Source organism: Aquarana catesbeiana, linkage group LG05, assembly GCF_042186555.1.
Source record: "Aquarana catesbeiana isolate 2022-GZ linkage group LG05, ASM4218655v1, whole genome shotgun sequence".
Taxonomy (NCBI): domain Eukaryota; kingdom Metazoa; phylum Chordata; class Amphibia; order Anura; family Ranidae; genus Aquarana; species Aquarana catesbeiana.
Genome location: NC_133328.1, coordinates 33,359,645 through 33,460,841, shown reverse-complemented (window position 1 = coordinate 33,460,841; position 101,197 = coordinate 33,359,645). Strand labels below are relative to the sequence as shown.

The 101,197-nt window shown below is 43.7% G+C and overlaps 1 protein-coding gene across 4 annotated transcripts; it reads right to left on the bottom strand.

The window, feature by feature from the left end:
* Positions 1-2,752: 2,752 nt before the first annotated feature.
* SGCE (sarcoglycan epsilon) lies at positions 2,753-98,771 on the bottom strand. 4 transcript variants are annotated; one of them, XM_073629583.1, is made up of 13 exons: positions 98,562-98,771; positions 79,117-79,218; positions 60,987-61,109; positions 57,683-57,840; positions 43,143-43,215; positions 40,722-40,920; positions 30,828-30,993; positions 27,634-27,845; positions 14,951-14,977; positions 11,649-11,837; positions 7,562-7,605; positions 6,641-6,675; positions 2,753-3,287 (listed from the first exon to the last, which is right to left on the bottom strand). In XM_073629583.1, exons 1-13 carry the CDS (start codon positions 98,623-98,625, stop codon positions 3,237-3,239), a joined length of 1,443 nt encoding a protein of 480 aa, XP_073485684.1. In that variant the 5' UTR covers positions 98,626-98,771; the 3' UTR covers positions 2,753-3,236. The 4 variants fall into 4 exon arrangements, with proteins under 4 accessions (XP_073485684.1, XP_073485686.1, XP_073485685.1 ...); XM_073629585.1 differs by lacking the exon at positions 6,641-6,675; XM_073629584.1 differs by lacking the exon at positions 14,951-14,977.
* Positions 98,772-101,197: the final 2,426 nt, after the last annotated feature.

Here is a 101,197-nt window from a genome sequence, read left to right as displayed (position 1 = left end):
ACCCCCCCCAAATGACCCCATTTTGGAAAGTAGACACCCCAAGCTATTTGCTGAGAGGCATGTCTAGTCCATGGAATATTTTATATTGTGACACAAGTTGCGGGAAAAAGACAATTTTTTTTTTTTTTGCACAAAGTTGTCACTAAATGATATATTGCTCAAACGTGCCATGGGCATATGTGGAATTACACCCCAAAATACATTCTGCTGCTTCTCCTGAGTATGGGAATACCACATGTGTGAGACTTTTTGGGAGCCTAGCCGCATACAGGACCCCGAAAACCAATCACCGCCTTCAGGCTTTTTAAGGGTGTAAAATGGTGACTTCACTTCCTCACTACCTATCACAGTTACGGAGGCCATGAAATGTCAAGATAGCACAACCCCCCCCAAATGACCCTATTTTGGAAAAAAGATACTTCAAGCTATTTGCTGAGAGGCATGTTGACTCCATGGAATATTTTATATTTTGCCACAAGTTTCTGGAAAATTGTTTCTTTTTTTTTTTTTTCTTTTTTTTTACAGAAAGTTGTCACTAAATGATATATTGCTCAAACATGCCATGGGCATATGTGAAATTACACCCCAAAATACATTCTGCTGCTTTTCCTGAGTACGGGGATACCACATGTGTGAGACTTTTTGGGAGCCTAGCCGCGTACGGGGCCCCGAAATCCAAGCACCGCCTTCAGGGTTCCTAATGCCGTGTACACACGGGCGGACTTTTCGACCGGACTGGTTTGACGGACGGAGTCCGGCGGACAATCCGATCGTGTGTGTGGGCTTCATCGGACCTTCAGCGGGCTTTTCCAGTCGAAAATCAGATGGACTTTAGATTTGAAACATGCTTCAAATCTTTCTGACGGACTCGAGTCTGGTCGAAAAATCCGCTCGTCTGTATGCTAGTCCGACAGACGAAAACCCACGCTAGGGCAGCTATTGGCTACTGGCTATCAACTTCCTTATTTTAGTCTGGTCGTACGTCATCACGTAGGAATCCGTCGGACTTTGGTGTGATCGTGTGTAGGCAAATCCGTTCGTTTAAAAGTCCGTCGGAAAGTCCGTCGGACCAGTTCGGACGAAAAGTCCGCCCGTGTGTACGTGGCATCAGAGTGTAAAATTTTTGATTTCACTCCTCACTGCCTATCACAGTTTGGAGGCCATGGAATGCCCAGATGGCACAACCCCCCCCCCCCCCCAAATGACCCCATTTTGGAAAGTAGACACCCCAAGCTATTTGCTGAGAGGTATGGTGAGTATTTTGCAGATCTCACTTTTTGTCACAAAGTTTTGAAAATTGAAAAAAAAAAAAAAATACATTTTTCTTTTCTTTCTTCATTTTCAAAAACAAATGAGAGCTGCAAAATACTCACCATGCCTCTCAGAAAATAGCTTGGGGTGTCTACTTTCCAAAATGGGGTCATTTGGGGGGAGTGGTTGTGCTATCTTGGCATTTTATGGCCTTCAAAACTGTGATAGGTAGTGAGGAGTGAAATAAAAAATTTACGCCCTTAGAAATCCTGAAGGCGGTGATTGGTTTTCGGGGTCCCGTACGCAGCTAGGCTCCCTCACATGTGGTATCCCCGTACTCAGGAGAAGCAGCAGAATGTATTTTGGGGTGTAATTCCACATATAACCATGGCATGTGTAAGCAATATATCATTTAGTGACAACTTTTTTTTTTTTTTTTTTGTAATTTTTCAATCACTTGGGACAAAACATTAAATATCCAATGGGCTCAACTTGCCTCTCAGCAATTTCCTTGGGGTGTCTACTTTCCAAAATGGGGTCATTTGGGGGGGGGTTTGTACTGCCCTGCCATTTTAGCACCTCAAGAAATGAGTCAAACTAAAAGCTGCATAAATTCCAGAAAATGTACCCTAGTTTGTAGACGCTATAACTTTTGTGCAAACCAATAAATATACGCTTATTGACTTTTTTTTACCAAATACAAGTGGCTGAATACATTTTGGCCTAAATGTATGACTAAAATTGAGTTTATTGGATTTTTCTTATAACAAAAAGTAGAAAACATCATTTTTTTTCAAAATTTTTGGTCTTTTTCCGTTTATATCGCAAAAAATAAAAATCGCAGAGGCAATCAAATACCATAAAAAGAAAGCTCTATTTGTGGGAAAAAAAAGGACGTAAATTTTGTTTGTGTATAAAATTGCATGACCGCGCAATTACCAGTTAAAGCAGCGCAGTGCCAAATTGTAAAAAGTCCTCTGGTCTTTAGGCAGCCAAATGGTCCAGGGCTAAACTGGTTAAAAACTAAAAGATGCCCTTACAAAAAGTAGAAGAAAATGTCACAGTTTAAAAGCCGGCCGGCTAGCGAACACCCGTCCACTCAGATAAACAACGCAATGACGTCAGCATGCCATTCCTCCCGACGCGCATTTCGTCACACACTGACGTCGTCCTGCTTTATGTTAGATATCTCTTCTTTCATAGCTTGTTGTACTGAACATGTCAAATAGGGTAACAAACCAATAACATGTCCACTTTCCTGACTAACAACTTACCTGTTGAGCCCAGATAGGGGAGGACAGTTTTTTTCCTTACTAGTTTCCAGTTTAGCCTACAGGTACTTTTTAGGCTGCTACAAGTATTTAAATAGCAGGAAATTTGAGAGCTGCATAGTAACATCCCAGAAAAGGTAAATAACTATAATTGGTGGCCCATTGTTATCCCTGCAGTGATTGCAAGGTTGTGATTTACCTAAAAGGTGCAAAAACACTCAAGAACGATATTTCTTCTATAAAAGTTATACTTTTTATTGCAGTTAAACACACATAAATGTTTACAGTGCAGAATGGGATGGCAATACCAGATCTGGTGAATTCTTACTATTTACAAAACATTGATCCTTGTGAATGAGTAAATGCTGGAATGGAATAAACTTTCACATATCCCTCAGTCGGTTAATTTAGTAAGGTAGCAATGAGCAAATTGCACGAATGCACGCTGCAACCGGCCAGCTACCATCTTATGCTCTTTTTGATGAAGAATGACATTTGATTGACTGATTGTCCATCACCATTGCTGCTTGTACTGCCACCCTGTGTATATTGACTGTTCTTTGTTGTAGTTTTAATAAAGTTCATTAAAAAAAAACTTGTACAATTTATAAAAAAATCAAGATGGATGAAACTGTCCCATGAGCCATGCAGGTGGGTCATTTTCTTGGTTAGAAAAGCTGATCTTTCTTTTCTTTTCTTTTCTTCATACATTTGTTATAAATTCATGGCTTCTGTTAGTTTCCTCTCTTCAGGTATACCATTGACCTGCAATAATAAGGAACATTCCAGTCAAAACTGAACATTAAACCTTGGGAGGCCTGCCTCCATCTTCATTCCTGTGGAAGTGTCGATAGTTCATCAGTCCCACATTTATAAGCAGTCTGGTGATCTGAGAACCCCTTCCTGTGATACATGAGAGATGTTTCCGAACAAACCCACCGAAATGCTTGTGCTAAAAAGTTTCACACTGCCATAATCAGATCCATATGGTCCCTTATGGACTAATTTTCAGTTCATTGTTGCTGCTGATTTTTGATCATTTATATAAATGCCGAAGAATAAAGCGCTCACAACAGCCAATGGATTGCAGATGGCATTTCACAAGGACGAGTTACAAAATGACAGTTGTAATCTGATTGGTCACACACAGACTTTTCTCCATTTATTGTCAACTATTCAAAATGCGGCATAAGATCAACTAACATGTTTCCTTTTGAGCTACTACAGAATGTTACCAATTGGGATGAGCATATCGAAATCCGGTTCTCAGGAGGTTTGGTGAATTAAGCACCAAACCCCATTCCATTCTATGGGAGCTGAATCTTATTTTTTATCTGGACTTTTTCAAGGCCAGTTTGTAAGCTTTTGTTCGAAAGGGGCATGGGTGGCTGGGCACTGGAGGATATGTATAAATTAAACAATTCTTAAAAATACAGTGGGAAGAGGGTATTTTAATGCAGTTTAAAGGAAATATTACAAATACTCAAATGCTTTTAATAACTTAAAACTGCAAATTAGATTAGAGAGCAGTTCAATGTACTACTTTAGTGGCATGTTTTATTTACCAACAGCAGCTGGGGATCTGTCACTTAAGGCGGCCATAGATGGTTGGAATCTCAGTCAGTACCTGATTCGAACCATATATGGACAGGTTGATTGTACCCAAGTTGATCAATTGATCAACTTGGATACAACCAGCCTGTCAGAATTTTCATGTGATTATTGCCAGTGGCTATAGCCACTAGCAATAATCAGTGTGTGTTCTCCCTCCCAGGATGGCACCCCGCACTCCTACCCCGCCGAAAGAACACAATAGCTCCGCGCAATTCCTGCATCAACACTGAAGCCCCATACACACTATCAGATTTTCTGCTGATTTTTTCCCCTTCAGATTTACCAAAACCATATAATATGAGGTCAAACCTTAGGAGTTTCAATTTGTTTGCAATCAGGCAGGCCCTTACACTACATCAGGGATCTTCAAACTACGGCCCTCCAGCTGTTGCAGAACTACATATCCCATTAAGGCATTGTAAAACTCTGACATTCATAGACATGACTAGGCATGATGGGAATTGTAGTTCCCGAACAACTGGAGGGCCATAGTTTGAAGACCCATGTACTACATGGTTTTGGTAAATCTGAAGACAAAAATCAGCAGAAAATCTGATAGTGTGTATGGGGCTTGACTGTGTTGATGGGCCGGCTTTAGCAGTGATATCACTAACATTAAATGACAGATCCTCAGCCAGCTCCTAGTTGTACGCAAACCAGCCAGGTATCCTGTGTGACCTCACTAACCATATTTGGCCAATGATGCCGCTTACAATCACCGGGTGGCTTGTTGACATACAGCAGCTGGCCAGGGATCTTCTGTTTGCAATGGATGTAGCAACCGGGCAGCATCATTGGGAGTTGGGTCATTGTGAGTGATGAAGATCTACATTACTGTATGACATTAGTTTTACATTGGCATTGTTTATTTTTTTGGTATTTATTTTATTAAAAATAAAGGACTTTTTCCCTGTGTGAGTCGTCTTATTTACTTTTTACAGTGCATCTTGGGAATAAGCAACAGAGGGTACTATGTACCCTATACTCCTTCCCCTAAGGGGTGGGGGACAGATATTTGGGCACCCCCTTATTCTAAAGTGGGTCTACGATCCTACTTTGTTCTGCACTATGCCTAGATAAGAGTCTGGTATGAATTGTATGGGGAACCCCCCCATATTGTTTCTTTTTTGTTAAAAGGACAGTAAAAGAAATTTGAAAAATGGCATGGTGTCCCCCTAAAGTTTCATAAAGATTCTTATCCAGGTATGCAACCTGGGTGGCCAGGATAGGTTGGGGGCAGCAAGTGTGCAGGGTACCTTGCTGGGAAAAGCCTCACCCCAACAACCCGTTTCCCAAAAGGAATGTAGTGGTTTGTGAGGCTTATTGGTATCTGGATGCTCCTGTTAGAATAAGGGTGCCCCAAGACATCCGGCCCCCCACCCTAGATGAATGCATGCAGGGTACATAGTAGTACCCCTTGTTAATCATTTACAAAAAAAAATTGTAAAAAATAGATAAAAACACCCACAATGTGAAAAGTCCTTTATTACAAATGAAAAAAAAAATAATGTCACTCAATGTAAATCCAATGCCAATAACATGGTATATCGATGATCCGCTGCCCACCAATGTTGAGCTGTCACACTACCGTTGCAAAATGACAGAGCCCTGGCTGGCTGCTACTTTATATATAAACAAACCAGCCAGGGATCCTGGATGATGTCTTTGACCAAATATGGATCTGTCTTTTTGGCACAGCCGTGCTACAGCAGCAAAATGACAGACTTCCAGCTGATGATTGCTTAAAAACATTATCCGAGTGAACTGGACAAATATGGCCACTTGGAGTTTCCATCAGTAAGTAGCCCATGTGAGAGGGTGTAAACACATTTTAGTCATTAAAATACATTTCTTTAAGGGCTCATTTACATTTGCTTCGCCTTCAACACACAATAAAGCGCCTACTGCTTCACCATGCCTTTTTGATGTGTTTTTGATGCTTCTGTGATGCTTCTGTGGTGCTTTTTTGAAGCTTATATAAAGCTTAGCAGATGCCCTCTGTGTGTGTTGATATCTCATACCTGCAATTTCTCCAAAACAAAGTGAAGCTAAAGCTGAAGCCTCGCAAAAGCTGCAGGTGCTTCAGGCAAGCTTTGCCATAGACTTCTATGGAGGCTTTGATTATGCTTTGAAGCACCACTAAAGCGACATGGGGTATCATTTTTGAAGCAAAAGCCAAAGCAAAGCAAACACAAGGTGTAAACAGGACTGTAAGCTAACCATTTTATTTAGTGACAGGAGGTTTGACTGGCATTCAGAGTGCTTTAACATAGCCTGTCCGAAGCCTTGTTTTGAAGCAAGTGTAAATGAGCCCTAAGCGTTTCACATACTGTAAGCTCATACTGTAATGTCATTGATAAAGCCCAAGTAATTGTACAGTGATCAATAACAGTAGCAATAGAGCTATAAGATGGATATTCCATGTGAAATATCAATTAAATATCAATATAAAAAGATATAAAATATCAATTAAAAAAAAACAGTTGACTGTTGGTTATACTTACTTCGAACCTCTGAAATGTTGCCATGCGGAATTCTCCTTTGGATTCGGAAAGCAGTAATGAAGAGGAAGATAAATATGAAATTCCCCGTTCTGCTTCCACATGCAGTTCTTACACATATTTGTTTTTTTGTCAAACAAGATAAAGTTTTAAATGTAATTTAAAAGTCATCCCACTTCCTAAATGCAGGAGAGTCCATCCTCCTGACTTTTTCTTCTATTTGTTGGGGACAATTTGACAATCACAGCTTTCAACATGTACCTCTATGGTCCCTGCAAATTTGACCTCCAGAGCCCCTGGATTTCCTTACTGCCAATTACACCAAAAACAGTGAAGAATCTTCTTTTCACCGACTTCTAGTATAAGTAGATGGATTCATTTATTTCTTCATTTCACACTGTCTTATTTTTTAATCTGCTTGTCCACCTCTATCAATCTGATCTTTTATAAACAAACTGAGAAAAATATCAAATATGGCACAAGTCATTTTTAAGGGGGCTACAGTGAGCACAGATGTGGAAGCATTGCTTTGTAAAGAGAATGTAATAGCAATGATCTCCAGCAGTCCCCGTTAATGTGTCTCCAATCTGTTACTGTCTAATAACGCATGTTCCCAGTCTCTGACTAGGTGCAGTTGCATGTCTGCAGTCTCTGCCAGCTTTTTGTAGCTTTACAGTCACTGAAGGTTATGTGTGGCCCTTCAGTGATGTCAGAGACTACACTAAAGGCCCCCTATTTTAAGTAAGTTCACCATTACTTGCGTACAGGGCGGGCAATACTTATGGGCTTGGGAGTTTCCTTATGTATCCTTCAATTGAAGCCTGAAGGAAGCAGTGTTTGCAAACACTGTGTACACCTATCTACGTCCAACCATAGCCTGTCACTAAATTAAACCATATACCCACAATGCTTTGCTCTACTGACCTGGATTGTGTTGCTGAGGTATTGCTGTCTGATGTGGTATTGTCCTAGGAAACACAATTAAACATTTGTCAGTTCATGGTGGAACCTTCTGCATGGCAAGCATTATTTTTTACTGGACACAAATTACACGAGAATCATTAAAGGCTAACTGTACTTTCAACGCATTTAAATCTCTTAACGGAGGCATAAGTACAAATCATGGGAAAAGGGCAACGTTTTGTTGTGGCTACCCTGGAGGCTCCCCTTCTTCACTGACATCTCTGTGGCACCCGGCATTCTGCACCCCAAATTAGAAAATCCTTAACTACTGGTGACCAGTGACCTATACTGTCGGCGGTCAATGCCCTGCTACAAGCCAACATCCATCAACCAAGGTCCCTCATCAGTGGCGTCCCCACGGGACAGTTCCTCTGCCTATTCACAGGAACTGTACCTGTGATGAGGACTATAGGGAAGAAGCTTTGATATATATTATGTACTGGAGGTTCTTAGAGAGAGGCTATCCCCACAGAGTCATTAGGAGAGCCAGGAAACGAGCATCAGGTTGTAGCAGGAGCGATCTGCTGTCTGTGTGTGATGTGCAATCTACCCTGTCCCCTATGGACCCAGTACAGGTCATTACCCAATACAGGACTCGGTGAGAGGAAGTGAGGTCCATCTTGAATAGACACTGGCATTTCCTGATCTGTTCCCTGTAATTGGTCACCATAGTGGACCCAAGACCCCTTATGGTCACAAAGCCAGAAATCTTAATGATGAGCTGGTCCAGTCGGAATTTATATTCAAGCAAAGAACTGGCTTACTGGGCTACCAAAAACAACTGGCGTGTTCCCATGTGGGCAATGCCAAATTTGCCCCTTTGTGGAGAAATCCGATGTGTTCACCAATGTGGACCGTTCTAAGACTTTTGAAATTAGGCAATTTATTAATTGCTGCACTACACACCTGAAAAACATGTTGTGTCCATGCTTCAAATTTTATGTGGGAAAAACTAAGCATCAGCTGAGGGCCCGCATTGGCAAACACATCAAAAGTATTAAGCATCAGGATGGCAAAAAGCCACTAGCACAGCAATTTGCCACAGTACTCAGGGGAAGGCCAGTTGGATTAAGAGTTAAGGATATTTATTCTCTGAATGTATCCTCTCACAGAGGGGAATTCAATACCATCCTTCTCCGTAAGGACAAAATATGGATCTTTAATCTATGTACACTAGCCCCAAGGGGTCTAAATTCAGAGTTGAATTTACAAGTTTTCGTTGGCCCTTGAATCAGGTGGCAGAAGTATCAACTGTAGCCCTGCTGGGAGGCCTCTGAAGTATTCACCAATCCAGTGAGAGTCTGAGTCCGGGTGCTTTAAATAGTACATAATTATCTATTTATGGCGTAATATGTCACCTTAAATATAGATGTACTCACACACTTGATCTATCATTGTTTTCTTATAGTTTTGATGCTAGTCTGTCAAGTTAAAGAGACCTCTGCTGGTGACACTTGGTTGGTGCAAGCAGTGAGGCTTTTTAAGCCTGGATTACATGTCCCGCCTCGTCCTGAAGAAGCACACGATTGGGGGAGGGCGAAATGTGTTAATGGCACAACCGGCTGTCACCACTCTGTGTCCATCTAACCACTGAGCTACCTCTATCACAATGCAATATGTCAGAAACCGGATGTTGACTATAAGCCCAAAAAGGTGGTTGGCATTAGGAAGCTGCCACCTTCACTCTGCATCAATCCTGTACTGTTTGGGAGGAGCATATCCATTAGGACCACAAAATTTAATATAATGGATAAGAGAAACTTTGTTGGAGTGCCATGTGTGAGAACTGCAGGATGATATATGTCCATCCATGGAACTGAGTGTCTATTTACCCTGCCGCTGCCCTCCTCCTTCATTCTGCTTTTGCAACTAATATGCTTGGCTCTTTCCCTCTGTGCTGGTTAACTTTACCTCTGCTAGTGCTTACCCTGCTATATGCTTATACATGCTGCTAGTGTGGTATCAAGACTTGCTGCCATAGTTTTGTTCTCCAGCTGATGGACACACATGTATAAGAAGGGGCTCTCAAGACTGGTTGTCAGTGGTTCCCAGGGTGCACACTGTGGATGGACTTTGGCACAAGTTTACACATGGTAAGTTTTTTCCTTTTTCCTATTGGTCACTACTTTTTGGGTACTCCTGTTAATCGAATGATTGTCAATAGGTCTCCTTCCATTGGTGGTAAGTGGAGAGCCCCCTTATGTTGGTTGTCACGTAAGAAGGGATATTGTTCACTAGTAGAGAGGGGCAGTGATGATCAGTGATCTGCTCCAACACTGAAATAATTGTTAGTGTCAGTTGACTATTACCTCTAGAGATAGCCAGATCAACCGGCACACAGAAGGAAAGAAGCTAAGATCCTGCTGCCAGTATTTGGGCTCCACTTAGTAACTTCAGAGCTATACTGGCTTGGAAAGTACATTCACTCAAGTAATCAAATCCAATTCACAAAGTAATTAAATTCTTTATAAACCAGGGGTCCAGACAGGCTGCATTTTTTGCTATTGTGGATTGTTGGGCAGATGGAAATGGCTGCAGTAAATTTGCCACCCCCTTCCCCTGCCCCCCAAAAAAACCCTACTGCAAATTTATATGCTATGGTGGTAGTTGTGCAGTAGGGCGGTAGTAGGGATACCAAACGTTTAAATATAAACTCTGTGCTGTGAGATCTGTCTATACAGGCCAAAATCATCAGTGTATTGTCTACCTTTAACTTGTCTGCATTTGCCCATACCAAGAATACAATATAAAGCAGCGTTTCTCAACCTTTTTCCTGAGAGGAACTCCTAAAACTATTTTCGGATCTTGGGAAACCCTTTTAAAAACCAATTCATCAAGGTCAATGGAAATAATTACCCTCAAATTGGTGGTCAGTTGGAAGTTGGCTTTGCCAAATGGCATTGGTTTCAGGACTTTGTAGGCACCATCACACGAGAAGTCAATCAGCCACAGCTCATAGAAACCTCTAGAGGAACCCTAGAGCCCCAGGGAACCCTGATTGAGAATGAATGATATAGAGATACACAAGTGTGCAGACCAGAACTGAGAACAACACGGACGGCTGCAGAGCTACCTCTAAACTTGCAATTTACTTGACACAGCTGACTGGCTGAAAATTACATGGACCAGAACATAGACATTTAGCTAAAATGATGTAGATGCCACCTTCTTCTAACAATCTGAACTGTTTCTCCAGTGATTAATTGTGCAGTACATCAGTAGTGTATTTAGGTTTTGTGCTGCCCTAGGCCTGACTAAACTCGTGCACCCCCTAATTAAATATGACCCATCCCTTGCTGTTTAAGACCCGCCCTGAAATTTTCGAGTGGGGACACTAGTTCTGAGGGCCTGGGGTGGGGAGCAATGGATTCCCTTAATTTGCATAGATTTCCTCTCACTTCCTGTTTGGCTATGGGGCAGGAAGTGAAGGGAAATCTCTGCAATGGGACAGGGATGGTAAAAAATAAATATAACCCTCCCTTACTCTATCCAAAATAAAAAAAAAAGTGTTGCCTATAGTCCTACTTTTAATTTTATGGAGAGGACTAAGAAGATATAACCATGCCAATGGTGCAGCAGAAAACATAGCACAGTGAGGAAGGTTTGTGGTCCAGGATGAGAGGACAGTCAAAATTAGAATTCCATCCGCCCTGCATACCAGAAGCAGTGCGGCCGCTTTATGGGGGTGCTAGACTAATTTGCCTCTCAGCCCAGTCCGCCCCATAAGACTGGTGCTACACTAACAGTGTAGCGCAAGCTGGCAGGGACTCTTTCCCTGCTGCCCCCCTGCAAAGTGCTGCCCTAGGCCTGGGCCTTGTCGGCCTAGGCCAGGATACAGCATTGCAGTACATTACAAAAATTATAATTTTATGGTTTCTTGCTCTGCCATCACAATAATCTAGAGCAAATATCTTCCTTGTTCCTGGTCTCTAGTTGGTCTCTATGATGACAGCTCTAAGAACAACAGAAACTACATTTTTTTATGTGGAGAACATGGGTGGAGTGGACTAAGGACTTTCCAGCTCCTAAGCCAACAATTAATACTCACTGCTGTGTTTGCATTAGTGGCATGTTGGTATTATCGTAGGTGTCTGTGTGAAGCGGTGGCACCATTTCGCCAGTCACCGGGTGGAAAACTGGAAGTGTGGACAAAGGCCAGGCAATCTCCCTGTTCTTGGACATGTCACGAAGTTCTTTGGATGATTTCTGGATAGCGCTGTGGTGAACAAGCTGAATACTGGAATAAAACAGAAAGGTATAATATTACATGTTGTTCATTTTACTCATATCCCATTGTCTGAGATATTTTACTGCACTGTTGTAAAGCAGAAAGATATTAGAAGGTTTCATTACTTCAATACACAAACTATAAGCAAAGTTGTCAGCAAAAATAATTTATGAAAGTGTTGGAAGAAAGTACATTGTGGTTGCTTATAGTACACCATGGAAAACAGAGAAGGTACAGTTCTTTTTCAGAATTTTGGTAGATAAGGACCTAAAATATTGGACAACACTATCCAATTTGTTAGTTCAGTTTTGCATGGCTACCAAAAAGTTGACAAGTTCTTAGCTATCTCTGGGACACCCTTAGCAAGTTTTCCCCAGAATACTCTGCTAGCTCATTGCAGCCATTAAAACCCAAGTGACAGTATCAAACTGCTCAATGGATTTTCCCTACTATAGAATAGATAAATGAGGACTCCAACCATGGGAGAGATAAAGCCTTGTAGAATCGGGTAAATATGCTTGTCTTTACGTTTGGGTTTGCTGAACCTTTGGGAAATCGAACTTGGGCAGATTTGTTCATTACTAGAGGCAAATCTCAATAAAGTCTATTGAGCGTAGGGGGGTCTTGTTAAATTCCAGCCATGTCTAGGGCTAAAAGGCAAATTACTTTGACTTTTTTAGGGCTAATAGGCAAAAGGTATGAGAAGCTGGGCACTACCATGGGAGACATGCATGGATGCAAACAAAAAATTTTAAATACCATACATTTTCATGCAGCTTCGAGGCAATATTATAAATACACAAATCGTTTAAATAAGACACTTGGTGGGGGTGCCTTAAAACTGTATGTTCATAACAGTATGATTCTCACAGACAGTCTCAGTGATAACGTACACTGATATTTGGTTGTGGACCCCAATCTGATTCATTGCAATTAAAAAAAAAAGAGGCTATTTTCAGGTAGGTTTAGCAGCTACACATGCTTTTTGATAAGGTGGTAATAGGACCCCATTGGCCAGTAGTCTGCTGTGGCTGTCCATTTTCTCGCCGTTTCAAAACTGTCACACCCCTGGTTTAATTTCTATCATGCTTGAATTAAGAATTACAAAACCACAGAGGATAAAGCAGTGTAAAATTGGCCAGCAGCAGGACAGATTTAATCAGGGATAAAAGGCCTAACCGGGGTATGCCTAACTTTTATGATTTAAGTTAAATAAAAACCAATAAAAGAAAACACCAAAATGCCACCCTGAAACAAAAGTCAATTTTTTAATGGGATGCCTTATTTGCCAAAATAACTAGCAATTAGAATTCACGTTTTATAACTGATCCAAATCTCTCCTAACCCTAACCTATGCAATTTATCTGTTTGTATCTTTTCCTATAGCAGCTTCCAATACACTGACACTACAACTTCTCTGTGCCCCATTTTTATACTGAGGGGACTGCCTTATCCAAAAGTCCCCTCTCTAAGCTTGCTGGACATACCTCAAAGGTCCTGCAATGCATTACAGTTTCCAAAACATTCTCCTGGGTGAATCTGCACATAAATTCACCAGAACCATAAACCCTAAACCCTGCAGGATTTGCCTCAACTCATAATAGCAGCAAACCCAAAACTTATCCCTACTTGACTAAGCTTTGGAGAGCCATAAGATCCCAATGGAAAAAAGAATAAAATTACAGGTTGTCTTTTCAAAAACTTCAAAATAATATCTATGGGCAGGTTTGACTTTTAAGTCCTAGTCACGTCAAATAAGACTGCAACAGGCAACCTAAGAAATGCCATCTGTCTAAAAGACTAAAATGTTCACAATGTATATTGATGAAACTGTGCATTATCTACAGTCATTGGCTCATTTGTCTGTGGGAAAGCTGGGGGCTACATGATGTCCTTACTTAGCTTCTCTGAGAATGAACTGATTACTACTGAGGGTATTATATATATATATATACAGTATATAACCTATATACACTTTCAGAAATCCATGACATAGGAACTTTATGTGTAGGGGTGGGGTGGCTGATAGAAAAGGCAGGTCAGGACCCGACATAGCCCTCAGCTAAAAGTTTCTGAACTTAATGATCTAAATCAAATTCAACAAAATACTCTCCCACCACCATAGTGGAATGCTTATTGACCATGTTTTTAGCTGGAACATCCTTCAAATACATCTAGGTTTCAGACTTCAAAAAACACCAACACTTTGCCCTCTTTTCAAACCACAGGGGTCTTCAATAGGTGACCTTTAAGATGAAAATATTAGGTATGGAATTTCTGCTTAAGGGGTATGTTTACTGAAAACATATTTCAGGTTTGGTTAAATGTGGTAGGATGAATCATCCAAGGGTTTTATTTACTGCATTTCTTGGCAGTAACATACAATGGTGTATGGGGTTGGGGTGCATTTATTGTGAGTGACATATTGTGAGGTGTTTTAGGTGCGCTTCATTTTTCTATCTTTCTAATCCATGTTAGAAAATCTACTCCAGGATAACCATCTCAGTACAGCTTTCTCCCAACCCTCATCTGCACAAGCCCTGATGGAGGGGGATTGGTAACCCCTTTTAAACCATACTGTACACCTGCCACTCTCTTCTTTCTATCAAATGCACTTAAATCTCTTGGGGACACTGGCGATGTGATCTGTTTCTGGTGATCATGCCAGGTAGATCTGAGGACCCAAGGACAGAGGTCTAACAACTATAGAGACCCCAGAGATATAAAAGGCTAATGGGTTATACAAATACCCAGCATCTACCTAAAACTTCCAAAGAATGAACACACACACACAAAATCCCTGAATAGATGTTTTTTGATTTGCCAGAGTTTATTGCAGATATTTTTGCAGGCCCTAATACCAGCTGTTCTGCCTTTAGAAGAACTAGACGTAACCTCAAATAAGCAGCTTCTCTGGTACACCGCATACATGGATACAAATATCATAGTCTGTTCACCAACACACCTAGTAAACCTAAACAACTACAAGCAGCGTTCACCAAAATAATCCATGAGTGAATGCCAAGGTGGAGCATGAAACACATGGGTGAGGCATGGCAAGCTACAGTGAGGTGGGTGGTGAAGATTAGGTGACAACAAGGCAACATAGAGAAGACACTTACTCTGGTGTTTGCATGTTTCTCTTTTCCCTAGAAACGAAACAAAATTTATGAATTAAATAATAGCATTGATATTTGGAGCACTTTAGCTACAGATGAGTGATGAGTTCTAGATGAGCCATAAATGCTAATGTAGGTACTGAAGAGAAACAGTTACTTACATCAGTATTTGTTAAGATGGTGGAGAAGATGCTTAGATGTTCTACGTGTGATCAAGAGCATCCATCCTATGAGTGAAATACTTCAAACAGCCATGTGGTTACTCACTAATGGGACCCTCTTTGGTTAAAACTTTCTAACATAAATAATGTAAGCTTAAGGTAAATCAAATATTTGACTATCCAAACCATTGAATTATGGTCATGAGGAACAATGAAGACACTGGGCCTCCTATGTAACCCTAGGAAACTTGTGGTGCTGCTCCAGACAAACATCTTTCAACTTCGGTGACTCCTACCTAAGGGTGCAGGCTGCTAAGAAGCCAATTCCTCAGCTCTGTAGCATTCACTGGAAAGGAAGAAACACCACGGCACATCAACCCGGTCCAAAAGGTGAATTAACAAGACGGCTTCAGGCTAACTCCACCAGGGGGTGTGACCTGGGTGGAGTCAGGCTGAAGCTGTCTTATTGGTTCACCTTTTGGCTTGGGTTGGCGTGTGGTGGTGTTGCTTCCTTTCTTCCTTTCCTTTCCATTGGGCTTCATATTTCAAAGTAATCAGCTGGATTTCAGACATGACCAAAGTTTGTAAAAGTTCAAAAGTTGTGGCTTGGCCAAACTTTTTTAAAAATTGAAAACCTCCAAAGTTCTGATTTCCAAACTAAAAGTCCCACTGAATTTGATGGTATTCAAATTGAGCTCTAAAAAGCTCTGCTTTAGAATATGATGGGGCCAAAAAAACAGCCATTTACTTTAAAATTTCTACAAAAAGTCCTAACATACAAGGGTGTCACTGGAGGTCAATCTAAGGGTGCTTAGATAAAAGCAGATGCAGATGTAAGGCAGAAACAGCCTTTGCAGCAAATTTTGATTTCTTTCTCCCAGATGCCTTTTGAAAATTGTAACCACCACAAAATATCAGTGACTTTTGGATTTGGCCATCTGAATTCACTAAATTCAATTGGAATTCAACATCATTTGAAATTCTGGATAAAATCTAATTACAGCTCTCATTTTTTTTAATTGGGAGCAAGAAAATATCTAATTAGTTGCCTTTCTTGGACCTTTTGGCCTGTTTCCTAAAAATGTAAAGCATGCTGGCAATGAAGCTTTACTTAAACAGGGTAGACAGCCAAACTATATTAGAAGCTATTGGCAGACACAGAGGAAACCTCTACATTTGGTTTGACAGAGGCTAGTTTTGACTAGTTACCGGGTGTCTAGAAGGCCATACTTCTACTCCTTAAACTAAACTGAACTGGACATCTTAGACAAAAACCGTCGAAGGAAACCATTTTTTTTTTTTTTAAAAAAGGAAACTTCAGCATCTATGTTAACCAATTTCAATGAAACTTATTTTGTTTAGGGTTTACACTAGAGCTTTCTTAGCCCCTCATTTTAGCTACCTCCAAAACAAGTTATGATTCCAGGACTTGCTGGAAAAGCCAAGATGCCATGGAAATTTTTTTTCTGGAATTTACCAAGATTCTTCTAAATATTGGCAGACATGTTGCTCACTTGACTTCAGAATGTAACCTACAAAACTGAGATAATACAAAAGGATCAGTCCACCGAAAAAATGATCATTCAGTGTGGATGGGAAGCTTGACTATACACCGCTTCCTATACCTCTTAGGGATACCATCGGTGAGACCTCTGCAGCTTCCAAGTTCCCTCCACTAACAATGGTAGCTCCACGGGGTCTTGTTCACCCAGTGATGGTGGAGTAAAGCTAAGAAGTGTGTTTGGTGGATCTCATGTCTGGAGTCATTTTGAGATATAAGAGGCCACAAGCTGAGTCATTCCACTGGATATTCTCCATAACTGGAATATCAATTTTGGGTGAATTTTTCCTTTAGGAATAGCAAGGACATCAGATCTGGATCACCATAGAGCAAATAATAATGAGTCACAAGGCAGATTTCTAGGAATGACTGAAAAATGGAGATGCAAAGACAGAACACATGTCAAAGACAAACACAAACATGGAGATTAATGTCTGGCTGAAATAAACTTCATGAAAGAATGGAATCCAGAATGCACAGATGGCTTTTGTTATGTTACTTGCTGCTTTTTTCCCCATTTCATCTACATAATTAAACTTATTTTGCCTTCTTAAAAGACAGATTAAAAAAAAAAAAACATATTAAATGTAAATATTTACAGTGCTTCAAATCAGGAAGGTGGCAACGTGTCAATTATTGGCATAAACTTTTGATATTTGCATAATACAATACATTTGATCATCTGAAAACATACCAGTATAGTACTGCATTAAAAAAAAACAACAGAAAATCTCATGTTTTTGTTCTGATAACATTTTTCAAAATTAAGTTATGAGTGGTCCTAGACAGGAAATTATAGTTCCTGTCCTAGTCATTGCAAAGTGATGTCATGCCTATGGGAGCTCCTGACTCTGCTAGTGGCCACTGCTGGGGGAACCAGGAATAAGGTGGGAGAATATTTAACTTGTTCCTTTGAAAAGCCCACACTGGTCTCCGGCTCTGTCCCACCATACTCGCCATTAAGCCACTTTATATCACCAAAAGTTTGTGGACACCTGATAACCATGAATGTGAACTTGTTAGACATCTCATTCCAAAATCATTGGCATTGATATGGGATGGGTCCCTATTTAAGGCTATAATAATCTTCACTCTTTTGAAAAGGTTTTCAATAAGATTTTGGAGTGTGTCTGTGGGAATTTGTGCATATTCCCACAAGAACATTTGTAAGGTCAGGTCTCTCCACACGAAACTCATGAAACCATGCCCTTATGGAGCTGGCTCTGTGCACCTGCATGCAATATTTGAAGGATTGTCTACATTAGACATGAGTGATTTGTTGTGTTAGGAATTGAAATTCAGATGAAATTTTCGATATTCAGAAAATCAGATGTATCTGAATTTCTGAATCACAGTAGTGATCTCAACTAATCTGAAATAAATTATAAGAAAACTAATTATCCAAATTTGAAAATAAATTTGAATTTGCAAATGAATTTAAATTTGAATTTAAAAACAAATTTAATTTTGAAAATAAATGTAAACTCGAATTTGAAAATTAATTTAAATTCAGGTTTGAAAATTAATTCACATTCCAAATAAAATCATATTGCAATAAATACAGCAAGGTATAAAGGTGAAATAAGATGATGATCCCTACTAAGGCTGCTTTAAAAAAAATAGTATAGAATATAATAAAATAGCATGGAATATAATAAAACAGAATAGAAAAGATCATAATAGAAAATAAAGCAGAATAGAATCAAATAGAAAATAAAGGAAAATAATATTTTGTTTTGTTATAATTTATTTTGCATAAAATTCATTACTATTGTGATTCAGAAATTCAGATACATCCGATTTTCCAAATAACAAAAATTTTGTCTGAATTTTCGATTAGTAATGAAACAAATTGCACATGTCTAATGTGGACAACCCTCCAAATTATTGCATGCAAGTGCACAGAATTAAAAGAATATAATAGAATAGAAAAAAAGAGAAAAGAATAAAATAGAACAAATATAGCTATCTTCCAAAATTCTAATCGATTTTAAAATAACAAATAAAGGAAACAAATCCAAAAATATACAAAACTAATTCCGAAAACGAAACATTCCAACATAACAATATGATGAAATTAAATTATTAATTTAACAAACAAATTTGAAACAAGACAAATACAAAATTTTCTGTAGTCCACATCTCTAGTCAACATACTTTGACCACATAGTATATATCAGCCTTTGTCAACCAAGGTTCTGTGGAACCCTAGGGTTCCTCCAGAGTTTACTAGGGGTTCCTTGAGCAATGAGCAGCTTTTTCTTCTTAGATGAGTAACCACTGACACACATTGATCTTTTTAGCTATCTATAAGGGGGAATTCTTCCCAATGACCACAAATATAAGGCACATTCTACCTAATGACCTTAACACTAATGTACAGTGAGCTGTAGATATAGATTTATTAGTAAGGGTTTCCTGAGCCCGAATAGTTGTTTCAAGGGTTCCTCTGTGTTATAAAGGTTGAGAAAGTCTGGTGTATATGAAAACAACTGTTTTTGTACATGCAAAGCTTGGAGCCACCCCTCCCACATGCCAAGGTTTTCTACTGGCCGGTTAAGGCATATAAAGGACCAATAGCAAGGCCTGGGTAAGGGTCAAGCTCAGCTTTTAAAGGAAAAGTTGAGTTTGCATATAACTTCAGGCTTTCAAGTGTCAGGATCTACGCAGAATTTTCACAGAAATAAATTTCTGTGTTTTTTTCTCCGGGTGCTTAGTTTGAATGCCCGAAGTTTGTGAAAGGTTCACTGAAAAGTTGGTCATATGTGGAAAGACCCTTGGTAAGACTTGATATAGGTCAATCACAAGTGAACATACAATATTAACTTAGATAATGCAAGTATTTATTTGCAACTTTTTATGGTTTTATGGTCATTGTTTCTGAATGAACACTAAACAACATGCCAAGGTAAATCATTTAACATATATTGTTCTGCCTCCAGCAGGATATTAACTTGTTTTGCCTGCAATATCAGATTTGACCACAAGATGGAGCCAGTGGTAGATATACTGTTTTTGCAGACACTAGAAAATGTTCACCTTTATATCACAATTTGTAGAGGCTATAACGTTCGCGTAAACCAATCAATATACGCTGTATTGCTATTGCTATTGGGATATTGCTATATCTGTAGCAAAATTGGCCTAAATTTATGAAGAAATTAGATTTTTTACATTTTTTATTGGATATGTTTTATAGCAGAAAGTAAAAAAATATTTTTTTTTTATTCCAAAATTGTCAGTTTTGTTTTGGTTTACAGAGCAAAAAAATAAAAAAACACAGAGGTGATCAAGTACCTCCAAAAGAAAGCTCTATTTGTGGGAAAAAACAATATAAATTTCATTTATGTACAGCGTTGCGTGACCATGCAATTGTCAGTTAAAGTAACACAGTGCCGTATCGCAAAAAAAAAAATGGCCTGGTCAGGAAGGGGGTAAATCTTCTGGAGGGCAAGTGGTCAAATTAGGGTTGCATCAATATTAGTATTGGTGCCGTTATTAAGTATTTGTGCAAATTCTTCAATAGCGAAACCGATACCTTTGCGGTGTAATTTAATCCCATACAAAATGAATGGCCTAAAATCGCACTGTGATTTGGGAATGCGGCGCGATTTAAGTGGTAATATTAAGCTCTCAATTTGGGTGTGGCATCCAAACCATCTCCTATTGGGCACATCTTTTGTCCTGCCATCACAGAAAGTGAGGGGCAATGTCCTTAATGGGGTCACAGACCACAGTAACACAGAGATAACAGAAACATAGAATCGAAAAGTAATAAGGAAAAATGTTTTGCTGGAGTTGGGATTTACATTGATTCTAAAGGAATAAGCAGCACAAGAAGACAGTCAGCTGTGCTGCAGAATAAGGCTCTTGCTGATAGGAGAAAAGAGCAGAGTGGCAGATATAAGATCTCATCAGTCTGCTGTTTCTCCTCTACTGTCCAGCCATAGGTCCTGTGTCCTCTCCTCCTCGGCTTCGGCGGCAGGCAGCACGGCTCCTTTGTCCTCTCCTCCTCGGCTTCGGCAGCAGGCAGCGTGGCTCCTGTGTCCTCTCCTCCTCAGCTTTGGCGCCGGCAGCGCGGGGGGGGGGGGGTTGCGAGCAGCGGCTTCTATGTCCTCTCCTCCTCAGATTTGATGACAGGCAGTGCAGCTCCTGTAACTCCTCCTCCTCGACTTCAGCGGCGGGCAGCGCGGCTCCTGTGTCCTCTCCTCCTCGGCTTCGGCAGTGCGGCTCCTGTGTCTTCTCCTCCTCGGCTTCGGCAGTGTGGCTCCTGTATCCTCTCCTCCTCGGCTTCGGCAGTGCGGCTCCTGTGTCTTCTCCTCCTCGGCTTCGGCAGTGCGGCTCCTGTATCCTCTCCTCCTCGGCTTCGGCAGTGCGGCTCCTGTGTCTTCTCCTCCTCGGCTTCGGCAGTGCGGCTCCTGTGTCCTCTCCTCCTCAGCTTCAGCGGCTGGCAGTGCGGCTCCTGTGTCCTCTCCTCCTCGGCTTCAGCGGCCGTCAGTGCGGCTCCTGTGTCCTCTCCTCCTCTGCTTCGGCAGTGCGGCTCCTGTGTCTTCTCCTCCTCTGCTTCAGCAGTGCGGCTCCTGTGTCTTCTCCTCCTCAGCTTCAGCGGCCGGCAGTGCGGCTCCTGTGTCCTCTCCTCCTCTGCTTCGGCAGTGCGGCTCCTGTGTCTTCTCCTCCTCTGCTTCAGCACTGCGGCTCCTGTGTCTTCTCCTCTGCTTCGGCAGTGCGGCTCCTGTGTCTTCTCCTCCTCGGCTTCGGCAGTGCGGCTCCTGTGTCTTCTCCTCCTCGTTCGGTAGTGCGGCTCTTGTGTCCTCTCCTCCTCGGCTTCAGCGGCTGGCAGTGCGGCTCCTGTGTCCTCTCCTCCTCGGCTTCAGCGGCCAGCAGTGCGGCTCCTGTGTCCTCTCCTCCTCGGCTTCAGCGGCCGGCAGTGCGGCTCCTGTGTCTTCTCCTCCTCGGCTTCAGCGGCCGGCGGTGTGGCTCCTGTGTCCTCTTCTCCTCTGCTTCGGCAGTGCGCCTCCTGTGTCTACTCCTCCTCTGCTTCGGCAGTGCGGCTCCTGTGTCTTCTCCTCCTCTGCTTCGGCAGTGCGGCTCCTGTGTCTTCTCCTCCTCTGCTTCGGCAGTGCGGCTCCTGTGTCTTCTCCTCCTCTGCTTCGGCAGTGCGGCTCCTGTGTCTTCTCCTCCTCTGCTTCGGCAGTGCGGCTCCTGTGTCTTCTCTTCCTCAGCTTCGGCGGTGCGGCTCTTGTGTCCTCTCCTCCTCGGCTTCAGCGGCCGGCGGTGCGGCTCCTGTGTCCTCTCCTCCTCTGCTTCAGCGTCCGGCAGTGCGGCTCCTGTGTCCTCTCCTCCTCGGCTTCAGCGGCCGGCAGTGCGGCTCCTTTGTCTTCTCCTCCTCGGCTTCAGCGGCCGGCAGTGCGGCTCCTGTGCCCTCTTCTCCTCTGCTTTGGCAGTGCGGCTCCTGTGTCTTCTCCTCCTCTGCTTCAGCAGTGCGGCTCCTGTGTCTTCTCCTCCTCTGCTTCGGCAGTGCGGCTCCTGTGTCTTCTCCTCCTTGGCTTCGGCAGTGCGGCTCCTGTGTCCTCTCCTCCTCGGGCTTCAGCGGTCGGCAGTGCGGGTCCTGTGTCCTCTCCTCCTCTGCTTCAGCGGCCGGCAGTGCGGCTCCTGTGTCTTCTCCTCCTCAGCTTCAGTGGCCGACAGTGCAGCTCCTGTGTCCTCTTCTCCTCTGCTTCGGCAGTGCGGCTCCTGTGTCTTCTCCTCCTCTGCTTCAGCAGTGCAGCTCCTGTGTCTTCTCCTCCTCTGCTTCGGCAGTGCGGCTCCTGTGTCTTCTCCTCCTCGGCTTCGGCAGTGTGGCTCCTGTGTCTTCTCCTCCTCTGCTTCGGCAGTGCGGCTCCTGTGTCTTCTCCTCCTCGGCTTCGGCAGTGCGGCTCCTGTGCCTTCTCCTCCTCGGCTTCGGCAGTGCGGCTCCTGTGTCTTCTCCTCCTCGGCTTCGGCAGTGCGGCTCCTGTGTCTTCTCCTCCTCGGCTTCAGCAGCCGGCAGTACGGCTCCTGTGTCCTCTCCTCCTCTGCTTCAGCAGTGCGGCTCCTGTGTCTTCTCCTCCTCTGCTTCGGCAGTGGGGCTCCTGTGTCTTCTCCTCCTCGGCTTCGGCAGTGCGGCTCCTGTGTCTTCTCCTCCTCGGCTTCGGCAGTGCGGCTCCTGTGTCTTCTCCTCCTCGGATTCGGCAGTGCGGCTCCTGTGTCTTCTCCTCCTCGGCTTCAGCGGCCGGCAGTGCAGCTCCTGTGTCCTCTCCTCCTTGGCTTCGGCAGCGTGCAGCAGGCGGGTTGCGGGCAGTGGCTCCTGTGTCCTCTCCTCGGCTTCGGCAGCAGGCAGCATGGCTCCTGTGTCTCCTCCTCGGTGGCTTCCATCGTGCGGCTCCTCCCTTCTCCTCCTAGGCATCCAATAGGATCGCCTGTCCTTTCAGCCAATAGGGTGACGAGTCTCAAGATTGGCTTCCTGATTGGCCGAGAGGAGGATCAGTGTGGTGATAGCGAATATTCATTCGCTACTGTCACACAACTGGGTCCACCCTTTGTTGAAGCCTATTAGAGTCTATGGCTCTAATCATGTGCTTCAAAAAAACACTCCCCGTCATTGGAAAGAATGAATCCAGCTCCCTGTATGTAGATCAGGGGGCCAAACACATTTAGGTGGGGCCGCGCCCCTGCGCCCCTAGTGGACGGGCTGCCGCTGGTTTGCACTCCACAGCTCAAACACGCATGCCTTTCTCTGCAGCCTCAGCAGCACTGGAGAGTGAATGAATGGGAAGTGTTGTGCTAAGCGGCTTCCTATTCATTCACAAATTAAAGCATAGTAAACACAGTTTACTATGCTTCCGTTATGATTTAACACAGTGAGTGTGTTCCTTGCGTTAATTTAGGAAAGGAATTGGCCCCTTCCCCCACTCCTCATCCTGAAACATTCTCCGCAGCAGCCTGGGGCGAGGGGGGGTGGAGAGGAAAGGCGGGAAGCCAGCTGCAGTGTGGTGGGGGAACGCAACACAGTAGGGGAAATCGGCACCGCACAGAGCGATTAGGGTGTGCCCAGGCACATCTGGCACATCCCCTGCTCACGCCTATGGCTATAAGTGTTTCCTAACTGCAACAGACAAAAATTCTACCTTTTGTCCTGCTAGACAGGGCTGTACCATGTGGCAGAGCTGTGTAAATCTCAAGGCTGGATGGACAGAAACACATATCCTTTGGCAGGTAAATATATAGGTATTTCATCAGTGTATTCAGCTCTTTGCCTGGAATTCAGCTTTAAACTACTTTTTGATACTTTTGTATCTTTCTGATATTTTTGTACCAAAGACAAACTAGAACAGTAGAGAACAATTTTTGAGCTCCGAATTCAACTTCTGCCCAGGTAAGAACTCTTTATTCACTGTGTATAGTTGGATACACGGGTGGTTAGATAGCTGGATATTAGAGCTGAGCGATTAATCATTAAAGAATTGAGATCGCGATTCAACCCCCCTCACAATCTTAACCACTTCAGTCCTGGAAGAATTTACCCCCTTCCTGACCAGAGCGTTTTTTACGTTTCGGCACAGCGTCGCTTTAACTGACAATTGCGCGGTCCTGCGACGTGGCTCCCAAACAAAATTGACGTCCTTTTTACACACAAATAGAACTTTATTTTGGTGGTATTTGATCACCTCTGCGGTTTTTATTTTTTGCGCTATAAACAAAAAATAGCGTACATTTTGAAAAAAATGCATTATTTTTTACTTTTTGCTATAATAAATATCCCCAAAAAATAATTAAAAAAACTTTTTTTTTTCCCTCAGTTTAGGCCGATACGTATTGTTCTACATATTGTTGGTAAAAAAAAAAAAAATCCCAATAAGCGTTTATTGATTGGTTTGCGCAAAAGTTATAGCGTCTACAAAATAGGGGATAGTTTTATGCCATTTTTATTAATAATTTTTTTTTTTTACTAGTAATGGCGGCGATCAGCGATTTTTATGTGATTTTTTATGTGTGACTGCGACATTATGGCGGACACATCGGACATTTTTGACACATTTTTGGGACCATTGTCATTTATACAGCGATCAGTGCTATACAAATGCACCGATTCCTGTGTAAATGACATTGGCAGTGAAGGGGTTAACCACTAGGGAGCGGGGAGGGGTTAAGTCAGTACTAGGGTTTTCTAACTGTAGGGGGGATGGGCTAGCTGTGACATGTCACTGATCTCTGCTCCCAATCACAGGGAGCAGAGATCAGTGACACTTGTCACTAGGCAAAACAGGGAGATGCTTGTTTACATCAGCATCTCCCCGTTCTTCCTCTCCGTGAGGCGATCGCGGGTATCCCCGCGGCGATCGAGTTCGCAGGACCCGCGACCTGACTCACGGAGCTCCCGGCTGGCACGCACGCGCAATGGCATTTCAATGGGACTTACCTGTACGCTCATTTGCCCAGCCGTGCCATTCTGCCGACACACATCGGCGTGCGCCGGTCGGGAAGTGGTTAAAACAGCATTTCCTTGATTCAGTGCAGAGAGTTTTCTGCTCACAGCTGACAGCTGTCAAAAAAAACAAAACAGGCAGCCTGCCAAGTCTATCACAACACTCAGGTCCCAGAAGACAGCAGGGACCAGTCAGGACGCGTAGCCAAACTCGCGCATGCGCAGTAGAGAACCAGGCTTCACTTCCTGATTCCCTTACTGAAGATGCCGGCGCCTCCACCCCGGGAGCCGAGTGACAGGTAAGTGTCCTTATTTTTAAAGTCAGCATCTGCAGTATTTGTAGCTGTTGACTTTTTTTATTTTTATTTTTTTTTTGGCGGAACTCCGCTTTAAAGACCAAACCTTTTTCTGACACTTCTTGCACACACGTTAAAAATCAATATTTTTTTTGCTAGAAATTTACTTAGAACCCCCAATGTTTTTTAACAGAGACCCTAGAGAATAAAACGGCGGTTGTTGCAATATTTTATGTCACACCGTATTTGCGCAACGGTCTTTCAAATGCAATTTTTTGGGAAAAAATACATTTTAATGAATAAAAAAAGAACCAAAAAAAAAAAAACCACACAAACAGTAAAGTTAGCCCATTTTTTTGAATAATGTGAAAGATGAGGTTATGTCGCGAGAATCGTGATCTTTATTCTAAGCAAAAAAAAAAATCGCGATTCTCATTTTAGCCAGAATGGTGCCGCTTCACTGGATATATATAAACAGAAAGGAACCAATGGAGAGAAACCTTCAAAACACCCCCAACCTTCTAATGGCATATAAAACCCAACAGGAAATACTCACTTCCAGGTCCAATCCAAATACTGTACAGAGGAAGTTCTCACTTCTCCGTGTCAATTGGATATCACAAACCAAAAACATGGTTGGGGCATCATGAACAATGCCAGGTCTAGTGACAGTATAAGGCCTCATTTACACAGGAGGCTGAGGGGTGCTAAAAACAGGCAGCTGAGCCACAGTTTCACCCCCCCCTACCACCGAGCCGTAAGTTAAAGCGTTATTAAATACAAAAACAAACATTTATTATATAGCAGCTTACCAATTCTTAGATTCGATAGCTGCATTTGTTTTCTTTTTTAGCCTTTCTCTCTTCTATTTTCACCTGGTGATCTGGCCAGCAAGTCGTTTTTTTTTTTCAAAAGCACAAGCTCTCCATCAGAATTTATCAGTTTCCACGGATGAGACAAACCATTTAACACTGGCAGGGGTGCTTGAAATGATCAACTTTTACTTATTCGTGTAAAACTTTTATCCCAAAAAGGAAAAAGAACGGTTTGCTGTACCTGAGTATAAAGTGTGAGCTGAAGTTTGGCTTCAATTGTGTTATTGTAAATATATCTGCTAATACTTTTAACACTCCCCTCCCCCCAGACTGACAATGTTGCTGCCTGCTGTGCCTCCTGTGCTCCTTCATCCAGAGTGGGGGGCACTCTAATACAAGAGGTGCGTTACTGGCCAGATCACCAGGTGAAAACAGAGGGGGAAAGGCAACTAGAAAGAAAACTAATGCAGCCACCATATCTAATGATTAGTAAGCTGCAATATATTACATTTTTTGATTTGCCGAATGCCTAACTGGGAATGTATGTCATGATTTTTTTCACATTTTCCTTCATTTGCCTTATTGTTTTTTTCTGTAAAGTGTTCCAGTGGAATGGACAGCTGCCATAAAGGAAAAGTGCTCCAGCAGCTCTCCGTTCCTGTGTGAATACAGCCAAATACTTTCAAATGTCAAGTCATCGAATGTACTGAGAATTTTCGAGGCATATTGCATTATGGCCACCATTAGATACATTTATTTGCCAATTTCTGTAGCATTCTCTGGAAATGTTACATTGTATCTCTTGTTACAAAAACATATGTATTTCTTATCCTCCACAGTGCCATCTAGTGACCATAATGCAGTAGTTTCCTAATTGAGGCATTTCACGAAAATACTACATTATGGCCACCATTGGTTACATTTATCTACTTATTCCCTCTAGTGTTCTCTAAGATTGTCACATTGTATACAACAACGTATGTATTTCCTCTACTCCCCAGCTCCAATTGAGTGGCCACAATGAGGTATTTTACTATTGCACATGTTAAAAAAACATTCATTCAGAAGAGAAAATGACTTAAAGAACACTCCTTTTTTTTCCTAATTCGCACAGAATGAATGTACCAGCAGATTCACGGGACGATGGCTATGCAGATTTTTCTATAAATAGGCCCCTTATTATAGAAAAGAAGGCACAGGAAACATCGACCAATGGAAACACTATTTGCAATCATAAGTCTTGACGCAAAGCACGCCTGGTAAAATATTTCAATTTCAGGGGCCAACAATACAAATACAGCCCAGGTTTACATCGGGTCTCACCGGGTTTCTATTTAAAGCTCTAAACTTCGGCAACCTAAATAAAGTTGTTTGACTTTGAATGGATGAATAAAAACAGAGGTGACTCACATTCCTTCTCTCCGGCAGCACATGATGTACCCGAGTATGGCAAACATCACCAGAGCCACGGCAGAAGGCACAGCCAGGGTGATGAGGAAGTCTGCATAGAAATCTCGGGCCTTTAGGGACTCTGATGGCGGTTTATATTCCCCGACGTCCGGCAGGATCCCTTCTCCGCGCACAACTTCCTGCGTGATCACCACTTGTTTTGTTTTGTCCACCTGGAATGCAAAAAACATTAATCCATGTGCATTTCCCACAGGAGGAATACAGAATTCTAAAAATTAAAGCATTGGTCTCCCCTCTAACCAATGATGGGACACTATTCCTTCCCCTGATATCAATGATGGGGCACTATTATCAATGATGGGGCACTATATTCCTTCCCCTGACACCAATGACGGGGCACTATTCCTTCCTCTGATATCAATGATGGGGCACTATTCCTTCCCCTGATATCACTGATGGGGCACTATTATCAATGATGGGGCACTATATTCCTTCCCCTGACACCAATGACGGGGCACTATTTCTTCCTCTGATATCAATGATGGGGCACTATTCCTTCCTCTGATATCAATGATGGGGCACTATTCCTTTTCCGGACACCAATCAAGGGTCACTATTTCTTCCCCTGATACCAATGATGGTTAACTATACCTTCCAGTGACACCAATGATGGGTGACAAATCTTTCTTCTGACACCAATGATGGGTCACTATTCGTACTCCGGACACCAATGATGGATAACAGTTCCTTCCCCTGACACCAATGATGGGTGCTGATTCCTTCCCCTGACCCCAAAGACGGGTGACGGATAGTAAACTGGGCCTCTGTTTAGGAAGTGTGGAGACCCCTGGATTCAAGGAAATACTGTATATAATGTTTTAAAGGCAAGGTTTTAAATCTGTTTTTTTTTTAATTATTATTATAATATACAAATTTATTTACAAATAAAAATGTAATACATAACAAAGGATTCACAGAGCACTATGGGTTTTCTAAAGTAAGAGCCCGCAGAAGCCAACTGCTTTTAGGCACCCTGTGTCTAATTGAATCTATAAAGTGGTTGTAAAGGTAGAAGATTTTTTAGCTTAACAACTTCAGCCCCGGAAGGATTTACCCCCTTTCTGACCAGAGCACATTTTTGCGATATGACACTGCGTCGCTTTAACTGACAATTGTGCGGTCGTGCGACGTTGCACCCAAACAAAATTGACGTCCTTTTTTTCTCACAAATAGAGCTTTCTTTTGGTGGTATTTGATCACCTCAGCGTTTTTTTTTTTTTTTTTTTGCGCTATAAACAAAAAAAAAAAATTTTGAAAAAAAAGCAATATTTTTTACTTTTTGCTATAATAAATATCCCCCAAAAATATATAAAAAAAAACAAATTTCTTTCTCAGTTTAGGCTGATATGTATTCTTCCACATATTTTTGATAAAAAAAAAATCGCAATAAGCGTATATTGATTGGTTTGCGCAAAAGTTATAGTGTCTACAAAATAGAGGATAGATTTATGGCATTTTTATTATTAATTTTCTTTTATTAGTAATGGCGGTGATCTGCGATTTTTATCGTGACAGCGACATTATGGCGGACACATCGGACACTATTTTGGGACCATTGTAATTTATACAGTGATCAGTGTTATAAAAATGCAATGATTACTATGTAAATGACACTGGCAGCGAAGGAGTTAAACACTAGAGGGCGATCAAGGGGTTAAGTGTGTCCTAGGGAGTGATTCTAACTGTAGGGGGGATGGGCTACTACTCACATGACAGCGATCACTGCTCCCGATGACAGGGAGCAGTAGATCTCTGTCATGTCACTAGGCAGAACAGGGAAATGCCTTCTTTACCTAGGCATCTCCCCGTTCTGCCGCTCCGTGACACGATTGCGGGCCCCCGGTGGACATCGAGTCCGCGGGACAAGCTGGCACGGTCATGGAGTATGCGGCAGGCGCACATGCGTGCCCACAATGCCGCGATTTAAAGGGGACGTACCTGTACACCCATTTGCCCAGCCGTGCCATTGTGCTGACGTACATCGTCGTGCGCTGGTTGTGGTTAATGCATTCTTTGATTCTTTGTCCAGTGTCATAAGGGGCTAACAAACCTGATGTGATAGTATTAGCAGGTGACAGGTCCTCCTCGTGGAGATATCTGGGGTCCCCTTGTCTCCAGTGTCTCCACTGCAGCTAATGAAGCACACGGGGTGGGGGAGGGGTTACTATGGCCCTTCCCAGTGCCGTAAATTTGATTGGGCAAAAAAAAAGTAAAAACTCTGTCGCCCTGCACACACAGGCAAATACAAGCACATGCATAGGGTGTGCACCTGTATGTAAACAGCAATTGCATCACAGATTGAGGTATCGCAATAAGCATACTGATAGGAGAGGAGAGCACGGTGACAGGGAGAGGAGCTCATCACTGTGCTGTTTCTCCTTTCACTGTCCATTCACAGGCTGGGGGCGGATCTACGATGACCTCAGAGTGACAACATCTAGTTGCAGAAAAAAAGTAAATCTCTGGATTGAAGGTGAATATTGTAGCTGATTTTGTTGTTTTGTCTTGTAATGGACTGTTCATTTTGTTATCTCGTTATTTCTGGTTGGAGTTCTGCTTTAAAGTGGGGGTCCACCCACACCGGCAAAAAAAAAAAATATTAAAAGCATATTAAAATACATGGTCACTTACCTGTCCCAGGGTCCAGCGATGTCGGCAGGCGACGCCGAGAACCCGATCGGTTCTCGGCAGCTGCCGCCGCCATCCTAGATGAGGGAATCAGGAAGTGAAGCGTTGCGGCTTCACTTCCCGGTTCCCTACTGCGCATGCGCGAGTCGCGCTGCGCATCGTAAGTGGTCCCCGCTATCTCCTGGGACCTGTGTGTTTCCCAGGAGACAGCGCGTAGGGACAGGAAGAGGCATAGACTCCCATGGGAGTCTATGCCGGAAGTGGGTGCAAATACCTGTCTTAGACAGGTATCTGCACCCCCCTCCCCCCTGAAAGGTGCCAAATGTGACACCGGAGGGGGGGAGGGTTCCGAAAAGCGGAAGTTCCATTTTTGTGTGGAACTCCGCTTTAAGACTAAAAAATAAAAAAATATTTTTCTGTAAAAACTCCGTTTATGTAATTCTCTCTAATTGGGTATCAAGTGATATTTTCCATGGGGGAAGAACATTCTAGAAATGAGGACCCACCAGTGAAATCTTGCACCAGTCTATGTGGAATTGAGCTCGGAACTTTTTATCACAGCTGATGACTGGCTCCATCTCTTGGCTGCACCTCAGCTGGTTCTGGGGGTTCTCCACCACCTCCCGAAGACATGAAGAGAAGGGGACATCTGCCCCCACCATGACGTAGACCCTAGAAGGACAAGAATAGGTCAATTTCACTAACAGAGGGACATCACCTTCACAGTACAGTCTTCAAGAGGAAAGGTAAATGGCTGACGGGACTTCCTGAGGACTTCTTCAGAACGTGTTCGCAATTAACCACTTCAGCTCCGGAGGATTCATCCCCCTTCATGACCAGGCCATTTTTTTGCGATACGGCACTGCATTACTTTAACTGACTATTGCGCGGTCGTGCGATGTTGTACCCAAATAAAATTGATGTCCTTTTTTCCCCACAAATAGAGCTTTGTTTTGGTGGTATTTGATCACCTCTGCGGTTTTTATTTTTTGCGCTTTAAACAAAAAAAGAGTGACAATTTTGAAAAAAAAAAAACAATATTTTTACTTTCTGCTATAAAACATGTCCACCTAATTTCTTCATCAAATTAGGCCAATATGTATTCTGCTACATATTTTTGGTAAAAAAAAAAAATCACAGTAATGCCCCGTACACACGGTCGGATTTTCCGACGGAAAATGTGTGATAGGACCTTGTTGTCGGAAATTCCGACCGTGTGTAGGCTCCATCACACATTTTCTATCGGATTTTCCGACACACAAAGTTTGAGAGCAGGATATAAAATTTTCCAACAACAAAATTAGTTGTCGGAAATTCCGATTGTGTGTACACAAATCCAACGCACAAAGTGCCACGCATGCTCAGAATAAATAAAGAGATGAAAGCTATTGGCCACTGCCCCGTTTATAGTCCCGACGTACGTGTTTTACGTCACCGCGTTCAGAACGATCGGATTTTCCGACAACTTTGTGTGACAGTGTGTATGCAAGACAAGTTTGAGCCAACATCCGTCGGAAAAAATCCATGGATTTTGTTGTCGGAATGTCCGATCAATGTCCGACCGTGTGTACGGGGCATTTCTGTGTCACTTATTTCTCCTGGTAATTATTGTTTACCAAGAGAGAGAGAGTCTTGCGAGCCACAATAACCCTATGCCCTACTGTGAAAATAAACAATATGAAAAACAGTATAAATGGTACAAAAAATTATATATATATATACCCAGCTGCAAACGCAGGTCACGTATTCATAACCGTGCATTAAGTGTAGATAGAAAAAATGCACTGCGCTCAGGTATGAACCTATGTATGCATTCACCTTATCAGCATAAAGGTGCCTAGTGCCTGTGCTTCGAATCTCACACCAATCCGTATAACCAGACTACAGTGCTACTATATATCACATTCAAGAGCCCGCTGTGCCAAATATTAAATGGTTCTGTATAATTATATACAATGTGTTACTGGATATCACACTTCAAGTGTACTGTGCTTAATGATAAGTGATCTTATTCATGTACAAAAATAAATAATAAATGATAAATAAATAAATTTACATATTAATCAATAAATATAAAACTAATAATTGTGCCTAAAAATTGTATTAAAGTGCCATGCATGTATTCAATCCAAAGTGCAATGTGCCAATAAACCTTCTTATAATCAATATAATAAGTGAAAAAACATGCACTATAAATCTGCACTATAAATATAATAACTATTATACATACTGCAATAAATCATACAAGTGATGAGCGGTAAAAAACGTATCTAAATAATATATAATCCTTAAGGTAATAATAGTCCTTTGAATGTGAAAAAATCCTCCAAAACCGTGTTATACAGAGATGCGTAGTGGAGAAAGATTCAAAAGGTGAACTCCAGTGCATAAAGGTGCTTCATATGAAAACCAAATCGCAGAACCACAGTGCCCAGGTGTGCCTTGGTGACCCCCAAAGTAGCTGCGCTCACCTCAGAGCGTGTGACACAGGGTTTAGCTGTGTCCAAACACGCTTTGGAGCCACCCCTGGGCTCAGTATTAGGACACAGGATGATCTCCCACCAGGTTCTCTAAGACTCCATAGGCATCAAACCAAAAAGAAAAGGCACTGCATAGTGTAATATCGCCAAAACTTTTAATAATACTCTGTATAAAACAATCCCCACACTGGGGTACTCACATTGTATAGGTGCTTATGTGCACCAAACAGTATAAGCAGGGTGCACATAAGCACCTATACAATGTGAGTACCCCAGTGTGGGGATTGTTTTATACAGAGTATTATTAAAAGTTTACAGAGTACCCTGTGTCACACGCTCTGAGGTGAGCGCAGCTACTTTGGGGGTCACCAAGGCACACCTGGGCACTGTGGTTCTGCGATTTGGTTTTCGTATGAAGCACCTTTATGCACTGGAGTTCACCTTTTGAATCTTTCTCCACTACGCATCTCTGTATAACACGGTTTTGGAGGATTTTTTCACATTCAAAGGACTATTATTACCTTAAGGATTATATATTATTTAGATACGTTTTTTACCACTCATCACTTGTATGATTTATTGCAGTATGTATAATAGTTATTATATTTATAGTGCAGATTTATAGTGCATGTTTTTTCACTTATTATATTGATTATAAGAAGGTTTATTGGCACATTGCACTTTGGATTGAATACATGCATGGCACTTTAATACAATTTTTAGGCACAATTATTAGTTTTATATTTATTGATTAATATGTAAATTTATTTATTTATCATTTATTATTTATTTTTGTACATGAATAAGATCACTTATCATTAAGCACAGTACACTTGAAGTGTGATATCCAGTAACACATTGTATATAATTATACAGAACCATTTAATATTTGGCACGGCGGGCTCTTGAATGTGATATATAGTAGCACTGTAGTCTGGTTATACGGATTGGTGTGAGATTCGAAGCACAGGCACTAGGCACCTTTATGCTGATAAGGTGAATGCATACATAGGTTCATACCTGAGCGCAGCGCATTTTTTCTATCTACAATTATTGTTTACCCTCTGGGTATGAAGCAATGTCCTTGTGTCTATATTTTTGTCATCTGATATTGCACACTGACTGATATCTACCCTTTATTTGGTATGTTGTTAATGTTTGTTTGAAAACTAATAAAATACCTTTAACCTCTTAAGGACTGGGATTTGTCCCCTTAATGACCAGGCCCTTTTGTGCGATACGGCACTGCGTCATTTTAACTGAAAGTTGAACGGTCGTGCGATGTTGTACCGACACAAAAGTGACGTCCTTTTTTTCCCCACAAATAGAGCTTTCTTTTGGTGGTATTTGATCACCTCTGCGGTTTTTATTTTTTGCGATATAAACAAAAAAAGTGACAATTTTGAAAAAAAAAAAAAAAACTATTTTTTTTGCTATAATAAATGTCCCCCCCAAAAAAATGAAAAAAAAAAAAAATTCTTCCTCAGTTTAGGCCAATATGTATTCTTCTACATATTTTTGGTAAAAAAAAAATCACAATTTTACTTTCACTTTCAATGATAATGGTAAACAGGACAATTAAAGAGCGTGAGTCTCCATAACAGGGGCACAGACAGCAATAAAAACTCACAGGTGTTTTAACCCCTCTCGTCTCTATCCAAAGCAAACAAAAAAACTAAAAAAAAAGCGTTTTGCCTTTAGTCACACTTTAAGTGTGAGCTGGAGTTTGGCTTCAATTTGTTGGTGTATTTAAATCTGCTAATATATTTAACACCATTCTTCCCCCCTAACAACGATGCTGTCTGCTGTGCCTCCTGAGCTCATTTCTCCAGAATTGTGTCTCATTAATACTAGAGGTGTGTTACTGGTCAGATCACCAAGTGAAAATGTGGGGGGGGGAGTCAAAGAAAACGAATGCAGCCACCACATATAATAATTGATAAGCTGCAAAATAATACATTTTTGGTTTTGGGTTTAACTAAAAGTTTTACTAAACCCACTGCAGTAAAATCAGTCTGTATATGCAGTAAAGCATGCTTGTTATACTCACTGTGGAACCTAAGGGGTTAATCCTCTGCATTGTGTAAAAAGGCTGTTTGATCCTGTCTTCTCTGATCCTCCCCTTCTTCCTGTCCCCAATCCATCTCCTGATAGTACAGAGCCTCTGAGTCACTCATTTTGGTGTGTGTTGTTAGAGAGGTTTTTCTTTTCTTGGGAGGGTGCATGTGATCAGCACAGGGCCAATCAGCACTGTCCAGACAGCGGGTCAGGGGTCCTGCAGCCTCATAATAGGACAGTCAGAGGAGAATGAAAACTCCTCCTACAAGCTTTAACCAGACACTGATAGAAGTCACAAGACTGCTATATACTGCTGATGGTAAAAGGTATTTAGCGGTTTATATTTACTAAAATAATTGCATTTCCATGTTCTGTGTACTGTGGGAGATCAGATATAGTGAATGCAGAGTCCTGGGTTTAGTAACACTTTGATACTGTTTTAAACCAGATTTTGGCAGATTGGCTTATCTCTCATCATAATAAATACAGGAAACAATACCAAAGTGTGATATAATGCCTTAAAAAAAAAAAAAAAGTTGTTGATCTCCAGCAAGCAGGCTGAGCTGTCAAGGAGTCGTGTAATTTTCCTTTTCTCTAATAACAGCATCTCAGGCTTCTGTGAAAGTAACTATTTAGGCGTTATTGATGCGTGACTGCCTTCATTACAAGCTAGAAGAAAAAATTGAGTCACCCCTTCTTTTTATAGCTGGAAGAGGGCGCAGGGAAGGGGGGAAGAAAAAAAAATGTACAGAAAATATACACGAGAGCTGAGAAAAACAATATCATGTTCTGTTTGTAGGAAGGGAGTGGAAATATTTGCCAAACTATTCTAATGACCAGGGTCGGGACAAAGGGTGGGCAGGAGGGGCAGCTGCCCTGGGCACAGCGAAGCAAGGGGACAGAGAATGGACACAGGACAGTAAACCCATTCCATGGCATGCATTAACAGCGGGGGGAGGGGGCACAGTTCTGCATCCTTGCCCTGGGCACTAGTCGAACCTGTCCCGGTACTGCTAATGATGATGTTAGTGCTTTAGCCACTTTCCCACCGGGCACTTTCACCCCCTTCCTGCCCAGGCCAATTTTCAGATTTCAGCGCTGTCACACTTTGAATGACAATTACGTGGTCATGCAACACTGTACCCATGTGAAATTTTTTATCATTTTTTTCACACAAATAGAGCTTTCTTTTGGTGGTATTTAATCACTACTGGATTTTTTATTTTTTGCTAAACAAACGAAAAAAGACCAACAATTTTGGGGGAAAACACCCAGTTTTTCATAGTGTGTTATAAAATTTTGCAAACAGGTACATTTTCTTCTTCATTGATGAGGCACTGATAGGCTGCACCGATGAGGCGGCACTGATGAGCACTTATAGGTGGCACTGATAGGCAGCACTGATGAGGAGGCACTGGTGGGCACTGATTGCCAGCACTGATGAGTACTCATTGGCAGAACTGGTGGGCTCTGTTTGGCAGCACTGGTGGGCACTGCTGGGATTGCACTGATATTCAGGACAGGACTCAAAGAGAAATCAAGTCTAAAGGGATGCAGACCCTGACACTTTCTTCATTAGAGCCCTGCAAGTACAGCAACTGATTGATAGTTTTAAAGTCACTCCCATACAGATTCACGTGGGCACAGAGAAACACACAGAGATTTCTTCAGAATAACAAAAAGTAGGAATCTGCAACAAAGTTTATTAAAATCCCTGAAATGTGCATAGTTACTCTTTAAAGGGACTCTGTCAGGAGAAAAGTATAGCGGGGACCATTGCTGACCACTCCTTTCATAATGCTAGTTCCCTGGCTGTCATGCTGATGGTTTGTCTTCAATGCTTTCTTAATCTCTGACCCAGGAAACAGTACAAAGATTAAAGTGTTACTAAACCCAGGAGTTTGCATTCACTATCTGGTCTCCCACAGTACACAGAACATGGAAATGCAATTATTTTAGTAAATATAAACTGCTAAATACTTTTTCTCATCAGCAGTATATAGCAGTCCTGTAACTTCTATTAGTGTCTGGTTAAAGCTCGTAAGAGGAGTTTTCATTCTCCCCTGCATGTCCTATGAGGCTGCAGGACCGCTGACGATCTGTCTGCACAGTGCTGATTGGCCCTGTACTGATCACATGCATTTTGGAAGAACAACACCCAGTGCACCCAGCGCACCCAGCGCACCCAGCGTACTCAGCAGGCACCCAGGCATCCAAGCACCACTGGAAAAAATTCTACACTGAGTCAGTGAGTACTGTATACAAGCTACTGAAAGATTGCCATCTTTAGATGGTTTAGATGTGATGTTTGCAATTGCAAAGCTGAACAATGCCAATTAGGAAGCTGTGGACGTTTAAACTAGAAATGTTTCTTAGCAAGGATTACAGGTGGCATGTGTTGAATACAGACAGACCCTCAGACAGAGAGACGGAGGAATGGGACAGGAAAGATAGACAGGCAAAAGTGATTATAACTTTACTAGAGGAGGATGACCAGCTTATCCACATAAGAACAGAGAAAACAGCCAAAGGTATGTGGACTTCATTACAAAATCTGCATGAGCGTTCAAGTCTAAACAGCAAACTGTTTCTGCTATGAAAGCTTTACAAGATGAGACTAGAAGTAGGCCAGCACGTGTGACCATGTGAATGCTATGCTAGAGATCATAGAGCATCTGCGTGCCATTAGAGACCACATCAAAGACAACCATATTGTTGCCCTGCTCCTCTGCAGCCTTCCAGAGACATATACTGCTCTTATTAACGCTTTAGAAACCAGACCTGAGCAGGAGCTGACACTGGAATATGTCAAAGGGAAAATAATCGATGAATATGACAGAAGGAAAGAAAATATGCACCATAATGACAAAGCTCCTAAGATGTACAAAGGCATAAAGCACAACTATGAAAGCAGAGCCTGTTTTCGCTGTAAAAGGACCGGTCACATAAAAAAGGACTGTTCTATCTGCAAAGCCAAGCAGCGAAAGCTAGAGCTATCCACAATAGAAAGAGTCAAAGCAATCACAAAGGAAACTGTAGACACATCATGGAGTGGCACCTTTAAAGTAACAGAGAGCGGAAAGCAACCCGGCTGGTGCATAGACTCGGGTGCAACATGACTAGCGATAAGACCTTCTTCACAAAGATTGACTACAGTCCAAAAGACAAAGTTTTCCTAGCAAACGGTAAAAGAATCACTGCAGAAGGTAAAGGCCAGGGCTTCCTGAACTCCATTACACCACAAGGCAAGCAGAGTAACCTTGTCTAGAAAGTGCTGTATGTTCCAGAACTAGAAGGCAGCCTTCTATCAGTGAAAAGTCTTGCAAACAACAATCTCATAGTTAAGTTCCAGGGTGATGAATGCACAAGTCACAATAATAAGCGATGCCTCGCAAAAGGAAAACTGGATGATCACCTATACAGGCTCATCATCACCACAGACAAGCAAGCCAATATAGTCTCTAATGACCTACACAACAAATGTATTCACTTATGGCACAAGCGGCTGGGGCACAGAAGTCCATAAGCAATACAGGACATTATAAAAAAAGGCTTATCAGAAGATTTAACAATAGCGCCTTGCCAAGTGCTCATGAAATGCAAATGCTGTATTGAAGCAAAAGCCACACATACTCCCATTCCACAGGCGTCTCAAAGAAAAACTACCTACCCCCTGCAACTCATACACATTGACGTATGCGGTCCAATGAAAACTCCCACATCAGGTGGAAACAGATATCAACTGACCTTCATTGATTATTATCAACTACTTATCTGATGAAACACAAGAATGAAACATCAGAGAAACTTCAAGAGTTCGCTGCCATGTCTAGCAACAAATTCCAACGCAAACCAGGAATAATCCACCAGGAATAATATGCACCCACAATGGGGGAGAATACATAAGCAAAGAAGTGGCCTCATACTTGAAAAGACAAGGAATAGTATACCAGACATAGCGGCAGCAGTGGGCACACTATGCAGGAAAGTCTCAGCTCCCTGTTAGCGTGACTGGAACACAGTGAATAGAGTGATGCAGTACCTCAAAGGAACAATTAGATGAAGTTACGGTTACCAGCAACATCACATCCAAAACTGGTCGGGTATGTGGAAGCTGATTGGGCCAAGGATTGCACAAGTGGATTCATCTTCCAGTATGGGGAAGGAACCACAAGTTGGTCTAGTCGAAAGCAGACAACTATCGCTCTATCTTCAGCTGAAGCAGAGTACATTGCAGCAGAACACGCATGTCCAGAAGCGATATGGATTTGTCAACTTTTTGTGGACATTGGGATAGACATGTCAAAACCAATTACCATTTTTTAAGACAACCATATAAAGCTTACACAATCAGAAAGGGTCAATCCTAGAACCAAACACATTGATGTCAAGTATCACCTACTGAGGGACAATCAAGAGCAAGGTGTTATTGACATTCAATACTGCCCATCAGAGGAGATAACTGCCGATGCACTTACCAAGCCTTTGTTGAAGGAACGTTATCATTATATCCAGAAGAAGCTGATTATAATTTAACAAAGCACATGCTGTTGAGAAGGGGTGTTGGAAGAACAACAGCATGTAATGTAAAGTACTGTGAACTATATACTGTATGCATTATACTTATCTATGCAGCAGGTGGCCCTGTAGTATTATAGTGTTATAGTGTGTATTCTATTATATGACAGGATGTACCATCTATCTAAGTTCAGCGCACTTGTTTGTGGTTAGTTCCTGTTTCATGTTTCTCATGCTCTAAGACATGCATTGCAATCGTCCATAAAAGTAAAGCCGTTTGCTGCTTCCAGCGCATGATTTCAATACTTTGCATAACAATGCACTCTCCCAAGAAGAAAAAAAACTCTCTAGCAATACACACCAAACTGAGCATGTGCAGCCTGACTCCAAAGGCTCTGTTCTATCAGGAGATAGATTGGGGACAGGAAGAAGGGGAAGATCAGAGAAGACAGGATCAAACAGCCTTTTTACACAATGCAGAGGATTAACCCCTCAAGTTCCACAGTCAGTATAGCAAGCATACTTTACTGCATATACAGACTGATTTTACTCTTATGGGTTCATTAACACTTTAAATCTGAACTCTAGGCAGATATAAAAGTCACAATGGCTTCTGCTCTGTATTCATTAACACCTCATTAAGGGTATTTTTAAAAGCAATTAGTGTAAGTACCTGAATTTGACCTAGGATCAGCCTCTTGCAGTACAGTCTGTACAGCAGAGCTCAGAGAGAGGGAGAGAGAAGCAGCACAAGCAGCCAGTCAGCTGTGCTGCAGTGCTAGGAGCATGCTGATGGATGGAGAGAGCAGAGTGAACAGTGTTGCTGCTTCTTTTCCCTGGCTTGTAAGTGAAAGTGAAACTGAGAAAAAAAAATCAGGTCACCTCCCCTGATAGAGCTGTGCTGTGTGGCAGAGCTGTGCAAATTTGTGGACTGACACAAAAAAAAAACAAATACTTTGGCAGGTAAAACAGCTCCAAGATATGTAGTGCATGTCATATGTGTATTTACCTGTTTCGCTGGAGTTCAGCTTTAATAATTGTTGTCTGGCAGTCACTTACAGCATGCTTGTTTCAGGTCTGGGACTCACAAGTATGAAAACAAGACAGAGCCAGGCCACAAGCATTTTTAAACGATGCCCATCAATGGCACGCAACCTGCTTTTCTCATGACAGGGTCACTTTAAATTGAAGTTCAAGGACTGCCTTGAAATTATAAATAATGGAGCTTTTTAGAAAAATCTACAACTGTAAATTGTAGCATAAGGAAATTTGTTAATGACAGGTCCACTTTATGTTTAGTTACTGAGAATCAGAATGGAAGGAGTTCAGTCAATGTCAGCTTACCCCTCTTTCATGTCATTGATGGGTAGGGGCACACGCCCCCCCCTGTCCAGCGCAGAGGTGATGTTTATTGCGTTCAGGCGATCGGGCTGCCAAACATTTTTCACCGCTCCGAGGAAATCCCCCAGAACCTCGCTGGCCAACATCTCCTCCACATTCATGTTTCTAATAAAAAACTCAGCTTGGTATGGGAGGGGAAAATCTGTTATAAGACATACATAGAAGACTGTGATAAGAATATACACCATATATACAGTATATATATATATATATATATATATATATATATAAAACAATCTATATCCATATCTACTATATATATATATATATATACACAGTGGGGGAAATAATTATTTGATCCCCTGCAGATTTTGTAAGTTTGCCCACTCACAAAGAAATGAAGTCTATAATTGATATCATAGATGTATTTTAATTGATAGAGACAGAATATCAACTAAAAATCCAGAAAAAAACACATGATACAAATGTTATAAAGTGAGTTGCAGTTCGGTGAGTAAAATAAGTATTTGATCCCCTACCAACAATAATTCTGGCTCCCACAGACTGGCTACAGTATGTGCTCATGTGGTACACAGATTAGTCCTGTCAGTTTAAGAAGGTGCTCTTAACGACAACTCGTTATGTGTATAAAAGACACCTGTCCACAGAATCTCTTTCCTCCATTCAAACCCCACCATCATGGGCAAGACCAAAGAGCTGTCAAAGGACGTCGGGGCCAAGATTTTAGACCTGCACAAGGCTGGAATGGGCTACAAGACCATCAGCAAGAAGTTTGGTGAGAAGGTGACAACTGTTAGAGCAATTATTTGCAAATGGTAGAAATACAAAATAACCATTGATTGCCCTCGTTATGGAGCTCCATGCAAGATTTCGCCTCATGGGGTGAGGATGATCATGAGAAAAGTGAGGGATCAGCCCAGAACTACACAGGAGGAGCTTGTGAATGATCTCAAGGCAGTTGGGACCACAGTCACTAAACAAAACCATTGGTAACACAATACGCCACCTTGGATTGAAATCCTGCAGCACCCGCAAGGTCCCCCTCCTCAAGAGGGCACATGTACAGGCCCGTCTGAAGTTTGTGGAAAAAATGATCCACACGCCGAGTGTGGCTCTTAAAATTGCTTCATTTTATTGAATAGCCACAGTGAACAAATGCAGATTAAGTCAGAAGTTTGCCGATTAACATCTAAATGAATTCAGAGAAGGATTGGGAAAAAGGGCTGTGGTCAGATGAGACCAAAATTTAGCTCTTTGGCATTAACTCAACTCACTGCCTTTTGAGGAACAATAATGCTGACTATGACCCCAAGAACACCATCCCTACAGTCAAGCATGGAGGTGGAAACATAATGCTTTGGGGCTGTTTCTCTGCTAAAGATACAGGCCGACTTTGCAGCATTGAGGAGCCAATGGGCCATGTATTGTAAAATCTTGGATGAGATCCTTCAGCCAGAACACTGAAGATGGGTTGTGGATGGGTCTTCCAGCATGATAATGACCCAAAACATACCGCCAAAGCAACAAAGGAGTGGTTCAAGAAGAAGCACATTAAGGATATAGCGTGGCCTAGCCAGTTTTCAGACCTTAATCCTATAGAAAATGTATGGAGGGAGCTAAAACTTCGAATTGCCAACCGACAGCTAAGAAACTTAAAGATTTAGAGAAGATCTGTAAAGTAGAGTGGACCAAAATCCCTCCTGAGATGTGTGCAAACCTGATCACCAACTACAAGAAACGTCTTACCTCTGTGCTTACCAACAAGGTTTTCTCCACCAAGTACTAAATCATGTTTAGCTTTGGGATGAAATACTTATTTTACTCACTGAACTGCAACTCAATTTATAACATTTGTATCTTGTGTTTTTTCTGGATTTTTGGTTAATATTCTGTCTCTATTATTTAAAATACACCTATGATAAAAATGACAGACCCTTCATTTCTTTGTAAGTGGGCAAACTTACAAAATCTGTAAGGGATCAAATCGTTATTTCCCCACTGTATTACATTTTTGGTTTTGGATTTAATACCGCTTTAGAGAAAAAAAAAAGATGAACAGGAAAGCTGCCAATAGGTAATACATGGCAACCATTATCCTTTGGTCTCATGCCAATAATGGCAGGCAGCTAATGGCAGTTGACAGCTCTCGGGGGAAGATTGATCGAGCAGGATAGAAAGTCCACCCCATCATCCAAGATAAGAAGATAAAGTCTGTATCTTTGCGTGGCCAAATCAGAATCCTGACCTCAATACCATCGAAATTCTGTGGCATGATCTGAAATAAACTGAGCAAGCCAGACATGCCAAAGACTCATATCCAAAGCATCTTTCTTTATGTGACATTGCTGTGTGTTTGTCAGATACCAAAAGAGTTTGATTGAGCTTCATCAGTAACTCACTCACCCTCTGCGGACATGATGTTGATGACCAAATTATGTCTGGCCGTCTCAAATGTCCTTCTGTTATAAGCAGTTATCTATAAAAAAAATAAAAAATAAATATGAGTGGGAATATAATAACATTCTATTATACACCTCATAACAAATATTGAATGAACATTAGGAAAATATATACAGTAGATGGAGATTCTCCTCCAGGAAAATGTACTTACCCCGGACCCAGCATTCTATAACTCATAGGTGCTGAACCACAATTCATTATTTGTGTTCAGGATGCTGACTGTAGGAAGGAGTTGTCTATCCGAATTACATTAGTGAATCCTAAATGCAGTTTACAAACAGAAAGCTTAAAGCCAAACTCCAAGCTCCGACCTTCACCCCTCAATCACACTCCTTCCAGAGGATCCCCCATCAGCTTTTTAAGATACTTATCTTTTCAAGATGTCTCCAGGCTAGTCATGTGATGTGCTGGGTCCATGACCCCCTGCACTCACATTAGTTTTTCAGTCTTTTAAGCTGACTGAGGACATCTTCTGACAAAAAAGAGATTACTGCGTGGGACAGCTCCGAACAGGAGGTGAGTATTACAGCCCCGAGCTGTCATTCATTTTTTAACCTCTTGGGGGACATTTCTTAAAAAATAGAGGATGTTGGGGATTACCACTTCCAGCCCAGGGCAATTCTGGCATTTCTCTTCTACATGTAAAAATCAGTATTTGTTTTGCTAGAAAATTAGTCAGAACCCCCAAACATCATATATATATTTTTAGCAGAGACCCATGAGAATAAAATGGAGATCACTGCAAATTGTTATGTCACACGGTATTTGCACAGCAATTTTTTGGTAAAATATAAAAGCTGTAACGCAGAGTAAATGGATACCTAACACGTCACGCTTTAAAACTGCGCACGCTTGTGGAATGGCGACAAACTTCATTACTTAAAAATCTCCACAGACTACACTTTAACATTTTTTACAGGTTACCAATTTAGAGTTACAGAGGAGGTCTAGTGCTAGAATTATTGCTCTTGCTCTTACGTTCGCAGCGATACCTCACATGTGTGGTGGGAACGCCATTTACATATGCGGGCGCGACCTACTGTACGTATGCGCTCGCTTCTGCGTGCAAACACGAGGGTGCTTTAAAGGTTTTTTAAAAAATTTCATTTAATTGTTATTTTTTGATTTTTACACTGTCCCGCTTTAATTTTTCTTTTTTTTTTTTTTTTTTTTACACAGTCCCTTTTAATTTTTTTTTTTAATTACTTTTATTCCTATTACAAAAAATGTAAACATACCTTGTAATAGGAATAAGGCATGACAGTTCCTCTTTATGGAGAGATCTGGGGTCTATAAGACTCCAGAAATTGATTTCTCCTTTCCAGGGAAAAACACGGCAGTGTTTACATCTGCCAGAGCCGGAAGTGACGTCGCATCCAGCCTCCTAGGGTCATAGAGATGGTCAGAGACCATCCGGTCCATGGCCAGCTCTATGGTGAACCGCTGCCACAGCTGGATCAGATCTTCGGCTTGGCTTCCAGATCGCACTGGAGAGCCTGGAGAGGCACCAGAGGGCAGCTGGGGGGGGGGGGTGACCCCTCCCACTGCCTGTAAAAGCCATCCAGCGGTTGAACAGCCGCTAGGATGGCTTTTACACAAGAGGAAATCACCGGCTGAATACAAAGATGTCTGGATGATGCCTGTGGCTGCAACCATCATCCAGTTATCACCACTTCAACCTAAGAATGTTGTCCTATGGGCAGGAAGTGGTTAAGGCTAATCAGCATTGGCGGCCTGTCCATTAGGGGTGCACGCGCGTTTCTTCCCCCCATTCATGCGTCCGGCCCCCTAATCTACATGCAGGGCGCCGGACGCATAGATTCCAATAGGGGGGGTGTTTCTTTTTTTAAGCACATGATTAGAGCCAGAGGCTCTAATTAGTCTTCAAAAGAGCACTGCGCTCTGAGCCCACCCAGTTGTGTGACAATAGCGAATGAATATTCGCTACTTCCAAACTGATCCTCCTCCCAGCCAATCAGGAAGTGAATCCTGAGACCCGTCACCCAATTGGCTGACAGGACAGGCGATCCTATTGGAGGAGGAGATGCAATAGAAGCCATCGCCTGTAGGAGCGCTGCCTGCCTTCAACCTAGATGGGGTAAGTGTGGGGCTGCGAGACCCCCCCGGGGGTCCGTCTGACCAACTGACAGCGGGTGTTGGGGGCCTTGGGGGTGCCGACCGGGGGGGAGGGGGGAGTTGTTTGCCCCCCCACAGAAAAAAACACCAGCCGCCACTGCTAATCAGGTAATAAAAAAAATCAGTTGTTACAAATCGCTTGTGATATCCGTTTAGTATATCCAACTCTTGGCAATTTTATGGGCCAACTCTCTGGGCACCCAGTCTGATACACTGAATGGCCTTTTCCGTGGAATTTTCTCAGCAGATTTTAAACAATGTAGGTGGCCAGGTCTTTCCTTAAAGTGGTTGTTAAGCCACTCTAACCTGTATACACCATCAGCACTGCCTCCTATTGTAGTGTCCCCCCTCTGTGTGTGATCTATAAAAATAAATGCTGCAAATGCCTCATTTCACTGCCGAGATTGCGATCACATGACTGGCCAGCTTTCTCCTTTTCTCCTCTGAGAGATGCAGCAGGCGGGGCTGAGATTCCTCTGCTGATGTCAGTCTGGAGGGGAGGAGGAGGGGAGGAGAGAGCTGGCTGGTCATGTGATCGCAATCTTGGCTCTTAAATGAGGTATTTACATCAATTATATGTATAAATCATTCACAGAGGGGGACACTGCATCAGGAGGCAGTGCTGATGGTGTATACAGGTTAGTGTTATGAGAGCAGCAAGAGGGGGGAGGGGTGGCTCACACACAGACAAAGGGGGGGGGACACAGGAGCAGAGAGGAGATCAGATAGCAGGCTGCAGATGACAGAGGCACGTAAACTGACCACGGTGTCTGGTCTCAGCAGCCATGATACACCGTGGTCAGTTTACAGAGGGGTGGGGAGAAACTGGCAGGATCAGCCAGGTTTTTTAGGTGTTACAGGGGGTCAAATGACACAGGACAAGCACTGTGTCATATAAAGGAGCAGAATCCATTTTTTTGGGGGGGGGTTTAACAAATGCTTTAATTGCATACCTCCCAACTTTCTGGGATGGGAATGAAGGACACCTATTAGTAAAAGTATGTAGGCATAGGACACACCCCCTAAAGTAGAATTATACAAAAAAAAAATATTGGTAAAGCCCTTAAGTGCTTTTTTTTAACCACTACTATCCCTTTATATTGCCTTTTGAAATTTACTGGCATTAGGATTATGGGCAGCCAAGGCTTATTGATGCATGTGGGGAGCGAAAGCTGGCCTGTTTAGTCTGATACAATAGAAAAGCTACTGTAGCTCAAATTGTGGAAATAGTTAATGCTAGTTCTGGTAGAAAGATATCAGAGCACACAGAGCATTGCAGTTTGTTGTGTATGGGGCTGTTCAGCCGCAGACCGGTCAGGGTGTCCATGCTGACCCGTGTCCACAGCCAAAAGTGCTTACAATGGGCATGTGGGCACCAGAACTTGACCTCAGAGCAATGGAAAAAGGTGGTCTTGTCTGATGAATTCAAGTATGGTTTGAGGAAGAAGAACAAGTATCAGATGTTGCCTCCAAGTTCTCCAGATCTCAATCCAATCAAGCGTCTGTGGGATGTGCTGGAAAAACAAGTCTGGATCCATGGAGGTCCCACCTCGCAACTTACATGACTTAAAGGATCTGCTACTGACAGCTTGGTGCCAGATACACAGCATACATTCAAAGGTCTTGTGGAGTCCATGCCTCAATGAGATAGGGTGGGTGGTCATAATGTTAAGGCTGATCGATCTATGCACTAATGACTAAGCTACTCCACCTCATTACATATATTTTTACATAAAACTTCTTGAACTTGTATATCATGTTTTGTCTCTTTAAAAAAAAAAAATCTAATTTCCATCCAGTCCAATCATTTTTTTTTCTTTGACTTTATCTAAGCAAACTTGTGAAGAATTCTGTCCTCCATAGACACCATCTCATTATAGAAGTTGGATTATCATGCGATCGGACTGAAGATGTGTATGGGCACCTTTAGAGTTAATGTGCATCTGTTGATGTTTTTCTATTTACTGTTCATTATGATTTTCTTGTTTTAGATGCTTAGATGTCTTGCGTTAATACAAAATGTATAAATATCCCAATTAAAAATAAGCCTCAATTAAAATTTTAAAAAGGGGGAAAAGGTTATCTCGGCTTATTCTGAGTGTGTGTGTGAATCTCTGCCAATAAGCGCAATGAAGTAAAAAAAGCATTACTAATTATATTCCACAGCAATACACCAGGCATCCAAAAAAGGCTGAGCAGGATAATGACCATCATTCAAAACTAAACTAGGTCAGGATTTTAATTAGCATATTTCTCTTCCATGTAAAAATACATATATATGGCATAGTCATAAACAGATATGAGCTATATACTGTATAACAGGCAACAGCAAACCCTGGAACGCTTTAACCATGGGATGCTGTTTGTGCTGGCACCCGCTACCATTGGCTGGAATTGACAGTGCACTAGGTTGTCAGTTAGAAAATCTGGCCCACCCACCTACCTGATATAACTGAAAGCCCACCAGTGGCTGAAGATGGCGGTGTGCTGTGTGGAACAAGCCTGCCTACAGCGGTACTAAGGGTAGAGGAACTGGGGCTGATCTAAGCTCTATAGTTGAATACATTGAAGGCTGATTTAATGTCTGAAGTGCATGCTTTGGAGGTTGATCTTAGGCATGAAGGTGCATGCATTGGCGGCTGATCTGAGGTCTAAAGGTGTGCACATTGGTGCTGATCTGAGGTCTGAAGGTGCATGCATTCACAGCTGATCTGAGGTCTGAAGGTGTGCACATTGGTGCTGATCTGGGGTCTGAAGGTGCATGCATTCACAGCTGATCTGAGGTCTGAAGGTGCACACATTGGTGCTGATCTGAGGTCTGAAGGTGCACACATTGATGCTGAACTGAGGTCTGAATGTGCATGTATTGATACAGATCTGAGGTTTCAAGTGCATGCATTGACAGCTGATCTGAGGTCTGAAGGTGCATACATTGAGTACAGATCTGAGGATCTCAAGATCTCAAGTGCATGCATTGGGGATAGATCTGAGGTCTGAAGGTGCTTGCATTAGCGGCTGATCTGAGGTCTGAAGGTGCTTGCATTAGCGGCTGATCTGAGGTCTGAAGGTGCTTGCATTGGCGGCTGATCTGAGATCTGAAGGTGATTGCATTGGTGCTTATCTGAGGTCTGAAGGTGCTTGCATTGGTGCTTATCTGAGGTCTGAAGGTGCTTGCATTGGCGACTGATCTGAGGTTTGAAGGTGCACACATTGGTGCGGATCTGAGGTCTGAAAGTGCATGCATTGAGTACAGATCTGAGGTCTCAAGTGCATACATGGGGGTTGATCTGAGGTCTGAAGGTGCATACATTGAGGGTGGATCTGAGGTCTCTAGTGCATGCATTGGGGGTTGATCTGAGGTCTGAAGGTGCATGCATCAAAGGCTGACTTGAGGTCTCATGTGCATACATTTGGGCTGATCTAAGGTGTGTACATCAGAGCTCAGACAAACCTGGAAGTACACTGTTACACCTCCAGTGGTTCCTAGCCATTCTCTGTGGTTCCACAGTAATCAAGTTGAAGCAGATACCAGCATGCAGAATCACCTCCAATAATACTTTATTGTTGTTACATCTTGTTCACAAAGCAACAAACTCAGACACGTTTTAGCCTACTTGGCCTTAATCATAGCTATGATTAAGGCCAAGTAGGATGAAACACGTAAGAGGGCCTTACATTATGAGCAAGATGTGAAAACTGGAGGAGAGGCTGTGTGCAAGTATCTTCTTCTGTTAGACAGCAGAGCTCAGACTGGGAGAGGGAGAAGCATCACAAGGAGCTGATCAGTTGTACGGCAACACAAGGAACACCCCGATAGAAGGAGAGAGAGCAGAGTGACAGAGAGATGAACTTAGTCTGCTGCTTGCCTTTCCATTGTCCAGTCACAGGTTGAGAGGGGACTGCTAAGAAAAAGTGAAACTACAGCAGAGAACGATCAGGTCCACTCCCTGCCAGGCAGAACTGAGCTGTGTAAATAACAGGACTGGATGGACAGATATACAAATCTCAAGCAGCTCCTATAGACAGCCTGTATTTTATCTGTGTCTTTAACTATTTGTATGGGAGTGCAGCTTTAACCCTTCCCTATGTTATATAATGTTTTATAGATATACTTTTAACGCCTGACATTTTTAAGGTCCCCCCTGGTGTGACCATCCCTGAAATTTCCTGGCTGACCAGGCTACCTGGGCTTTATTCCTGTCTATAGAGTTCAAGCTATAAAATCTTCAGAGAGGGGTGAATGCGTCTTGCATGCAGATGTCTACGCTCGAGCTGTACCCTGTTTCTCATTAATTCGATTTTCTCGGAGAGTTTAACATCTGTCGCTCACCACGTATGCATTTATAGCAATCATTCGCTGAGGCAGCGGGAGGCCCGAGCCCCTGACTGCACACCGCACGTTTATACATTAAAGCTATACATTCCGACAAGGCCAAAAATATATTTGCGGTGGCAGCGAGAACGATAATGACATGTTGTTATAGGACATAATTCATAGCTGTTTCATCCATTACATCATGCTTAACAACTGACTGCATACACAGCAAATCTGCAAGGAAAGTTAAAACACATATAGTCCAGGAGTAATAGGCTGCCTTTCTACAGCCACCAATCAGGTTTTGTTTCTCATTGTGAACTCTGCACTTGTAAAATGAAACAAGAGATTTGATTAGCTGGGATTGGCAACAACTTAATATTTCTTCAATAAAGTCCCTCAGGTCCACGTGTGAAGATGTTGGAGCTCACATTCTTCTCTTCCTTCCATGACAGTGTTCAGGTCTGTCCACTAGACTTAAGGCTCCAGTGCTGCATCATGAGTGGAAGGGGAGAATGTCACATGCTTCCCCATACCTGGAAGTACATACTTGTCCAGTGTTCTGGATCCTGCGGGGCAGTCCTGGGATTTTGGAGACTGTCCCTCCGTGTCCTACAGGATTCAGGGCACTTGGCACTTTACAGAGCGGCACTGAAATTAGTAATGGAACGCCTGGCACCCAGCGTAGGCGCTTCCACCAAGATACAGCTTCCTCCAGTCTGGGACCAGGAATAATAGCTGATCACCCAAGAACTAGACGACGCTAGCTTAGGTGCAAACTGGAACTTACTTTATTGTAAACTCACACAGAATATACTGTATACTACACAAAATCAGATAAGAGCTTGATGACGTTATGCAAACAGTAAGATAATTAACATAGCTAAGGAACAGCCAACATAAACAGTAACCTAATTAACTAACTTCAGGACCAGGCCTATTTTTCAAACTTGCGGTTTGAAAAAAAAAAAGTTAAAAAAAAAAAAAGAAAAAAGTTAAAATCAGGTTTTTTTGCTAGAAAATTACTTAGAACCCCCAAACATTATATATTTTTTTTCAGATACCCTAGAGAATAAAATGGTGGTCATTGCAATACTGTATGTCACACCGTATTTGTGCAGCGGTCATACAAGCGCAATTTTTTGGAAAAAATACACTTTTTGGAATGAAAAAATAAGACAACAGTAAAGTTAGCCCAATTTTTTTCTATACTGTGAAAGATAATGTTACACCGAGTAAATTGATGCCCAATATGTCATGCTTCAAAATTGCGCCCGCTCGTGGAATGGCGACAAACTTTGGCCCTTAAAAATCTCCACAGGCAACGTTTAAAAATTTCTACAGGTTACCAGTTTTGAGTTACAGAGGTGGTCTTGGGTTAGAATTATTGCTCTCGCTCTAACGATCGCGGTGATACCTCACATGTGTGGTTTGAACGCCGTTTTCATATGCGGGCGCGACTTACGTAGGCGTTCAATAAAAGCAATAAAAAAACACTTTTTCAATAAAAATAAAAATTCCCTTTTAATACCATTGGGCGTAAGTGACGTCGCTTCCGTCAGCCAATGGTATGGAGCTGAGTGGGGGCCATCTTTCCCTCACTCGACACCATGCCTCAGAGGGGAAAGGACCCGATTGTTTCTGCCGTTACCGCTCCGGTAAGCAGCGGAGACCACTGGGGAGTGGCGGGAGGGGGGCCACCTCTCCCGCCACCGATAAAAGTAATCTTGCGGCGAATCCGCCGCAGAGACCACTTTTATCTGAAAGCGGACCGCCCGCTGTTTATAAAGATACCGGGGTTATGGCAGCTATCTGCTGCCATAACAACGGTATTCAACGTCAAACAGCCAACGTATAACGTACAAAACAGTGAGCTAACTAGTCACCTAGTGTCAGGACTGGGCTCAGCCCTTCCTTCTCTGAGCTGGCCGCTCAGCTGTTGGCTAATTGTCAGCTCCCATCTCTCTCCACAGTTACCCAGCTGTTGTTGATTCTGCTCGTCAGTCCTGCCTACTTAAAGTCGTCCAGCTCACTTGATCTCTGCCTTCGCCTTTGTCAACATCACAGAGACTTTCTCCTGCGTTCCTGTTGAAGACTTGCTCGGCTGACGTTCCTTCTGGCTCCTGATCCTGATTGCTGTACTACTACGTTTGTCTCCGGCTCTCTGACATTTGCTTGGCTGACTATCCGATCTGGTTACTGAACTCTGGCTTGTTTTGACTACGCTTACTCTGCTTACATTATTATTATTATTATTATTAATAAACAAGTGTGATTTAACTATACTTCTGTCTTGGTCTGATTCATGGTTCCTGATACCTAGACAAGCCTAGGTGACTCAGTGCCCACCCAGACCGTTTGGCACCAGTTCCCCAGTAAGAAAACCTAGGACTGTCCAAATCTTTAAAGGATTAGCAGACAGAAACAATAGGTGACTCAATTAACAATTAGTATTTACACCTAGGAGGCACAAAATGGAGAAATGATACCATGGGAGAAAGACACCTTAGTAAGCAGAATATAGCAGGAGACCTCAGCATCAGGTTGTTTTGGGCCCATTATATTAACATCTGCTCTGAGTCCCACATTCTAAAGCATTCATTGGTGGTTTGGGCACATAGGCCACAAATCTGTATCTAGGTCCTAGATTTCCAGAGTCTGTGTGTTTCGGGGAGACATGGCCACTCTAAGGGTCCGCCAGGCACACACCTAACAAGAATAGAGCCCCCTCAAAAGCCAGGGCCCATAGTCAGTAGGCAAAAGGCCACCCTGCAGTCCCCTCCAAAAGCCCCTGTCCTGGTTGGGTCTGTCACAGTGATCTTCTGCCCGACACTCATAGCATAGCCCCGCCATCAGTGTAAGCAGACCAGAGTGTTTTTTGGTATATAATCAATTATCACCAATACTTATTCCTAACTCCACTGACACCAACAATTTAGGGTTAATTTTATTGGAAATTGTGTATATAGTGCTGACGCCAAAAGACTTTCAAGCAGCAGCCAGCACAGCAATAAACAAATGCAAATCAATTTAGAAATAAAAATATGTGCCGCACTTTTTGTTTTGTACAGCTCCAAAATCATGTGTATGTAGAAAGTGATATAAAACAATGTGAATAAACACAAAATTAAACTCTAATTGAGTCCATATAGTATCCTTTGAACGTTGATAAATTGAAAGTTGAAAAGTCCATAAAGGAATAGTGATGAAAAAGGAAAAGAAAACGCGTTCCTTGTGACGCCAGTGTTGGGTGAATATACAATATGACCACCACCGGTTGTAAGAAGTCTTAGGAGTGAAGGGACTGAAATGGGCAAACGCTCAATAAGTCAGCAAGGCTTATGGTGTAAACACCAATACATGGGACATCTGCGCCTGTACTTCTGACCAGAGTGGAAGATGATCCCTCCGTCCAATGAATGGCTCAGATGGGCAGTTCACAGATGTTACCAACGTGATGGGCAGAGTCTTTCTCATGTAATCAAGCAGTGTAACCAAAAAAGAAAAATACTCCACATAGTGTGAACCCGTAAGATTAATATAAAATGTAATAAAATTGGGAACACTCACATTTGAATAGATGAACAGGCACTTGTAGTGAACAGTATAGGCAATGCAATGGCATTAGCAGGGCTCGTCTTGACGCGTTTTGTCAACCCCAGATGATGTCTCCTTAGACGAAACACGTAGATAACCAACATGTCACGCTTTAAAATTGCGCTCACTCGTGGAATGACGCCAAACTTCGGTACTTAAAAATCTCCATAGGCGACGCTTTAAAATGTTTTACAGGTTACATGTTTAGCGTTACAGAGGAGGTCTAGTGCAAGAATTGTTGCTCGTGCTCTAGTGCACGCAGCGATACCTCACATGTGGGGTTTGAACAGCGTTTACATATGTGGGCGGGACTTATGCGTGAGTTCGCTTATGCGCGCGAGCTACTGGGGACAGGGTCATTTTAAATTATTATTATTATTATTTTTTTTTATTCTACTTTATTTTTTTTTACACTTTCTTTTACATTTTTTTTTAATCATTTTTATTCCTATTACAAGGAATGTAAACATCCCTTGTAATAGGAATCGTTCGTGACAGGTCCTTCTTATGGAGAGATGCAGTGTCAATAAGACCCCACATCTCTCCTCCAGGCTGGAAAGCATAAGATCGGAAAAAAAAATCTACAATCTCATGCTTACCAGCCACGATCGCGGCTTTGTTTACATCCGCGGGCCGGACGTGACGTCATAACGTCACGCCCGGGCCTCCGACGGTCATGGAGATGACTGGTGACCATCTGGACACCGGAAATCTCTATGGCCCAGCTTCTGACTTCTATAACGAATATTGCTTTTTTTTGTTTTTTGTCAAATTTGAATCCACGTTGGCCCTTGTAGGATTTGTATGGTGACAAAGTAAAGGTTACTCAGAGTATCATGCCGGGACCCAGCTGTGCTCCCATTTCTAGCTCAGCTGTAAACTTCAATGTTCTTGACAGCTGCCATGTACATAAGATGAGATTGTGATGAATAGACTGTTATGTGTATTCATTTTTTTCTGTCACCACAATTGCAGGCAAAAGCACAAAAAATCAAGTATACTTGCAGAGTTTTTTCCCATAAATCACTTTTTATTTACTTGCAATGTGCCTTCGAACGTGTTTTTTTTTTTGTTTTTTTTTTTTGGGAAGAGGTGAAGTGTCACTAAACCCACATCATAAAATCCTTAATCACAAAAAATGATCAATAAATGTTGTATTACATGCTGTTCATACTCAGCCACTATGGGATTTGTTTTCTGTATTCTGCAAAAAACCCGGTTGATCCTGCTGCTCTCTAGCTCCCCCTCCTGTCCATGTCCCCAATTCAGCGAGTGATTTTGCAGAGTAGTGTTGGCAGCTCTGCACATGCTCAGTTTTTAGCGAGTTTCTATGCTTCCTTGCACATTGCAGTCCTCTCCTCTTCTAGGTGTATCTAATTATCTGAGTGACAGCTCCGAGCCTGCCTGGAGGTCACTTACATCACATCACAAGATAGAGAGGACGAATCCTGCCATCGGATAATACCGACTGCAACAAAAACCTGATAAGGGTCTCAACCCTCACTACTCTATGCACAAATAAAACAAAACATTTGGCTTTAGATACAAATTAGAAGATAAGTGCCATGGAATGTGCACCAACCTGAATTCTATCCTCTGCACCCTCTGCCACAGACCTAAAGTGGTTGTAAACCTCAGACATGAAATAGGAACAAAGCATATCCCCCTATAGTGTGTACTTGTTGCAATCCAAAGCACTAAGGGGTTGATTTATTAAAGGCGAAATGACTGTGCACTTTGCAATTGCCCTCTGCAAGTGCAGTTGCTCTAGAGCTTAGTAAATGAGGTAAGGCTTCACCTTGCAAAGATTACCCAATCACATGCAAGGAAAATTAAAAAAACACAATTTTTGCTTGAACATGATTGGATGATGGATGTCAGCAGAGCTTCTACTCATATACTAAGCTCTGGAGCAAGTGCACTTGCAGAGTGCAACTGCACTTTGGAAAGTGCACAGTCTTTTTCCCTTTAGTAAATCAACCCCTAAGTGTCATTTCTGTCTGCTGCTTCGTTTCTCTGCCATCAGCATGAGTCACTTCTGACAAGTTTTCCTGTCACCAAGAGAAAAAAGGTGACAGAGGAGGGAGCTCCAGCACACAGCCTGTGATTGACAGCCTCAGCTCTGTTCCTGTGAGCTTTGTGTGTGTGTGGGGGGGGGGGGGGTATCCTGTCCCTCCAATCAGCTCTTAGAGCCCCCCTTGCTTAGCTCTGCAGAACGTAACTTCAGTTCTCCATCCACTTTTATCTGAACTCTCAGACAAGCTTTATAAATTGAATGAATGTAGAGAAGACTGCAGATAAAGAGGTACAATTTATGTAGGGAGATTTGTTTCATCTCTGTGTATCACCTGAGGCTGGTCACTTCACTGGGTATATGTGAGGGTTTACAACCTCCTTAAAGATGAATGTGACAAGAAGAAGACAACCACTCCTGATGAATTATCTGAGAAGAAACACGCTTGGAGGATGAAGGTCGTCATGACACCCTGCACTCCTAAAGGGCATGCACACGTGGAAAAGCAGAACGAGCTGGTGGTGCACAGGTTCAATAACAATTAAAGGATAAATCACCTTTACACCATAAAATTAAAGATGAACTCCCAACACTCTCCCCTCTCCTCTGGTCCCCAGCGATGGAGAGAAGAAGAGACTTCTTGGAACACTTCATTTTAGTGGCGGTCTGTCCATTCGGAGCACATGGGCGCCGCCCCCTTATCCATTCATCCGGCCCCTAATCTACATGCAGGGCGCTGGACTCATGGATTTCAATGGGGGGGGTTTGAAACACCTGATTAGAGCCTGAGTCTCTAAAAGGCTTCATAAAAGCCTACCCAGTGACCGTTGTGTGACAATTAACAAATGAATATTCGCTATTGTCACACTGATCCTCCTCCCGACCAATCAGGAAGTCGGAGACCTGTCACCCGATTGGCTGAAAGGACAGGCGATCCTATTGGATGCCTAGGAGGAGGAGGGAGGAGACGCATGGCGGAAGCTGCCGTGGAGCAGAGGAGGAGGGGATGCGATAGAAGCCGCAGTTCGTCGCCAGTAGGATCGCTGCCTGCCCGCAACCTAGATGAGGTAAGTATGGGGCTTGATGACCGACTGACTGCGAGACCCTGGGGGGAGGGTGCGACAGCAGGAGGGGGTTTGCCGCCCCCCCAAAAAAAACAGCCGCCACTGTTTTATTTGTTCCATTCAAATACATATATTTAAACTCCCATTACTCTCACTATGCAGCCCATAAATATAACATACAAAATATGATTGGATAAGCCAACAAGTGCTTGGTTTCACCACTACTTTCCCTTTATACTGACTTATAACACATGCAATAATTTTGAGGTTGAATGAAAGGTTTAACTTTAGCTCAGGGGTGGCCAACCTATGGCCCGCAAGCCGCATGCGTCCCAAGAGAGTTCAGCATGCAGTCCGGGCATGTCCGGAGCGACACCATACAAGCATAGAAGCCACACTGACCAGTAGGGACAAGCTACGCAAAAGCAAATATGGAGGGATGCCGGGGATGCCGTGCAAACATAACAGTCACCATAGCTGTGCGCAGCCTATTGCATTAGGGAGTGCACCCCAAACCTCAAAACACACATGCCTTTCCCTGCACCCTCTACTAGCTCCTTTCCCCACTCTCCATTCTGGGAGCACAACACGGGGGGGGGGGGGGGGGAAGCCCAGGCAATAGGGGGAATCGGCACCGCACGCAGTGATTAGGGTGTGCCCAGGCACAAATGCGCACGCCTGTGGTAGTCACGGTGGCCACGGCACTGGGAATCCAGACTAGAGGGATCCCGGGGCTTCCGTTTTTGTAATTGCACTGGCAGCAGTGAATACAGGGACTCCCAACAATGGTAGTAAATTCTGCATGGAGGTATCTAGGGGGGTGCTGTGGGGGGCGCAGTCGTGCCCACCAGCCACAACCTCCCCACAAAGCACACATAGCTGTGAGTGGGGGGCTTCGGGGGGGCAACTGAAATCTGCCCCCCAGAGCCCCCCCTCTAGATACAGTCATGCGGTTGTATGTTGCTCTGTGTTACTTTCGTAATGAAAAATATTACAATAAAATGAAGATTTATTACTCATATAAGTACATTATCTATATCAGTGAAAGTTAAGTTGCCCAACTTTTTCTTCTCATCGGCTATCCTTATTGTTGGTGTATTTTATGTGTGACAAAAGACTTTTCCTCTTTTGTCCAATGTGGCCCAGGAAATTCAAAAGACTGGACACCCCCGACTGAAAAATGTTATCCTTGTTATTCAACATATATTTCATTTTTAAAACATCTTGGAATACTTCAATTTAAATGCATATATTTCTAATAAAATTCTAAAAGTAATGCATATACTAAAGACACAAACAAGAGCATCCAAAATAATGGATAAGCTCTTTATAAACACCTTATAATAATAATTTATACCTCAATAATGGTTGGTTTTCCCACGCTCTCAAAGGTTGGAGATCCATACAGTACGCCATCGCTGTAAGGGGTCCGCTGAATGTAGCGCAGCCAACCCGGCCGGTCAGGATAGCCCATTAAATTTGTGTTAAAGGTGATTGGATCATTGCTTAGCTCTCCTATACAAAAAATTAAAAAAAAAACATTATTTCAGTTGGCAGATCTAGATAGAATTGAAATAAACGTTAGACTGTTGGACATACACTATATTGTCAAAAGTATTGGGACACTACACATACATGAACTTTAATGACATCCCAGTCTTAGTCCGTAGGGTTTCACTATTGGATTGGCCCAACCTTTGCAGCTATAACAGCTTCAACTCTTCTGGGAAGGCTGTCCACAAGGTTTAGGAGTGTGTCTATGGGAATGTTTGACCATTCTTCCAGAAGAGCATTTGTGAGGTCAGGCACTGATGTTGGACGAGAAGGCCTGGCTCGCAGTCTCCGCTCTAATTCATCCCAAAGGTGTTCTATTGGGTTGAGGTCAGGACTTTTGCCATTGAGGCTATTGATGGGAGACCTCTACAGCCTGCTCATGTGACTCATGAGACTGCTCCATTGACCATGACCGTAGGGGGCTCTTCACCACGAGATAATCCAATTTCAAGTTATTTCCTCACCCCATTACCTGGTGGTTATTGCTTATCCTTGGTTACAGAGGTACAACCCCTCTTTTGATTGGCTTCGGGCCACAGTGCAGCAAGACATGGATTATGGTGTTGGGTTGTTTTTCAGGGGTTGGTCTATGGGAATGTTTGATCATTCTTCCAGAAGCGCATTTGTGAGGTCAGGCACTGATGTTGGATGAGAAGGCCTGGCTCGCAGTCTCCGCACTAATTCATCCCAAAGGTGTTCTGTCGGGTTGAGGTGAGGACTCGCTCATCCATGCCTTTATGGACCCCGCTTTGTGCACTGGTCCAAATCATTTGGTGGAGGGGCGATTATGGTGTGGGGTTGTTTTTCAGGGGGTGGGCTGGGCCCCTTAGTTCCAGTGAAGGGAACTCTTAAGGCGTCAGCATACCAAGACATTTTGGACAATTTCATGCTCCCAACTTTGTGGGAACAGTTTGATGACCCCTTCCTGTTCCAACATGACTGCACACCAGTGCACAAAGCAAATATAGAATCCTTCCATTTCAAATCCATCCGATTTAATAGTTCGAATATATAGCAATCTTCTGGAAAAACTGCAAATTTTTTTTAAATCCACCTGGAACAACGAATATACAAAACTAATGCTGAAGATACGAAACATATTCCGAAAAAGAATCGGTTCAACATTACAACATATGACAAAACAAAATTCTTCAATTAACGAATGCATCCGAAATGAAGATTTCCGGCGTGCACATGTCTAGAGATTTCTATTAGGGATGTGCACAACAAAAACATTAGTTTCGTTTTTGGATTCATTCGTTAAGTCAATCATTTAGTTTCATCATATTTGTTATGTAAGAATGATTCGTATTTTTTGGAAGGTATTTCGGAAGATTCTAAATAATTAGTTATGGTATTTCCGTGACTTGCTTGCAACTTCGATGCGACTTGCTTATGACTTGGACTTCGATGTGACTTCCTTGTGACCCGCTTGCGATTTCCGATGGGACACAGAATATTGGCATTAAAAAGGGGATCAACTCCAGAGATAAAACGATAATTCTCCCGCTCTACAAGACTCTGGTCCGGCCTCACCTGGAGTATGCTGTCCAGTTCTGGGCACCAGTCCTCAGCAAGGATGTACTGGAAATGGAGCGAGTACAAAGAAGGACAACAAAGCTAATAAAGGGTCTGGAGGATATTAGTTATGAGGAAAGGTTGCGAGCACTGAACTTATTCTCTCTGGAGAAGAGACGCTTGAGAGGAGATATGATTTCAATATACAAATACCGTACTGGTGACCCCACAATAGGGATAAAACTTTTTTGCGGAAGGGAGTTTAACAAGACTCGTGGCCACTCATTAAAATTAGAAGAAAAGAGGTTTAACCTTAAACTACGTAGAGGGTTCTTTACTGTAAGAGCGGCAAGGATGTGGAATTCCCTTCCACAGGCGGTGGTCTCAGCAGGGAGCATCGATAGTTTTAAAAAACTATTAGATAATCACCTGAATGACCGCAACATACAGGGATATACAATGTAATACTAACATATAATCACACACATAGGTTGGACTTGATGGCCTTTTTTCAACCTCACCTACTATGTAACTATGACTTGCTTGTGACTTTAATGTTTTGCTTGACTTTGGCCAATCATAACAATGCAGAGTGTGACACACAGGGGCGTCGCTAGGGGGTGGCTTTTGGGGCTATAGCCCCGAATCTGGGGCCAATAGCCCCGAGTCTCTGCAGGGGTCCCCAAAGGGGGGGGGAGGCTCTCTGGGGACCCTGATTTTAAGGCAGAGGCTCTCTAAGGACCCAGATTTAAGGGGGAGGCTCTCTGGGGACCCTAATGTAAGGGGGGCTCTCTGGGAACCCTGATGTAAATGGGGGGCCCTCTGGGTACCCTGATGAAAGGGGGAGGCTCTCTGGGGACCCCAATGTAAGGGGGGCTCTCTGGGAACCCTGATGTAAATGGGGGGCCCTCTGGGTACCCTGATGAAAGGGGGAGGCTCTCTGGGGACCCCAATGTAAGGGGGGCTCTCTGGGAACCCTGATGTAAATGGGGGGCCCTCTGGGTACCCTGATGAAAGGTGGAGGCTCCCTGGGGACCCTGATGTAAGGGGGAGGCTCTCTGGGGACCCTGATGTAAGGGGGGCTCTCTGGGGACCCTGATGTAAGGGGGGGCTCTCTGGGGACCCTGATGTAAGGGGGGACTCTCTGGGGACCCTGATGTAAGGGGGCTCTCTGGGGACCCTGATGTAAGTGGGGGGCTCTCTGGGGATATATATACACACACACACGTATATTACTGTATATATATGTGTATGCCCGCCCAAGCGTATGACTTTCTTTACTACGCTGCTATGGGCTCTAGCCCCAGATCTTTTATAGTCCTAGCAACGCCCCTGGTGACACATATTATATTGAACTTCTGAAACCCTCTGAAATTGCAAATAAATGAATACGAATGAATTTGTTGTCTTCGTTATAAATGATTTCGGATTCGTTGATCATGTGTTACTATTGTGATTCAGAGATTCAGATACACCCGAATCACCGAATAACAACAATGTTGTCCAAATTTCACTTTGCAACCAAACGAATCACACGTGTCTGATTTCTATACTCCGACACCAATAGGGAAAATTGTCCATTTCCGTACCTGGTTTTGGGTAGGGAGGGAATTCCCCTTTGTAGTACTCTCTCTCCAGAACGTGGACAAACAGAACCCCAGAGGAAGGATAGACGTTGCGGTCGGAGTGCACCTTGGACAGGATGGTGTACACTGCAAAGTGGAGAATAGAGATTAAACATGAACGCCATTTCTATATGTGATACTAGGAGGAGAATCCGTCGTGCAAATCTCAGCGGGGGATGGGAAGTAACAGTTTATTAATGTGTTAGCACAGTATCAGGTTATTACACACAGTGTGAACTACCGACATCAGATCCCATGGAGTAATCACAGCTTTGGTAATGAAGACATCTGAAACTCATTAAAGGTTTACGTATAACATATGTAGACCTCGTTGTGTCACAGAGCCCTTCACACACCCAATGTCCACTGAAACTAATAAAGTTTTAAAAAACAGTTCTGTAACATAACATACATATGAACAAGTTTAGGTACTGAAGTTTGTTGCTGTTTCACGTAAACACACAATCTTAAGACTTAACCACTGACCAGGCCTCTTTTTAAGATGTGTTGTTTATAAGTTAAAAACAGGGGTTTTTTTTGCTAGAAAATTACTTAGAACCCCCAAACATTATACATTTTTTTTTTTCAGATACCCTAGAGCAGGGATCTCAAACTGGCGGCCCTCCAGCTGTTGCGAAACTACAAGTCCCATCATGTCTCTGCCTGTAGGAGTCATGCTTGTAACGGTCAGCCTTGCAATGCCCCATGGGACTTGTAGTTTGGCAATGGCTGGAGGGCTGCCAGTTTGAGACCCCTGCCCTAGAGAATAAAATGGCGGTCATTGCAATACTTTCTGTCACACTGTATTTGCGCAGCGGACTTACAAGCGCACTTTTTTTGGAAAAAATAAACTTTTTGAATTAAAAAATAAGACAACAGTTAAGTTAGCCCATTTTTTTTTTTTTATATTGTGAAAGATAATGTTATGCTGAGTAAATTGATACCCAACATGTCACGCTTCAAAATTGCGCCCACTCTTGGAATGGCGACAAACTTTTACCCTTAAAAATCTCCATAGGCGATGTTTAAAAAATTCTACAGGTTGCTTGTTTTAGGTTACAGAGGAGGACTAGAATTATTGCTCTCGCTCTACCGATCGCAGCGATACCTCACATGTGTGATTTGAACACCGTTTTCATATGCGGGCACTACTCACGTTTGTGTTCGCTTCTGCACGTGAGTTTGGCGGGATGGGACGCGTTTAAAAAAAAAAAATTTTTTCTTATTTATTTTACCTTTTATTTTTTATTTTTACACTGGTTTTTTTTTTTTTTTTTTTAAATTGTGTCACTTTTATTCCTATTACAAGGAATGTAAACATCCCTTGTAATAGAAAAAAGCATGACAAGACCTCTTAAATATGAGATCTGGGGTCAAAAAGACCTCAGATCTCATATTTACACTAAAATGCAATAAAAAAAAAAAAAAAATTGTCATTTAAAATTTTTTTTTTTTTTAAATGTCCCTTTAGGAGCTATGGGCGGCAGTGATGTTTTGACGTCGCTTCCGCCCTGCATTGTTATGGAGATGGGTGGGGGCCATCTTCCCTCTCACTCGTCTCCATGCACAGCCACAGAGAGGACCGGATCGCCTCTGCCGCTGCCACGGTCCGGCCCGGTTAACAGGCAATCGCGGGTGCCCGGCGGACATCGCGGCCGCCGGGCACACGCACCGGGTCCCGAACAACCCGGCGGGCGCGCCCCCTAGGCGGCCGGGAACCCGAGGCCGTCATATGACGTCCACCCAGGATGGGAGATCCCATCTGTGGACGTCATTTGACTATAGGCGGGTAGGGAAGTGGTTAAATAACAAACATGTCATACTTACCTCCACTGTGCAGTTCGTTTTGCAGTTTGCACAGAGTGGCCCCGATCCTCGACTTCTGGGGTCCCCCGGCGGCGCTGGTAGCTCCTCCCCACATCGGGAAACCCCCTAGGAGAATCGCTCTCCCGGAGAATGCAGAATGCCGGACTCGGCCCCGCCCCTTTGGATTTGATTGACAGCAGCAGGAGCCAATGGCTGCGCTGCTATCAATCTATCCAATCAAGAGCCGAGACAACAGGCAGAGGGGAAGAGCGCATAAGGTGAAAAAACATGAGGGTTTACAACCCCTTTAACATGTTGGATATCTATTTACAGTGGGGAAAAATAACTATTTGATCCCCTGCAGATTTTGTAAGTTTGCCCACTTATAAAGAAATGGGTCTTTTTTTTTTTTTTTTTTATCATAGGTGTATTTTAAATGATAGAGACAGAAAATCAACCGAAAATCCAGAAAAAACACATAAAACAAATGTTATAAATTGTTGCATTGCAGTTCAGTGAGTAAAATAAAGATTTTGATTCCCAAGCAAAACATGACTTAGTACTTGGTGGAGAAACCCTTGTTGGCAGGCACAGAGGTAAGACGTTTCTTGTAGTTGGTGACCAGGTTTGCACACATCTCAGGAGGGATTTTGGTCCACTCTTCTTTACAGATCTTCTCTGAATCCTTAAAGGGGTTGTAAACCTTCAAGGTTTTTCATCTCAATGCATTCTATGCGTTGAGGTGAAAAACCTCCTGTAATGCTGCAGCCCTTCCGAGTCCCCGTTTTACTTACCTGTACCCCCTCTACCGGCCAAAGCTGGTGTCTCGGGTCCTGATTGGATGGATTGATAGCAACGTAGCCATTGGCTCCCGCTGCTGTCAATCAAATCCATGGACGCAGATGCTGGGGAGGTGGGGACGAGTCCTGCTTTCTGTGTGAATAGACACAGAAGCAAGACACGGGAGCGCGCCCGCACGGGTGTCCACAAAGGAGAGCGCTTCTCCGACATGGCACTCGAGAAGAGGAGGAGGAGCGCCGCTGAGGAACCCCAGAAGAGGAGGATCGGGGCCACTCTTTGCAAAACCAACTGCACAGTGGAGATAAGTATAACATGTTTGTTTTTTAAAAACCCTAAACCTTTACAACCCCTTTAAGGTTTCTTGGCTGTCACTTGGCAACTCGAAGTTTAAACTCCCTCCATAAATTTTCTATAGGATTAAGGTCTGGAGACTGACTAGGCTACTCCATGACCTTAGTGTGCTTTTTCTTGAGCCACTCCTTTGTTGCCTTGGCGGTATGTTTTGGGTCATTGTCATGCTGGAAGACCCATCCATGACCCATCTTCAGTGTTCTGGCTGAGGGAAGAAGGTTCTCATCTAGGATTTTACAATACATGGCCCCATCCATTGGCCCCTCAATCCGGCAAAGTTGGCCTGTACCTTTAGCAGAGAAACTGCCCCAAAGCATAATGTTTCCACCTCCGTGCATGACTGTAGAGATGGTGTTCTTAGAACCATAGTCAGCATTTTTCTTCCTCCAAACACGAGTTGAGTTAATGCCAAAGAGCTCGGTTTTGGTCTCATCTGACCACAGCACTTTCTCCCAATCCTTGTCTGAATCATTTAGATGTTCATTGACATGACTGTAAATGTGCCTTTTTGAGGAGGGGAAAATTTATGGAGGGAGCTGAAACTTGGAGTGGCCAAGTGACAGCCAAGAAACCTGATCTGTAAAGAAGAGTGGACCAAAATCTCTCCTGAGATGTGTGCAAACCTGGTCACCAACTACAAGAAACGTCTTACCTCTGTGCTTGCCAACAAGGGTTTCTCCACCAAGTACTACGTCGTTTTTTGCCTGGGGGTTATATACTTATTTTACTCACTGAACTGCAAATCACTTTATAACATTTGTATCATGTGGTTTTTTTTTTGGTTAATATTCTGTCTCTATCATTTAAAATACACCTATGATAAAAAGATAAAAAGACCCTTCATTTCTTTGTAAGTGGGCAAACTTACAAAATCTTCAGGGGATCAATTATTTTCCCCGCTGTACTTGGCACAACCTCATCTTTTATGTTTTACCAATAATGTTGATAATATATTGCATTTGTGCGCCCAAAAAGCAATTTTAGTGTATTTATTTTTAAATAAATAGAGTTTGCTTCCTGAAGACGCGTGGATGCGCGAAATGCATAGAGGCTGAGTGAGCGACGTCACTTCCGGTTTCACCCCATACATCACTTCCAGGCCTGTGGCACGCACGCTTGCTCTGGTGGATGCGGGTGGCGGTGCAATATTCCTGGGCTTAGGTGAGCTGTTTGTGTCGGGGGCCTTTCCAAAAGCACTTTTTATGTAAGTGTAGACATATGGTTTAAAAAATTTTTTGGGGCTCTTTTGTTTTTCATACCTGCTAAATGAGCGCTGCTAATCACTACCAGGAGAAGATTTTGAAAGCCTGGATGTAAGTTAAAGCGCTTGTAGGCTGCTTGTTGGCCTTATTGATCTGGTGAGTGCAGTACCGGTATTTACTGGCACGTGGTGGAGCACTAATAGTTTTGGAGAAGAAATAGTCACTTTCATTCATTTGGCTTATGGACACTGTGATTGGCAATATTCTATGTAATGTTTAGATGTTTTAGGCTCCATGCACACTGGACGTTAAAATAACATTATAAAAACGCCAGTAGCTTTGCAGTGAGTCTTTCAAAGTTTTTTTTTACTTTTTTGCAATAGCGTTTTTCCGCGTTAGCGGTTTTGAGCGTTGGGTTTTTTTCTTTTTTTTCAATGGATCAAAAACGCTGGTGAGCCACGTTTTTGAGTGTTTATCGACGTTTATCAGCGTTTGGCATTTTTTGTGGTCAGAAAAACGACTTCTGAATGCGATTTTATGGCGTTCAGAAAACAGCCCATAAGCTCCACTGCTGATAAAAGTTCAAAAACATCCATGTGTGTACGGACACATAGGATAACATAGAGTGGAGTTTATGGGCTGTTAACCGCTTGCCGCGGGAGCCTGCGGCAGAATGGCACGGGCAGGCGAATCGACGTTATGTTATGTCACTTCCTTAGGCGGCCACTAGGGGCGCGCCCACCGGCTGTTCGCCCCCGGAGCTGATGCAAGTGGTATCGATGACCGCCAGGCTCCCGCGATCGCTCGTGACACAGGGAGAACTGGGATCTCTGTGTGTAAACACAGAGATCCCGGTTTGCTGAGGGGAGAACAGACAGATTGTCTGTTCATACAAAGTACAAAGTATGAACAGCGATCTGTCATCTCCCCTAGTCAGTCTCCCCTCCCCCTTCAGTTAGAACACACTTGAGGGAACACAGTTAAAGCGGAGTTTCACACAAAAATTGAGCCCCCGCTTTTCGGAACCCTCCCCCCTCCAGTGTCACATTTGGCACCTTTCAGGGGGGAGGGGGGTGAAGATACCTGTCTAAGACTCCCACGGGAGTCGCACCCCTTACCGCACCCCCCCCCGCGGTCTGCTGGGACACACACGGGTCCTAGGAAATAGTGGGGACCAGTTAGGATGCGCAGCGCGACTCGTGCATGCGCAGTAGGGAATCGGGAAGTGAAGGCAACGCTTCACTTCCTGATTCCCTCATAGAGAATGGCAGCGGCAGCTGCCGAGGACCGAGGGACGGTTCGGGTGCTGACACCGCTGGATTCGGGGACAGGTGAGTGTCCTTATTTTAAAAGTCAGCAGCTGAGGTATCTGTAGCTGCTGACTTTAAAAAAAAAAATTTTGCGGGACTCCCTCTTTAACCCCTTGATCACCCCCCCCCAGTGTTAACCCCTTCCCTGCCAGTGACATTTTTACAGTAATCAATGCATTTTTATAGCTCTGATCGCTGCCATTACGAGTAAAAAAAAAAAGATAATAATTAAAAACGCCATAAAGCTATCCCCTATTTTGTAGACGCTATAACTTTTGCGCAAACCAATCAATATACGCTTATTGCGATTTTTATTAACAAAAATATGTAGAAGAATATATATCGGCCTAAACGGAGAAAAAACTTACTTTAAAAAAAAAAAAAAAAAAAAAAAGGGGGATATTTATTATAGCAAAAAGTACATAGCAAAAAGTACATAGCAAAAAGTACATAGCAAAAAGTGTCGCTCTTTTTTTGTTTATAGTGCAAAAAATAAAAACCGCAGAGGAGATCAAATACCGCCAAAAGAAAGCTCTATTTGTGGGAAAAAAAGGACGTCAATTTTGTTTGGGTGCAATGTCGCACCACCGCGCAATTGTCAGTTAAAGCAACGCAGTGCCGAATCACAAAAAATGCTCTGGTCAGAAAGGGGGTGAAGTGGTTAATGTAATGAGATTTGTACCTACCCTGTTTCCCCGAAAATAAGACCTAGCGTGATTGTCGGTGATGGCTTCAATATAAGCCCTACCCTCCAAATAAGCCCTAGTTAAAGTCCTTGTAGGTCTTATTTTCAGGGTAGGGCTTATTTTCGCTGAAACAGGGTAGGGCTTATTTGGGGGGGTAGGGCTTATATTGCAGCCATCACTGACAATCACGCTAGGTCTTATTTTTGGGGAAACAGGGTATTCATTAATAAAACGGTAAATATGTATACTAGCTATTTATTGGTTTGTATGTGTTGTGCCCCATATAAAGTCCCAGGGAAAATAAAATGTTTTTATGGATATGTTTATGTAGGGATGGAGGGGCATCAGATCACATTATAATCTATTGCAACATGGTGGCATACTACCACCTGTACGCTCCGGATTGACAGTCATACCAGAGAAGGAAAATTACAGAAAATATTGAATACAATTTTTTCCGTTATATAGTTCAGTATTCTTTGTGTGTACATACAGTATATTTCTGTGCGAATTATCAGTACCTCTTTTATTACCAGAGTTTTTATCTAAAAAAAACAAACTGTTTTTTAGTTCCATTTGCTGAGCTATTTATCTCTATGTGGCCAATTGGAATGCAGAGTGCCTGGCTGAGTGTTTCGGGTTATAATATGAATTTACATGAAAAATGCAGAACTGAGTTTTAGAAGAAAATGTTCTGGGCTTCTAATGAAAGGGCTCACATGTGCAGCTATGAACACATGGAATCCAATGTACAATAGGACGTCTCCAGTAACGTCATGAATACAAAACCTCCTTTGTGCCTCGCCATTACTATAGGGCCATCTGACTTGTGTTAGCGCAGCCCACTCCTCACCCGCTTGTGTCCAAGTTTCCGAGGTCTCATCTGTTATGATGGCACAGACAGAAAAACACTCCTAACAACTCAAGACAAATGTGAGTCTAGGCGAGGACAAACAATCTTATTTCTATAATGTGCATGGAGCAAGACGGGAAACATGCCGGTGTCTTGTCAAATACAGTCCCCTATCATATAGTGTCCTCCCTGTACTGCGCAGGCGCAGTACGGAGGACAAACGAGACGCCGAAAGTCTCCGAAGTTTAACAGCTGATCATCAGCTGTACACGGCGCCTGCGCTGTTATTCTCACCCTATGTCCAGGATCATTCCCTACTATCCAAGTGGACATAGAGTGAGAATATATAGTTGCCGAGCGCAGCGAGGCCGTGCCCGAAGCGTGGCGAGCGAAGCGAGCCCGCGAGGGGCCCTCTTACACAGCCATCGCTAAGAACTGCCGAAGCGCCGTGTACAGCTGATGGTCAGCTGATCAACTTCGGACATTTTCGGCATCTCCTTCTGCTCCGTACTGCGCAAGCGCTGCGCCTGCGCAGTACGGAGCGGACACTATCCGATAGGAGGACACTATATGGCAGAACACCGGGTCCACATCCAAATGGGAGTTACTATATCAATAAAAAAGTAGAGCAACTGGATAGTGTAGAATATCATTTTAATTTAACCACTTAAGGACCGAGCCTCTTTCTGAGATTTCTTGTTTACAAGTTAAAAACTGTTTTTTTTTTTTTTTTGCTAGAAAATGACTTAGAACCCCCAAACCTTACATATATATTTTTTTCTAACACCCTAGAGAATAAAATGGCGGTCGTTGCAATACTTTCTGTCACACAGCGGTCTTACAAGCGCACTTACTTTGGAAAAAAATACACTTTTTTTGAAATTAAAAAATAAGACAACACTAAAGTTAGCCCAATTTATTTTATATTGTGAAAGATAATGTTACGCCAAGTAAATTGATACCCAACATGTTACGCTTCAAAATTGCGACCGCTCGTAGAATGGCGACAAACTTTTACCCTTAAAAATATCCATAGGCGACGTTTAAAAAATTCTACAGGTTGCATGTTTTAAGCTACAGAGGAGGTCTAGGGCTAGAATTATTGCTTTCGCTCTACCGATCGCGGCGATACCTCACAGGTGTGATTTGATCACCGTTTTCATATGTGGGCGCTACTCACATTTGCGTTCGCTTCTGCACACAAGTTTGGCGGGATGGGACGCGTTTAAAAAAAATTTTTTTTTTCTTATTTATTTTACCTTTTACCTTTTATTTTTTATTTTTACACTGTTTTTTTTTTTTTTGTTTTTTTTTAAATTGTGTCACTTTTATTCCTATTACAAGGAATGTAAACATCCCTTGTAATAGAAAAAAAGCATGACAGGACCTCTTAAATATGAGATCTGGGGTCAAAAGGTCCTCAGATCTCACACGTATGCGTTCGCTTCTGCACGCGAGCTCATCGGGACGGGGCGCGTTTAAAATTTTTATTTTTTTTTTTCTTATTTATTTTACCTTTTATTTTTTTTTTTACACTGTTTAAAAAAAAACTTGTGTCACTTTTATTCCTATTACAAGGAATGTAAACATCATGACAGGACCTCTTAAATATGAGATCTGGGGTCAAAAGGTCCTCAGAGCTCATATTTGGACTAAAATGCAAAAAAAAAAAAAAAAAATTGTCATTTGAAAAAATGACAACAGAAAAATGTACCTTTAAGACGTATGCAATAAAAAAATGGCCCTTTAAGAGCGTTTGACGTCGCTTCCATCCTGCAATGATATGGAAACAGGTGGGGGTCATCTTCTCCTCACTTGTCTCCATGTCAGGCCACAAGAAGGACCCGATCGGCTCCGAAGCTGCCGACGGCTCCGGTAAGCGGCGGAGGGCACCGGAGTGCGGCGGGAGGGGGGGGCCCTCTCCTGCCACCGATAAAAGTGATCTCGCGGCGAATCCGCCGCAGAGACAACTTTTATCTTAAACCACTGAAGAAGAGGATACCGGGGTTATGGTAGATGGTTGCTGCCATAACAACGATATTTCTCTTCAAACAGCCGACGTATAACGACGGTGGGCGGAAGTGGTTAAAAAAAAGGAAATAGTAGAAAAAACAAAAAAAACAAAATGAACATAAAAAAATAAAATAGTAAGGTAACTATTAAATGAATAAATACTTAAAAAAAGAAAAAAAAAGAAAACCAGAAATAACCTAGGAAAAAAAAAGATAAAGGAAATGGAATGATAGAAGAAAAGAGAAAACAAAGGTCAAATGTTTCTTTTAGATTGTAAGCTCTCGTGAGCAGGTCTGGAACTCAAATCGATGACCCCAGTGGCAGAAGAGCAAACCCCTTTATTATTTGAGATTGATTGTAAACCCTCACCTTGTAAAACAACCCATTCCGTTTAAAATAGAAATTGAAGGCAAAAAAAAACATTTGTGTATAGATATAAAAACATTATAAATATCTTCTCTCCCCCCCCCCCTTTTTCTCTCTGTTCTCAGCTGCCTGAGAGCTAGGGCAGGAGAAACAGCAGAATACTGAACTTCCCAGTGAAAGGCTGTGCAGGGGGGAGGGGTCAGGACAAGTCTGATTATTGGAGGAAAGCAGGCTGAGTTCCCAGCACAGCTAGAGAACTGGCCATGACTCCCCTGCTTAGTGTGGTCAGTTTTTAATAGGAAAGCAAAGGGACTGGTACGATCACCAGTGATTTCACACAAAGGAAGCAATACAAACAGAACCGGAGACTTTCTCATACAAGTTCATGGTACAGCAGCCACATATCAGGAATATGAAATGTTGGGTTTACACATTCTTTAACCACTTCTCGCCCATAGGCCTTCATATGACGTCCTGGACTTTGAGCGGTGATATCTGAATGATGGGTGCAGCTACAGACATCATTCAGATATCATCTTTTACAGCCGGTGATTCTGTGCATCGTAAGAACAATCATATCAGCAGTTCAGCCGCTTGATTGTTCTTACAGGTGGCGGGAAGGGACATCCCCCCCCCCGCCACCCTTCAGTGCTTCTCCCAGCCCGCCCCTGCGATTGGCGAGCCGGAGAACGAATTGGTCGCCGCCAAAAGTTGAGCATAGAGATTTCTGGTGACCAGATGGTCCCCAGTCATCTCTATGACCCTTGGAGGCCTGGGAAGTAAACAATGCCGGGGACGCAGCTGGAAAGGCAGAGAGTTTTTTTTTTTTATCTCAGCCTTTCCAGCCTGGAGGAGAGATGTGGGATATTATAGACCCCACATCTCTACAACATCTCTACAACATGAGGTCTTATAGACCCCACATCTCTACAACATCTCTACAACATGAGGTCTTATAGACCCCACATCTCTACAACATCTCTACAACATGAGGTCGTATAGACCCCACATCTCTACAACATGAGGTCTTATAGACCCCACATCTCTACAACATCTCTACAACATGAGGTCTTATAGACCCCACATCTCTACAACATCTCTACAACATGAGGTCTTATAGACCCCACATCTCTACAACATCTCTACAACATGAGGTCTTTTAGACCCCACATCTCTACAACATCTCTACAACATGAGGTCGTATAGACCCCACATCTCTACAACATCTCTACAACATGAGGTCTTATAGACCCCACATCTCTACAACATCTCTACAACATGAGGTCTTATAGACCCCACATCTCTACAACATCTCTACAACATGAGGTCTTATAGACCCCACATCTCTACAACATCTCTACAACATGAGGTCTTATAGACCCCACATCTCTACAACATCTCTACAACATGAGGTCTTATAGGCCCCACATCTCTACAACATCTCTACAACATGAAGTCTTATAGACCCCACATCTCTACAACATCTCTACAACATGAGGTCTTATAGACCCCACATCTCTACAACATCTCTATAACATGAGGTCTTATAGACCCCACATCTCTACAACATCTCTACAACATGAGGTCTTATAGACCTCACATCTCTACAACATGAGGTCTTATAGGCCCCACATCTCTACAACATCTCTACAACATGAAGTCTTATAGACCCCACATCTCTACAACATCTCTACAACATGAGGTCTTATAGACCCCACATCTCTACAACATCTCTACAACATGAGGTCTTATAGGCCCCACATCTCTACAACATCTCTATAACATGAGGTCTTATAGACCCCACATCTCTATAACATCTCTACAACATGAGGTCTTATAGACCTCACATCTCTACAACATGAGGTCTTTTAGACCCCACATCTCTACAACATCTCTACAACATGAGGTCTTATAGACCCCACATCTCCACAACATCTCTACAACATGAGGTCTTATAGACCCCACATCTCCACAACATCTCTACAACATGAGGTCTTATAGACCCCACATCTCTACAACATCTCTACAACATGAGGTCTTATAGACCCCACATCTCTACAACATCTCTACAACATGAAGTCTTATAGACCCCACATCTCTACAACATGAGGTCTTATAGACCTCACATCTCTACAACATGAGGTCTTATAGACCTCACATCTCTACAACATGAGGTCTTATAGACCCCACATCTCTACAACATCTCTACAACATGAGGTCTTATAGACCCCACATCTCTCCATAAAGAGGACCTGTCACACACTATTAATGTTACATGGGATGTTTACATTCCTTGTAATAGTAATAAAAGTGATCACATTTTTTTCTTTTAAAGAGAAAGTGTAAAAATAAAAAAATAAAAGTAAATTAAAGAATACAAAAAAAATATTTAAAGCGCCCCCGCCCACGCGCACAGAAGCAAACGCATACGTAAGTCGTGCCCACATATGTAAACGGCGTTCAAATCACACGCGAGGTATCGCCGCGTGCATTAGAGCGAGAGCAATATTTCTAGCACTGGATCTCCTCCGTAACTCTAAACAGGTAACCTGTAAACATTTTTTAAAGCATCGCCTATGGAGATTTTTAAGTACCAAAGTTTGGCACCATTCCACGAGTGTGTGCAATTTTAAAGCATGACATGTTAGGTATCTATTTACTTGGCGTAACATCATCTTTCACATTATACAATGGGAAGTGGTTGAGCCCCTATTCACACCACTAGGGCAGCCCACTAATTTTAATGGGCTGTCACACACATGACAGGTGCGGCCAAAATTCTTGTTAAAACACATGTTTTGGCATATTTTCCATACTTACCTGCACATGCAAACCTGGTACCATTAATGGCACCACATGGATTTTTCACGTATTTCTCGAGGAGTGTGAATGTGAGCTCAGACATATCTAATCCCCAAAACAAAAAAGGAATGGAGTGCAGTCGTTGGATGTGGTGGATCTTTTTTCAGGCTTCCCTTTCCCTCACCTGGTGATCCTGCCAATAACACACTTCCTGCCCAAGGATGAGAATGCTCACTCCCTGTATTGTATCTATGGATTAGCAGCACAGACACCCAAGGACACAACTAAAAGATTGTTAGGACTACAGGACCCTTCTTCTTATCTCTACAACATGGGGGGGGGGGGGGGTTCTGTAGTTCACAGAAAAAAAAAAATGGACATGGCTGATAAGACTGCTTAAGATAATGCTGAAGGGTCCTCAAGAAGTTATCAGCTCACTGGATTTTTGGTAGTTTAGTTCAAAGTGGTAAGGGTCTCTGCATTAAGGTGAAAAGCCTTCTGTATACAGCCCCCCCCCATACTTACCTGAGCCCAATCTCTCAGCTCTCTCCCTCCACATTGGCTCATAGACAGTAGTGGGAGCAATTGGCTCCTTCTGCTGTCAATCACAGCCAGTGGGGAGGCGGGGCCTAGCCTTGCTGTGTGTGTCTATGAACACACGCAGCATGGCTTGCAAGCAAGCCCACACAAGTGCTCCCATAGCGGGCAGCTTGCTATGAGAGAGACTCTGCTGGTGGGGAAGGCCAGAAGTGCTGGCGGGGGACCTGAGAAGAGGAGGATCAGGGCTGCTCTGTGTAAAACCACGGCATACAGCAGGTAAGTATAACATGTTTGTTATTTTAAAGAAAAAAAAAAACTATGTTTTGAATCACTTTTAACATTAGTTGCACTTATCGCACAGAAACGACAACACTGTAATCTTGTATTATGGGAGAGCCACGCTTAGTCAGGGACATGTTTGTTAGGACAGTAGAGGTAGGTAGGCATCCCGGGTAAGATGTTTTATACACACAGTTTATGCCGTATGTTACAAATAAGGGCTCATGCATACAGGCGTAATAAAATATTGATATCTACGCAGGATTTTGCTGGCAATACACACCATGGTCCGCACTGAGCTTCCATTTACACATCTTTAGGCCCGGATTACACTGCTGCGACCCCAAAGCCGTGCCACTTCCAGGGTGACTTTGCATGGCGACTTCAGTGCAACTTTCATGTAACTTTGGCTTAAAAAAAAAACCCTCTGAAGTTGCAGCCAGAGTTGCGAAGATAAGATACGACTAATGGCGCATACACACGGTCGGAATTTCGGCCCGCAAAAGACCGATGAGAGTTTTTCATCAGAAAATGCAACCGTGTGTATGCTCCATCGGACTTTTGCTGGCCGAATTCCAGCCAGCAAAAGAATGAGAGCATGCTCTCAATTTTTCGGTCGGGAAAAGTTCCTACCTGAAAATGCGATCGTCTGTGGCAATTCCGAAGCGCAAAATTCCTACGCATGCTTGGAAACAATTCGACGCATGCTCGGAAGCATTGAACTTCATTTTCTCAGCTCGTCGTAGTGTTGTACGTCACCGCATTCTTGACGGTCGTAAGTTCAGCGAACTTTTGCGTGACCGTGTGTATGCAAGGCAAACTTGAGTGGAATCCCGTCGGAAAAGCCGTCATATCTTTTTCCGACGAGAAGTCCGATCGTGTGTACCAGGCATAAGAAAGATATGACTACCTTGCGACTTTTGTGATTTTAACATTGCACTCTATGGCACTCATGTCGCACCAAAGATGCAGAAAAGCAGTGCAGTAACTATTTTTTTTTTATGCCCCGTACACACGGTCGGATTTTCTGATGGAAAATGTCCGATCGGAGCGTGTTGTCGGAAATTCCGACTGTGTGTGGGCTCTATCGGACATTTTCCATCGGATTTTCCGACACACAAAGTTGGAGAGCAGGAGATAAAATTTTCCGACAACAAAAGCCGTTGTCGGAAATTCTGATCGTGTGTACACAAATCAGACGGACAAAGTGCCACGCATGCTCAGAATAAATAAAGAGATGAAAGCTATTGGCCACTGCCCCGTTTATAGTCCCGACGTACGTGTTTTACGTCACCGCGTTTAAAACGATCGGATTTTCCGACAACTTTGTGTGACCGTGTGTATGCAAGACAAGTTTGAGCCAACATCCGTCGGAAAAAATCCTAGGATTTTGTTGTCGGAATGTCCGAACAAAGTCCGACCGTGTGTACGGGGCATTAGAGTCGCAGCAATTAGAACAGCACCCATTGTAATGAATGTGTTTTTACTTGTCTTGCAACGTTCTTTCGCAGCAAGTCGCACCAGAAGTCACAGCAGTGTGAATCAGGGCTTAGACGCAAAAAACATCTGTAAAATGTTCACATCCATAAATTTCTTCTAATCCTCTAGCTCAGTTTTCGATTCCAGCACATAGGTTTACATGTGTCCATGCGCTGGGTATAACTGACCTTCATTTGCCTAAACAATGTAAGCTGGATATACAATAGTACAATTTTGTTCAAAATTTTTCATCTTAACCTCTTCACCCTGGCCGAACGCACATATACGGCCTCTTGGCGTGTGGCCTTTCATGCCGAGCGTTCACATATATGTGGCCTTGTTTAAAAAACTTACCGTGCTCCCTGCGTGCTCCCAGCGCAATAGCTTGGCAGTTACCTGAAAGCTCCCGATGCATACTAGCCATCAGGAGCTTTCTGATCATGCGACCGCTGTGACAGCCAATCACGGCAGTCACATGACCCGAATGCCCGTCCCCGCCTCCCGGCGTTTAGAGCTTTTAAATGGCCAGGAGGCGGCCAGTGGAAAGGGGTTAAGAACATTCATTTGATTTTCTAATTGTAATAGGGCGTACACACGGGCGGACTTTGTTCGGACATTCCGACAACAAAATCCTAGGATTTTTTCCGATGGATGTTGGCTCAAACTTGTCTTGCATACACACGGTCACACAAAGTTGTCGGAAAATCCGATCGTTCTGAACGCGGTGACGTAAAACACGTACGTCGGGACTATAAACGGGGCAGTGGCCAATAGCTTTCATCTCTTTATTTATTCTGAGCATGCGTGGCACTTTGTCCGTCGGATTTGTGTACACACGATCGGAATTTCCGACAACGGATTTTGTTGTCGGAAAATTTTATCTCCTGCTCTCCAACTTTGTGTGTCGGAAAATCCGATGGAAAATGTCCGATGGAGCCCACACACGGTCGGAATTTCCGACAACAAGCTCCGATCGGACATTTTCCATCGGAAAATCCGACCGTGTGTGCGGGGGATTATGCTGCGTACACACAGGCGGACTTTTCGACCGGACTGGTCCGACAAACTTTCCAGCGGACTTTCGACTGACTTTTGACGGATTTCTGACTTTCTAACGAACGGACTTGCCTAAACACGATCAGACCAAAGTCCGATGGATTCGTACGTGGTGACGTACACCGGACTAAAATAAGGAAGTTGGTAGCCAATAGCTGCCCTAGCGTGGGTTTTTGTCCGTCGGACTAGCATACAGACGAGCGGATTTCTGGGTCTGGCGGAATTACGACGTAAAGATTTGAAGCATGTTCCAAATCTAAAGTCTGTCAGATTTGCGACCTGGATAGTCCGCTGAAGGTCCGGTGAAGCCCACACACGATCGGATTGTTTGCCGGATTTGGTCCATCAGCGTCCGTCAGACAAGTCCGGTTGAAAAGTCCGACTGTGTGTACGCCCCATTAGTGTTGTCAAATCGACATTCGTTTTCAACCACTGGGATGAGAAAATTGAAGGAGTGGGATGGAAAATTTTTAGAACGAACGAATTTCTAACAGTGTATGTGGTTTTTATTTGGAAAATTAAATTCATTCCAAAATCAAATATTAGAAGCAAACAAAATTTTGAAGCACTTTCGAATGGCGTTCATCCAGCCATAGAATTTTCGTATGAATGTTTGTACAAAAATCTACTATTGTATAGCCAGCTTTAATCTCCCACACTCACCACCCCTCTAGGAATGGAAAACACAGACCTTGTCCCCTCCACAGCCTCTCGGGATACCACATCAGTGGCATAAAATCGAAGGCCAAAATTCTGCATTCATGGTCAGTATTTCTGCGTAAAGAGGAACTTTGCATTCCATACCCAGCACTTTTTTTTTTTTTTTTAATACTTGCTAATCCTTGGTTGCTTGCTTTAATGCTTGCTTGTCCCTGACTCACATACTGTACATGCCCAGCAATAACGTTGTCCTGTTGGGATCTGCAGATCCTGCCACAGCCTGCCATCTTGGTCCTCCTCAGTCATTTAGAGCCAGCAGCCTCTCTTGATTTCTGGCAGCTGCCCCCAACGTGTGCACCAGGCCCATCCATGGGCTGCTGTGAGTTTCTGCTCTCATAGCCCCCTGGGATAAAAGTGACGTCACATTATTCAACAGGAACGTAGGGGAACGCAGTTGCGGCACTTCCTGCCACAACCTGCCATCTTGGTCCTCCTCAGTCATTGAGAGCCAGCAGCCTCTCTTGATTTCTGGCAGCTGCACCCCAGCATGTGCACCAGGCCCATCCATGGGCTGCTGTGAGTTTCTGCTCTCATAGCCCCCTGGGATACACGTGACGTCACATTATTCAGCAGGAACGTAGGGGAACACAGGGGAATGCAGGATCTGCAGGATCTGCAGATCCCAACAGGACAACGTTATTGCTGGGCATGTACAGTATGTGAGTCAGGGACAAGCAAGCATTAAAGCAAGCAACCAAGGATTAGCAAGTATTAAAAAAAAAAAAAAAAAAGTGCTGGGTATGGAATGCAAAGTTCCTCTTTACGCAGAAATACTGACCAGCACTGAATTATGTAATGGCAAGCGGTGCTGGGGTGTGCTGGAGGGTCTATTCATGATGGATGCTGAGGGTTCCATTGTTGCTGGAGGGGATCTATTTTTGTGTGGGGAATCTATTGTTGCTGGGGAGGTCTTATGTTGCTGGGGGGGTGGTCAATTTTTGCTGGGAGGGATCTACTGTTGAGAGAGGGGTCTAATGATGTTGACTGCTGGGAGATGTGTTGTTGCTGCTGGAGGTCTATTGTTGCTGGGGGGATCTATTGCTGCTGGGGAGGTATTTATGTTGCGGGGGTCCATTGTTGCTGGGGCGGTCTATTGTTGTGGGAGGATCTATTGATCTATAGATCTACTTCGCACCACAAAATGATACTTGGTTCTGTATTCTCTAAAAGGGGTGGTACTGGGAGTTGGGTAAGGGGGGGGGGATAAAGGGTAACTCAGAAGGTGGAGCTCCTGCACCTATTCTCTGAGAAAAAGGCCCCTTCCAGGAGGCTGCAGAAGCAGAGACTCATAGTGGCCAGTGGGCAGGGCCTGGTGAACATCATTGGGCTGCAGCTGCCAGAATTCAAGAGAGGCCACTGGCTCTCAATGCCTGAGGTGGACCAAGATGGCCGGCTATGGCAGGATTCCTGGATCACACTAGGACAATGCTAAAATTGCTAAGGAGGTAATGTGGACAACCAAGCATAAGGGGTAAGAAGGGATTAAAAAAAAAAGCGCAAGGTTAGAAGGAACACAAAGATCAACTTTACGCAGAAATACTGACCATGGATGCAGAATTTTCTTCATGAATTTTATGCCACACAAGATTCACTTGATGTCAGCAGTGTGCAGGGGTCCAAAATGTACAAAACTACTGAGGACAGATCCATAAAAAAAGCTATACGCAGTATGGATCTGAATGCAGCACTTTTATTTATTTTTTTACGCCTATGTGCATGAGCCCCATAACTCACCTCCTAGTATAAAGCCTCCATTAACAAAGAACAGATGTAAGTGTGTTTTATTATATACAACATTGGGGGGGATTGTTCATTCCAACCTAAACTCACCAGAACTCTTCTCAGCAGGATTTAGTCTGCTGAGTAGATGAAGGCTCGGCCGTTTGGCCATCCGGTAAATGGACTCGTCATCGGCCCAGCTTAGCAAAATCACTTTGCAGAACAAAAGAGAACAATGTCGGATTAATATAAAGATTGTAGATCTGTACAGAAGAGGAGACAGATGGATCACAGGGAGGGGACTTCACTTTTATAGTCATCACATTGCTGAGATCTCCAGATCAGGAGGACGGTATTGTGGAGTGTCTATAGAGTGTCAACGGCTCGTGCCAATTTTAAGAGACCCTATGAGCCTTGTCTAACCCCACTTCACCGAATCTGTGCACACCTACACTTGGCTGTTTAGTACAATGACACTGTAACCCATGTTACAATGTCTACCTGGACTGCCAGCCAGTCCCCAACAAAGGCTGCCCCTCTCCTCTGGGAGAAATTGCTTGTTAAGACTGTTGACGCCCTGACAATCAATGATGTCTCATGCATGACCCAAGAATCACAGAAGGACAGAGGTGGAATGTCCTTTATCCAGACCTGCCTGGCACCAAAAGGTACAGGGGCACTCTGCTGGGGGCACCTGATGGAAGGGAGCACTCTGATGAAGGCACCTGATGTAAGGGGGCACTCTGATGAAGACACCTGATAAAAGGGGGAACTCTGATAAAGACACCTGATGGAAGGGGGTACTCTGGTGGGACACCTGATGTAAGGGGCCACTCTGCAGGGAACACCTGATAGAAGAGGGAACTCTGCTGGGAACACCAGATGGAAGGGGGCACTCTGCTGGGAACACCTGATGGAAGGGGGCACTCTGCTGGGAACACCTGATGGAAGGGGGCACTCTGCTGGGAACACCTGATGGAAGGGGGCACTCTGATGGGGACATCTGATGAAAGGGGGAACTCTGATGGGGACACCTGATGAAAGGGGGCACTCTGATGGGGACACCTGATGAAAGGGGGCACTGTGATGAGGACACCTGATGGAAGGGGTCATTCTGATGGGGACACCTGATGAAAGGGGGCACTCTGATGGGGACACCTGATGAAAGGGGGCACTCTGATGGGGATACCTGATGAAAGAGGGCACTCTGATGGGGACACCTGATGGAAGGGGGCACTGTGATGAGGACACCTGATGGAAGGGGGCACTCTGATGGGGACACCTGATGGAAGGGGCACTCTGATGGGGACACCTGATGGAAGGGGGGACTCTGCTGGGAACACCTGATGGAAAGGGGCACTCTGCCGGGAACACCTGATGGAAGGGGGCACTGTGATGAGGACACCTGATGGAAGGGGGCACTCTGATGGGAACACCTGATGGAAGGGGGTACTCTGATGGGGACACCTGATGGAAGGGGGTACTCTGATGGGGACACCTGATGGAAGGGGCACTCTGATGGTGACACCTGATGGAAGGGGGGACTCTGCTGGGAACACCTGATGGAAAGGGGCACTCTGCCGGGAACACCTGATGGAAGGGGGCACTGTGATGAGGACACCTTATGGAAGGGGGTACTCTGATGGGGACACCTGATGGAAGGGGCACTCTGATGGTGACACCTGATGGAAGGGGGGACTCTGCTGGGAACACCTGATGGAAAGGGGCACTCTGCCGGGAACACCTGATGGAAGGGGGCACTCTGCTGGGAATACCTGATGGAAGGGGGCACTCTGCTGGGAAGACCTGATGGAAGGGGGCACTCTGCTGGGAACACCTGATGGAAGGGGGCACTCTGATGGGAACACCTGATGGAAGGGGGCACTCTGCCGGGAACACCTGATGGAAGGGGGCACTCTGCTGGGAATACCTGATGGAAGGGGGCACTCTGCTGGGAAGACCTGATGGAAGGGGGCACTCTGATGGGAAGACCTGATGGAAGGGGGCACGCTGGTGGGGACACCTGATGGAAGGGGGCACTCTGCTGGGAAGACCTGATGGAAGGGGGCACTCTGATGGGAACACCTGATGGAAGGGGGCACTCTGCTGGGAAGACCTGATGGAAGGGGGCACTCTGCTGGGAAGACCTGATGGAAGGGGGCACTCTGATGGGAACACCTGATGGAAGGGGGCACTCTGATGGGGACACCTGATGGAAGGGGGCACTCTGCTGGGAAGACCTGATGGAAGGGGGCATTCTGATGGGGACACCTGATGGAAGGGGGTACTCTGATGGGGACACCTGATGTAAGGGGGCACTCTGCTGGGAAGACCTGATGGAAGGGGGCACTCTGATGGGAACACCTGATGGAAGGGGGCACTCTGATGGGGACACCTGATGGAAGGGGGCACTCTGCTGGGAAGACCTGATGGAAGGGGGCACTCTGATGGGAAGACCTGATGGAAGGGGGCACGCTGGTGGGGACACCTGATGGAAGGGGGTACTCTGATGGGGACACCTGATGGAAGGGGGCACTCTGCTGGGAACACCTGATGGAAGGGGGCACTTTAAATTTGGAATGTGGTTGGCTGTCATTAGGCAATGCAAACTATTTTTTGCATCATCCACTCAGATAAAAGAGAAGTTTGTGATCCTCCGTTGTTTCTGGTTCCAGAGAAATCAAGCTTTTCAAGTTGGGTATGTTCAAGTGTTTCTCCTACTTTCATATTATTTGAATATTAAAAGTTCATTTCTATTCTTCCTGTTTGTACTTTTAATTATTTTGCATATTCTGTATTCGGGATGTGTACTTTCAATGTGTATTTACAAAAGACCACGGTCTATTAAAAAACATGCAAATGTATTTTAGAATAAACTCAAATGTCTGAAAAGGCAAAAATAAAAGATATCTAAACCTAAGAACGAAAACTTAAATCCGACCTCCGGCCTTCCCCTCAGTCTTGCACAGTTGTAAGGGATCCTCTCCGGGACTGAAATTGATTTCACTGCACACTGTGCGTTTCTCACAATGTGCATTAGAACCTGCAGCAACTCAGATAGAACCCGCCTCATTTCCTGACTGGAGAACGTCCAGCATCATTCATCACTTTCTTGCCCAGCCTAGCTGTCCCTGGCCGGCCCTTTTCATTCATTGGATTTCAGATCCTACAATCATGGCGGCTCAGCATCGCATGTGAGCGTTACCAAGGGTGGTCTGCATGCAAATACAGTATTCCTCCTCCAGACTGACAGCCACCTATCAAGGCATTTTGATATTTATATAACTCCTCCTAAAAGCCAGCCTACAGCTTGCTTCAGGGTTGAGGTTTTTGAGAGGAGAACTGAGGCAGGGAGCTGGGATGTTTTCAGAAAGCTATGTACAGCCCCTTGCTGGCCCCTCCCACCATCCATGATGTGCCTGCATTGCATAGAGAAGCAACAAGACCCAGACATGAGATCACTGGATCTAAAATATGGTCTGTAATAAAAGTAATTGCTTTATTTAAAGAATGTTGATTGGGGAGGAGGAACCAGGTAAGGCTGGATAAATATATATAGATATAAATATACACACATACACTATATTACCAAAAGTATTGGGACGCCTGCCTTTACACGCACATAAACTTTAATGACATCCCAGTCTTAGTCTGTAGGGTTCAATATTGAGTTGGTCCACCCTTTGCAGCTATAACAGCTTCAACTCTTCTGGGAAGGCCGTCCACAAGGTTTAGGAGTGTGTCTATGGGAATGTTTGATCATTCTTCCAGAAGGGCATTTATGAGGTCAGGCACTGATGTTGGACGAGAAGGCCTGGCTTGCAGTCTCCGCTTTAATTCATGCCAAAGGTGTCCTATCAGGTTGAGGACAGGACTCTGTGCAGGCCAGTCAAGTTCCTCCACCCCAAACTCACTCCTCCATGTCTTTATGGACCTTGCTTTGTGCACTGGTCCAAATCATTTGGTGGAGGGGAGATTATGGTGTGGGGTTGTTTTTCAGGGGTTGGGCTTGGCCCCTTAGTTCCAGTGAAAGGAACTCTTAAGGCCTCAGCATACCAAGACATTTTGGACAATTTCATGCTCCCAACTTTGTGGGAATAGTTTGGGGATGACCCCTTGCTGTTCCAACATGGCTGCACACCAGTGCACAAAGCAAGGTCCATAAAGACATGGATGAGGGAGTTTGGGGTGGAGGAACTTGCCTGGCCTGCACAGAGTCCTGACCTCAACCCGATAGAACACCTTTGGGATGAATTAGAGCGGAGACTGCGAGTCAGCCCTTCTTGTCCAACATCAGTGCCTGGCCTCACAAATGCGCTTCTGGAAGAATGGTCAAACATTCCCATAGACACACTCCTAAACCTTGTGGACAGCCTTCCCAGAAGAGTTGAAGCTGTTATAGCTGTAAAGTGTGGGCCAACTCAATATTGAACCCTACGGACGAAGACTGGGAAGCCATTAAAATTATGTGCGTGTAAAGGCAGGCGTCCCAATACTTTTGGCAATATAGTGTATGTATATAGATAGATAGATATATAGATAGATATATATAGATATATCTATCTATATATCTATATATAGTTTATATTGGCAATTAACAATCAGTTGTACAGCTGCAACGAAAAACCACCATATTCTATCTAATATGAATATTTTCTACAATTGTAAGCACCATCTAGCGACCATAATGCAGTATTTTTCCTACAATATCTCAATCAGGAAAATACTGCATTATGGACACTAGATGGCACAGATGATTCACCAGTTTTTTTTTATAATGAGACCCCCACCCCCACCCCCACCCCCACCCCCATAATGGGATCCAATTAAGGTTTAGATCTCCTTTAACATAATGAAATGTGGAAGAGCAAGCAAGTGTAAAAAATAAGAAACTTTAGATTAAAATGTTTCCTCGCAGTGACCACACAGGAAGTAAGGAGTATTCACCCAAATGGAGACAGAGCAGCAAAAAGTGATCTACAGTAACTTTATGTCATCTGTTTTTTTTTTTCCTTGGATCTAAAAATGGTAAGAGTATCTTTCATCTCTATTAGGAAATAGACAGCGCTGCCAAAATTCCTACTGTGGGCGCAGTCAGTAATAATTTATTTTCCTTTTATTTCGCTGTCAGCTGATTTCATGTTTGAAAAGGAAAGTAGAATTGTCCTGTAAAGTTTATGTAATGAGATCATTTATATAGAAATACATTCAGTTTGTGAAATATATTAAGCTAATTAACAAAGGTGTAATACTGTATATGCAGCTGTATACTAGTCTATGGGGCCCATCCACACAGCTGTATACTAGTCTATGGGGCCCATCTACACAGCTGTATACTAGTCTATGGGGCCCATCTACACAGCTGTATACTAGTCTATGGGGCCCATCCACACAGCTGTATACTAGTCTAGGGGCCCATTCTCACAGCTGTATACTAGTCTATGGGGCCCATCCACACAGCTGTATACTAGTCTATGGGGCCCATCCACACAGCTGTATACTAGTCTAGGGGCCCATCTACACAGCTGTATACTAGTCTATGGGGCCCATCCACACAGCTGTATACTAGTCTATGGGGCCCATCTACACAGCTGTATACTAGTCTATGGGGCCCATCTACACAGCTCTATACTAGTCTATGGGGCCCATCCACATAGCTGTATACTAGTCTAGGGGCCCATTCTCACAGCTGTATACTAGTCTATGGGGCCCATCCACACAGCTCTATACTAGTCTATGGGGCCCATCCACATAGCTGTATACTAGTCTAGGGGCCCATCTACACAGCTGTATACTAGTCTATGGGGCCCATCCACACAGCTCTATACTAGTCTATGGGGCCCATCCACATAGCTGTATACTAGTCTAGGGGCCCATTCTCACAGCTGTATACTAGTCTATGGGGCCCATCCACACAGCTCTATACTAGTCTATGGGGCCCATTCTCACAGCTGTATACTAGTCTAGGGGCCCATCTACACAGCTGTATACTAGTCTAGGGGCCCATTCTCACAGCTGTATACTAGTCTAGGGGCCCATCTACACAGCTGTATACTAGTCTATGGGGCCCATCCACATAGCTGTATACTAGTCTAGGGGCCCATCTACACAGCTCTATACTAGTCTATGGGGCCCATCCACATAGCTGTATACTAGTCTAGGGGCCCATTCTCACAGCTGTATACTAGTCTATGGGGCCCATCCACACAGCTCTATACTAGTCTATGGGGCCCATCCACATAGCTGTATACTAGTCTATGGGGCCCATCTACACAGCTCTATACTAGTCTAGGGGCCCATCCACACAGCTCTATACTAGTCTAGGGGCCCATCTACACAACTGTATACTAGTCTAGGGGCCCATCCACATAGCTGTATACTAGTCTATGGGGCCCATCCACATAGCTGTATACTAGTCTAGGGGCCCATCTACACAGCTCTATACTAGTCTATGGGGCCCATCCACATAGCTGTATACTAGTCTAGGGGCCCATTCTCACAGCTGTATACTAGTCTATGGGGCCCATCCACACAGCTCTATACTAGTCTATGGGGCCCATCCACATAGCTGTATACTAGTCTATGGGGCCCATCTACACAGCTCTATACTAGTCTAGGGGCCCATCCACACAGCTCTATACTAGTCTAGGGGCCCATCTACACAACTGTATACTAGTCTAGGGGCCCATCCACACAGCTGTATACTAGTCTAGGGGCCCATCTACACAGCTCTATACTAGTCTAGGGGCCCATCTACACAACTGTATACTAGTCTAGGGGCCCATCCACATAGCTGTATACTAGTCTATGGGGCCCATCCACACAGCTGTATACTAGTCTAGGGGCCCATCCACACAGCTGTATACTAGTCTAGGGGCCCATCCACACAGCTGTATACTAGTCTATGGGGCCCATCTACACAGCTGTATACTAGTCTATGGGGCCCATCTACACAGCTGTATACTAGTCTATGGGGCCCATCTACACAGCTGTATACTAGTCTATGGGGCCCATCTACACAGCTCTATACTAGTCTAGGGGCCCATTTACAGAGCTGTGTATAGCCGCATACAAATACATGTATCCTTTAACCTTTCCTTCTACTTTAAATGCATGCAGCTTATGTACCTGTGCTTGATCTCCCCAGTGGAACCCAGACTGGTAGAGGGAGAAGCAGCACAAGGTGCTAACAAGGAACAGGCTGATAGGAGGAGAGAGCAAAGTGACAAGCAGATGAGCTCATCAATCTGCTGCCTATCCATTCACTATCCAATCACAGGCTGGAAGGGACAAGATCTGTAAATGGCTCGAACCATGTATGTACAGGCTGATGAGTGTACCAAGTTGATTGATCGATCAATTTGTGTACAACCAGCCTGCTTGAATGACCTGCGATTATTGCTAGCAGCTGGTATAGCCACTAGCAATAATCACTGTCTTCACCTGGCAGGGATGGCTTCCCCCACCTGCCCCCCCTCCCCCGCTCAGAGAAGACAATTGTTCCTCTGTCTGCACTGTCTGTGTGGATGGGGGAATTGTGCAAATTTCTTTCCTGCAACCACGGGTTGCAGGAAAGAAATTTGTACCGTCTATGGCCTGCCTAAGTGTTACCTTACTGCAATCTTCCCTGGCAGACAGGGCTGTGCTGTGTGGCAGAGCTGTATAAATCTGAGGACTGGATGGATGGAAATACAACTCCTTTGGTAGGTAAAGCAGCCCCTGTGTATGTATTTTGTCTGGAGTTCCTGCCACCTGCACACAGACACTGAGCAATACAATGAATTGAGGAAGAAGCTTGTGTTATAATATATCCAGACAATAAGCCGATCGCTGATTTCAGCTTGGCTTTCCCTTATTTGGCCAAATATTAGTTACCTCTGTGTTGTGCCAATGCCACTAAACACGCGGGGGGAGGGGCCTCTGCAACGGATGTCAAGCCTCATAGAAAATCAGCCAACGCTGCCAGTCTTAAAGTGACAGTACACTCTGGTTTAAACCAAAAATATATTCAAATACGTATCCTTCATCCCTTCCATCGCTCTCAGCCTCCTCCAAATCTTCAAATCTCTTTTTTTGCTGCTGTGATGTGATTTCCTGTTAGAAGGTGGCTCCATTCATTCTTCATGGTCACACTCCCTGCAAACCTCCCAACTGTCCCTGATTTCGAGGGACTGTCCCTGATTTGGAGCAATGTCCCTCTGTCCCTCATTCCTCCTCATTTGTCCCTCATTTTGGTCTGATCTATATATAGTTGTATATAAAATGCACTTTTTATCTATCAAAAAGTGTTTCCCAGCGCTAAACCTTTCATCTGATTTCTAAATTGCTGCATTTGTAAATTCCAAAAGCCGATATAAAGGAATAGTAGTGGTAAAAAAAAGCACTTGTGGGTTTAACCAATCTTGTTTTTGTACAATTCTCCTTTAAGGGGGCGTGGCAAGGGGCGTGTCCTATGCCTGATTACTTTTGCTGATAGGTGTCCCTCATTCCCATCTCAAAAAGTTGGGAGGTATGCAAGGAGGCAGATAAAACCCAGTAAGAAATTCTTTCAAGAAAAATCGATCACAAGGCTTTAAGTCATCTTTCCATCTATTAAATCTTCTGCCCTTGGTGTTGTTTTAACTTTGGATAGTAAAACATTTTTTTTCTGCCAGTAAATACCTTATACAGCCCACTTCCTCCTTCTTGTCTGGTCATTAGCCTAGGCGTATGACATCATGCACAGCTCTCTCTCTCACTCTGAGAGTTTGCCAGTAATGGAGGGGGGATGAGTCATAAGAGGGCCAATGAGAGCTGCAGAGCTGGAGGTGTGCCTCTGTGCGTCTGTGTAAATCCAAGAAGTGAACAGACAGCAGCTTCAACTGCCCACAGTTAAAATGGATGCAGCCAGACTCAGTGGAGGAAGATTTCTGCAGCATATTTGGCAAGTACAGAATCACAGTATATATAAAATAATATGCAAAGTGGCTGGAGGGAAGCTTCAGAAGGGCAAAGATGTTTTTATTACAAGTTATGTGAGCAGACTGCAGTTCCTCTTTAAGTATTGGTTGTGTATAGTGTTTATGTATCATTTAAAGTGGAGTTCCAGCCGTTTTTAAGTTTATTAAAAGTCAGCAGCTACAAAAAAAAAGTAGCTGCTGACTTTTAACCACTTGTCGACCAGCCGCCACAGTTTTACTGCAGCAGGTTGGCTCGGCTGGGCAAATTGACATTACCTTACATCGCTTCCCATTCTGGCCACTAGGGGCGAGCGTGAGCCGCCGGAGCCAATGTGGGTGCCCGGCGGCCGGGATGACCGCCGGGCACCCACGATCGCTCATGATAGAGCGAGATTCTGGATCTGTGGGTGTAAACACATAGATCCCGGTTCTCTCAGGGGAGTAGAGACAGATCGTGTGTTTATACCAAGTATGAACACCAATCTCTCTCTCCTCCTAGACAGTCCCACCCCCCCCTACAGTTAGAACACACATTAGGGAACACACTTAACCCCTTGATCGCCCCCTAGTGTTAACCCCTTCCCTGCCAGTGACATTTATACAGTAATCTGTGAATTTTTATAGCTCTGATCGCTGTATAATTGTCACTGGTCCCAAAAATGTGTCAAAAGTGTCCGATATGTCCGCTGCAATATCGCAGTCCCGATAAAAATCGCAGATTGCCGCCATTACTAGTAAAAAAAAAAAAAATAAATAATAAAAACGCCATAAATCTATCCCCTATTTTGTAGACGCTATAACTTTTGCACAAATCAATCAATATACGCTTATTGCGATTTTTTTTTTTTTTTTACCAAAAATATGTAGAAGAATACGTATCGGCCTAAACTGAGGAAGTAATTTGCTTTTTTTAAAAACAAAATTGGGGATATTTATTATAACAAAAAGTACAAAATATTGTGTTTTTTTTCAAAATTGTTGCTCTTTTTTTGTTTATAGCGCAAAAAATAAAAACCACAGAGGTGATCAAATACCACCAAAAGAAAGCTCTATTTGTGGGAAAAAAAGGACGTCAATTTTGTTTGGGTACAACGTCGCACGACCGCGCAATTGTCAGTTAAAGCAACGCAGTGCCGAATCGCAAAAAGTGGCCTGGCCATTGAGTGGTTAAAGGGACATCTACACTGATAATCAGGGCACTGATTAGCAATATCCTGATTACCAGTGCAGTCCCAACAGTGCCCACCAGTGCTGCCAATAAGTGCTCATCAGTGCCTCCTCATCAGTGCCACCTATCAGTGCCCATCAATGTCACCTATCAGTGCCACCTACCAGTGCCTCCTCATCAGTGCCACCTATCAGTGCCCATCAATGTCACCTATCAGTGCCACCTACCAGTGCCTCCTCATCAGTGCCACCTATCAGTGCCCATTAGTGTAGGAGAAAAATTACCCATTTGCAAATTTTTATAACAAACTATGAAAAATGTTTTTGTTTTGTTTTTTTGTTGGTCTTTTTTTGTTTGTTTAGCAAAAAATAAAAACCCCTCAGAGTGTGACAGCGCTGAAGATTGGCCTGGCCAGGAAGGGGGTAAAAGTGCCCGGTAGGCAAGTGGTTAAAGCGGTATTAAACCCAAAGGTAAACATTTATTATATTGCAGCTTACCAATTCTTAGATGTGATGGCTGCATTTGTTTCTTTTTTAGGTTTTCTTACTTCTATTTTCATCTGGTGAACCAGCCAGCAAGTCTGTTGTTTTTTTAAAAGCACAAGCTCTCCAGCAGAATGTATCAGTTTACACGGATGGGACAAACCACTTAAAACTGGCAGGGGTGCTTACAATGATCAGCTTTTATTTATTCATGTAAACCCTTTATCCCAAAATGAAAAAAAAAAAAAAAAAAAAGCTGTAACTGATTATGTAGTGTGAGTTGGAGTTTGGCTTCAGTTTGTTAGTGTATCTAAATCTGCTAATACATAACACTCCCCTCCCCCCAGAATGACGATGCTTTTGTCTGTCATGCCTCCTGTGCTCATTCCTCCAGAGCTGTCTCACTATTACAGGAGGTGTGTTACTGGGCAGATCAGCAGGTGAAAACAGAGGGGAAAAAAAACCTAAAAAAGAAGACTAATGCAGCTACCACATCTAATGATTGGAAATATACAATATAATACATTTTTGGTTTTGGGTTTAATACCACTTTAAGGGTCGGTTCTCATCGGTGCGATGTCCGACATCGGATGTGATTGGTACCGCACTGCAGTGCAAATCGCATGGGATCTCTGTGCGATGCAATTCCAGCCATACAGATAGTATTGCCGAAATTGCATCGCATTCGGAACCAAACTCGCACAGGACACTTTTGCTGGTCCGCAGCAGAATCCGGTCACATGGGTGATCCGATTCCTGTCCGAATTTGCAGTTCGCACAGCGATATGTGATCTGATTTGGAGTGTCATTAACTTTCAAAGGACACTCCCAGCAGTTTGCATAGTGCAGTGTGAACTGTCGCCGGGAGACATGCGATGCGGGAAGTGGATTCGCAAGGTTCGCACATCGCTGCCTAAGGCCCGGTTCACATATATGCGAATCGGATGCAATTTGACAATTGCGCGGTCGTGCTACACTGTAACCAATTGACATTTTTATAATATTCTTCACACAAACAGAGCTTTCTTTTGGTGGTATTAAATCACTGCTGTTTTTTTTATTTTTTACAAAAAAAAAAAAAAAAAGACCGAAAACTGTAAATAAAAAAAAATTCTTAGTTTCTGTCAGTAAATTTTGTAAATAAGTAATTTTTCTCCTTCACTGATGGGTGCTGATGAGGCGGCACTGATAGTAACTGATTGGCGGCACTTATGCGCACTGATTAGGTGGCACTAATATGCTGCACTTATGGGCACTGATAGGTGGCACTGATGAGCATTGATGGGTGGCAATGATGGGCAGCATTCATAGGTGGCACTGATAGCCAGCACTGACTGGCATCAATAATGGGTACTGATTGTTGGCACTGGTGGGCACTGATGGGCACTGATAGGTGGCACTAATGGGCAGCATTGATGGGCAGCATTCATAGGTGGCACTGATATCCAGCACTGACTGGCATCACTAATGGGTACTGATTGGTGGGCACTGGTGGTGCTTTATTGTAATCAGTGCCCTGATTACATGTCTTGTTGCCCCCCTGCGAGGAGATGCTGCTGATCGGCTCTCCTCTCCTCACACTCTGTCAGTGTGAGGCGATGAGAGCCGATTGTCGGAATTTCCGTGTTTATATGTGATTGGACACAGCTGATCACATGGTTAAAGAGCCGCGGTCGCGGGTCTTTACAGAGATCGGGGTCCGCCATGTCCTAGCAACACGGTGCGGCCGTTCAGGGGTGCTGTCATTTGGTGGTGAGCGGGCGCCAAATGGTTAAAAAGAGTCCTGTGCGATTTTAGGTAAAAATTTGCGATGGAATCGGTGAAGAGAACCACACCGGACTCCCGCACTGAAACCGCGGCGGCATATGTATGAACCCGGGATAAGGAGAACATCTTGCTTTATTCTGTATGGGATGCCTTTAAAGCTGAATTTAATCTGTTCACATTTTAGCCAACCCACCCCCCCCCCCATCATCATGGTAATGACATTTGTAAATAAAATCTCTCTGTTTTCATTACCTAATTTTAGACCCGGTGATGTCATCACTGGGTCTCTGTGGTTCTCTCTGTGCTATGGCTGGTGGGAGGGGCCAGCAGGGTGGTGTACATAGATTCCATCACAGCTCCCTGCCTCAGTACTCCTCCCTAGAGCTCTCTGTCCTGATACAAGCAGTGGGCCGGCTCTTGGGAGGAGTTATGCAAATATCAAAAAGCCTTGTTGGGTGGATATCAGTCTGGAGGGGTGGCCGTTCTTAGACAGACTACATAAAGCATGCCAAAGGTAACGCCCCCCATGTGATGCTGAGCCTCTGTGATCAAAGATCTGAAATCCAACCAATGAAAGAGGCAGGCCAGGGGACAGTCAGGCTGGGGAGGAAAGGGCTAGATGATGATGCTGGACATCCTCCAGCAAGGAAATGAGGTGGGCTGTATTTGGGGTTGCCACTTTTCCTTCAAGCCCAATTCGAACGCTTGTTTTAGTGTTAGTATGCACTATAGGATTGTATAAGACCTGGGACAAGAGAATAGTAATGCGGGCCACATAGTGCCCCCTCACCCTTCTGCCAGGCCCTGTTCTGAGCCGGCTGAAACCCGGACACGTGATTCAAAAACCGGACTGTCCGGGTGAATCCCAGACAGGTGTCACCCCTAGCTGTATTTGACCTAATGGAGCTTCTCATACACAATGTAAGCAGCTCACAGTGTGCAGTGAAATCAGACTAAGCAACTTCAACCCAGGAGAGGAGCCGGTACAACTGTGCAAGACTGGAGGGAGGGCCGGAGACCAACTTACTGGACAAAGTATATATTCAGTTTCAGGGCCAGTTCACACCACATGCAGTCCAGTGCGGGGTTTTTTTTTTTCTGCATCAAAAACGCATGGAAAGTAGTTTATATGGTTTTCAATGGCCTAGTTCACACCAGTGCGCTCCAGTTCCAGAAAAGAAATGTAGAACACGCTGCATTTTTCCTGCACTGGACTGTACTGGTTCGCTGTAAAACGCATCGAAAAAGCACTGGAACACACATGTCCTTATTTAACCACTTAGGGACCGGAAGATTTTCCCCCTTAACCAATCCCCGACCGGCTCACGCAGATTTACTGCGCCACAATGGCTCTCCTGGGCGAAATCCCGTATGGGTACGTCCTTCCCCTTAGTGGCCGCCAGAGGGCAGCCGCTGTACGGTGGGAGACCCGATGCGCATGACCGGCAGGCACGATCGCTGCCGGCCACGCGCGATTGCGTGCACGAGCGCCAGCACGGGAATTTGTGTGTGTAAACACACAAATCCCTGTGCTGTCAGGGCAGAGGAGACATGTCGTTTGTTCCTACTAAGTAAGAACAATGATATGTCTCCTCACCTAGTAAGTCACATCCCCCTACAGTTAGAATACAGAGAGGGAACACACATTTAACCCCTTGATCGCCCCCTAGTGTTAACCCCTTCCCTGCCAGTGACATTTACACAGTAATCAGTGAATTTTTGAAGCACTGATCGCTGAATAAATGTCAATGGTCCCAAAAAATGTGTCAAAAGTGTCCGTTCTGCCCGCCGCAATGTTGCAAAACCGCTAAAAATCACAGATCACCGCCATTACTAGTAAAAAAAATTAAAAAAATTAAAATGCCATAAATTTGTCCCCTATTTTGTAGACGCTATAACTTTTGTGCAACCCAATCAATATACGCTTATTGCGATTTTTTTTTTACCAAAAATACGTAGAAGAATACATATCGGCCTAAACTGATGAAGAAATGTGTTTTTTAAAAGAAATTTGGGGGATATTTATTATAGCAAAAAGTAAAAAAAATTGTTTGTTTTTTTTCAAAATTGTCGCTCTTTTTTTGTTTATAGCGCAAAAAATAAAAACCGCAGAGGTGATCAAATACCACCAAAAGAAAGCTCTATTTGTAGGGAAAAAAAGGACGCAAATTTCGTTTGGGTGCAGCATTGCATGACCGCATAATTGTCAGTTAAAGTGACGCAGTGCCAAATTGTAAAAAGTGCTCTGGTCAGGAAGGGGGTAAAACCTTCTGGGGCTGAAGTGGTTAAAGACCAGGCCATTTTTTTTTTTGCAATACGGCACTGCGGTGCTTTAACTGACAATTGCGCAGTCCCAAAATGTACGTCCTTTTTTTCCCACAGATAGAGGTTTGCTTTGGTGGTAATTGATCACCTCTGCGATTTTTATTTTTTGCGCTATAAACAAAAAAAGAGTGACAATTTTGAAAAAAAAAACAATATTTTTTACTTTTTGCTATAATAAATATCCAAAAAACAAATTAAAAAAAAAAAATCAGTTTAGGCCGATATGTATCCTTCTACACATTTTTGGTAAAAAAAAAAAAAAAATCGCAATAAGTGTATATTGATTGGTTTGTGCAAAAGTTATAGCGTGTACAAAATAGGGTATAGATTTATGGCATTTTTATTATTTTGTATTTTTTTACTAGTAATGGCGGCAATCGGTGATTTTTAGCGGGACTGCGACATTGCGACAAAAAGATCGGACACTTTTGACACTTTTTGGGACCAGTGACATTATTACAGTGATCGGAGCTAAAAATATCCACTGATTACTGTATAAACTGGCAGGGAAGGGGTTGACACTAGGGGGCGATCAAGGGGTTAAATGTGTCCCTAGGGAGGAGTTTCTAACTGTTGGGGGAGGGAACTAACTGGGAGTACAGAGAGAGATCGCTGTTCCTGATCAGTAGGAACAGCAGATCTCTCTCTCCTCCCCTGTCAGAACGGGGATCTGTTTGTTTACATTGACAGATCCCCGTTCAGCTCTCTGAGGAGCGATCGCATGTGGCCGGCGGATATTGTGGCCACCAGCCACGCGCATTGGCTCCTACATCGCGGCGCGCCCCCTATACTCCTTAAAGCGGCCGCCGTACAGCTACGGCGATTCGCGCAGGGGGGCCAACCTGCCACCATATAAAGACGGCGACTGGTCGGCAAGTAGTTAAGGTTAAGAAAAAAGAGGGTAAAAAATGCACTCGAACGCATCAAAAACGCACATGCAGAAAAGCATCTGGAACACATCCGAACTGCGTTTCTATGGTGTGAACTGACCCTAAAGGTTTAACATAGCAGGTAATAGACATTTATTTTTTGTATGTTGGATGGAGTATGGATTGGATAAAACCCCCTGTCAAGCTTTAGCCTATTCTGGAGATTTTTTTCACTTCCTGTTCTGGAGGTACAGCAGGAAGTGACATGAAATCTCTCCAAAGTAATGGAAATCTCTCAAACAGTTGTCACTGGTATAGGTGTCCTCAATAGAAGATTTCCCCTCTATTCCTGTTCTGGTGACAACAGAAAACTTTAATTTTGGTCACCAGGGCACACGAGGGGGGTTAATCACCAACAGTAATATAAACCCGAAAGAGGTTCAAACCCTTCCCCACTTCCAAGAAAAAGATGCACTATCAATATGACTCTCATCAGCCCTTAAAGTGACCAGACAGTTCATTTCCACAACAATCTTCCCATAAGATGAAATGTGTATTTCACATATTTTATGGATGTTATGTAACTGTAAAATCCTCCATTGCATAGATATCCAAAAGCCCAGATACTGCTCCCGGGTGCCGCCATCTTGGATGTGATGTCAGCAGCCCCAGCAGACTCAAAGCTGTCACTCAAATGACACTCTAGCAGGCCTAGGCATCCTCGGCACTCCAGCTGCGGTCAGACTACAAATCCCATCATGCCTCTGCCTCTAGGAGTCATGCCTGTGGCTGTCAGAGTCTAGCAATGCCTTATGGGATTTGTATTTTCATCACAGCTGGCATGCTGAAGTTGTCTTCCTCTGCCCTGTTGTATCCACCTGTACTCCATCCCCAGCTCCTGCATACCAGGTTACGTAGGGAGGGGCAAAGGAGCTGGGCCAGCATAGACAATAATTAGCCACTCCCCGAAGAGGAGAGGGCTATGACATGCGAAGAGGCTGTGCTAGAGAAATAACTCTTCCTGGACTAATCACACTTGCAAACAAGTTCAGAGGCACGTTGCATATCAATAAAAAGATTGGGAAAACGCTGCATGTAAGAATATAAAAATCTTTTTAGTCTGGGCTTTAGGGATGAGCTTGTTTTTGGCTGCTGATCCAGTCCTAACAAATGTTGGCCTGAACCCTGGGGGAGTCGCCAGTGCCGGGCCAATCAGCTGCAGACGGGGGATTCCCTGCCCCGCAGCTGCATGTACATAAAGCGGCGGAGATGCTGATGACATCATTGATCTAATAAAGCTGGCAGCAGATTGGACCGGGGTTTGGCTCCAGATTTGGCCTGAAACAATGCTGGGCTGAACCCAGAAGGCAGCTGTCAATGCTGGGCCAATCAACTGCAGCCGTGGGATTCCCTGCCTCGCAGCTGCATGGTGAATAGTCTACAAATACGTCACAGTACATAGTGGCGAGGATGCTCTACATAATTGACCTAATATAGCTGGCAGCTGATTGGCCCGCCATTGAGCTTGGGTTTCACTCCAGATTCAGTCAGAGCCAATGTTGGACTGAAACCGAAGGTAGCTATCAGAGGCGGGCCAATCAGCTGCTGGCGAAGGATTCCCTACCCAAAAGCTACTCATCATTTATCTAATATAGCCGGCAGCTGATTGGCCTGGCATTGAGCTTGGGTTTCACTCCAGCTTCAGTCCGAATCAATGTTGGGCTGAACCCGGAGGCAGCTGTCAGTGCCGGGCCAATCAGCTGCAGCTGGGGGATTCCCTGCTCTGCAGCTGCACATACATAAAGTGGGGGAGATGCTCATGATCATCATTGATCTAATATTGTGGGCAGCTGTTTGGCCTAGCATTAAGCTTGGGTCTGGTTCCAGATTTGGTTCAAACCCATGTTGGGCTGAACCTGAAAGGTAGCTGTCTATGCTGGGCCAATCAACTGCAACCAGGGGATTTCCTGCTTCGAAGCTGCACGTTCAAAAAGTGTCGGGTAATGCTCATGACATCAGTGACCTAATGTAGCCAGCAACTGATTAGCCCGGCATTGAGCTTGGGTTTGGCTAAAGGGTCAGTCCAAACTCATGTTGGGCTAAACCCAGAAGGTAGCTGTCCGTGATAGACCAATCAGTTGTGTGCGAGGGATTCCCTGCTCACACACAAAGTAGTGGGGATGCCCGTCACATCATTGATCTAATATAGACAGCAGCTGATTGGTTTGGCATTAAGCTTGGGTCTGGCTCCAGATTTGATCCAAACCCATGTTGGGCTGAACACAATAGGCAGCTGTCAGTGTCGAGCTAATCAACTGCGGGTGAGGGATGCTCTGCCCAACAGTTGCACATAAACAAAGTGTCAGGGATGCTCCTGACATCATTTACTTTTGGAGAATCTTTGTCTTGGAGGACCTTTTTGTTGGGAGGACCTTTGAAGAGACCCTGTCACTAGTGATGATCTTGGGTTTGATCTGAACTTGGAAGAAGGCTGTCACTGCCCAACCAATCAGCTCCTGGCTATATTAGATCAATGATGTCATGAGCATCCCCAACACTTTGTGTTCATAGAGCTGATTGCTAGGCATTGAGCTTGGGTTTGGTTCCAGATTTGGTCTGACCCCATGCTGGGCTGAATCCAAAAAGCAGCTGTCAATGCCGGGCCAATCAGTTATGGGCAAGGGATTGTCAGTTTAAAAGCTACACATACGTAAAGTGGCAGGGATGCTCCTGACTTTATTGACCTTTGGAGAACCTTTGTGTTGGAGGACCTCTGAAGAGACCCTCTCACTAGTGATGATCTTGGGTCTGGTCCAAGCCTTGGAGGAAGGCTGTCACTGCCCGGCCAATCAGCTGCCGGCTATATTAGATCAATTATGTCATGAGCATCCCCAACACTTTGTGTACATGTAGCTGATTGGCCTGGCATTAAGCTTGGGTTTGGTTCCAGATTTGGTCTGACCCCATGTTGGGCTGAACCCAAAAGGCAGCTGTCATTACCGAACCAATCAGCTGCCGGCTTTATTAAATCAATGATGTCATGAGCATCCCCAACACTTTGTGAACATAGAGCTGATTGGCTCGGCATTGAGCTTGGGTTTGGTTCCAGATTTGGTCTGACCCCATGCTGGGCAGAATCCAAAAAGCAGCTGTCAATGCCGGGCCAATCAGTTATGGGGAAGGGATTGTCAGTTTAAAAGGTACACATACGCAAAGTGGCAGGGATGCTCCTGACTTTATTGACCTTTGGAGAACCTTTGTGTTGGAGGACCTCTGAAGAGACCCTCTCACTAAGTGATGATCTTGGGTTTGGTCCGAACCCGGAAGGCTGTCATTGCCCGGCCAATCAGTTGCTATATTAGATCAATGATGTCATGAGTATCCCCAACACTTTGTGAACACGGAGCTGATTGGCCCGTCATTGAACTTGGGTTTGGTTCCAGATTAGGTCTGACCCCATGCTGTGCTGAACCAGGACAATCAGCTGCATGTACACAAAGTGGTGAGGAGGCTTGTGACATCATTGAACTAATATAGCCGACAACTGATTGGCCCGGCATTGACAGCTTGGATTCGGATTGGACCCAAGCTCATCACTAATGACAGGGTCTCTTCAAATGCTCTCCAATACACCAACACTTATGGCATATACCAGACATGCCAAATCGCCGGGTCCAAACTCAACAAAAGTAGAATATTGGTTCAAAGACGCCTGCGGTGAAATACAGCCAGGGTATCTGAGCGCACACACCGGCTCTTACCACAAATTACGCTTCTTTCTACACGTTCTGCATGCAAGCAGAGGTGGCCATCGGCATCATGCATGCAACATAGAAGACATCCATGGTCAGCCCCCCAGACATCCATGCGTTATATCGGAGTCATGAAGCCAGCAGCCGCCTCTCGCTGCCCCCACCATGGAGCAGTCATGTTTTCCATGCAGGCGTGATGGGGGCAGCGAGAGGCAGGGGCTGGCTGTGTAGGGAGGAGGGGGATGCACACAGACCTGACAGTAGAAGCAGGGTACCACTTGTCACCGGCACAGGCTTCATGGTCAGCACAGGGTCCATCGATGCCCCCAGCGATCTCTTCTTCCTTCTCCCAGGCTCAGTGATAGACAGGAGCCAAGCAGTAGCAGCAGCAGCAGCAGCAGCATCCCCTCCTCTTCCTCTCCCCTCCTTCCATTCCTCCCTCCTCCCTCCACCTTCTATGGAAAGTGGGACAAGGAGCATCTCTTTCCCACATTCCCCGTCATACTGGGGGAGGAATGGGGCTGAGAGCTGACAGAGGCTGCACTGTCTGGGATCCGCTGTTTGGGTGTGATGGACTGCATTGTATTGTGTTCCCTTCATTCACATTTGTAGTGATTTTGGGTCTGACAACACATTTCCCTCCATTGCAGGGAGAACGCCAGTGCAATGGTGGCCATACACATCGATCTCTTCCCATAGGAAGAATCGTTCTGTAGCTGACAATCCAGTCGATATGCCGAACAGGGAATTGGGTTTCAATCGATAGAATAGTTAAGATACGATTGTCACGATTGTAAATTAGCAATCGCATATCTGTTTCCACACTGTAATCTCATAATCTGATCGATGGAAAAACGATTGTATTCATAAATCTGCTTTCTGCACCATTTTTTTTTTTTTTTTTTGTATCTCATGCTTCACGCTTAGGCTCCATTCACACCTGATCGCGATTCCGCCCGCAATTTCAAAGCGCTGCAAAACGCGGGACACGTTTGCAATGCCAATACTTCTTAATAGCACCCCAAATGCGCCCGTGATTTTGCCGCGGTTGTCGTGCGGTAAAACGGGCTGCAATCGCAACATGCTACGCGGGTCACTCAAAAAGGGACATGAGATCCTTTTGGGGCGAAAGCGTTGCGCATTACGATTGCAGCTCGATGTACCGCGTGACAATCGCTGCAAAATCATGGCGTGATTGGGGTGCCATTACAAGTAATATCAACGCAAGCACACCTTGCTTTTTGCAGCGATTTGAAACGACCCGGTGTGAATGCGATTTACACTTGCATTTAGACTTCGCGATTTGGAATCACGGGCCGAATCACAGCAATTTTGCCTTCGACTCCAAATTGCACGGTGATTGCTGCACAATGCGCGTTTTGGTGCCACTATTCTTTAATGGCACCCCAAACACAATGTGATTCTGCAATTCTGTTGCGATTGCCAATGCAACAATAACAGCAAACCGCGCCCTTCAAAATCGCATAAAGCTTGTCGCCTGAAAAGGAGAAGGAGCTTGTTTTCGAGTGACAAAGGCCTGTAGAGTAGCCCATTCAATTCTGAATAAGCTGGCCCTATACTTGTTGGTATGTCTATTAGACCCCTAATGTCTCCAAAAAGAGGACCTGTCACCTGCCCAATGCTATCACATAGGGGCTTATTAACAATGTTTGATTAAAAGTAAAAAAAAAAATTATAATAAAATGTGTTAAAACATTTTTTTTTTTAATTGCCATAAACCCCACTGCCCCCCCCCCCCCCCACACACACGCAAATTCCAAGAGTCCAGAGTGCGCATTCGTATGTAAACCGCGGTCGCACCATATGTGTGATATATCACCATGAACGTCAGAGTGAGAGCAAAAATTCCAGCACTAGAGCTTCTAGGTTGCTGTAAACTGATGAGCTGTAAAGGCTTTTAACCACTTCAGCCCCGGAAGATTTGGCTGCTGAATGACCGGGCCATTTTTTGCGATTCGGCACTGCTTTATTTTAACTGACAATTGCGCGGTCGTGCGACGTTGCACCCAAACAAAATTGACGTCCTTTTTTTCCCACAAATAGAGCTTTCTTTTGGGGGTATTTGATCACCTCTGCGGTTTTTATTTTTTTTGCACTATAAACAAAAAGAGCGTGACAATTTAGTAAAAAATACAACATTTTGTACTTTTTGCTATAATAAATATTACCTTTTTTTTAAAAAAAAACTATTTTTTTCCTCAGTTTAGGCCGATATGTATTCTTCTACATATTTTTGGTAAAAATGAAATCGCAATAAGCGTATATTGATTGGTTTGCGCAAAAGTTATAGTGTCTACAAAATAGGGGATAGATTTATAGCATTTTTATTATTTTTTTTTTTTTTTTTCTTGTAATGGCAGCGATCTGCGATTTTTATCATGACTGCGACATTATGGCGGACACATCAGATACTTTTGACACATTTTTGGGACCATTCGCATGTATACAGTGATCAGTGCTATAAAAATGCACTGATTACTGTAAAAATGTCACAGGCAGGGAAGGGGTTAACACTAGGGGGCGATCAAGGTGTTAACTGTTTTCCTCAAGCGTGGTTTTCGGGCTCACCTGAACATAGTGCTGGACTGGGACAAAAATTTGGCCCTGGACTTCATCCATACTGGCCCACTTTAATTTTGCAAACATGCACAAAAACGGTATATAAACTCTACGCAATTGTGCAACAAAACATAAGTAAAAACATTCCACTGTAAGTATAAATGGCTTTCTTTTTAAAAACTCTTTATTTAGAGAAAAAGATGAATTTCAACACTACAGACGCCTTTAGAATAACCTGTAAGTTACACTCCGTTCAATGGCAGGAATCATAAATAACTCACTCACCTCTTTTATTATTTCACGTATTCTC

Bases quoted from the DNA above. Each gene is read 5' to 3' on its own strand.
- SGCE (XM_073629583.1), bottom strand. From the start codon at position 98,625: ATGGACCCTGTGCTGACCATGAAGCCTGTGCCGGTGACAAGTGGTACC. The intron at 61,110-79,116 runs GTGAGTTTAGGT...TCCACTTTGCAG, and splicing joins TCCTGCTGAGAAGAGTTCTG to TGTACACCATCCTGTCCAAG. The intron at 57,841-60,986 runs GTACGGAAATGG...TTTTTTGTATAG, and splicing joins CCCTCCCTACCCAAAACCAG to GAGAGCTAAGCAATGATCCA.